This window comes from Haliotis rufescens, unplaced genomic scaffold (genome assembly GCF_023055435.1).
Source record: "Haliotis rufescens isolate VD_foot unplaced genomic scaffold, xgHalRufe1.0.p SCAF_77, whole genome shotgun sequence".
Lineage (NCBI taxonomy): Eukaryota > Metazoa > Mollusca > Gastropoda > Lepetellida > Haliotidae > Haliotis > Haliotis rufescens.
The window spans coordinates 207,249-351,427 of record NW_025964369.1 but is presented as its reverse complement, the minus strand read 5'-3'; the positions used below and the strand labels follow the sequence as shown (position 1 = coordinate 351,427).

The window sequence follows — 144,179 nt, the reverse complement described above, 5'->3', positions numbered from 1 at the left end:
AATGAGATTATAATTCATCACCATAAAGGTAGCTTTATATTTGCATAATGTCGTCTAAGCACTCAGGGGCATCGATTGAAATTTTTATGAAACATTTCTATACAGCGTTGTTAAATGAAATCACATATTCATATACATATGTATCTGTCTGTCTTCCATGTTGTCTATCCTATGTGCATCAATGGACGTCAAAAGAATATTTTTTAAAGCTGTTCTGTGTATTGCGATTTACACTTTGAAAAACTCTTAGTGGGTCTCAAGGGAGCATACCGGCAGAGAAGTGTCCGAAGTGTCTTATGGAGAAGACGGGCGAGTGCGAGTTAAACTGGAACTGGTCTAATATAAACTATTTTTTACTATATCGTTTTTGTTCTTGTTTTAACACTATTTTAAGACGCGCGCCTTTGTGTACAAACTCCCAGACACCGCAGTGGTAATGGTAGTTTTAACAAAACAATCTGTACTTTTTCTTTGAGCAGAAAATCGTTGATCAAATAGGAAAGTCTTCGTCATTCTATAGGTGTTCTTTGCTGTCAACAATAGTTATAGATAACCACTTGCAAAGGTTATCACGCAATACCAACCAAACAGCATTTAACACTGCAAACTCAAAGTTTTCTTTGAATTTGCTGTATTCATCATAGGTAACAGGCAATCTTAAAATGCAGCTGCAGGTATTGGCCGTTGGATATCTCATGTTTGGTGAATCTGGCGGAAACTCAAGTCGTGGGTTTGTATCAAATCCACAAGGTAGTATGGATTCAGATCCAGTGGCGAACATCAATATGTGGGAGAATTGCAGTCTTGATTCCCCCTCTGAAATCACACCCATAAACAGGCATATTTTATTATTTATTAATCTAAAACTACAGTTTTGCATATGTGCCTGCACTGTGCTAAATAAACAAACAAAAGACCAATTGCAGATAAAAATGTAATGACTCCCTTCAGGGATATCAAATCATACATTACCACTAAAACCTAAAAAAATGCATTATAAGGCTCGTTTGTATGTTACCTATCAAAATCTTTATGAAAAATACCAAGTTTCATTTCATTTGAATACCTTTAACGTCGCTCAGGTAGTCATTCCAATATGCCAATGTGGACACTTCTTTTCGTCTTCTGTTTGTACCTTCAGGGTTCAGAACAGGCTTAAACGATTCCGTGACGGTGTCCAAGCCAAGATTACCCACGGATTTGCAGAACAGATCACTGCAGAAAGATGGCTGTTTTCTCATTGTTTCGAGGACACCAAGTGTCGAAAGACCTTCAAAGAATCTGAAAACGTTAAATGTTGAGCATTAAATTCATTTCGCATTATTTTCTCCGCTAATCCTAATGAGTATACATTTGCAGCATTATTACTTTCAGCAAACATAAAATTTAAACAATGACAGACTTGGAAACGTTTAATCCCTTTTTGTGAAGATGCTTATTCACATATGTATAAAGATGTTATTGTCATGTTTCCAGTATGTTTTTTAATTCTTTTTCCAAATTTCACTCGCAAAACTCTAAAGTATACTGTTATAACTGTCAATGTGTAGTCTGAAACCATGACATTTCAAAATTCAAATGCATAATACCTGTACAAAGCACACTTACATATATTTTATTTTCCAACGAGAATGTATTAAGATTCTATAAGATGAAGGTATGTTTATTTTCATGAGGGTGGTATTAAATAAATGAATTGAGCAAACATTAGATTATACTTTCACTTACATTGTCATACATGACTGAACTCGATCTACCATGTAGAACTGTACACACGCACGGACGAGTCTCTCCTTGTCCTTCATATCCTGAAGGATTATACTGCATCCGGCCACTTCAAGGAAGCTGCTCATCTCTTCAGCAGCAGCCTGCAGTTCGTCCAGAATATTGGCATTATTCACCTGTATTAAAAAAACAATATCAAAACATGAAATTCAATATTTGCGTATATATAAATCTAAACCGTTATCGCCCCTATCGTGTAGTTTTCTCCGTTCAGTTACAATCATATTTATTGTTTTGGCCTATTGTTATGCACCAGATTTAGGCAGAAATTATTGATAAGAAGGGAAACAAAAATGAGTTTGTACACGGTGAGGCTTCTCATAAATGTCTGTTCCACGGGGAAAACTAGCCAAACATTCCCTTTAGCCCAATAAACCAACTTAAGTCCAACCTGTTGTCACAGAAACGTCAAACGTCAGGTTTCTTATAAATGTCTGTTCCACGGGGAAAACTAGCCAAACATTACCTTTAGCCCAATTAACCAACTTAAGTCCAACCTGTTGTCACAGAAACGTCAAACATAAGAATCTATAAAATTCATCAAAAGCAAAAGCACCAGTTGAGCATGAGCCTGATAGGCATGCAAAGGTTCGTTTGGAAATATTTAACGGTTTCTGAGTTATGCACCGGAAACAATTTCGGGACGGGCAGACGGACGGGCAGACAGACGGACGCCGTTTCAGGAACCCCTGCCTACTTCGTTGTAGCGGGTTATAATATGTTTTGTCCCAATAAGTGGGCTGCCGTCACTTTGTTAAGATAAGAGTAATATTATCCCCAAAACAGTTTGACTATAAGCTTCGATAATGTTTCATACTTACCACTGCATGTTGTATCCTGCTATTGCTGTCATTGGAACAGAAGGACAGTTTATTTCCTGTGAAGCGGTCAGATGATCAGCGGTATTTTGTGAGGTGTCGGTTGATGGGTGTACTGTGGAGGATGGCATGGTCAGAAGATTCACCGGAGGCTGAGACGTGAAACGTTGACGATGTTGTGACAAGGGGTAACTCTAAAAACGAAGTCGTGGTGGAAGGATATACCGTAGTTGAGGTCGATGATCTGTTTGATTGACTTGCTGAAGGTGAGGTGATTGATCGGTTTCGAGTCCTTCGATGAAGCAAAACTTCCCTACTTGGAGTTCCAAGGTCAAATTCTGGAAGTATTGTGTCTGAATCTGGAACGTAATTTAACAAATATGCAACAAAATCAATTACAATCAACGCGTCAAACGATCTTGTATGCGATACTGTTAAACCGTGATGTATGATACTCACCACTGTTGCCATCAGTGTCACTGACTAGTCTCCGTGGACTGCAAAGAAGGTAGAAGCGAATGGCTCCCAGGATCCTTATTTCCCTCAATATAGTTTCCTAAATTAAAACTGCAGGATAGAGTGTCATTAAGATTTTCATTCCTTCCATTGACGACCTCTAAATCATAGTCAGTAGCATTTCCGAGAACGGAATTATTTCCGTTCACAAACAGCGCCGTCTCTATTTTAGTCTTCAATGTTTCATATGTTGAATCCAGTGAAAATTCCATAACAATACAGTTCTTGTCTCCAAGTGGGGCTTTGATTGATTTAGCTATTCTCCAGCCATCTTTGTCGCGTTTTCGTTCATTAAGAACTCGCATACCAATATTAATGGTTCTTGTGCTCTTTTTAAGTCTGCCCGCTGTCGTCTCTGGATTTGTTCTACTTGACCTCTTATTTCTTCTCAGCATGTCTAGCAATTTCTTCCTTCTTTCCCGTACATGGGACGCAGCTTGCAAATCTTCCGAGATGGTTGTACTTGGAGGTGTATGCTCTGTGTTATCCGAAGGCGGGCTATCACAGAAATGTTTGAGCTTCGCAACATACGCCAAGGCTGTCAACCCTAATTTTTGAAAGTCTTTTGGTTTGGTTTGGTGTGTTGTTTAACGCCGCACTCAGCAATATTTCAGCTATATGACGGCGGTCTGTAAATAATTGAGTCTGAACCAGACAATCCAGTGATTTATATCATGAGCATCGATCTGCGCAATTGGGATCAATAACATGCTTCAACCAAGTCAGCGAGCCTGACCACCCGATCCCGTTAGTCACATTTTACGACAAGCATAGACACCTTTCACGGCAAGCATGGGTTGCTTTATACATGATTTATCACATATTTGTGTGGAAAATCGTGTTAATTAGCAAAAGGTTACGATAACAGTAAGTGAAATATCAAAATATTGAAAAACAGTATCCGTGTCCCTTATGGGCCACCGTACATTTTCGCTTTTGTTTTTGACATTTTCGTTTTTGCTTTTGACATTTTCATTTTAGTTTTTGGCCTTTTCGTTTTTGTTTTGGACATTTACATTTTAGTTTTTGACATTTTCGCTTCACATTTCATCCATTCAATAGCTGCTTGAAAGTACCTTTTTCATGTTTTCGGTTGTTTGTATACATGATTTATCACATATTTGTATGACAAATATTGTTAGTTTGCAAAAGGTTACGATAAAAGTAAGTGAAATATCAAAATCTTGAAAAAAGACTCCGTGTCCCTTATGGGCAACCGTATAAGTCGGCAAGAGGCAACTAACGGGAAGGAGCGGTCAGGTTCTCTGACTTGTTTGATGAATGTCATCGTATCCCAATCACGTAGATCGATGCCCATGATATCAATGACTGGATTGTCTGCTCCAGACTCGATTATTTAAAGACCGCCGTCATAATTATTTCAACAGGCATTGTTAAAATTTATATTAAACCCTTTATTTGTAACCCCCCTCATTCGTACAACATTTATGCCTGATGCATGTTTACTTATGTGTTTTTCATTTTGTTTTACGTGTCTTACCATTCACTGTGGAGAGGTGCGTCGTTCGTTTGGCGCACCAGAAAGCCATGATCGTGGGTTCGAATCCCGGCTCGCCTTGATTAGGTTTTTAGGTATATGAGCGCCATACCCGTGCTGGTGGGTTTCATCAAAGTGGTAAACGTCTACAACCTGCATCACTTCGGGCTTTCCTCCAAAGTCAAGCTGACACGCCGTTATATAACTGAAATTTTCACTCACTCTGACCACGCAGGTGAACTACAGAACCCAGGTCTTCACATCAGACCGGACCCGTGAACATTCCAGGATAGAATAGGTCTTCAGCAACCCATACTTGTCTATGTGACTAACGGGATCGGGTGGTCAGGCTCGCTGGCTTGGTTGATGCATGCCATCGATCCCCATTGCGTGGATCGATACTCATGATATTAATCACTGGATTGTCTGGTCCAGACTCGATTATTTACAGACCGCCGTCATTTAGCTGTCATATTGCTGAGTGCGGCGTTAAACAACAAACCAACCAGCCAACCAACATCAGACTGTATAGTTGTCACTTCATCATCATTTATACAACATGCTTTATAATCCGAGGGGGCAGTTTGTAAGGTCATGTTATATAAAGTTAGTTTGAATATGCACATGAGCTACAAAACACAGACCCGTGAAGATTCCGGGGTAGACTAGGTCTTCAGCAACCAATGCTTGCCGTAAAAGGTGACTATGCTTGTCGTAATAGGCGACTAACGGGATCGGGTGGTCAGGCTCGCTGACTTGGTTGATGCATGTCATCGATCCCAATTGCGTGGATCGATGCTCATGATATCAATCACTGGATTGTCTGGTCCAGACTCGATTATTTACAGAGCGCCGTCATATAGCTGTAATATTGCTGAGTGCGGCGTTAAACAACAAATCGAACCAAAACCAAAACATAACACAGTGCCTCTTGTCCCATGTTCTATATCACATGGTTTGCCGTTGCGATCGATCGATGAAATAATGAAGCGTCCCTTTCATAGGCGAGACTTCAGCGATAATGTGCGCGCTCGTTAGATGCAGTTAATAGTGTTCGTTGAATCAGCCTTCTCAGTACCGACGATCAGGAAGCTGTAGGATTACTAGTATCTACCCGTTGACTGAGAGGTAAACAGCAATCAGGTAGATCAGCTTGTTTGTTTTCCACGATTTAGCTTTGTTCTAAATATGACAATCAATCTATTACTTGATAATTAACATTTGTCAAAGTGGAGACACTGTTGTGATATCTTATTTCATTAGATATGTGAACTTTCAAGAATAGTTCTCTTCATGGTGTTTCGTCAGCATGCCAGTAACCTGTGATCGTGGGTCCGAATCCCGCTTCGCTGTGATTACGTTTCCAGGTTTGTCAGCACCATATCAGCTTGATGTGGTCCAAACCCACGCTCGTTGTTTTCTACAAGGCGGTAAACGCCTAAATCTTAGACGTTTACCGCTTTGGTGAACACCACGAGCACTGGTGTGGTCCACATCAAGCTGACACGTGGCAGAAAATTGTTACGTGTCGATACCCAAATTGAAATAATATGTTAACCCAGAAATGTACGTAACGAACTTATATATTGTGAAACCAACAAACAATCAACCAATGGTAAACAAGTAACAAATGCATTACAAAATTCACTAGGTTTACATATCAGTACAAATTACTGCACAGCATTGACAATGGCACTACACAGTAGAACAATATTCAATGGCAAGACATAATATGATGGCAGTGGCCAGTATCAAATACAAAACTACAGTGATGATAGCCAAAGTCTGAAAATAATATATATATTCACCCAGCGGCGAAAGTGGTCAAGTTTCCGGAACGGTCTAGGCAGAGAATCGGGAATGATGAGTGATCCTCACATGAAAGCAGGTCTTGATGTGATGAAAAGTGTTAAAGATGCCTAAACACACTCTTTTCCAACTAACTACTGGAAACTTCTACACAACACACTAGCATCTAAATATAGTAACTTCCTGACGACTAGTCACTGCCCAAATACAATGCAGTGAGCGTCTACCGAATCCTAACAGAAACAATCATGGTAACAAATTCAAATTCAAATTCAAATTCAAATTTCACTGTATGAAAGTGTTTATTTCATTTTCTTAGATATTTTAGTATTTGGTAGAATTGTTAACAAGCTATATTAAGTACATTTGAAGGTTTAAATACTGCTAACGGACAGACGGTATATCTGTCTGGCATACCTCCCTCAAATCTTGTTACGAAATGTTTTACAAAAATTCAGAATTGTTTTATTTCCTTGACATATAACCAATGTCACCAGAGTATGTCCTGATTTCAATGAAAAATATTTGTCGATTGAAGAAGGAAAACTCAAAGGCTTGCCTCTTACGACAAGCATAGTCGCCTTTTACAGCAAGCATGGGTTGCCGAAGTCCTATTCTACCCCGGATCTTTACGAGTCCGATGTGATAGTGTTGAGTATTGTACATTAGGGCGCAAAGCAATTTCTAACTCATTCTCTGTTGACGTTATTCACAAATCAATTCCGTATAACATTTCAGTTAACGAGCAGATCCAAATGAAGTGTGTGTTCCTACCGGTGGCGCTGTCGTTGTGTGTTACCATGGGAGGTATGTATCGTGCTCTAACGTTAAATAAAGTGCAATCGACACAAATAATAAACGATCGAATTCGTAAATGGGTGATTGTTTATGACTCATAAGGATCTCTCTTACTAAGCATATTTTAATATTCTAGTTGCAACAGTGCAAGTGGTTGGATTGGACATCATTGTTTGTTTGTTTGTTTGTTTGTTTGTTTGTTTGTTGTTTAACGCCGCATCCAGCTATGTGACGGCGGTCTGTAAATAATTTAGTCTGGACCAGACAATCCAGTGATTGACAGCATGAGCATCGATCCACTCAATTGGGATCGATGACGTGTATCAACCAAGTCAGCGAGCCTGACCACCCGATCCCGTCAGTTGCCTTTTACGACAAGCATAGTCGCCTTTTACGGCAATTATGGGTTGCTGAAGACCTATTCTACCCCGGAATCTTCACGGGTCGATTGGACATCTTACAACACGCTAATTAGCATATGTAAATTATTTAAATATGTATGACAAAGTTGTTCGCGATTTCAAACCAAAAGGGGTAATGCATAAAAAATATAGCACTGGAAGTGCCCGTTTTCAAATAGGGGTCAATAATTCAGAGTATACTTTTTTGTGGATGCGAATAGAGGCGTAGGTGAATTATGGTGTAGGCGAACTGAAGCCCCAATTTGAACGCAAATGCAGTCAGTTGTAACACATCAACATCGACATTAACATTAACACTTCCATAGCTTTAACAGATGTAGATTCTAGTCCTGGTAAACAATATTCCGAGGTACTTATAAGATGAAACTACCTCTATATGTGCATCTTTGTATATACAATTCTCTAATTTTGCTTGTCGTAAGAGGCGACAAACGGGATCGGGTGGTCAGGCTCGCTGACTTGGTTGATGCATGTAATGGTATACAACTTGCGTGGCTCAATGCTCATGATGTCAATCACAGGATTGTCTGGCCCAGACTCGATTATTTACAGACCGCCGTCATATAGCTGGAATATTGCTGTGTGCGGCGTTAAACAACAAACAAACAAAACAAAAGTTGTGATGACCACGGCTTCAACTCCCAGTCGCTAACTCATACTCCATTACCAAGGGTATTATATCTCCAATCTACGACGATACATATCTTGGAGAATGACTCACCAACGCTTTCTCTTTCCTTCCAGTCTGCTCGATAACGTTCAACACACAAAGATACGTTGTCAACCCCATGAACTTCGGCTTTGATATTCGTGGCAAGGACTGGATCACGTACAAAATCATGGCGTGTATGGACTTCAACATCAGACTGTACTTCCGTGAACAAGTGATGTACAGAATGTTACTCGGGGGATGGTTCGACACTAAAAGCCGATTCTATGCATTTGGGGCAACTGTAGACGTCTTTGGGCCGGTCTTAAACTGCACTGGCTATCGTCAGTTTTGGACCTCTTGGGAAGATGGGCATTTCAAAATTGGTCGGGGCGAGGTGAAGGACGCAGACATTCTCTACGTTGATACTGCTCACATTATTCCCGGTGTCGACAGTTTAACTGTGAACGCCCCAAGCGCTAAATGGATTTTTGGTAAGTTGAGCCACAACACGCAGCTGTTCACACCCTGTTGGTTTAAGGGATAAGAAGGTCCCCTGTCTCAAATGATTTTCACACCGCACTAGGTAACCGGTACAACATGCTTGTCACACCCTGTGAGCTTAATAGGTCCCCGGTAGCCCATGCTTGTCACACCCAGTGAGCTGAATAGGTCCCCGGTAGCCCATGCTTGTCACCCCCTGTGGCCTTAATAGGTCGCTAGTAGCCTAAGCTTGTCACATCCTGTTGGCTTAATAGGTCCCCAGTATCCCATACTTGTCACACCCTGTGGGCTTAATACGTCCCCGGTATCCCATGCTTGTCACAACCTGTGGTGTTAATAGGTTCCCGGTATCCAATGCTTATCACACCCTGCGGGATTAATAAGTCGCCGAGATCTCATGCTTGTCACACCCTGTCGACTTAATAGGTCCGCAGTAGCCCATGCTTGCCACACCATGTGGGCTTAATAGGTGCCCGGTTTCCCATGCTTGTCACACCCTGTGGGTTTAATAGGTCCCCGGTATCACATGCTTGACAAAACCTGTGGGGTTAATAGGTTCCCAGTATCCAATGCTTGTCACATCCTGCGTGATTAATAAGTCGCCGATATCCCATGCTTGTCACACCCTGTCGACTTAATAGGTCCGCAGTAGCCCATGCTTGTCACACCCTGTCGACTTAATAGGTCCCAGGTATCCCACGCTTGTCACAACCTGTGAGCTTAATAGGACCACGGTATCCCATGCTTGTCACACCCTGTGAGCTTAATAGGTCCCCGGTAGCCCATGCTTGTCACAACCTGTGGCCTTAATAGGTTGCTAGTAGCCTATGCTTGTCACACCCTGTGGACTAAATAGTTGCCCGGTAGCCCATACTTGTCACAACCTGTGGCCTTGATAGGTGCCCGGTAGCCCATGCTTGTCACACCCTGTGGGCTTAATAGGTCCCCGGTATCCCATGCTTGTCACAACCTGTGGGGTTAATAGGTTCCCGGTATCCCATGCTTGTCACACCCTGCGGGATTAATAAGTCGCCGATATCCCATGCTTGTCACACCCTGTCGACTTAATAGGTCCGCAGTAGCCCATGCTTGCCACACCATGTGGGCTTAATAGGTGCCCGGTATCCCATGCTTGTCACACCCTGTGGGTTTAATAGGTCCCCGGTATCACATGCTTGACAAAACCTGTGGGGTTAATAGGTTCCCGGTATCCAATGCTTGTCACACCCTGTGAGCTTAATAAGTCGCCGATATCCCATGCTTGTCACACCCTGTCGACTTAATAGGTCCGCAGTAGCCCATGCTTGTCACGCGCTGTGGGCTTAATAGGTCCCAAGTATCCCACGCTTGTCACACCCTGTGAGCTTAATCGGTCCACGGTATCCCATGCTTGTCACACCCTGTGAGCTTAATAGGTCCCCGGTAGCCCATGCTTGTCACACCCTGTCAGCTTAATATGTCCCCGGTAGCCCATGCGTGTCACACCCTGTTTGGTTAATGATGAAAGCTCCTAAGGATCCTATGCTTGTCACACCCTGTGAGCTTAATAGTTTCCCGGTATCCCATGCTTCTCACACCCTGCGGGATAAATAGGTCCGCAGTAGCCCATCCTTGTCACACCTTGTGGGCTTAATAGGTGCCCGGTTTCCCATGCTTGTCACACCCTGTGGGCTTAATAGGTCCCCAGTAGCCCATGCTTGTCACGCCCTGTGGGCTTATAGGTGCCTGGTATCCCATGCTTGTCACACCCTGCGGGATTAATAGGTCGACGATACCCCTCGCTTGTCACACCCTGTTGGCTTAATAGGTGCCCAGTATCAAATGCTTGCCACACCCTGTGGGCTTAAAAGGTCCCCCGTAGCCCATGCTTGTCCCACCCTGCGGGATCATAGGTCGCCGATATTCCATGCTTGTCACAAGCTGTGGGCTTAATAGGTGTCCGGTATCCCATGCTTGTCACACCCTGTTAGCCCTGAGGCTAATGGTTCCCATTATCCCATCCTTGTCACACCCTGTGGGATTAATAGGTCCCTCATAACCCATGTTTGTCACACCCTGTGGGCTTAATAGGTGCCCGGTTTCCCATGCTTGTCACACCCTGTGGGCTTAATAGGTCCCCAGTAGCCAATGTTTGTCACACCCTGTGGGCTTAAAAGGTGCCCGGTATCCCATGCTTGTCACGCCATGCGGGATTAATAGGTCGCCGATACCCCACGCTTGTCACACCCTGTGGGCTTGATAGGTTACCGGTAGCCCACGCTTGTCACACCCTGCGGGATTAATAGGTCGCCGATACCCCACGCTTGTCACACCCTGTGGGCTTGATAGGTTACCGGTAGCCCACGCTTGTCACACCCTGCGGGATTAATAGGTCGCTGATATCCCACACTTGTCATAACCTGTGGGCTTAATAGGTTCCCAGTATCCCATGCTTGTCACACCCTGCGGGAATAATAGGTCGCCAATATCCCAATCTTGTCGCAACCTGTGGGCTTAATAGGTCCCCAGTAGCCCATGCTTGTCACGCCCTGTGGGCTTATAGGTGCCTGGTATCCCATGCTTGTCACACCCTGCGGGATTAATAGGTCGACGATACCCCTCGCTTGTCACACCCTGTTGGCTTAATAGGTGCCCAGTATCAAATGCTTGCCACACCCTGTGGGCTTAAAAGGTCCCCCGTAGCCCATGCTTGTCCCACCCTGCGGGATCATCGGTCGCCGATATTCCATGCTTGTCACAAGCTGTAGGCTTAATAGGTGTCCGGTATCCCATGCTTGTCACACCCTGTTAGCCCTGAGGCTAATGGTTCCCATTATCCCATGCTTGTCACACCCTGCGGGATTAATAGGTCCCTCATAACCCATGTTTGTCACACCCTGTGGGCTTAATAGGTGCCCGGTTTCCCATGCTTGTCACACCCTGTGGGCTTAATAGGTCCCCAGAAGCCCATGCTTCTCCCACCCTGCGGGATTAATAGGTCGACGATACCCCTCGCTTGTCACACCCTGTTGGCTTAATAGGTGCCCAGTATCAAATGCTTGTCACACCCTGTGGGCTTAATAGGTCCCCCGTAGCCCATGCTTGTCCCACCCTGCGGGATTAATAGGTCGCCGATATCCCATGCTTGTCACAAGCTGTGGGCTTAATAGGTGTCCGGTATCCCATGCTTGTCACACCCTGTGGGCTTAATTGGTTCCAATTATCCCATGCTTGTCACACCATGTGGGCTTGAAAGGTGCCCGGTATCCCATGCTTGTCACACCATGCGGGATTAATAGGTCGCCGATACCCCACGCTTGTCACACCCTGTGGGCTAGATAGGCTCCCGGTAGCCCACGCTTGTCACACCATGCGGGATTAATAGGTCGCTGATATCCCACGCTTGTCATAACCTGAGGGCTTAAAATGGTTCCCAGTATCCCATGCTTGTCACACCCTGCGGGAATAATAGGTCGCCAATATCCCAATCTTGTCACAACCTGTGGGCTTAATAGGTCCCCGGTATCCCACGCTTGTCACACCCTGTGGGCTTAATAGGTCCCCGGTATCCCATGCTTGTCACACCCTGCGGGATTGATTGGTCACCGATATCCCATGATTGTCTCACCCTATGGGCTATGTAGGTCCCCGGTTATCAACCAGTGGTGTAACCAAGACTTGATTATTCACGACCTGCTGTGCGAGATCAGGAATATTTCTCCGGATTAAAACAAACAAGAACTAAGCATGTACCCCTAGTTCCTTCGGTTATTAGGATACGCGAGGGGACTCCACATAAGAATTATTGGTCCACAGCAACCTATACGGGAACAGGTATCCAAGTCGCTGACTTGTTAATTGCATGACATCGTCTCTCAGTTCTCTGTATTGAGAATCCTCATGCCAATCCCTCGATTGTCTGATCGTGGCTCGTGATGCTCATGATGTCAGTCATTGGATCGTCAGGTCCAGACTCGATTATTTACAGATCGTCTTCATATAACTGGAATATTGCTGAGGGCGGCGTTCAACAAAAATAAATGTTGTTTTTTGTGTGTGTTTTTTAACGCCGCACTCGGCAATATTGCAGCTATATTACGGCTGTCTGTAAATAATCGAGTCTTGACCTGACAATCAAATGATTAATATCATGAGCATCAATCCACGCGATTGGGATGGATGGCATGTATCAACCAAGTCAGCGAGCCTGACCACCCGATCCCGTTAGTCACCTTTTACAACAAGCATAGTCACCTTTTACGGCAAGCTTGGGTTGCTGAAGGCCTATTCTACCCCGGAATCTTCACGCGACGATGCGCTACATGGCCGAAATACTGTTGATACGTTTTGTCAGGTGAACAATTGACTTGCCTTCGCATGTGTTTATGACAGGTGCTGCCGAAAGGGAAGGACACTTCACTTATTCGCGAACACCTGGTATCACTATTTCATCCTGATTAATAAACATATCACGAGTCTCCACACAATTGGGATCGATGACATGCATCAACAACTCAGCGAGCCTGTCCCCCCGACCCCGTTAGCCGCATTTTACAACAAGCATAGCCACCTTTTACGGCAAGCATGGGTTGCTGAAGACCTATTCTACCCCGGATCTGATATATGAGCCGTCATATAGCTGGAATTTTGCTGAGTGCGGCGTTAACCAACAATCAATCAATCAAATCTGATATATGACTTAACAATTGTACAAGCATTTGTACACACAAATAACAATACCTTGATCATAATGCGTCTCATCCTTTCAATCGTATTGATGTGCAGTCAAACACACGATCAGCGGGATGAATTGCTTGATAGGCATTCCTTAGAAGTTGACGGATGACAATGAAGGCATACTTTAAGGATAACCACTTCTTTATTATGCTGTCATAACGACATTTCGGTATAGACCTCATAGCGTTGTCAAGCAAAACATGCAGCAAAACACCTCACCTTCCTATCATTGGGTCTACTTTGTAATCAACAGGATACCAACACCACTTTGAAATGAAATAGTGTCGAATACCCTCTGTTATGTCAATACTAACACGTAGAGGCATAGCGATAACACAGCTCTCAATATGAACAACACCGCGAAATCGATGCTGATAAGGAGCTTCTTAGATCAGGATATCCCGTTGTTGTGTTGTGTGTGGAGGTATATATAAACATGGAATAGCGTCCACGGAGATACATCATTGAGTTAACAACCTCACATGTAGTCATACATCGATTTATATACATTAATTCTCGGTACAAATGTAACTCAACGACTTGACGGTAATAGCAAGCCAATAAATGTGAACGCCGGGTATGATATTCGGGCACTTAAGTCCAATAAAAAAAAAGATGTGATACTGCTGAAAAAACGTACGATGAATCACGACCTGGCAGATGAACCTGTGAGATCTGCATGATTTAGGCGATTATGCTTGTCGTAAGAGGCGACTAACGGGATCGGGTGGTCAGGCTCGCTGACTTGGTTGATGCATGTCATCGTGTCATCGGTCCCAATTGCGGGGCATATTGCTGAGTGTGGCGTTAAGCAACAAAGCAATCAAGCAACCAATTGCTTGGATCGATGTTGATGATATCAATCACAGGATTGTCTGGTCCAGGCTGGATTATTTCGCTGGAGTTCTCTGAAGGCCATAAATGTCCCGAAACTGGAATGAAATATTTTACCAACATATTTCAGGACATACTTTTTAATGACACTATTTATATGTCTTTTTTTGTTATTTAACTCCGCACTCAGCAATATTAATATTCCAGCTATATGACGGCGGTCTGTGAATAATCGAGACTGGATCAGACAATCCACTGATTGATATCTAGAGCATCGTTCCACGCAATTGGGATCGATGACATGCATCAACCAAGTCAGCGAGCCTGACCACCCGATCCCGTTAGTCGCCTCCTACGACAAGCATAGTCGCCTTTGGCTGTCTTTAAACCCAATTTACTCGTTCCCATTTCCAACATGAACATACCCTTCTATATTCAGAGTATGACAACTGTACGGGACCCCCTGACATAGAGAGGATGGACGGTGTGAGATATCAAGGCGGTTTTCTACTGAAGGCCTACTCTGACGTCTCTGGGGCCTTCTGCGTCACGGAGTGCGTCATCCGCAACAGATGCTTCAGCCTCAGCTTCAACAGAGCCGACAATGAGTGTGAACTATTCACTACCCCTATCAACACTACAGACGTATCATCAGCCACAGGCTGGGAGACGTATATCTTCACCGACATCAAGTTATATTATTAAATTATGGAGTTAATTGTAATTGTTAATTTCATATTTGCGGGTTTTAATGGGTATTCGATGTTCGGAAATGTGGAGTGAGTGAGTGAGTGAGTTGGGTTTAACGCCGCTTTTAACAGTAGCCAGTGATGTAGGTCACAGACGTTTACCACCCGTCAATTGTGAAACTCACGAGCACGGGTATGGTGCTGACAAACCTAGAAACATAATCGGGTTCGTTGGTATGTTTGTGTTTTACGCCGCACTCAGCAATATTCCAGTTGTATGACGGCGGTCTGAAAATTTTGTTTGTTTGTTGTTTAACGCCGCACTCAGCAATATTCAAGTTATATGACGGCGGTCTGTTAATTAACAAGTCTGGACCAGACAATCCAATGATTGACATCATGAGCATCGATCCACGCAATTGAGATACGACATGCATCAACCAAGTCAGCGAGCCTGACCACCCGATCCTGTTAGTCGTCTCTTACGATATGCAAAAGGCGACTAACAGGACCGGGCGGTCAGGCTCGCTGACTTGATTGATGCATGTCATCGATCCCAATTGCGTGGAGGCCCGCGAAGACGCCGGGGTAGAATAGGTCTTCAGCAACCCATACTTGCCGTAAAAGGTGACTATGCTTGCCGTAAAAGGCGACTATGCTTGTCGTAAAAGGCAACTTACGGGATCGGGTGGTCTGACTCGCTGACTTGGTTGATGCATGTCATCGATCCCAATTGCGTGGAGGCCCGCGAAGACGCCGGGGTAGAATAGGTCTTCTGCAACCCATACTTGCCGTAAAAGGTGACTATGCTTGTCGTAAAAGGCAACCAACCAACCAACGAACCAATTGCGTGGATCAAAGCTCATGATATCAATCACTGGATTGTCTGGCTCAGACTCGATTATCTATAGACCGCCGTCATATCGCCTGGATATTGCTGAGTGCGGCGTTAAACAACAAATCAACCGCTTTTTGACGGCGATATATGTAAATTACCGAGTCTGGACCAAACAATCTAGTTCAACAGGAGTTGTTCGGAGAGAAACGTCCTCTGATTATTTCGTCATATAAATTATCACATGTATCTGCTAAAAAAATCGGTTTTTTTATATATTCGAATGGAAACGTTAATGATTAAAAGAGTTTTATTTCATGAAAGTCAGTTGTGTATTGTCGTGAGAGAGGAATATATCGGGATCGGGTGGTCAGCCTCGCTGACTTGGTTGATGCATGTTATCGATCCCACTTACGTGGATCGACACCCGTGAAGATCCGGGGTAGAATAGGTCTTCAGCAACCCATGCTTGCCGTAAAAGGTCACTATGCTTGTCGTAAAAGGCGACTAACGGGATTAGGTGGTCAGGCTCGATGACTTGGTAGATGCATGTCATCGATCCCAAGTGCGTGGATCGATGCTCATGATATTAATCACTGGATTGCCTGGTTCAGACTCGATTATTTACAGACCGCCGTCATATAGCTGGAATATTGCTGAGTGCGGTGTTAAACAACAAACCAACCAACCAACTAAGTGTGAAGAACACACTTGGGGATAACCTCAACCCGACACGTTTGTATGCCGAGATTGCTTCCATCTCTGTGAAGTATCAAACGTCAGAGGATAATTAAGGGTCTACCCACAGTTTCTTTGAAAGTACGAGCAGGAATGAAACAGCCTCCATTTCCTGGCTTCCACATCGAGTTTTGTGACCCTTGATAAATAACACCCATTCAACCATATCTCGAAGGATTTGCATAGAAAGGATTTCTGCCTCACGCACTTCTTCCTGCAGCCCTCGGGGGAGGACACGCTCACGTACACGGCGTCGTTGTAGCCTGTGATGCAGTACCCATGGGAAAGAAGGCTGCTGGTTGTTCCGTACTCCGCACACACTGTAAAGACGAATGGTTTAAACTTAGAGTTTGCTTGCTTGTTTAACGCCGCACTCAGCAATATTCCAGCTTACTCGTGCCCCTCTCGTGGCCATTTTTGCGACCGGGTTCCGTCTAAGCGCAAACGGGCATACCTAAAACAATTGTCAACTCGTTGCGTAATGGTTCACACATTTTCCCATATATTATATATATTTCAGATGCAATTTAAAGCACATCGGGACGTACCGAATTATACAGTATGATTGAACACATTTAACTGTGTCTTTGGTATATGTTTAGATGCAAGACATATGTAAAATCAAAAATTATTTCTGAGGGATTCTTTGACGAAGAACTGGAAATCATACGCGCATTCTGATTGGTTTGTCGTATTTTCGCACATAACAATCATCGATAGGGGGACGAGTCTTCTTGCAGGTTACGGAAAGGGGCGAGTGGGGACGAATGGGCATTCATCGTATCGCACTTGTGATTTCCGGTAGTTCACGCGGGACACGCCTCTTAGCAGCTGTCTTCTAATGCAAATCAGTCACCAGGAAGTGCTCACTTCGTAAACAATTTCAATTTCCTCGGAATGTTCCGTCTGCTGTAGGTAAGGAGTTATTAATGTGTTTACACATACTTCTGGCATCTTTTTTAATATTGCCTTACCCCATCTGTCAATGGCCAACGATATAACCCGCAGTTCCCCAAGTAAACTTTCTCTATCGACCTGAACTAGATCATCTGCATATTCATGGCGACTAATAAGGTAAAGGAAGTTACGTTAGCCCCCTCATTTTTTCCCGCTCTGTGCCCAGAATCTATTGGGAGATCATAAGGGCCATAATGCCAAACTAAGAAATACGTTCTTCACTTGTAGCCAAAAGATAAATACATATTTTGGGCATACGAGGAGTGCTTTTTATATATGTATTGTTCACATTAAACATTTTTCCATTTTGTGACAAATTATTGTCTTCCATTTTTTTATAAAAACAATCTTAGAATATCATTTCTGATATTTTGTTGTTGATTTTTAAATATTGTTCTCTTACTTTTCGGCAAATATGCATTGCGTACCTATTACTGATAACAGAGTAAGTAGAATTTTACTTGTGCCGTCTTTGGACTTGTCTGGACAAATCACTGATGTCTGTCATGACCATACCAAGTGGTTGGTAGAAACAAACAAATGGTAGAATTATGTCCTCTGTTTGTACAATTCGGACCTCCATACACAACTTTTCTCTGTACCGCGATACGATGGAGTTCTCTCCGTTGTGAAACAGAGCGCGAGGCCCAGCTTTTACTCGGAGCTACTAATGTAAATTATGAACTTTTATCAGTAGAATATGCATTGTTAGATAAAATAAATGACATCTGATATGGAGAACACGAATAATCATAAAGGTTAGTGAATGCATTTTGTTCCGTTTAGCGTACATGTGTGACAAGTACCACGATACCCCGAGGTTGCAGACTATATGAAGGCAATCTGTAAGAAATCGAGTATGGGCCAGACAATCCAGTGATTCACCTCATGAGCATCTATCCCGTAATAGGATAAGATGACATGCATCAACTAAGTCGGTTGGTTGGTTTGTTGTTTAACGCCGCACTCAGCTATATTCCAGCTATATGACGGCGGTCAGTAAATAATCGAGTCTGGACCAGACAATTCAGTGATTGATATCATGATGGTTGGTTGGTTGTTTAACGCCGCACTCAGCAATATTCCAGCTATATGACGGCGGTCTGTAAATAATCAAGTCTGGACCAGACAATCCAGTAATGGACAGCATGAGCATCGATCCACGCAATTGGGATCGATGACATGTATCAACCAAGTCAGCGAGCCTGACCACCCGATCCCGTTAGTCGCCTTTAACGACAAGCATAGTCGCCTTTTACGGCAAGTTTGGGTTGCTGAAGACCTATTCTTCCCCGGAATATTCACGGGTCACATCAACCAAGTCAGCGAGCCTGACCAACCGATCCCGTTAGTCGCCTTTTATGACTAGCAAGGGTTGCTGAACCAAAACCTATTCTACCCCGTATCTTCACGGGTCCGGTGGTAGTAAATTACCATTGATCATGACTATATAAACTGACGTCCAAATGAAACTTTACCAACTGAAAATATAAATTTCAGACAAAGTATAAATTTTTTTTCGATGAAGTCTATCTAGAACACATAAATACAACAATAGTGGATGCAGAAAATGTTAATCGTCTGTTACATGTTTGCGAGATAACACGCGAGAAAGTGAAAAACACGTGCACCACGGACAACTGCAAATGCACGTGCGGGTAAGGGTATAAAACGATTGCAACGGCAAGTCAGACATTCACAGTGATAAAAAAACCACAAAAGAAATGCCACGACTCACAGTCGAACAACGTGAACGAGCCTTGGGTATGGTACAGATGGGAGCCACCCACGCCCATATTGCACGAACCTTCGGTTGCTCCCGTGTTGCCGTTACCAACTTGATGCAACGTTACAGACAGACAGAGCGGACCGCTGACAGACCAAGAACAGGCAGACCCAGGGTGACCACGCCCCATGATGACCCGTACTTGCGTACCTTGCACCTCCGAAATCGCTTCCTGACAGTGACGTCATCGGCGACAAATGTCTTAGGTCACAGGGTTAGTCGACAGACAGTGGCCAGGAGACTCAGGGCTCATGGAATGAGGTCTTTTGGACCATACAGAGGACAGCTATCGACAGCGCAACATCGTCGTCTGCGATTGAGTTTGGACCGGACTGTACGACGTTGGCAACGACGTGACTGGCAGAGGGTTGTCTTCACTGACGAAAGTCGATTCTGTATGTTTAGGGCTGATGGAAGACAACGTATTTACCGCCGAAGGGGTGAACGAACGGCGGCGTGCTGCGTGCAGGAGGTCGTACCATATGGTGGAGGGAGTGTCATGGTGTGGGGAGGGATCTGTGGGCAGGAGAGGACACCGCTGGTCATCGTTGACGGAAACTTGACAGCTCAGCGTTACATGGATAACATTCTTCGTCCAGTTGTCCTACCATTTCTCCAACAGCAGCCACGTGGTGTCATTTATCAGCATGACAACGCTAGAGCCCATACAGCCAGAATTGTCACTAACTTCCTCGCAGCCAACAACGTCAACGACCTGCCGTGGCCTGCACGCTCACCCGACATGTCCCCCATAGGACACCTCTTGGACTTGATGGATCGTCGTTTTCGACAACGACCACACTCTCCAGCCAACCGGCAAGAACTGATCTTGGCCCTCCAAGAAGAATGGCCTCAAATCCCAAGTGACCTCATCAGACGACTGACTTTTTCTGTGCGTCGAAGAGTTTTTGCGTGTATTGAGGCATTTGGTGGTCACACACGCTACTAATGACTTGTTATTTAACGTGAGCGATTGTTTATGTACTCTGCCTATTGTCCATGATTCTGAAAGCTCGAGTTTTGTACCACACCCAACTTTGGGGGGCTCTGACGTCATTCTCGGTCGCGGTATGATTGTCATTTTCAGTGTTGATTATGTTGATATTTTGATCTTCTCAAAACGCGGTCATGAAGCTGGAATATCGCTGGGTGCGTGATGTAATTGTTTAACAACACACTACGTGGTCATGAAGCTGGAATATCCTCTGAGTGCGTGATGTAATTGTTTAACAACGCACTACGTGGTCATGAAGCTGGAATATCGCTGGGTGCGTGATGTAATTGTTTAACAACGCACTACCTGGTCATGAAGCTGGAATATCGCTGAGTGCGTGATGTAATTGTTTACCAACGCACTACGCGGTCATGAAGCTGAAATATCGCTGAGTGCGTGATGTAATTGTTTAACAACGCACTACGCGGTCATGAAGCTGGAATATGGCCGAGGGCGTTGTTAAACAATTACATTAACAAGATGTCCTTTGTACCTTCGATACATGAACAGGACCCTGGGTTGAAGCTGTAGCCTGGTTGACATCTGCATACTTGGTCAATGCACTGTGTCCAGTGATCCAAACATTCAGCATTATTGGAACACCTTTTGCCGTAGTGTTGGCCCTTGCAGGGAGCTGAAACAGCAGTGAGTGAGTGAGTATGGTTTTACGCCGCTTTTAGCAATATTCCAGCAATATCACGGCGGGGGACACCAGAAATGGGCTTCACACAATGTACCCATGTCGGGAATCGAACCCGGGTCTTCGGCGTGACGAGCGAACGCTTTAACCACTTGGCTACCCGACCGCCCCAGAAGTGTATAAACCAATCAAATTGAACACAACCATCTTTCGTGCCCCCGTTAAAGCTCCATAACATTTAGTTGTGTGCTTGTCAAAATGATATTATTATTAATAAAATATTACTTGCTTGTTTGTTCTTTAGCGTAGCGGGGGCACGGGTGGCCCAGTCGTCTGAGGCGCCGCGATTCCCTGTACAGAGTTGCGTCCCTTGGGCACGCCAGAAACCTATGATTGTGGGTTCGAATCCCGGTTCGCCCCACTTATGTTTCTAGGTTTGTCAGCCCCATACCCGTGCTCGTGGGTTTCACTGAAGTGGTAAACGTCTAAGACCTGCATCACTTCGGGCTCTCCTCCCACATTAAGCTGACACGCCGCGATATAACTGGAATACTGTTAACAGCGGCGTTAACCCCAACTCACTCACAATCTTTAACGTCGCACTCAGCAATATTCCAGCTATACGACCGCGGTCTGTAAATAAACGAGTCTGGACCAGACAATCCAGCGATTGATATCATGAACATCGATCCATGCAGTTGAGTGAGTGAGTGAGTATGGTTTTACGCCGCTTTTAGCAATATTCCAGCAATATCACGGCGGGGAACACCAGAAATGGGCTTCACACATTGTACCCATGTCGGGAATCAAACCCGTGTCTTCGGCGTGACGAGAGCACCCTTTAATCACGAGGCTACCCGACCGTCCCTCCACGCAATTGAGATACGATGACACGCATCAACCAAGTCAGCGAGCCTGACCACCCGATCCCGTTAGTGGCCTCTTACGATAAGCATCGTCGCCTTTAACAGCATGCTTGTCGTAAAAAGCGTTCATGCTTGTCGTAAGAGGCATCGGTCCTAATTGCGTGGATCGATGCTCATGATATCAATCACTGGATTGTCTGGCTCAGACTCGATTATCTACAGACCGCCGTCATATAGCAGGAATATGATTTACGACAAGCATAGTCGCCTTTAACGGCAAGCACTGGTTGCTGAAGACCTATTCTACCCCGGATCTTCACGGGTAGCAGGCTCAAGTTTTAACAAGAACACAATTATTTTAAAACAGCTTTACGTACCATTCGCTGTCAAGTATATAACTCCAGGGACAGACGATGTCGTCACAGTCATGACGTCATTATCTCGGAAGCGGCGGTACACAGTGCAGGATGACTTCCACCGTTTGTGCTGAAATGTGACACACGCAGTTAGCAGACTGCATTTAACACTGCACATCAGCAGAGAGACCGCCTGGTGTCGCTTTAACACAGTTGACTTGAAGCCATGAGGTTGTTTGCTTGTCTTAAATTCCCATTCTTGTATATCACTTCCTTCTGATGCACCAAGCAGAAACATCAGAGGGGGACAGAGAAGAGCAGCAAGCACCACCGTCCACATCGTTGCTGCACACGCGGCCGTCTCTGTATGCCTGCCTGTTGGGTTATGCGTTATCAGGAAGGATTACAGTTTTGATCGAAATTAATATCCCCGCAGGCGCTCCGTGAGTGAGTGAGTGAGTGTTTGCTTGTTTGTTTGTGTGTTGTTTATTTCAGCTTTGTGACGACAGTCTGTAAATAGTCGCGCCTGGGCCAGACAATCCAGTGATGCATGCGCATCGATCTACGCAATTCATATTCCCGAATATTGCAGAGTGCATTGTTTACAAACAACAACAAAATGTCATTTCGTCTCCAAATGATACTATGAAGGATGCGAAAAAGCTTCCTTTATTTGGCTGAAGTATACTTATGGAATTATCAAGATAATGGCACAGATTATCTATTCTTTTAAAATTCTTTTTGAAATAAAGCGAACGGCAGCACATCCCGTTATTACAATATTTACACTCATTGGGTGACGTCAATCGGCCGACCAAAAACATAAGGAGGGGGGGTTGGAGATATGGGGTTTACACAGATCTACGCGAAATGGACTTAACACATCGGAGAGTAAACCATTCACTTCAATTTGAAGAGGCGACTAACAGGATCGGGTGGTCAGGCTCGCTGACATGGTTGATGTCATCGATCCCAATTGCGTGGATCGATGCTCATGATGTCAAACACTTGATTATCTTGACCAGACTCCATTATTTACAGACCGCCGCCATACAGCTGGAGTATTGCTGAGTGCGGCGTTAAACAACAAACAAACAAACAAACAAAAACAAAGATAGGATATTTAATATCCCACATTTCTGTGGAATTTTATAGTCGGAGGTGTCGAGCGAGCGCAATTTTCCCACAACGTTCACTTTCCAGATCTATTGAAAATGTGCTTCAGAAAAAATAACTCGGAATCCAGGTGAAACAATAAACATGAAGCAAGAGAAATATATTCTTCAATAAAAGGAACGAAATACGGATACTTTTGGCCATATAAGCAAAATGAGCAGACCAAGAGGTGCAAAATGAAGAGGTGTCATGTGTTAAAGTGTCAGTGACAAATTTCCTTAGTCAAAACGATCACAACAAGGACATGAAAACCATAAGTAGGGAAACAAGTACGATTCGGAAAAAAACACCCTTTGCATTAACAAAAGGGCCATGAAGCTGCACGTACTGCACGTGCAGCAGCACTATGAACGGTATTAAAGTGCAGAGGTTTTGATTGCCTGGCATCTGCGTCAGTCGAACAGTGACAGTTCAACAACATGCCAAGATTAACAGAAGTGCAAAGAGACAACTTCATAGGCCGCTTGCAGGCCGGGGAATCCTGATCAGCTGTAGCCAGGGTTTTCAATGTAGCGCCCAGCATCATCAATATCACAAGGCTAGGGGATTGGTTTCAACAGCATGGGTCAACACGTGATCGGCCAAGGTCGGGACGACCAAGAGGGACCATCCCCGCTAAAGATCGCTACATCCGACTGCGCCACCTACGTGAAAGGACGACCACAGCCACCTCAACCGCATCCCAAATACCCGAGCTGCGCAGAATCTCCGACCAGACCGTACGAAACTGTTTTAAGAGCAGCAGGTCTATTTGCGGTCAGGACAACGCGTCATATTGAGTCGACAACATCGTCAACAACGAATGCATTGCTGTCGTCAACACAGGGTATGGCCTCAACTGCCATGGAGAGATGTCTGGTTCAGCAACGAATTAAGATTTCTTTTCCGTCGAGGGGATGGAAGAGCATGGATCTGCAGACATCGGGGAGAACGTTACGCCGGAAACTGCGTACAGGATGTGGACATTTTTTTATGGGGGTAGCGTTATGATGTGGGCGGCTATCTCTCATCATGGCAGGACAGGTTTGGTACATATCCCAGGCAATCTTACATCTTCCCGAGGCAAAGGAGTTAACTGACTATAAAAAACCAGTCTCCACCCTTGGCGAACTAGGCTGGTATTGTGGAGTTACGTTTTGTCTGGACTAACGAGTCTATGCATAGTCCAATCAAAATCGCGCACCGAAATCAAAATCCGGTTCGTAAACTCTTGTTCAGGTTTCGATCGATTGCAGGGTTTGCAAAGCATGTGCATCGCCAATTCGTTGTCAGCAGATATTTTCCAAATCCTTTCATGTTTTTTAATCAAGGTGCTCACGTGATTTGATGCATTTCGCGATGTAAGATCCGTTTTATTACAATATAAATCATGATTATCGATCAGATCGTCCGGACTGGGCGCCACCATTTTGTGTGAAGCAAACGCAAGTGATACGAGAGGTGGAATCTGATTGGTCCATAGGGGAGGCTTAGAAGGGACATAATTGGTAATAGCCACTGGTGGCGCAACGATCGAGCCCAGTTATTCCAGCCTAGTTCGGCAAGGGTGGAAACTGGACTTTTAAAGTCAGTTAACTCCCTTGCCTCGGGAAGATGGCAATGTTACGGCTCAACGATACATCAACGGAATTCTCCAACCAGACGTCCTCCCAACTGCAGCCAATAGCAACGGTGCATTCAAGCAGGACAACGCTCGATCACATACAGCATGGATCACAAGAGCCTGTCTACACAACAACGTTGATGTTCGCCCCTGGCCCTCCAGATCCCCGGATTTGAACCCGATAGAACACCTGGGGGATGATTTGAATAGACGCCTACGACGACGTCAACCGCATACCAACACCTTGCACGGTTCCTCGTATAAATATATTTTCCTACCTCACACAAATCTGGCTTTGCCTTTCCTTTCTTAAAGAGTATACAACCAAATACTCCAGTTACCATCTGATTACCATATTAATCAAATATTAATATTGAAAAACAATTTCGTGTTTAGATTCTCTTAAAAACAACAGTACAAAATGGTGAAATCACACTATAAAGAAATAACTGAAGAGCGAATGGATGTCGATGTCTAACACTAAATGAAATTACCAAATTCACATAATGTGTAAGGTATTTGGCCTCATGTTTGACTTTGATAATTGAGTGTATGCCTTATCACCGTAGCATATGAAACACAAGAATGACGAAGATAATAGTTTGAAGCGTTTATCTCGTGTTTCATGTCTTTGGAGACGTTGAAAACAGTCAATATTGGTGTAAAGTGTGAGTTATCTCTCAGACATGGCAGTAACAACTGCAGTGTATGAACTGAATTGCAGAGATAATAAATAATTTACGGACTTTGTTGGATGGAAGGTGGGTGGGTGGGGGGAGTGTGTGTGTGTGTGTGTGGGGGGGGGGGGGGGGGGGGGGGGGCGGGGCGTTTACCGTAGGCAGTCTTCGAGCGTCGATTTAACAAACTGCTTGAGTGAAGATTTGTTGTCGCAATAAACAGGGCAATGTTTATTCAATCAACTGTTTTTCTCTTGAACTTTGTTTGTTTGTTTGTTTGTTTGCTGTTTAACGCCGCACTCAGCACTATCCCAGCTCTATGGATCAGACAATCTGTTGATTGACATCATGAGCAGAAATCCACGCAGTCGGGATACGATGACATGCATCAACCAAGCCAGCGAGCCTGACCACATGATCCCGTTAGTCGCCTCTTACGACAAGCACAGTCGCCTTTTACACCAAGCATGGGTTGCTGAAGACCTATTCTCCCCCTGATCTTCACGGGTATGGACGTCAATTAAACGTCCTCAGTAACACATTATGGAACTTATGGCGGCGTTATCACCAAACCATCCACGTCATAGACCTTCTTCGTAGTGGCCGCCTATCCGTTGCAACCACTCGCCAAGACATTTGGATTCGAAACACGCATCCTCGACACAGGTTCCAGACAGCAACTCTCACAGGCAGTCGCATCCGTGGCAACAGATGCAAATCTTTGAGGACAGTCCGACAGCGTTTTCGCATACTCGGCATCTGTGTGGGGGCCCAGTCACTTTGCTAATTCTGAATGCAGAGCATCAACGTTGATGACTATAGTGGTGAAGACACTAGCGGCAGCAGAAAAAAACATGTGGGAGCAGAAAAAACGAGGACCGTCCGACAGCGTCTTTGTATCCTCGGCATCTCTGCAGGGGCCCAGCCACACGGCCAATTCTGACCGCAGAACATGAACGTCGATGACTCCAGTGGACACTAGCAGCAGACAACATGTCGGAGCACAAAAAAATGAGGACGGTCCGACAGCGTTTTCGCATCCTCGGCATCTTTGCGGGGGCCCAGCCAGACGGCCAATTCTGACTGCAGAACATCAACGTCGATGACTATAGTGGTGAAGACACTAGCGGCAGCAGAAAAAAACATGTCGGAGAAGAAAAACGAGGATGGTCCGACAGCGTCTTTGTATCCTCGGCATCTCTGCAGGGGCCCAGCCACACGGCCACTTCTGACCGCAGAACATCAACGTCGATGACTCCAGTGGACACTAGCAGCAGACAACATGTCGGAGCAGAAAAACGAGGGCGGTCCGACAGCGTTTTCGCATCCTCGGCATCTCTGCAGGGGCCCAGCCAGACGGCAAATCCTCACTGCAGGACATCAACGTCGACGACTCCAGTGGACACTAGCAGCAGACAACATGTCGGAGCAGAAAAAACGAGGTCGGTCCGACAGCGTTTTCGCATCCTTGGCATCTCTGCAGGGGCCCAGCCAGACGGCAAATCCTCACTGCAGGACATCAACGTCGATGACTCCAGTGGACACTAGCAGCAGACAACATGTCGGAGCAGAAAAAACGAGGTCGGTCCGACAGCGTTTTCGCATCCTCGGCATCTCTGCAGGGGCCCAGCCAGACGGCAAATCCTCACCGCAGGACATCAACGTCGACGACTCCAGTGGACACTAGCAGCAGACAACATGTCGGAGCAGAAAAAACGAGGTCGTTCCGACAGCGTTTTCGCATCCTCGGCATCTCTGCAGGGGCCCAGCCAGACGGCAAATCCTCACTGCAGGACATCAACGTCGACGACTCCAGTGCGGCAGACAACACTTGCAACGGACATGTCGAAGCCGATGTGTCGTCTTCACTGATAACGCACCTTGGCTTCTTCACGGATCCAATGACTCGTGTCCATGGGAGTCGAGGTAAATGTTACCTCGAGCCAGGTGATCATCAACGTTCTTGAAGGCGATCGCTTAACTTTTGGCCTTCGAGTGTTTCATATGAGACTGCTGTAAAATATACAACATAAAAGAAAATCTTTCTTTATTTCCAACAAAAAAAGACTATCTGATATTTTCACGTGATTCAGTTGAACAGACAAAATGTATAACCTTACAACAATGACATTTCTGTCAATTATGGAATATTAGTAACACGTGGAAACTTTTAAGGTTGTTGGGTAACTGTATAACAAGATAGTAACTCACTTATTAGGTGATATATCTCAACAAAGGTACCCCAGAATGGGACAAAAAATGCCCTTCCTCTGCGGAAACATTGTATATGAAAAGCAACTGATATATACTCAACAACAAAAGTTCCTGTGACACCACTATTTTGGTGTATTTTTCAAACAAGTAAAGTTTGGTTTTCAGTATAGTAGTACATGTATGGAATCAAGTCACAGAAACGCAACTGCTACAGAAAAGCATGCATTCCATGCAAAAGTTGACTTTTATGCAAGCCCTGTGCATTTCACCTCCCAAGAATGGGTTAGAAAACATTTGCGTTAACGGGATTCCATATGCATTGATTATCATCGTGCTGACACCAACCACTCAGAAATACAACAAAATTACGAAATTATTCAACATTACGAAATGCAACGACTCTCCGAAATTGAGCGTCTACGAGCCATTGGTATGCTTGAAGCAGGATCGAGTCAACGTGATGTTGCAAGACAATTGAACGTCCACAGAAACACCATTTGGTGATTATTGCCACGTTGGCAACAGACGAATGCAGTCAGAGACCATCCTCGGAGTGGCAGACCACGCGTAACCAATAATCGACAAGACAACTTGATTCGAACAACACACCTACGAAATCGATTCCAGCCAGCAACAGTGACTGCAAGAAGCATCCCTGGCCTTCGACGAGTATCTTAACAAACCGTACGTCGTTGCCTCAGATGTGCAGGGATTGTCGCAAAAAGACCAACCAGACGTCCCACTTTGACAGGAAACCACCGTCAAGTACGTCTACAGTGGTGCAGACAGCGTCTACGCTGGACGGCCATGCAGTGGGACAAGTTCTATTCGCTAACGAGTCTCGTTTTCTCCTCAGCCACAGCGATGGACGGATTCGAGTGTACCGACGTCAAGGTGAATGTTACGTCAATCATTGTGTCATGGAAGAAGATCGGTTCGGGGGCGGCAGCGTTATGGTATGGGGTGGGATTACAGCAAGACAGAGGACCCGTTTTTTAGTGGTAGTGGGAAATCTCAATGGACAGCGCTACCGCGATCTTCGGCCCTGTTCTACCGTTTTTGCGTCGTCATGGCCCAGGCATTACCTTCCAACATGACAATGCCCGGCCTCATATTGCTCGACTTGTTCAGGATTCTCTTCAACAAAACAACGTGAATGTCATCCCAAGGCCGGCTCGCTACCCTGATCTCTCACCAGTCGAGCACATGTGGGATGAGATGGATCGGCGCCTTCGACGTCAACCACGTGTTCCACTGACATTCCAGGAACTTCGAAACATGCGCCAGCAGATATGGAAAGATAACCCCTGGTCCATTCCATGAGACAAAGATGTGTTGCTTGCATCGCAACCAGAGGTGGACACACACGCTTTTGATCTGTACATTGACATTTTGGCATGTTCATGTTTTTTTTATGAAATCACGCATTTTCTGAAGTCAGTATGGCAAATAAAACATTTAAAAACTTACAGGAGTCTTTTATCTGTTGCAAACCGAAATTGTTTCAAATTTGGTATAAAATAAAACTTTGCATTGATTCTTATTCAATGTCACAGGAACTTTTATTGTTAGGTATAATTGTTATCATCAATAGTAAAATTAAAAACTACAAAACCCTTCCCATAATCATGAGAAATCTTTGCTATATTTAATACAATTCCTAGTTGATTCCTTTGGAAGATATAATTTAGGTTACTCAAAACATTGGACCCGTGAAGATTCAGGGGTAGAATAGATCTTCAGCAACCCATACTTGCCGTAAAAGGCGACTATGCTTGTCGTAAAAGGCGACTAACGGGATCGGGTGGTCAGGCTCGCTGACATGGTTGATACATGTCATCAATCCCAATTGCGTGGATCGATGCTCAGGATGTCAATCACTGGATTGTCTGGTCCAGACTCGATTATTTACAGACCGCCGTCATATAGCTGGAATATTGCGGCGTTAAACAACAAACCAACCAACCAACCAACCAAAACATTAAATCCAGGGTATGTCAAATTCAAAGAGCTTTTGATATCACAATGTATCTGAAAATTAGACGTATCAAAATGATAATTTCAAAGTCCGATTTGATTTGCACTCAGCAATATTCCAGCTGTATTACGGCGGTCTGTAAATATTCGAGTCTGGACCAGACAATCCAGTGATTGACATCATGAGCATCGATCCACACGGTGATGATAGTCTTTTGAAGGAGCACTAGACTTGAGACCCGTGATGCTTGTCGTACAGGGCGACTAACAGGATCGGGTGGTCAGGCTCGGTAACTTGGTTGATGCATGTCATCGTATCCCAATTGCGTGGATCGATGCTTCTGATGTCAATCATTGGATTGTCTGGTCAAGACTCATTTTATTTACAGACCGCCTTCATATAGATGGAATATTACTGAGTGCGGCGTTAAATCAAATAGTTGATAATAGACGGATCACATTAAGCAAATGTTTGACAAATAGACGGATCACATTAAGCAAATGTTTGACAAATAGACGGATGTTTGACGTTACAGTCTTCATCATCCAGAATCCAGGCATCAAATTTCAGACAGTTTTGACTTCCCGATTTTGAAAATCCTTTGACCGATTCACCATCCAACCAGAACCAGAGATCATTGTCGTCCCTGTCTAGCCCTCCAAGGTACACGTCGATATTTTTGTTGCCTATATTGTCTGGAAATAAAGTGATAATAATAATAATAATAACAATAATAATAATAATAATTTTTTTTAAAATCGCACAAATCGCTGCTGCCTGGTTAATGCCAACATTTCGTCATTCTGATTTATATTGTTTTTATGGGCGCCAGTTATATAAGTCGTTTGTCACGTCACGTCACGTTTGTCATGCTGGCTGGTTGGTTGGTTGGTTTGTTGTACGAGGCGACTAAAGGATCGTATGATCAAGCTCGCTGACTTGGTTGATGCATGTTATTGTATCCCTATTACGTGAATCAATGCTCATGATATCGATCACAGGATTGTCTGATCCAGACTCGATTATTTACAGACCTCCGTCATATTGCTGGAATATTGTCGAGTGCGGCGTTAAACAACTAACAGACCAATCAGATCACACACTCGTTAACAACGAACCAGTTCTTCTTTATCCAGATATACAAATCCAACATATTTCCCAAGTTTTTGTCCCCCGCCACGTGGTAGTGAGTGTGTGCATATGCAACATCTTGGTAGTATGTGCGTTTGTAAGACTTTTGTAGTGTGTGAGTTTGTAAGACCGTGGTAGTGAGTGTGTGCGTTTGTAACACTTTGGTAGTATGTGCGTTTGTAAGACTTTTGTAGTGTGTGCGTTTGTAAGACTTTTGTAGTGTGTGAGTTTGTAAGACCGTGGTAGTGAGTGTGTGCGTTTGTAACACTTTGGTAGTATGTGCGTTTGTAAGACTTTTGTAGTGTGTGCGTTTGTAAGACTTTTGTAGTGTGTGAGTTTGTAAGACCGTGGTAGTGAGTGTGTGCGTTTGTAACACTTTGGTAGTATGTGCGTTTGTAAGACTTTTGTAGTGTGTGCGTTTGTAAGACTTTTGTAGTGTGTGCGTTTGTAAGACTTTTGTAGTGTGTGCGTTTGTAAGACTTTTGTAGTGTGTGAGTTTGTAAGACCGTGGTAGTGAGTGTGTGCGTTTGTAACACTTTGGTAGTATGTGCGTTTGTAAGACTTTTGTAGTGTGTGCGTTTGTAAGACTTTTGTAGTGTGTGAGTTTGTAAGACCGTGGTAGTGAGTGTGTGCGTTTGTAACACTTTGGTAGTATGTGCGTTTGTAAGACTTTTGTAGTGTGTGCGTTTGTAAGACTTTTGTAGTGTGTGAGTTTGTAAGACCGTGGTAGTGAGTGTGTGCGTTTGTAACACTTTGGTAGTATGTGCGTTTGTAAGACTTTTGTAGTGTGTGCGTTTGTAAGACTTTTGTAGTGTGTGCGTTTGTAAGACTTTTGTAGTGTGTGCGTTTGTAAGACTTTTGTAGTGTGTGCGTTTGTAAGACTTTTGTAGTATGTGCGTTTGTAACACTTTGGTAGTATGTGCGTTTGTAAGACTTTTGTAGTGTGTGCGTTTGTAAGACTTTTGTAGTGTGTGCGTTTGTAAGACTTTTGTAGTATGTGCGTTTGTAAGACTTTTGTAGTGTGTGCGTTTGTAAGACTTTTGTAGTGTGTGCGTTTGTAAGACTTTTGTAGTGTGTGCGTTTGTAAGACTTTTGTAGTGTGTGCGTTTGTAAGACTTTTGTAGTGTGTGCGTTTGTAAGACTTTTGTAGTGTGTGCGTTTGTAAGACTTTTGTAGTGTGTGCGTTTGTAAGACTTTTGTAGTGTGTGCGTTTGTAAGACTTTTGTAGTGTGTGCGTTTGTAAGACTTTTGTAGTGTGTGCGTTTGTAAGACTTTTGTAGTGTGTGCGTTTGTAAGACTTTTGTAGTGTGTGCGTTTGTAAGACTTTTGTAGTGTGTGCGTTTGTAAGACTTTTGTAGTGTGTGCGTTTGTAAGACTTTTGTAGTGTGTGCGTTTGTAAGACTTTTGTAGTGTGTGCGTTTGTAAGACTTTTGTAGTGTGTGCGTTTGTAAGACTTTTGTAGTGTGTGCGTTTGTAAGACTTTTGTAGTGTGTGCGTTTGTAAGACTTTTGTAGTGTGTGCGTTTGTAAGACTTTTGTAGTGTGTGCGTTTGTAAGACTTTTGTAGTGTGTGCGTTTGTAAGACTTTTGTAGTGTGTGCGTTTGTAAGACTTTTGTAGTGTGTGCGTTTGTAAGACTTTTGTAGTGTGTGCGTTTGTAAGACTTTTGTAGTGTGTGCGTTTGTAAGACTTTTGTAGTGTGTGCGTTTGTAAGACTTTTGTAGTGTGTGCGTTTGTAAGACTTTTGTAGTGTGTGCGTTTGTAAGACTTTTGTAGTGTGTGCGTTTGTAAGACTTTTGTAGTGTGTGCGTTTGTAAGACTTTTGTAGTGTGTGCGTTTGTAAGACTTTTGTAGTGTGTGCGTTTGTAAGACTTTTGTAGTGTGTGCGTTTGTAAGACTTTTGTAGTGTGTGCGTTTGTAAGACTTTTGTAGTGTGTGCGTTTGTAAGACTTTTGTAGTGTGTGAGTTTGTAAGACTTTTGTAGTGTGTGCGTTTGTAAGACTTTTGTAGTATGTGCGTTTGTAAGACTTTTGTAGTGTGTGAGTTTGTAAGACTTTTGTAGTGTGTGAGTTTGTAAGACTTTTGTAGTGTGTGAGTTTGTAAGACTTTTGTAGTGTGTGCGTTTGTAAGACTTTTGTAGTGTGTGAGTTTGTAAGACTTTTGTAGTATGTGCGTTTGTAAGACTTTTGTAGTGTGTGAGTTTGTAAGACTTTTGTAGTGTGTGAGTTTGTAAGACTTTTGTAGTGTGTGCGTTTGTAAGACTTTTGTAGTATGTGCGTTTGTAAGACTTTTGTAGTGTGTGAGTTTGTAAGACTTTTGTAGTGTGTGAGTTTGTAAGACTTTTGTAGTGTGTGAGTTTGTAAGACTTTTGTAGTGTGTGCGTTTGTAAGACTTTTGTAGTGTGTGAGTTTGTAAGACTTTTGTAGTATGTGCGTTTGTAAGACTTTTGTAGTGTGTGAGTTTGTAAGACTTTTGTAGTGTGTGAGTTTGTAAGACTTTTGTAGTGTGTGAGGGAACAAGGAACGGAGTTTGTCCGTCCGTCCATCCATCCGCTTTTCAATGTAGACACACATTCTCAAAAACAATGTAAGTTAGAGAAATGAATCTTTAAACACTGTACTTTGAACATTGGTGTCGTACATTCATTTGTAACAGAGTTATGGCCCTTATTCAATGCTTCTCAAATGAGTACATATTGCCTGTGAAGATCCGGGGTAGAATAGGTCTTCAGCAACCCATGCTTGCCGTAAGAGGCCACTATGCTTGTCGTAAGAGGCGACAAACGGGTTGGGTGGTCAGGCTCGCTGACTTGGTTGATGCATGTCATCTATCCCAGTAGTAGTAGTAGTAGTGAACGAAAACAGTATGTTATATCACACGTATGTGTACCAGTATGACCGGGCAGAAAAGGGTCTAGATTGCTGGGCACTGAAAGTTAAAAATATGTTATTTTCCTTTGGATATGATGAAATTTGGAATAGACAATCAGTTTCTTGTATCCATTCAATTATATCCGCTTTTAGAACAAGATGTATTGATATTGATAACCAGTGTCTCTTGGAATCTTTTGATAAATTATCTTCATTATATTTGTATAAAACAATTAAGCTATCAAATGAATATGAAAATTAGTGTTGTGAATATTGCAGCATTTAGGATTATTCTCTTACAGTTTCGCACGTCGAGCAGTGATCTTATGGTATCACAGGGTAGAAAGTTAGGTATTCCAAAGTGTGAAAGACTTTGTCCATCTTGTATCATTCCAAGTGTAGAAACAGAATGCCATGTTTGTTTAGTTTGTCCGTTTTATGACGATCTTAGAAGAAAATTTCTGCCAAGTTATTATTATACATCTCCATCAGAGCATAAATGTAAAGTTTTATTTACCACCAGTAATGCTTAAATTAATAATCTTGCCAAGTTTACATTCTTTGCTCTTAAAATGAGGAGCAAGCAGTTGTCCATTATATAAACTACTAATTCTACCACCATATGTATATGGTCTCAGATACCCTTGTACTGATTAGTATTGATATAACTACATGCACTTGTGGCGCAACATGTTTGAATGCTTGAATATATATATTGTAAAATGGGCCTGTGGCCTGATTTACTGAAATAAACCCCTACTACATCTATCCCAGTTGTGTGGCTCGACGCTCATGATGTCAGTCACTTTATTGTCTGGTCCAGACTTGTTTTTTATCAGACCGCAGTTATATAGCTGGAATATTGCTGAGTGCGGCGTTAAACAACAAACAAAGAAACAAACAAACAAGTACATATTGTGTGAAATGGGGACACGTTTTCTCAGAAGTTTGCAAGCTTATCTGAGAGATACTTGTCACGACTGAGTTCGAAGACTGGTCCGTTAATTATTTTTTCTATTGGGTTATGGCCCTTGCTCTGTGTGTTTTCAACTTCGTGCATAGTGTGTGCAATGGGGACAAGTTGTCCCAGAATTCTGAAGTTGCATGATTGAAAGTTTGCATGATTTTCTGAAAGATTCTTGTCAAGACTGAGTTCGAAAATTGGTCCTGTCAATTACTTTTTTACAGAGTTGTGGCCCTTGATCCATTGTTTTACTTGGTGCACAGTGTCTGCATTGGGACAAGTTTCTCAGAAGCTACAGAAGTAGGCTTATCTAAGAGATACTTATCAAGATTGGGTTCTTTTGTTCCAGAGAAGGGGCCTTTTTGTGGTTATTAATATCACTTTTAATCATTGACATCTGATGACATAAGGCGGCCCAGGGGCATATCTAGGACTCTTTTTTATAGTTTGTAGTCACAACTATAAGAACAAACAAAATTCTAATGTGGCCCTTGGTTGGGGATAGTGATACCGCTGTTTTCTTGTTTGTCGCACACCTTTTCCAAATATACATATTACTAGAACTAGACGTCTTCCCTTTTTTGTCAACGTCTCAGGCTCCGAGGCGCCGTTAATTAACCGTACTTTCAGCTTGTACAATTATTATTTGTGGTTTAATTTTATTACACAGTTTAAACTCATTCTGAATAGGATTTTAGGGTTATTTTTTACATTGAAATTTCTCATGCACGCTTCCATGTGCACCTGTAGATATACACTCTCGCGTGATCCAATTAAATCTTCGCAAGAAGGAGTGAGTGAGTGAGTGAGTATGGTTTTACGCCGCTTTAAGCAATACTCCAGCAATATCACGGCGGGGGACACCAGAAATGGGCTTCACACATTGTGCTCATGTCGGGAATCGAACCCGGGTCTTCAGCGTGACGAGCGAACGCTTTAACCACTAGGCTACCCGACCGACCCTTCGCAAGAAGGAAGCGCCAGAAATGTACCACGTGACACGATTTTGTTGCTTCCTAATTGTCTGTTGGGCAGAAAAATCAAACTTTTTTCTTGCTATTATTTTGTTTCTGTGTCTTTATATGTAACTAAACAAATATCTTAGTGATTTACTTAGATGGAGACAAATTCGACCGCCTCCGTGGTCTTGAGCGTCCGCCCGGAGAGTGGAAGGTCCAGGGTTCGATCCCGGGCCGCGTCATACAAAAAGACGTTAAAAGATTGTACTTGTTGTTACCCTGTCTGGCGCTCGGCATTAAGGGGCTAAAACAAGGACTGGTCGGCTCGGGGTCAGTATACTGTGTCTGAGTGGGGTATTCATGTTAAACTGCGGCATGGTATCTCACTGAGCTAGCACTATAAATCTGCATCAGTCCGGACTAGTACAAGCAGCCACACACACACATACACGTGCATGCACGTCGCTATATAAGTGCAATAATCTTGGACGCGACGTCTGACAAAACAAAAAGTAACACACAAACACACATTCTGACAATATGTTTTAAAATTTACATATACATCTATCTTAACATATAGTACATGTATGTGCTTTTACATTTACATCACAACTGACATGTGTTTTTACATTTACATCTTGCTGAACATACAGTAAAACACTTACGTTCTGACAATATGACATGTGTTTTTTACATTTACATCTTGCTGAACATACAGTAAAACACTTACATTCTGACAACATGACATGTGTTTTTACATTAACATCTTGCTGAACATACAGTAAAACACTTACATTCTGACAACATGACATGTGTTTTTACATTTACATCTTGCTGAACATACAGTAAAACACTTACGTTCTGACAATATGACATGTGTTTTTACATTTACATCTTGCTGAACATACAGTAAAACACTTACGTTCTGACAATATGACATGTGCTTTTAAATTTACATCTTGCTGAAAATACAGTAATACACTTACATTCTGACAACATGACCTGTGTTTTTACATTTACATCTTGCTGAACATACAGTAAAACACTTACATTCTGACAATATGACATGTGTTTTTACATTAACATCTTGCTGGACATTCAGTAAAACACTTACATTCTGACAACATGACCTGTGTTTTTACATTTACATCTTGCTGAAAATACAGTTAAACACTTACATTCTGACAACATGACATGTGTTTTTACATTTACATCTTGCTGAACATACAGTAAAACACTTACGTTCTGACAATATGACATGTGTTTTTACATTTACATCTTGCTGAACATACAGTAAAACACTTACATTCCGACAATATGACATGTGTTTTTACATTTACATCTTGCTGGACATACAGTAAAACACTTACGTCCTGACAATATGACATGTGTTTTTACATTTACATCTTGCTGGACATACAGTAAAACACTTACGTTCTGACAATATGACATGTGTTGTTACGGCGATACCGCATTATCAGTGGTTCATATTGGGAAAGGGTCGTCACTCTAATTTCAAATGGGAGCTATCTCCGTTGTTTTCGTATTTGCAGGAAATGGCGTCACCCACGCTGTACGTTGTTGGTCCAGCTATGAAATGCCCAGCTTATCCCTAAGGTAAAACGTATTCTTAATTAAATGTTTGAATGTATTTTATATTTATGTTTCCATCCGTACATCTTCTAAGATTGGTTTAGTGCTGATAACCATTTTCTAAAATGTGGGCCCACATTTTTCCCGTCATCTATGGTGATCAAAACAAGTGGGCCCACATTTGTAAATCACTGTGTTTCATTGGGTTGACAAAGTCATTTATGCTAGTGGGCTCACATTTGTCATTACTTTGCTTGGGTACGTGACATTATATGTTATTCTTATTTTGTAATATTGATGGGACATATCTTCATAAATCATTTCGTGTGACGTTAATTCCACGAAAGGCACAAAAATCTTTGTAATTTGAGTAACGTCACCATAGCTGACCACACTAGTTTTACAAATTGTTACAAAGCAAGATTAAACCTAGATCTACTTCAAGTTAAATTTACAGAGGCAATACCTCTCATTCTACTTTTTCCAGTATAACACATCAATCTAATCATAAGTGTTGGTGGCGATATAAGCCTGAAAATATGTCTACACTTGAAGTGATCTCGGACATGATACAAGCCTCAAACGTTTCCGAGAACTTGTTCCATAAAAGGAATAACTCATGAATATGAATGACCCCACGACATAGTTTGGCGATGTTCGTAGAAGTGAGTTCTGCTGTATTGTCATCGCATTTGTACATTTTAATCCAATTATAAGTCATAATACTTATTTTAAATAGACAAAATAGCAGTTCATAATGCAGGTTTGTTTACGTAGTACATATTCTCAACAACAAGTGCGTTTAGTTTCAAATTCGGGCCCACCTCGAACTTTCGAATAGGCAAACTGAGTTAGCTCCCTTCTTGAACCACCGATAAAGCGGTTTCGCCGTTTTTACATTTACATCTTGCTCAACATACAGTAAAACACTTACATTCTGACAACATGACATGTGTTTTTACATTTACATCTATCTAAGCTTACGACCCGTGAAGGTCCGGTTTAGAAGAAATATTCAAAACCAACAACCCAGTATGGCCAGTAATCGGAACCTGTAAAGGTTCGGGTTAGAACAGGCCCTCAGCAACCCTTGTTTGCCGTAAAAGGCAACTATGCTTGTTGTAAAAGGCAACGTACAGGATCGGTTGGTCAGGGCTCGCTGACTTGGTTGATGCATGTCATTGTATCACAATTTTTTGGGATCGATGCTCATGTTATCAATAACTGGATTGCCTGGTCCAGACTCGGTTATTTATAGACCCGTGAAGATTCTGGGGTAGAATAGGTCTTCAGCAACCCATGCTTGCCGTAAAAGGTGACTATGCTTGTCATTAAAGGCGACTAACGGAGTCGGGTGGTCAAGCTAGCTGACTTGGTTGATGCATGTCATCGATCCCAAGTGCGTTGATCGATGCTCATGATATCAATCACTGGATTGTCTGGTTCAGACTCGATTACAGACCGCCGTCATATAGCTGGAATATTGCTGAGTGTGGCGTAAAACAACAAACCAACCAATCCTACAGACCGCTGTCATATAGCTAGAATATTGCTGGGTGCAGCGTTAAACAACAAACAAAGAAACAAAACAAACTATGTAAACATGTATACAGTAACACATTTACGTCAATCTGAATATACAGTAAAACAGTAACTTTCAATATGCGAAGTACTTTTATAATTGCGTAGACACACACTAATCTAAACATATAGTAACACACTTAAACAAAATATGACAAAACTATATGTGCTTTTACAGTTTCCAGTACATCCAACACACATGAAAACACTAATATTCTTACAACATGATAAGTGCTCCTATAATTACGTCTCTCATGCAGCACATATTTGACACACGGATCACAAAGCAAATGTTTGACAAACAGACGAACTACATGAATCGTGTGTTTGACAAATCGACGGATCACAATGCAGAAATGTTAGACAAATAGACAGATCACAATTTGCAAGTGTTTGACAAACAGATACCTAAAATGAAGCAAATGTTTGACAAATAGACACATAAAATTAATTAAATACTTGATATATAGACGGATCACATTAAGCAAATGTTTGACAAATAGACGGATCACATTAAGCAAATGTTTGACAAATAGACGGATCACATTAAGCAAATGTTTGACAAATAGACGGATGTTTGTCGGAACAGTCTTCATCATCCAGAATCCAGTCATCAAATTTCAGACAGTTTTGATTTCCCGATTTTGAAAAGCCTTTGACCGGTTCAGCATCCAACCAGAACCATTTGCTATTTTTATTCCTGTCACGCCCACCAAGGTATACGTCGATGTTTTTTTTGCCTATTATATCTGCAACATATAGTAAACCTCACATCAACACATCGCCGCTAAAGGTAAAAACCCCATCATATTGCTCATAGTCACTGTTTTTAGTTTAAGGTAAGGATTAGGCAGATGACCAAATTCACCAAAAAAGGATGCTTTTTATCAAGTTTGAAGATTTTCTCGGACTTATTTTTGGCGGGTCAAATCAAAAATAAAAACTTTTTTTTATTTAATTGAAAATGACGTTTGGATCAGGTTTGTGGTAAATATGTGCTTTTAGTTTGTTCAGGTAGGATGTAAATATCTCAGTGGCAACATGTACTTGTGAACTGCCAGGGCAAAGAAAGTACACACCTTTTTTTGATGGTGGCACAAATTACGAACCAAGAAATGGTTATTCGATGGTTATGTACATGTAATTATACTTATATATATTATATGGTGTCACCGCTATTTTCCCCTTTATACCCAATGGAATCTGTTTCGGCGTATAATCGAGACTGGTTAATCTTTGTCGAAGATGTTTTAGGTTTAAGTGAATGATTGAGGTTTTTTAAATCATTTTTGACTGTATTTCGGTTTAATTACGACGATCCAGCTTGGTAAGCTAACGCTGATGCTGTCACCAGTTTGGTGAAACCCATGAGCATGGGTGTTGTGCTGAGAATCCAAGAGACATAATGAGGGCGAGCCTGCGATTCCAACCCACAATCGTAGTTTCCTGACACGCCTAAGGGAGGCAACTCGGCACAGCGAATCACTGCGCCTTCCCCATTGTATTCGTGGAGTAGTGTAGGCGATGGGGGTACTGCATCATCCCACTCTAGACCAGGTCAAGGACCTGGCAATGCTTACAGTCATCACTTAATTAATAACAATGGATTTTCATCACTAAATGAATAAAATTAAGGACCCCCACTTAAGCAATAAAACAACATAAATAATCCTGAAAACACAAACAATAGTGAGTGAGTGAGTGAGTTGGGTTTAACGCCGTTTTTAACAGTATTCCAGTTATATAACGGCGTGTCAGCTTAATGTGGGAGGAAAGCCCCAAGTGATGCAGATCTCAGACGTTTACCACTTCAGTGAAACCCACGAGCACGGGTATGGTGCTAACAAACCTAGAAACATAATTGGGACGAACCGGGATTCGAACCCACAATCATAGGTTTCTGGCGTGCCCAAGGGACGCAACTCTGCACATCAATCGCGGCGCCTAAGACGACTGGGCCACCCGTGCCTCCCACAAACAATACTCTACTTGTTCTGTCAACGTTAATGTTACTACAAACATAAGATTATAACTGCTCATAACAGACAATGTACACTCTACTATTTGCTTTTACTTTGGTATGTTACTACCAATGTCCTACCATGAACAGTTTTCAAGAATTGTTCTTCAACAAAGATGTGTGCATAAACAGTGATGCATATGAATGTCATTAATGGATCACTGAATGAAATTTTCAAGAACGTTTAGAAATCTATCCAACACTTACCTCGAATGACACCCTCAAAAAATTTGTTCATAGCATCCGTCTTATATATGACAAGGTCCGCATCATGGCCCTTGCAGTGGTCTCTTGCGTCCTCCCAGTTTCGTTTCTTAGATTCATACTTGTAGCACATGTTATGCTCTTCCACCTTCGTGAAGCCTCCCGGGCATTTCACTGCAATACAGAGTGGGTCTATTTACCAGAGTGTGGTAGTACGTTTGTAAGACTTTTGTAGTGTGTGAGTTTGTATGACTTTGATTGGAAGTGTTTGCGTTTGTAAGACCGTGGTAGTGAGTGTGTGCGTTAAACACTTTGGTAGTATGTGCGTTTGTAACACTGTGTGGTAAGACCGTGGTAGTGAGTGTGTGCGTTTGTAACACTTTGGTAGTATGTGCGTTTGTAACACTGTGTGGTAGAGTGTACGTTTGTAAGACCGTGGTAGTGAGTGTGTGCGTATGCAACACTTTGGTATTATGCGCGTTTGTAACACTGTGTGGTAAGGTGTACGTTTGTAAGACCGTGGTAGTAAGTGTGTGCGTTTGTAACACTGTGTGGTAGAGTGTACGTTTGTAAGACCGTGGTAGTGAGTGTGTGCATATGCAACATCTTGGTAGTATGTGCGTTTGTAAGACTTTTGTAGTGTGTGAGTTTGTAAGACCGTGGTAGTGAGTGTGTGCATATGCAACACTTTGGTAGTATGTGCGTTTGTAAGACTTTTGTAGTGTGTGAGTTTGTAAGACCGTGGTAGTGAGTGTGTGCGTATGCAACACTTTTGTAGTATGTGCGTTTGTAACACTTTGGTAGTGTGTGAGTTTTTAAGACCGTGGTAGTGACTGTGTGCGTTTGTAACACTTTGGTAGTATGTGCGTTTGTAACACTGTGTGGTAGAGTGTACGTTTGTAAGACCGTGGTAGTGAGTGTGTGCGTTTGTAACACTTTGGTAGTGTTTGCGCTTGTAACACTGTGTGGTACAGTGCACGTAAGTTAGGCCGTGGTAGTGAGTGTGTGCGTTTGTAACACTTTGGTAGTATGTGCGTTTGTAAGATTTTTGTAGTGTGTGAGTTTTTAAGACCGTGGTAGTGAGTGTGTGCGTATGCAACACTTTGGTAGTATGTGCTTTTGTTACACTGTTTGGTAAGGTGGACGGTTGTAAGACCGTGGTAGTGAGTGTGTGCGTTTGTAACACTTTGGTAGTATGTGCGTTTATAACACTGTGTGGTAGAGTGTACGTTTATAAGACCGTGGTAGTGAGTGTGTGCGTATGCAACACTTTGGTAGTATGTGCGTTTGTAACACTGTGTGGTAAGGTGTACGTTTGTAAGACCGTGGTAGTGAGTGTGTGCGTATGCAACACTTTGGTAGTATGTGCGTTTGTAACACTGTGTGGTAAGGTGTACGTTTGTAAGACCGTGGTAGTGAGTGTGTGCGTATGCAACACTTTGGTAGTATGTGCGTTTGTAACACTGTGTGGTAAGGTGTACGTTTGTAAGACCGTGGTAGTGAGTGTGTGCGTATGCAACACTTTGGTAGTATGTGCGTTTGTAACACTGTGTGGTAGAGTGGACGTTTGTAAGACCGTGGTAGTGAGTGTGTGCGTATGCAACACTTTGGTAGTATGTGCGTTTGTAACACTGTGTGGTAGAGTGGACGTTTGTAAGACCGTGGTAGTGAGTGTGTGCGTATGCAACACTTTGGTAGTATGTGCGTTTGTAACACTGTGTGGTAAGGTGTACGTTTGTAAGACCGTGGTAGTGAGTGTGTGCATATGCAACACTTTGGTAGTATGTGCGTTTGTAAGACTTTTGTAGTGTGTGAGTTTGTAAGACCGTGGTAGTGAGTGTGTGCATATGCAACACTTTGGTAGTATGTGCGTTTGTAAGACTTTTGTAGTGTGTGAGTTTGTAAGACCGTGGTAGTGAGTGTGTGCGTATGCAACACTTTTGTAGTATGTGCGTTTGTAACACTTTGGTAGTGTGTGAGTTTTTAAGACATTGGTAGTGACTGTGTGCGTTTGTAACACTTTGGTAGTATGTGCGTTTGTAACACTGTGTGGTAGAGTGTACGTTTATAAGACCGTGGTAGTGAGTGTGTGCGTTTGTAACACTTTGGTAGTGTTTGCGCTTGTAACACTGTGTGGTACAGTGCACGTAAGTTAGGCCGTGTTAGTGAGTGTGTGCGTTTGTAACACTTTGGTAGTATGTGCGTTTGTAAGATTTTTGTAGTGTGTGAGTTTTTAAGACCGTGGTAGTGAGTGTGTGCGTATGCAACACTTTGGTAGTATGTGCGTTTGTAACACTGTGTGGTAAGGTGTACGTTTGTAAGACCGTGGTAGTGAGTGTGTGCGTATGCAACACTTTGGTAGTATGTGCGTTTGTAACACTGTGTGGTAGAGTGGACGTTTGTAAGACCGTAGTAGTGAGTGTGTGCGTATGCAACACTTTGGTAGTATGTGCGTTTGTAAGACTTTTGTAGTGTGTGAGTTTGTAAGACCGTGGTAGTGAGTGTGTGCGTATGCAACACTTTTGTAGTATGTGCGTTTGTAACACTTTGGTAGTGTGTGAGTTTTTAAGACATTGGTAGTGACTGTGTGCGTTTGTAACACTTTGGTAGTATGTGCGTTTGTAACACTGTGTGGTAGAGTGTACGTTTGTAAGACCGTGGTAGTGAGTGTGTGCGTTTGTAACACTTTGGTAGTGTTTGCGCTTGTAACACTGTGTGGTACAGTGCACGTAAGTTAGGCCGTGGTAGTGAGTGTGTGCGTTTGTAACACTTTGGTAGTATGTGCGTTTGTAAGATTTTTGTAGTGTGTGAGTTTTTAAGACCGTGGTAGTGAGTGTGTGCGTATGCAACACTTTGGTAGTATGTGCGTTTGTAACACTGTTTGGTAAGGTGGACGGTTGTAAGACCGTGGTAGTGAGTGTGTGCGTTTGTAACACTTTGGTAGTATGTGCGTTTATAACACTGTGTGGTAGAGTGTACGTTTATAAGACCGTGGTAGTGAGTGTGTGCGTATGCAACACTTTGGTAGTATGTGCGTTTGTAACACTGTGTGGTAAGGTGTACGTTTGTAAGACCGTGGTAGTGAGTGTGTGCGTATGCAACACTTTGGTAGTATGTGCGTTTGTAACACTGTGTGGTAAGGTGTACGTTTGTAAGACCGTGGTAGTGAGTGTGTGCGTATGCAACACTTTGGTAGTATGTGCGTTTGTAACACTGTGTGGTAAGGTGTACGTTTGTAAGACCGTGGTAGTGAGTGTGTGCGTATGCAACACTTTGGTAGTATGTGCGTTTGTAACACTGTGTGGTAGAGTGGACGTTTGTAAGACCGTGGTAGTGAGTGTGTGCGTATGCAACACTTTGGTAGTATGTGCGTTTGTAACACTGTGTGGTAGAGTGGACGTTTGTAAGACCGTGGTAGTGAGTGTGTGCGTATGCAACACTTTGGTAGTATGTGCGTTTGTAAGACTTTTGTAGTGTGTGAGTTTGTAAGACCGTGGTAGTGAGTGTGTGCATATGCAACACTTTGGTAGTATGTGCGTTTGTAAGACTTTTGTAGTGTGTGAGTTTGTAAGACCGTGGTAGTGAGTGTGTGCATATGCAACACTTTGGTAGTATGTGCGTTTGTAAGACTTTTGTAGTGTGTGAGTTTGTAAGACCTTGGTAGTGAGTGTGTGCGTATGCAACACTTTTGTAGTATGTGCGTTTGTAACACTTTGGTAGTGTGTGAGTTTTTAAGACATTGGTAGTGACTGTGTGCGTTTGTAACACTTTGGTAGTATGTGCGTTTGTAACACTGTGTGGTAGAGTGTACGTTTGTAAGACCGTGGTAGTGAGTGTGTGCGTTTGTAACACTTTGGTAGTGTTTGCGCTTGTAACACTGTGTGGTACAGTGCACGTAAGTTAGGCCGTGTTAGTGAGTGTGTGCGTTTGTAACACTTTGGTAGTATGTGCGTTTGTAAGATTTTTGTAGTGTGTGAGTTTTTAAGACCGTGGTAGTGAGTGTGTGCGTATGCAACACTTTGGTAGTATGTGCGTTTGTAACACTGTGTGGTAAGGTGTACGTTTGTAAGACCGTGGTAGTGAGTGTGTGCGTATGCAACACTTTGGTAGTATGTGCGTTTGTAACACTGTGTGGTAGAGTGGACGTTTGTAAGACCGTGGTAGTGAGTGTGTGCGTATGCAACACTTTGGTAGTATGTGCGTTTGTAACACTGTGTGGTAGAGTGGACGTTTGTAAGACCGTGGTAGTGAGTGTGTGCGTATGCAACACTTTGGTAGTATGTGCGTTTGTAACACTGTGTGGTAAGGTGTACGTTTGTAAGACCGTGGTAGTGAGTGTGTGCATATGCAACATCTTGGTAGTATGTGCGTTTGTAAGACTTTTGTAGTGTGTGAGTTTGTAAGACCGTGGTAGTGAGTGTGTGCATATGCAACACTTTGGTAGTATGTGCGTTTGTAAGACTTTTGTAGTGTGTGAGTTTGTAAGACCGTGGTAGTGAGTGTGTGCGTATGCAACACTTTTGTAGTATGTGCGTTTGTAACACTTTGGTAGTGTGTGAGTTTTTAAGACATTGGTAGTGACTGTGTGCGTTTGTAACACTTTGGTAGTATGTGCGTTTGTAACACTGTGTGGTAGAGTGTACGTTTGTAAGACCGTGGTAGTGAGTGTGTGCGTTTGTAACACTTTGGTAGTGTTTGCGCTTGTAACACTGTGTGGTACAGTGCACGTAAGTTAGGCCGTGGTAGTGAGTGTGTGCGTTTGTAACACTTTGGTAGTATGTGCGTTTGTAAGATTTTTGTAGTGTGTGAGTTTTTAAGACCGTGGTAGTGAGTGTGTGCGTATGCAACACTTTGGTAGTATGTGCGTTTGTAACACTGTTTGGTAAGGTGGACGGTTGTAAGACCGTGGTAGTGAGTGTGTGCGTTTGTAACACTTTGGTAGTATGTGCGTTTGTAACACTGTTTGGTAAGGTGTACGTTTGTAAGACCGTGGTAGTGAGTGTGTGCGTTTGCAACATATTGGTAGTATGTGCGTTTGTAACACTGTGTGGTAAGGTGTACGTTTGTAAGACCGTGGTAGTGAGTGTGTGCATATGCAACACTTTGGTAGTATGTGCGTTTGTAACACTGTGTGGTAAGGTGTACGTTTGTAAGACCGTGGTAGTGAGTGTGTGCGTATGCAACACTTTGGTAGTATGTGCGTTTGTAACACTGTGTGGTAAGGTGTACGTTTGTAAGACCGTGGTAGTGAGTGTGTGCGTTTGTAACACTTTGGTAGTATGTGCGTTTGTAACACTGTGTGGTAGAGTGTACGTTTGTAAGGCCGTGGTAGTGAGTGTTTGCGTATGCAACACTTTGGTAGTATGTGCGTTTATAACACTGTGTGGTAGAGTGTACGTTTATAAGACTGTGGTAGTGGGTGTGTGCGTATGCAACACTTTGGTAGTATGTGCGTTTGTAACACTGTGTGGTAAGGTGTACGTTTGTAAGACCGTGGTAGTGAGTGTGTGCGTATGCAACACTTTGGTAGTATGTGCGTTTGTAACACTGTGTGGTAAGGTGTACGTTTGTAAGGCCGTGGTAGTGAGTGTTTGCGTATGCAACACTTTGGTAGTATGTGCGTTTATAACACTGTGTGGTAGAGTGTACGTTTGTAAGACCGTGGTAGTGAGTGTGTGCGTATGCAACTCTTTGGTAGTATGTGCGTTTGTAACACTGTGTGGTAAGGTGTACGTTTGTAAGACCGTGGTAGTGAGTGTGTGCGTATGCAACACTTTGGTTGTATGTGCGTTTGTAACACTGTGTGGTAGAGTGGACGTTTGTAAGACCGTGGTAGTGAGTGTGTGCGTATGCAACACTTTGGTAGTATGTGCGTTTGTAACACTGTGTGGTAAGGTGTACGTTTGTAAGACCGTGGTAGTGAGTGTGTGCGTTTGTAAAACTTTGGTAGCGTGTGCGTTTGTATGACTTTGATTGGAAGTGTTTGCGTTTGTAACACTGTGGTAGCGTGAGAGTTTGTAAGACTTTGGTTGGTAGCGTGGGCGCTTTTAACACTGTGGTAGTGAAAGTGTGCCTTTGTAACACTGGCAGTGAGTGTGCCTTTGTAAGACTGTGGAAGGCAGGGTGTTTGTGTTCAACTCTATGGTAGTTTGTGTGCGTTTTTAACACTATGGTTGGAAGTGTGTGCGTTTTTAACACTGTGGTTGGGAGTGTGTGCGTTTTTCTAATGCTAGCAGTGTCTTGCAAACTTTAGCTGCGATAGATAGGGCGCAGGTAGTTGAAATGCGAGTCATTTTATTAAGTGAGTGAATGAGTGCGTTGGGTTTAACACCGCTTTGAACAGTATACTAGTATATCGAGGCGTGTAAGCCTAATGTGGGAGGAAAGCCCGAATTTATGCAGGTCTCAGGCGTTTACCTTTGAGACATAATCGGGGCTAACAGGGACTCACACCCATAATCATAGGTTTCAGGCGTGCCCAAGGGACGCAGCGAATTGCGGTGCCTTAGGCAACTGGACCATCCGTACTGAGTCAGACGCGCACGCACACACGCACACACGTACGCACGCACGCACCAACCCACCCACTCAACCACGCACACACGCACGCACGCACGCACGCACTCATAGAACGAGGTCCGATTCCTAACTGTAACAAATAATTTCACCAACGTACGTGGACAGTCGGCAGTATTGCAGTCGATTGTTTCTTCCCGGGTACTCCCTCCACTGCACTGGGCACCGCCATGTTGAGGGGCGGGGTTAGTACACGCCCGGATGTACTCTACTGTCTGTGACCCCCCTCCGCACGTTTTGGTACACTGCTGGCGGTCATCCTCCGTCCACGCCGACCAACCCCCGTCCACTGAAACGTTGACACAACGGTTATGTGTAAAACCTACAGAGCCAAATTGACCGAATGATAGAGTATTGGTGCTGAGAACGTGTTCGGGCACTGACCCTGAGTGAGTGAGTGAGTGAGTGAGTGAGTGAGTGAGTGAGTGGGTGGGTGGGTGGGTGGGCGGGCGGCCGGGCGGGTGGGTGGGTGGTTGGGTGTGTGTGTGTGCGTGTGTGTGTGTGTGTGTGTGTGTGTGTGTGTGTGTGTGTGTGTGTGTGTGTGTGTGTGAGAGAGAGAGTGAGTGGGTGGGGGGGTGGGGGGGTGAGTGAGTGAGCGAGTGAGCGGGTTGGTGGGTGGGTGATTGAGTTAGGGAGTGGGTGAGGTTTTACGCCGCTTTTAGCAATATTCCAGCAAAATCACGGTGGGGGACACCATAAATGGGCTTCACCCATTGTATCCACATCGAGAATCGGGTCTTCGGCGGGACAAGCGACGCTTTTACCACTAGGCTATTATGAGGATCACAACGGAGTATATGCTATATTCTCTTCCTGGTGTATATCACTTCTAAATGCCTTGAAAGTTTTAAAGACGGAAGAAGACAACAGTTCGGCACTTGAAGGTCCGGTGTAGAATAGGTCTTCAGCAACTCATGCTTGCCGTAACAGGCGACTCACGGGATCGGGTGATCAGGCTCGCTGACTAGGTTGATGCATGTCATCGTATCCAAAATTGCGTGGAACGATGCTCATGATGTGAATCACTGGATTGTCTGGTCGAGATTCGATTATTTTCAGACCGCCGTCACATGCAGACAATTTTTTATTCTGACAACATGTTTCCCCAGTATGTCGTTTGTTAATAACTCTTGCAGTCAAATTCATGTTTCAGTTTGCAATATTTCTGTAACACAATTGGGGCGGTCGGGTAGCCTGGTGGTTAAAGCGTTCGCTCGTCACGCCGAAGACCCGGGTTCGATTCCCGACATGAGTACAATGTGTGAAGCCCATTTCTGGTGTCCCCCGCCGTGATATTGCTGTTTTTTTGCTAAAAGCGGCGTAAAACCATACTCACTCACTCACTGTAACACAATTCACATCGCGTTGGTGTGTCGTTGATAAATGTTTATTTGCATATTCCAATCGGCGTCTGGTTCTCGGTAGGAAGTGACAACATCGAGCCGATGGCTTGCAGTATATACAGCTTTACTTTATAGGTAGATATATATATATACAATGTAAGCACCTAGTGTGAGTGAGTGGCTTGACGCCGCTTTTAACAGTTTTCCAGTTATATCACGGCGTGTCAGCTTAATGTGGGAGGGAAGCCCGAAGTGATGCAGGTCTTAGACGTTTACCACTTCGATGCACGGGTATGGTGCCGACAAACCTAGAAACATAATCGGGGCGATCCGGGATTCGAACCCACAATCAAAGGTTTCTGGCGTGCCCAAGGGACGCATCTCTGCACAGAAAATCGCGGCGCCTTAGACGACTGGGCCCCCCCCCCCCTGACCCCCCCCCCCCCCCCCCCCCCTCCCTTAAAGGCTAGGGTAATTAGCCTTTGTCCCAAATCAATTTGTAGGTTGCCCCAAATCAGTCGTTATGACACCCATTAAATAAAAGCGACAATACCCTTTCCTTAACCTTAAGAAATATCTTCTACGTGTTTACGATTTAGTCTGTATCATAAGTGTTTGTTTGTGAGTGTTTGTTTGTTTGTTGTTAAAGGCCGCACTCATCAATATTCCAGCTATATGACGGCGGTCTGCAGATAGCCGAGTCTGAACCAGACAATCCAGTGATAGACATCATGAGCATCAATCCACGTTATTGGGATACGATGACGTGTATCAACCAAGTCAGCGAGCGATCCCGTTAGTCGCCTCTTACGAAAAGCATTTTCGCCTTTAGAGGCGATTAACGAGATAGAGGGGTCAGGCTTCCTGACTTGGTTGATGCATATCATCGTATCCCAATTGTGTGGATCGATGTGAATCACTGGATTGTCCTGTCCAGACTCGTTTTTTTACAGACCGCCGTCATATAGCTGGAATATTGCTGACTGCGGCATTAAACAACAAAGAAACCTTTCTATTCAATTATTCATAAGTACCATAGACCTTTCACAAAATTATGACCTATTGACCACGGCTACCCTGGTATGACACAAAGACCTGTGATCCTACCTGGGCATGATCCATCGTTACAGTTTCCGGTCGTAGTTTTGGTTTCCTGTCCTGCGCATTGAGCTCCACCATTTGATGGGAGAGGGTTGTTGCACGCCCTTTCTTTGCTGATGGGCTGAGTTCCGTCCCCACAGGTCACTGAACAGCTCCCCCTACTGGTGACTTGCCAGTTGCTCCACCCGCCGTCAACTGTGAGTGAGTGAGTGAGTTAAGGGATAAGTCGCTTTTATCAGCTAAAACTGGCTCACGCAAGAGATACTGCTTTGCAGACCAGTGTGACGTCGTCGGTTACCGTGTCGTCACAATCGAATAACATTTCTTGGCTGGTCACCATTCGCCCCTTTCCGAACCCTGCAAGAGGACTCGTCCAACCATGGATGAATGTAATGTGCGAAAATACGAAAACCAATCAGAATGAATCACTTTAATTACTTTGGTCACAGAATCCCTCAGGAATGTTTTATTTTTATTTTGCGTAAGTCTTGCATCTTAAGATCGGAGCTCCAGATAAGCTGCGTATCTGCAGAAATACGCAGTAAAATAAAATCCAAGCGTATCAAATACGCAACGAACATTACAGATACGCTACAAAAATAAAACTTGTGTGTATCATCAAAATATTGTGAAGTAACATGGCGTATTCGATTAGCTAATCAGCAAGTTATTTTGAAATTATAAACGGGCATTCCGTCAACTTTGCCAAACTCCACGATGACAGTTGCATCATGATCATTTGCCATCACACTTTCATGTGGAAGTATCGTGGTATTTTTGAGTCCTATAAAGTTCTCGAACCCACACGACACCAGTTTGTAGGGACTAGATGAATAGTGTTTTTAAATATTTAACTTAAATACCAGTATGTGTAAAAACTAGTGGGTAACAGAAATTTGAATACCCAGATAGAATTACTGATATCCAATGATTTTAAAATGCATGGGTTAAATACCCACAACACCAAAAGCTTATCTGGAGCTCTGTAATATATACCCAAGATACTGTTAAATGTGATCAATGTGACTGAGTGTATAACACTGTAATCGATGGACCAGAAAAAACGAGTGACAGCTATTTGAGTTGGGGCGGTTAAATGAACCGAGTTCTATATTTTATGAAACTATATTTTATCGCCAGATTCATTTTGTAATCAAAAGAGCTTTAAATGGATATATGCTTCCAATGTAGTACACCATTTGAACTACACGTGTGTCATTGTTGCATCGCTGTTTATTATCCTCAGCAACCAGCGTTGGTCCTAAGAGGATGGATCGTTGCACATGATATCAGTCACTGGATTGTCTGGTCGTTTTGGTTAATTACAATCCGCCGTCACATAACGTTAAATAAAAGACAAGCATTACCTGGACAGACTTGTTCGTTGCACGCAATATCCTCCGTGGAGGTTCCATCCCCAGAACACGTGTCGCCGCCGTTTGCGGGGGCGGGGTCGGTGCATGTCCTCGCTGACGTAACGGTCTCAACCCCTCCCCCACAGGTCGCCGTACAAGCCGTCGTGGCACTGACCACCCATGGACTCCAGTTACCGTCCACTCGCACTGAAAAAGTGAACTGTTAATCAGCTTACAATGAGTGAGTTAGCTTTGGAGGTGGCCATCAAGCGACTATTTCACAAACGGTCTGGTGAGGTGAAATGGGGTTTAACGTCGCGTCCAAGATTATTGCACTTATATAGCGACGTGCATGTACTTGTGTGTGTTTGTGTGGCTGATTGTACTAGTCCGGACTGATGCCGATTTATAGTGCTAGCCCACTGAGATACCATGCCGCAGTTTAACATGAATACCCCATTCAGACACAGTATACTGACTCCGAGCCGACCAGTCCTTGTTTTAGCCCCTTAATGCCGAGCGCCAGACAGGGTAACAACAAGTACCATATTTTAACGTCGTTTGGTATGACGCGGCCGGGGCCGGGGATCGAACCCCGGACCTTCCGCGGAGGGACGCTCTACTACTAGACCACGGAGGCGGTCCACAAACGGTGTGAGTGTTGACATGGCAACATGAAATGTTTACTCTAATAATTGTTTGTTTTGCTGCTGAAAGTCAATTTCATTGGGACGAAATTAGGCCACGTGTTCCATTAGGTCCTCCAGGGTTAACATGTCTTGATGACGATCTTTTACTACGCCTTTCACCGCATTTCAGTCACATCACAAAGTGTTAATGTGGGAGGAAAGCCCAAAGCGATGCAGGTCTGATATTAATGATGGAGTGATTTCTACCTCAAAGGTGAAGGTGTGATTTGGTGAAGTGAAGACGCGAAGATGAGGTACTATCTACTAGTCGCATTTTCGTTACTTCGCCTCGCGGCTTCATCGCGTCCAGTCGGCGCATCGCATCCCCTCTGTGCATCGCATCCCTTCTATGCATCGCATCCCTTCTTTGCATCGCATCTTCGCGTCACCGCATCCCCTATTCGCATCCCTTCTTTGCTTCGCATCTTCGCATCACCACATCCCTTCTTCGCATCACCGCACCCCTTCTTCGCATCGCATCTTCGGATCACCGCATCCCTTCTTCGCATCGCATCTCCGTGTCACCGCATCTCTTCTTCGCATCGCATCTCACATCACGGCAACACTTCTTGGCATTGCTTCCCTTCTTCGCATCACGTCTTCGTGTCACCACATGCCCTCCTCCCATCCCTTCATCGCATCGCATCTTCGTGTCACCACATCCACTCTTCGCATCCCTTCATCGCCTCTCTCTTTATGTCATCACATGCCCTCTTCGCATCCCTTCATCGCATCGCATCTTCGTGTCACCACATCCCCTCTTTGCATCCCTTCTTCGCATCGCGTCTTCGTGTCATCACATCCCCTCTTCGCATCATTTCTTCGCATCGCATCTTCGTGTCACCACAACCCCACTTTGCATTCCTTCTTCGCATCGCATCTTCATGTCACCACATCCCCTCTTCGCATCATTTCTTCGCATCGCGTCTTCGTGTCACCACATGCCCTCTTCGCATCCCTTCATCGCATCGCGTCTTCGTGTCACCACATCCCCTCTTCGCATCCCTTCATCACATCGCGTCTTCGTGTCACCACATGCCCTCTTCGCATCCCTTCATCGCATCGCATCTTCGTGTCACCACATCCCCTCTTCGCATCCCTTCATCGCATCGCATCTTCGTGTCACCACATCCCCTCTTCGCATCCCTTCATCGCCCCTCTCTTTATGTCATCACATGCCCTCTTCGCATCCCTTCATCGCATTGCATCTTCGTGTCACCACATCCCCTCTTTGCATCCGTTCATCTCATCGCATCTTCGTGTCACCACATCCAATCTTCGCATCTCTCATCCCATCGCATCTTCGTGTCACCACATGCCCTCTTCGCATCCCTTCTTCGCATCGCATCTTCGTGTCACCACAACCCCTCTTCGCATCCCTTCTTCGCATCGCATCTTCATGTCACCACATCCCCTCTTTGCATCTCTCATCCAATCGCATCTTCGTGTCACCACATGCCCTCTTCGTATCCCTTCATCGCATCGCGTCTTTCGTGTCACCACATCCCCTCTTCGCATCCCTTCTTTGCATCGCATCTTTGTATCACCGGATCCCCTCTTCGCATCCCTTCTACGCATCGCGTCTTCATGTCACCACATCCCCTCTTTGCATCCCTTCATCGCATCGCATCTTCATGTCATCACATGCCCTCTTCGCATCTCTTCATTCATCGCATCTTCTTGTCACCGCACCCCCTCTTCGCATCAGCGCATCTCATCTTCGCCTCAAGACTTCGTTTCATCGCATTACTATAGAAATGTGCATACTGGTCTCTCAGAGTGCCAGCTTCCCCATGGTACAATTTTCCTCCATAACCTGGTGATGGATCGTTCATCTGTGTGACTCCTCAGGAGGACGTTTGTAGCAGTGAGTGAGTGAGTTTTGTCACAGCTTTTGACAGTATTCCAGTTATGTCACAGTGTGTCACCTTAATATGGGAGGGACGCCCAAACCGATGCAGGTGTCAGACGTTTACCACTTTGGTGAAACCCAAGAGCACGGGTATCGTCCTGAGAACCCTAGAAACATTATTGGGGCGAACCGGGACTCGAACCCACGATCATAGGTTTCTGGCGGGCCCATGGACGCAACTCTGCACAGCGAATTGCGGCGCCCTAGACGACTGGGCCACCCGGGCCCCTGTAAGAACAGAGAGGTACTTGCATATATTCTCTGTTTGCATCAGTTCGGATAATACAATAATGTTTTGTATTTATATTTTGATGAACAAATTGTGAAACGTTTATATAGGCATATTTCCCTGACTGGAATGCCATGGTTTACTTACTGGGATAATGCGGTTTACTCACTGTGTTATTGTGGTATACATACAGGATTACTGTGGTAAACTGACTGCGTTACTGTGGTTTACTTACTGGGATAACGTGGTATACATACAGGATTACTGTCGTATACTAACTGGGTTACTGTGGTTTACTTACTGGGATAACGTGTTATACATACAGGATTACTGTGGTATACTGACTGGGTTACTCAGGTATACTAACTGTGTTACTGTGGTATACTGACTGGGTTACTGTGGTTTACTTACTGGGATAACGTGTTATACGTACAGGATTACTGTGGTATACTTACTGGGTTACTGAGGTATACTAACTGGGTTACTGTGGTATACTAACTGGGTTACTGTGGTTTACTTACTGGGATAACGTGTTATACATACATGATTACTGTGGTATACTAACTGGGTTACTGTGGTTTACTTACTGAGATAACGTGTTATACATACAGGATTACTGTGGTATACTGATTGGGTTACTGTGGTTTACTTACTGGGATAACGTGTTATACATACAGGATTACTATGGCATACTGACTGGGTTACTGCGGTATAATAACTGGGTTAGTGTGGTTTACTTACTGGGATAACGTGTTATACATACAGGATTACTGTGGTATACTGACTGGGTTACTGTGGTATACTGACTGGGATAACGTGTTACACATACTGGATTACTGTGGTATACTGACTGGGTTAATGTGGTTTACTTACTGGGATAACGTGTTATACATACAGGATTACTGTGTATACTAACTGGGTTACTGTGGTTTACTTACTGGGATAACGTGTTATACATACAGGAAAACTGTGGTATACTGACTGGGTTAGTGTGGTTTACTTACTGGGATAACGTGTTATACATACAGGATAACTGTGGTATACTAACTGAGTTTCTGTGGTATACTAACTGGGTAACTGTGGTTTACTTACTGGGATAACGTGTTATACATACAGGATTACTGTGGTATACTGACTGGGATAACGTGTTATACATACAGGATAACTGTGGTATACTGACTGGGTTAGTGTGGTTTACTTACTGGGATAACGTGTTATACATACAGGATAACTGTGGTATACCAACTGAGTTTCTGTGGTATACTAACTGGGTTACTGTGGTTTACTTACTGGGATAACGTGTTATACATACAGGATTACTGTGGTATACTGACTGGGTTATTGTGGTATACTGACTGGGATAACGTGTTATACATACAGGATAACTGTGGTATACTGACTGGGTTACTGTAGTTTACTTACTGAGATAACGTGTTATACATACAGGATTACTGTGGTATACTGATTGGGCTACTGTGGTTTACTTACTGGGATAACGTGTTATACATACAGGATTACTGTGGTATGCTGACTGGGTTACTGCGGTATAATAACTGGGTTAGTGTGGTTTACTTACTGGGATAACGTGTTTTCCATACAGGATTACTGTGGTATACTGACTGGGTTTCTGTGGTGTACTTACTGGGATAACGTGTTATACATACAGGATTACTGTGGTATACTAACTGGGTTACTGTGGTTTACTTACTGGGATAACGTGTTATACATACAGGATAACTGTGGTATACTGACTGGGTTACTGTGGTTTACTTACTGGGATAACGTGTTATACATACAGGATAACTGTGGTATACCAACTGAGTTTCTGTGGTATACTAAATGGGTTCCTGTGGTTTACTTACTGGGATAACGTGTTATACATACAGGATTACTGTGGTATACTGACTGGGTTACTGTGGTTTACTTACTGGGATAACGTGTTATACATACAGGATTACTGTGGTATACTGACTGGGTTACTGTGGTATACTCACTGGGATAACGTGTTATACATACAGGATTACTGTGAATACTGACTGGGTTACTGTGGTGTACTTACTGGGATAACGTGTTATACATACAGGATTAGTGTGGTATACAGATTGGGTGACTGTGGTTTACTTACTGGGATAACGTGTTATACATACAGGATAACTGTGGTATACTGACTGGGTTACTGTGGTTTACTTACTGGGAAAACGTGTTATACATACAGGATAAGTGTGGTATACTGACTGGGTTACTGTGGTTTACTTACTGGGATAACGTGTTATACATACAGGATAACTGTGGTATACTGACTGGGTTAGTGTTGTTTACTTACTGGGATAACGTCTTATACATACAGGATAACTGTGGTATACTAACTGAGTTTCTGTGGTATACTAACTGGGTTACTGTGGTTTACTTACTGGGATAACGTGTTATACATACAGGATTACTGTGGTATACTGACTGGGTTATTGTGGTATACTGACTGGGATAACGTGTTATACATACAGGATAACTGTGGTATACTGACTGGGTTACTGTGGTTTAATTACTGGGGTAACGTGTTATACATACAGGATTACTGTGGTATACTGACTGGGTTACTGTGGTGTACTAACTGGGATAACGTGTTATACATACAGGATTAGTGTGGTATACTGACTGGGTTACTGTGGTTTACTTACTGGGATAACGTGTTATACATACAGGATAACTGTGGTATACTGACTGGGTTTCTGTGGTTTACTTACTGGGAAAACGTGTTATACATACAGGATAACTGTGGTATACTGACTGGGTTACTATGGTTTACTTACTGGGATAACGTGTTATACATACAGGGTTACTGAGGTATACTAACTGGGTTACTGTGGTATACAGACTGGGTTACTGTGGTTTACTTACTGGGATAACGTGTTATACATACAGGATAACTGTGGTATACTGACTGGGTTACTGTGGTTTACTTCCTGGGATAACTTGTTATACATACAGGGTTACTGAGGAATACTAACTGGGTTACTGTGGTATACTGACTGGGTTACTGTGGTTCACTTACTTGGATAACGTGTTATACATACAGGATTACTGTGTTATACTGACTGGGTTACTGTGGTATACTGACTGGGATAACGTATTATACATACAGGATAACTGTGGTATACTAACTGGGTTACTGTGGTTTACTTACTGGGATAACGTGTTATACATACAGGATTACTGTGGTATACCAACTGAGTTTCTGTGGTATACTTAATGGGTTCCTGTGGTTTATTTACTGGGATAACGTGTTATACATACAGGATTACTGTGGTATACTGACTGGGTTACTGTGGTTTACTTACTGGGATAACGTGTTATACATACAGGATTACTGTGGTATACTGTCTGGGTTACTGTGGTATACTGACTGGGATAACGTGTTATACATACAGGATTACTTTGGTATACTGACTGGGTTACTGTGGTGTACTTACTGGGATAACGTGTTATACATACAGGATTAGTGTGGTATACTGACTGGGTTACTGTGGTTTACTTACTGGGATAACGTGTTATACATACAGGATAACTGTGGTATACAGACTGGGTTACTGTGGTTTACTTACTGGGAAAACGTGTTATACATACAGGATTACTGTGGTATACTGACTGGTGTACTGTGGTTTACTTACTGGGATAACGTGTTATACATACAGGATAACTGTGGTATACTAACTGGGTTACTGTGGTTTACTTACTGGGATAACGTGTTATACATACTGGATTACTGTGGTATACCAACTGAGTTTCTCTGGTATACTGACTGGGTTACTGTGGTTTACTTACTGGGATAACGTGTTATACATACAGGATTACTGTGGTATACTGACTGGGTTACTGTGGTTTACTTACTGGGATAACGTGTTATACATACAGGATTAGTGTGGTATACTGACTGGGTTACTGTGGTATACTGACTGGGATAACGTGTTATACATACAGGATAACTGTGGTATACTCACTGGGTTACTGTGGTTTACTTACTGAGATAACGTGTTATACATACAGGATTAGTGTGGTATACTGATTGGGTTACTGTGGTATACTGACTGGGATAACGTGTTATACATACAGGATAACTGTGGTATACTGACTGGGTTAGTGTTGTTTACTTACTGGGATAACGTGTTATACATACAGGATAACTGTGGTATACCAACTGAGTTTCTGTGGTATACTAACTGGGTTACTGTGGTTTACTTACTGAGATAACGTGTTATACATACAGGATTACTGTGGTATACTGATTGGGTTACTGTGGTTTACTTACTGGGATAACGTGTTATACATACAGGATTACTGTGGTATACTGACTGGGTAACTGCGGTATAATAACTGGGTTATTGTGATTAACTTACTGGGATAACGTGTTATACATACAGGATTACTGTGGTATACTGACTGGGTTACTGTGGTATACTGACTGGGATAACGTGTTACACATACTGGATTACTGTGGTATACTGACTGGGTTAATGTGGTTTACTTACTGGGATAACGTGTTATACATACAGGATAACTGTGGTATACTAACTGAGTTTCTGTGGTATACTAACTGGGTAACTGTGGTTTACTTACTGGGATAACGTGTTATACATACAGGATTACTGTGGTATACTGACTGGGATAACGTGTTATACATACAGGATAACTGTGGTATACTGACTGGGTTAGTGTGGTTTACTTACTGGGATAACGTGTTATACATACAGGATAACTGTGGTATACCAACTGAGTTTCTGTGGTATACTAACTGGGTTACTGTGGTTTACTTACTGGGATAACGTGTTATACATACAGGATTACTGTGGTATACTGACTGGGTTATTGTGGTATACTGACTGGGATAACGTGTTATACATACAGGATAACTGTGGTATACTGACTGGGTTACTGTAGTTTACTTACTGAGATAACGTGTTATACATACAGGATTACTGTGGTATACTGATTGGGCTACTGTGGTTTACTTACTGGGATAACATGTTATACATACAGGATTACTGTGGTATAATGACTGGGTTACTGCGGTATAATAACTGGGTTAGTGTGGTTTACTTACTGGGATAACGTGTTTTACATACAGGATTACTGTGGTATACTGACTGGGTTTCTGTGGTGTACTTACTGGGATAACGTGTTATACATACAGGATTACTGTGGTATACTAACTGGGTTACTGTGGTTTACTTACTGGGATAACGTGTTATACATACAGGATAACTGTGGTATACTGACTGGGTTACTGTGGTTTACTTACTGGGATAACGTGTTATACATACAGGATAACTGTGGTATACCAACTGAGTTTCTGTGGTATACTAAATGGGTTCCTGTGGTTTACTTACTGGGATAACGTGTTATACATACAGGATTACTGTGGTATACTGACTGGGTTACTGTGGTTTACTTACTGGGATAACGTGTTATACATACAGGATTACTGTGGTATACTGACTGGGTTACTGTGGTATACTCACTGGGATAACGTGTTATACATACAGGATTACTGTGGAATACTGACTGGGTTACTGTGGTGTACTTACTGGGATAACGTGTTATACATACAGGATTAGTGTGGTATACAGATTGGGTTACTGTGGTTTACTTACTGGGATAACGTGTTATACATACAGGATAACTGTGGTATACTGACTGGGTTACTGTGGTTTACTTACTGGGAAAACGTGTTATACATACAGGATTAGTGTGGTATACTGACTGGGTTACTGTGGTTTACTTACTCGGATAACGTGTTATACATACAGGATAACTGTGGTATACTGACTGGGTTAGTGTTGTTTACTTACTGGGATAACGTCTTATACATACAGGATAACTGTGGTATACTGACTGAGTTTCTGTGGTATACTAACTGGGTTACTGTGGTTTACTTACTGGGATAACGTGTTATACATACAGGATTACTGTGGTATACTGACCGGGTTATTGTGGTATACTGACTGGGATAACGTGTTATACATACAGGATAACTGTGGTATACTGACTGGGTTACTGTGGTTTAATTACTGGGGTAACGTGTTATACATACAGGATTACTGTGGTATACTGACTGGGTTACTGTGGTGTACTAACTGGGATAACGTGTTATACATACAGGATTAGTGTGGTATACTGACTGGGTTACTGTGGTTTACTTACTGGGATAACGTGTTATACATACAGGATAACTGTGGTATACTGACTGGGTTTCTGTGGTTTACTTACTGGGAAAACGTGTTATACATACAGGATAACTGTGGTACACTGACTGGGTTACTGTGGTTTACTTACTGGGATAACGTGTTATACATACAGGGTTACTGAGGTATACTAACTGGGTTACTGTGGTATACTGACTGGGTTACTGTGGTTTACTTACTGGGATAACGTGTTATACATACAGGATAACTGTGGTATACTGACTGGGTTACTGTGGTTTACTTCCTGGGATAACTTGTTATACATACAGGGTTACTGAGGAATACTAACTGGGTTACTGTGGTATACTGACTGGGTTACTGTGGTTCACTTACTTGGATAACGTGTTATACATACAGGATTACTGTGTTATACTGACTGGGTTACTGTGGTATACTGACTGGGATAACGTATTATACATACAGGATAACTGTGGTATACTAACTGGGTTACTGTGGTTTACTTACTAGGATAACGTGTTATACATACAGGATTACTGTGGTATACCAACTGAGTTTCTGTGGTATACTAAATGGGTTCCTGTGGTTTACTTACTGGGATAACGTGTTATACATACAGGATTACTGTGGTATACTGACTGGGTTACTGTGGTTTACTTACTGGGATAACGTGTTATACATACAGGATTACTGTGGTATACTGACTGGGTTACTGTGGTATACTGACTGGGATAACGTGTTATACATACAGGATTACTTTGGTATACTGACTGGGTTACTGTGGTGTACTTACTGGGATAACGTGTTATACATACAGGATTAGTGTGGTATACTGACTGGGTTACTGTGGTTTACTTACTGGGATAACGTGTTATACATACAGGATAACTGTGGTATACAGACTGGGTTACTGTGGTTTACTTACTGGGAAAACGTGTTATACATACAGGATTAGTGTGGTATACTGACTGGGTTACTGTGGTTTACTTACTGGGATAACGTGTTATACATACAGGATAACTGTGGTATACTGACTGGGTTAGTGTTGTTTACTTACTGGGATAACGTGTTATACATACAGGATAACTGTGGTATACCAACTGAGTTTCTGTGGTATACTAACTGGGTTACTGTGGTTTACTTACTGGGATAACGTGTTATACATACAGGATTACTGTGGTATACTGACTGGGTTATTGTGGTATACTGACTGGGATAACGTGTTATACATACAGGATAACTGTGGTATACTGACTGGGTTACTGTGGTTTAATTACTGGGGTAACGTGTTATACATACAGGATTACTGTGGTATACTGACTGGGTTACTGTGGTGTACCTACTGGGATAACGTGTTATACATACAGGATTAGTGTGGTATACTGACTGGGTTACTGTGGTTTACTTACTGGGATAACGTGTTATACATACAGGATAACTGTGGTATACTGACTGGGTTACCGTGGTTTACTTACTGGGAAAACGTGTTATACATACAGGATAACTGTGGTATACTGACTGGGTTACTGTGGTTTACTTACTGGGATAACGTGTTATACATACAGGGTTACTGAGGTATACTAACTGGGTTACTGTGGTATACAGACTGGGTTACTGTGGTTTACTTACTGGGATAACGTGTTATACATACAGGATAACTGTGGTATACTGACTGGGTTACTCTGGTTTACTTCCTGGGATAACTTGTTATACATACAGGGTTACTGAGGTATACTAACTGGGTTACTGTGGTATACTGACTGGGTTACTGTGGTTCACTTACTTGGATAACGTGTTATACATACAGGATTACTGTGGTATACTGACTGGGTTACTGTGGTATACTGACTGGGATAACGTGTTATACATACAGGATAACTGTGGTATACTGACTGGGTTACTGTGGTTTACTTACTGGGATAACGTGTTATACATACAGGATTACTGTGGTATACCAACTGAGTTTCTGTGGTATACTGACTGGGTTACTGTGGTTTACTTACTGGGATAACGTGTTATACATACAGGATTACTGTGGTATACTGACTGGGTTACTGTGGTTTACTTACTGGGATAACGTGTTATACATACAGGATTACTGTGGTATACTGACTGGGTTACTGTGGTATACTGACTGGGATAACGTGTTATACATACAGGATAACTGTGGTATACTCACTGGGTTACTGTGGTTTACTTACTGGGATAACATGTTATACATATAGGATTAGTGTGGTATACTGACTGGGTTACTGTGGTTTTCTTACTGGGATAACGTGTTATACATACAGGATTACTGTGGTATACTGACTGGGTTACTGTGGTTTACTTACTGGGATAACGTGTTATACATACAGGATAACTGTGGTATACTGACTGGGTTACTGTGGTTTACTTACTGGGATAACGTGTTATACATACAGGATTACTGTGGTATACCAACTGAGTTTCTGTGGTATACTAACTGGGTTACTGTGGTTTATTTACTCGGATAAAGTGTTATACATACAGGATTACTGTGGTATACTGACTGGGTTACTGAGGTTTACTTACTGGGATAACGTGTTATACATACAGGATTACTGTGGTATACCAACTGAGTTTCTGTGGTATACCCACTGGGTTACTGAGGTTTACTTACTGGGATAACGTGTTATACATACAGGATTACTGTGGTATACTAACTGGGTTACTGTGGTTTACTTACTGGGATAACGTGTTATACATACAGGATTACTGTGGTATACTGACTGGGTTACTGTGGTTTACTTACTGGGATAACGTGTTATACATACAGGATTACTATGGTATACTGACTGGATTACTGTTGTATACTGACTGGGATAACGTGTTATACATACAGGATAACTGTGGTATACTGACGGGGTTACTGTGGTTTACTTACTGGGATAACGTGTTATACATATAGGATTAGTGTGGTATACTCACTGGGTTACTGTGGTGTACTTACTGGGATAACGTCTTATACATACAGGATTACTGTGGTATACTGACTGGGTTACTGTGGTATACTGACTGGGTACTGTGGTTTACTTACTGGGATAACGTGTTATACAAACAGGATTACTGTAGTATACTGACTGGGTTACTGTGGTTTACTTACTGGGATAACGTGTTATACATACAGGATTACTGTGGTATACTGACTGGGTTACTGTGGTATACTGACTGGGTTACTGTGGTTTACTTACTGGGATAACGTGTTAAACATACAGGATTAATGTGGTATACTAACTGGGTTACTGTGGTTTACTTACTGAGATAACGTGTTATACATACAGGATTACTGTGGTATACTGATTGGGTTACTGTGGTTTACTTACTGGGATAACGTGTTATACATACAGGATTACTGTGGTATACTGACTGGGTTACTGCGGTATAATAACTGGGTTATTGTGATTAACTTACTGGGATAACGTGTTATACATACAGGATTACTGTGGTATACTGACTGGGTTACTGTGGTATACTGACTGGGATAACGTGTTACACATACTGGATTACTGTGGTATACTGACTGGGTTAATGTGGTTTACTTACTGGGATAACGTGTTATACATACAGGATAACTGTGGTATACTAACTGAGTTTCTGTGGTATACTAACTGGGTAACTGTGGTTTACTTACTGGGATAACGTGTTATACATACAGGATTACTGTGGTATACTGACTGGGATAACGTGTTATACATACAGGATAACTGTGGTATACTGACTGGGTTAGTGTGGTTTACTTACTGGGATAACGTCTTATACATACAGGATAACTGTGGTATACGAACTGAGTTTCTGTGGTATACTAACTGGGTTACTGTGGTTTACTTACTGGGATAACGTGTTATACATACAGGATTACTGTGGTATACTGACTGGGTTATTGTGGTATACTGACTGGGATAACGTGTTATACATACAGGATAACTGTGGTATACTGACTGGGTTACTGTAGTTTACTTACTGAGATAACGTGTTATACATACAGGATTACTGTGGTATACTGATTGGGCTACTGTGGTTTACTTACTGGGATAACATGTTATACATACAGGATTACTGTGGTATAATGACTGGGTTACTGCGGTATAATAACTGGGTTAGTGTGGTTTACTTACTGGGATAACGTGTTTTACATACAGGATTACTGTGGTATACTGACTGGGTTTCTGTGGTGTACTTACTGGGATAACGTGTTATACATACAGGATTACTGTGGTATACTAACTGGGTTACTGTGGTTTACTTACTGGGATAACGTGTTATACATACAGGATAACTGTGGTATACTGACTGGGTTACTGTGGTTTACTTACTGGGATAACGTGTTATACATACAGGATAACTGTGGTATACCAACTGAGTTTCTGTGGTATACTAAATGGGTTCCTGTGGTTTACTTACTGGGATAACGTGTTATACATACAGGATTACTGTGGTATACTGACTGGGTTACTGTGGTTTACTTACTGGGATAACGTGTTATACATACAGGATTACTGTGGTATACTGACTGGGTTACTGTGGTATACTCACTGGGATAACGTGTTATACATACAGGATTACTGTGGAATACTGACTGGGTTACTGTGGTGTACTTACTGGGATAACGTGTCATACATACAGGATTAGTGTGGTATACAGATTGGGTTACTGTGGTTTACTTCCTGGGATAACTTGTTATACATACAGGGTTACTGAGGAATACTAACTGGGTTACTGTGGTATACTGACTGGGTTACTGTGGTTTAATTACTGGGGTAACGTGTTATACATACAGGATTACTGTGGTATACTGACTGGGTTACTGTGGTGTACTAACTGGGATAACGTGTTATACATACAGGATTAGTGTGGTATACTGACTGGGTTACTGTGGTTTACTTACTGGGATAACGTGTTATACATACAGGATAACAGTGGTATACTGACTGGGTTACTGTGGTTTACTTACTGGGATAACGTGTTATACATACAGGATTACTGTGGTATACTGACTGGGTTACTGTGGTTTACTTACTGGGATAACGTGTTATACATACAGGATTACTGTGGTATACTGACTGGGTTACTGTGGTATACTGACTGGGATAACGTGTTATACATACAGGATAACTGTGGTATACTCACTGGGTTACTGTGGTTTACTTACTGGGATAACATGTTATACATATAGGATTAGTGTGGTATACTGACTGGGTTACTGTGGTTTTCTTACTGGGATAACGTGTTATACATACAGGATTACTGTGGTATACTGACTGGGTTACTGTGGTTTACTTACTGGGATAACGTGTTATACATACAGGATTACTGTGGAATACTGACTGGGTTACTGTGGTATACTGACTGGGTTACTGTGGTTTACTTACTGGGATAACGTGTTATACATACAGGATTACTGTGGTATACTAACTGGGTTAGTGTGGTTTACTTACTGGGATAACGTGTTATACATACAGGATTACTGTGGTATACTGACTGGGTTACTGAGGTATACTAACTGGGTTACTGTGGTATACTGACTGGGTTACTGTGGTTTACTTACTGGGATAACGTGTTATACATACAGGATTACTTTGGTATACTAACTGGGTTACTGTGGTTTACTTACTGGGATAACGTGTTATACATACAGGATTACTGTGGTATACTGACTGGGTTACTGTGGTTTACTTACTGGGGTAACGTGTTATACATACAGGATAACTGTGGTATACCAACTGAGTTTCTGTGGTATACTAACTGGGTTACTGTGGTTTACTTACTGGGATAACGTGTTATACATACAGGATTACTGTGGTATACTGACTGGGTTACTGTGGTATACTAACTGGGTTACTGTGGTTTACTTACTGGGATAACGTGTTATACATACAGGATTACTGTGGTATACTGACTGGGTTACTGAGGTATACTAACTGGGTTACTGTGGTATACTGACTGGGTTGCTGTGGTTTACTTACTGGGATAACGTGTTATATATACAGGATTACTTTGGTATACTAACTGGGTTACTGTGGTTTACTTACTGGGATAACGTGTTATACATACAGGATTACTGTGGTATACTGACTGGGTTACTGTGGTATACTGACTGGGTTACTGTGGTTTACTTACTTGGATAACGTGTTATACATAAATGATTACTGTGGTATACTGACTGCGTTACTGTGGTGTACTCACTGGGATAACGTGTTATACATACAGGATTACTGTGGTATCCTGACTGGGTTACTGTGGTTTACTTACTGGGATAACGGGTTATATAAACAGGATAACTGTGGTATACCAAATGAGTTTCTGTGGTATACTAACATGGTTACTGTGGTTTACTTACTGGGATAACATGTTATACATACAGGATTACTGTGGTATACTGACTGGGTTACTGTGGTATACTAACTGGGTTACTGTGGTTTACTTAATGGGAAAACGTGTTATACATACAGGATTACTGTGGTATACTAACTGGGTTACTGTGGTTTACTAACTGGGATAACGTGTTATACAGACATGATTACTGTGGTATTCTGACTGGGTTACTGTGGTATACTAACTGGGTTACTGTGGTTTACTTACTGGGATAACGTGTTATACAAACAGGATTACTGTGGTATACTGACTGGGTTACTGTGGTATACTAACTCGGATAACGTGTTATACATACAGGATTACTGTGGAATACTGACTGGGTTACTGTGGTATACTGACTGGGTTACTGTGGTTTACTTACTGGGATAACGTGTTATACATACAGGATTACTGTGGTATACTAACTGGGTTACTGTGGTTTACTTACTGGGATAACGTGTTATACATACAGGATTACTGTGGCATACTGACTGGGTTACTGAGGTATACTAACTGGGTTACTGTGGTATACTGACTGGGTTACTGTGGTTTACTTACTGGGATAACGTGTTATACATACAGGATTACTTTGGTATACTAACTGGGTTACTGTGGTTTACTTACTGGGATAACGTGTTATACATACAGGATTACTGTGGTATACTGACTGGGTTACTGTGGTTTTCTTACTGGGATAACGTGTTATACATACAGGATTACTGTGGTATACTCACTGGGTTACTGTGGTTTACTTACTGGGATAACGTGTTATACATACAGGATTAGTGTGGTATACTGACTGGGTTACTGTGGTTTACTTACTGGGATAACGTGTTCTACATACAGGATAACTGTGGTATACTGACTGGGTTACTGTGGTTTACTTACTGGGAAAACGTGTTATACATACAGGATAACTGTGGTATACTGACTGGGTTACTGTGGTTTACTTACTGGGATAACGTGTTATACATACAGGGTTACTGAGGTATACTAACTGGGTTACTGTGGTATACAGACTGGGTTACTGTGGTTTACTTACTGGGATAACCTGTTATACATACAGGATAACTGTGGTATACTGACTGGGTTACTCTGGTTTACTTCCTGGGATAACTTGTTATACATACAGGGTTACTGAGGTATACTAACTGGGTTACTGTGGTATACTTACTGGGATACTGTGGTTCACTTACTTGGATAACGTGTTATACATACAGGATTACTGTGGTATACCAACTGAGTTTCTGTGGTATACTAACTGGGTTACTGTGGTTTACTTACTGGGATAACGTGTTATACATACAGGATTACTGTGGTATACTGACTGGGTTACTGTGGTTTACTTACTGGGATAACGTGTTATACATACAGGATTACTGTGGTATACTGACTGGGTTACTGTGGTATACTGACTGGGATAACGTGTTATACATACAGGATAACTGTGGTATACTCAATGGGTTACTGTGGTTTACTTACTGGGATAACATGTTATACATATAGGATTAGTGTGGTATACTGACTGGGTTACTGTGGTTTTCTTACTGGGATAACGTGTTATACATACAGGATTACTGTGGTATACTGACTGGGTTACTGAGGTTTACTTACTGGGATAACGTGTTATACATACAGGATTACTGTGGTATACCAACTGAGTTTCTGTGGTATACTGACTGGTTTACTGTGGTTTATTTACTCGGATAACGTGTTATACATACAGGATTACTGTGGTATACTGACTGGGTTACTGAGGTTTACTTACTGGGATAACGTGTTATACATACAGGATTACTGTGGTATACCAACTGAGTTTCTGTGGTATACTAACTGGGTTACTGTGGTTTACTTACTGGGATAACGTGTTATACATACAGGATTACTGTGGTATACCAACTGAGTTTCTGTGGTATACTGACTGGGTTACTGTGGTTTATTTACTCGGATAACGTGTTATACATACAGGATTACTGTGGTATACTGACTGGGTTACTGAGGTTTACTTACTGGGATAACGTGTTATACATACAGGATTACTGTGGTATACTAACTGGGTTACTGTGGTTTACTTACTGGGATAACGTGTTATACATACAGGATTACTGTGGTTTACTGACTGGGTTACTGTGGTTTACTTACTGGGATAACGTGTTATACATACAGGATTACTATGGTATACTGACTGGATTACTGTTGTATACTGACTGGGATAACGTGTTATACATACAGGATAACTGTGGTATACTGACGGGGTTACTGTGGTTTATTTACTGGGATAACGTGTTATACATATAGGATTAGTGTGGTATACTCACTGGGTTACTGTGGTGTACTCACTGGGATAACGTCTTATACATACAGGGTTACTGTGGTATACTGACTGGGTTACTGTGGTATACTGACTGGGTACTGTGGTTTACTTACTGGGATAACGTGTTATACAAACAGGATTACTGTAGTATACTGACTGGGTTACTGTGGTTTACTTACTGGGATAACGTGTTATACATACAGGATTACTGTGGTATACTGACGGGGTTACTGTGGTATACTGACTGGGTTACTGTGGTTTACTTACTGGGATAACGTGTTAAACATACAGGATTAATGTGGTATACTAACTGGGTTAGTGTGGTTTACTTACTGGGATAACGTGTTATACATACAGGATTACTGTGGTATACTGACTGGGTTACTGAGGTATACTAACTGGGTTACTGTGGTATACTGACTGGGTTGCTGTGGTTTACTTACTGGGATAACGTGTTATATATACAGGATTACTTTGGTATACTAACTGGGTTACTGTGGTATACTAACTGGGTGACTGTGGTTTACTTACTGGGATAACGTGTTATACAGACATGATTACTGTGGTATTCTGACTGGGTTACTGTGGTATACTAACTGGGTGACTGTGGTTTACTTACTGGGATAACGTGTTATACAAACAGGAATACTGTGGTATACTGACTGGGTTACTTTGGTATACTAACTGGGATAACGTGTTATACATACAGGATTACTGTGGAATACTGACTGGGTTACTGTGGTATACTGACTGGGTTACTGTGGTTTACTTACTGGGATAACGTGTTATACATACAGGATTACTGTGGTATACTAACTGGGTTAGTGTGGTTTACTTACTGGGATAACGTGTTATACATACAGGATTACTGTGGTATACTGACTGGGTTACTGAGGTATACTAACTGGGTTACTGTGGTATACTGACTGGGTTACTGTGGTTTACTTACTTGGATAACGTGTTATACATACAGGATTACTTTGGTATACTAACTGGGTTACTGTGGTTTACTTACTGGGATAACGTGTTATACATACAGGATTACTGTGGTATACTGACTGGGTTACTGTGGTTTACTTACTGGGGTAACGTGTTATACATACAGGATAACTGTGGTATACCAACTGAGTTTCTGTGGTATACTAACTGGGTTACTGTGGTTTACTTACTGGGATAACGTGTTATACATACAGGATTACTGTGGTATACTGACTGGGTTACTGTGGCATACTAACTTGGTTACTGCGGTTTACTTACTGGGATAACGTGTTATACATACAGGATTACTGTGGTATACTGCCTGGGTTACTGTGGTATACTAACTGGGATAACGTGTTATACATACAGGATTACTGTGGTATACTAACTGGGTTACTGTGGTTTACTTACTGGGATAACGTGTTATACAGACTTGATAACTGTGGTATTCTGACTGGGTTACTGTGGTATACTTACTAGGTTACTGTGGTTTACTTACTGGGATAACGTGTTATACATACAGGATTACTGTGGTATACTGACTGGGTTACTGTGGTATACTAACTTGGATAACGTGTTATACATACAGGATTACTGTGGAATACTGACTGGGTTACTGTGGTATACTAACTGGGTTACTGTGGTTTACTTACTGGGATAACGTGTTATACATACAGGTTTACTGTGGTATACTGACTGGGTTACTGTGGTATACTGACTGGGTTACTGTGGTTTACTTACTTGGATAACGTGTTATACATTAATGATCACTGTGGTATACTGACTGCGTTACTGTGGTGTACTTACTGGGATAACGTGTTATACATACAGGATTACTGTGGTATACTGACTGGGTTACTGTGGTTTCCTTACTGGGATAACGTGTTATACATACAGGATAACTGTGGTATACCAACTGAGTTTCTGTGGTATACTAACTGGGTTACTGTGGTTTACTTACTTGGATAACGTGTTATACATACAGGATTACTGTGGTATACTGACTGGGTTACTGTGGCATACTAACTGGGTTACTGTGGTTTACTTACTGGGATAACGTGTTATACATACAGGATTACTGTGGTATACTGACTGGGTTACTGTGGTATACTAACTGGGATAACGTGTTTTTCATACAGGATTACTGTGGTATACTAACTGGGTTACTGAGGTTTACTTAATGGGATAACGTGTTATACAGACATGATAACTGTGGTATTCTGACTGGGTTACTGTGGTATACTGACTGGGTAACTGTGGTTTACTTACTGGGATAACGTGTTATACATACAGGATTACTGTGGTATACTGACTGGGTTACTGTGGTATACTAACTGGGATAACGTGTTATACATACAGGATTACTGCGGAATACTGACTGGGTTACTGTGGTATACTAACTGGGTTACTGTGGTGTACTTACTGGGATAACGTGTTATACATACAGGATGACTGTGGTATACTGACTGGGTTATTGTGGTATACTCACTGGGATAACGTGTTATACATACAGGATAACTGTGGTATACTGACTGGGTTACTGTGGTTTAATTACTGGGGTAACGTGTTATACATACAGGATTACTGTGGTATACTGACTGGGTTACTGTGGTGTACTTACTGGGATAACGTGTTATACATACAGGATTAGTGTGGTATACTGACTGGGTTACTGTGGTTTACTTACTGGGATAACGTGTTATACATACAGGATAACTGTGGTATACTGACTGGGTTACTGTGGTTTACTTACTGGGAAAACGTGTTATACATACAGGATAACTGTGGTATACTGACTGGGTTACTGTGGTTTACTTACTGGGATAACGTGTTATACATACAGGGTTACTGAGGTATACTAACTGGGTTACTGTGGTATACAGACTGGGTTACTGTGGTTTACTTACTGGGATAACGTGTTATACATACAGGATTACTGTGGAATACTGACTGGGTTACTGTGGTATACTAACTCGGTTACTGTGGTTTACTTATTGGGATAACGTGTTATACATACAGGTTTACTGTGGTATACTGACTGGGTTACTGTGGTATACTGACTGGGTTACTGTGGTTTACTTACTTGGATAACGTGTTATACATAAATAATCACTGTGGTATACTGACTGGGTTACTGTGCTTTACTTACTGGGATAACGTGTTATACATACAGGATTACTGTGGAATACTGACTGGGTTACTGTGGTATACTAACTGGGTTACTGTGGTTTACTTATTGGGATAACGTGTTATACATACAGGTTTACTGTGGTATACTGACTGGGTTACTGTGGTATACTGACTGGGTTACTGTGGTTTACTTACTTGGATAACGTGTTATACATAAATGATCACTGTGGTATACTGACTGGGTTACTGTGGTGTACTTACTGGGATAACGTGTTATACATACAGGATTACTGTGGTATACTGACTGGGTTACTGTGATTTCCTTACTGGGATAACGTGTTATACATACAGGATAACTGTGGTATACCAACTGAGTTTCTGTGGTATACTAACTGGGTTACTGTGGTTTACTTACTTGGATAACGTGTTATACATACAGGATTACTGTGGTATACTGACTGGGTTACTGTGGCATACTCACTGGGTTACTGTGGTTTACTTACTGGGATAACGTGTTATACATACAGGATTACTGTGGTATACTGACTGGGTTACTGTCGTATACTAACTGGGATAACGTGTTTTTCATACAGGATTACTGTGGTATACTAACTGGGTTACTGAGGTTTACTTAATGGGATAACGTGTTATACAGACATGATAACTGTGGTATTCTGACTGGGTTACTGTGGTATACTTACTGGGTAACTGTGGTTTACTTACTGGGATAACGTGTTATACATACAGGATTACTGTGGTATACTGACTGGGTTACTGTGGTATACTAACTGGGATAACGTGTTATACATACAGGATTACTGCGGAATACTGACTGGGTTACTGTGGTATACTAGCTGGGTTACTGTGGTTTACTAACTGGGATAACGTGTTATACATACAGGATGACTGTGGTATACTGACTGGGTTATTGTGGTATACTCACTGGGATAACGTGTTATACATACAGGATAACTGTGGTATACTGACTGGGTTACTGTGGTTTAATTACTGGGGTAACGTGTTATACATACAGGATTACTGTGGTATACTGACTGGGTTACTGTGGTGTACTTACTCGGATAACGTGTTATACATACAGGATTACTGTGGTATACTGACTGGGTTACTGAGGTTTACTTACTGGGATAACGTGTTATACATACAGGATTACTGTGGTATACTAACTGGGTTAGTGTGGTTTACTTACTGGGATAACGTGTTATACATACAGGATTACTGTAGTATACTGACTGGGTTACTGAGGTATACTAACTGGGTTACTGTGGTATACTGACTGGGTACTGTGGTTTACTTACTGGGATAACGTGTTATACAAACAGGATTACTGTAGTATACTGACTGGGTTACTGTGGTTTACTTACTGGGATAACGTGTTATACATACAGGATTACTGTGGTATACCAACTGAGTTTCTGTGGTATACTAACTGGGCTAGTGTGGTTTACTTACTGGGATAACGTGTTATACATACAGGATTACTGTGGTATACTGACTGGGTTACTGAGGTATACTAACTGGGTTACTGTGGTATACTGACTGGGTACTGTGGTTTACTTACTGGGATAACGTGTTATACAAACAGGATTAATGTAGTATACTGACTGGGTTACTGTGGTTTACTTACTGGGATAACGTGTTATACATACAGGATTACTGTGGTATACTGACTGGGTTACTGTGGTATACTGACTGGTTTACTGTGGTTTACTTACTGGGATAACGTGTTAAACATACAGGATTAATGTGGTATACTAACTGGGTTAGTGTGGTTTACTTACTGGGATAACGTGTTATACATACAGGATTACTGTGGTATACTGACTGGGTTACTGAGGTATACTAACTGGGTTACTGTGGTTTACTAACTGGGATAACGTGTTATACATACAGGATTACTGTGGTAAACTGACTGCATTACTGTGGTATACTAACTGGGTTACTGGGGTTTACTTACTGGGATAACGTGTAATACTTACAGGATTACTGTGGTATACTGACTGGGTTACTGTGGTGTACTTACTGAGATAACGTGTTATACATACAGGATTACTGTGGTATACTGACTGGGTTACTGTGGTGTACTTACTGGGATAACGTGTTATACATACAGGATTACTGTGGTATACTAACTGGGTTACTGTGGATTATTCACTGCGTTACTGTGGTGTACTTACTAGGTTATTGTGGTATTCTCACAAGGTTACTTTTGCATGCTCGCAAGGTTACTGTGGTATTCTCACAAGGTTACTTTTGCATGCTCGCAAGGTTACTGTGGTATACTCACTGGGTAGCTGTGGTATACTCAATGGGTTACTGTGGTATAATCAATCGGTTACTGTGGTATACTCACTGGGTAACTGTGGTATTCTTATTGGGTTACTGTGGTATACTCAATGGGTAGCTGTGGTATACCCAATGGGTAACTGTGGTATAGTCAATGGGTTACTGTTGTATACTCAATGGGTTACTGTGGTATACTCAATGGGTAGCTGTGGTATACTCACTGGGTTACTGTGGTATACTCAGTGGGTTACTGTGGTATACTTCATGGGTTAATGTGGTATACTCACTGGGTTACTGTGGTATACTCACTGGGTAGCTGTGGTATACTCAATGGGTAACTGTGGTATACTCAATGGGTAGCTGTGGTATACTCAATGGGTAGGTGTGGTATACTCACTGGGCAGCTGTGGTATACTCACTGGGTAACCGTGGTATACTCAATGGGTAGCTGTGGTATACTCACTGGGTTACTGTGGTATACTCAATGGGTTACTGTGGTATACTCAATGGGTAACGGTGGTATACTCAATGGGTAACTGTGGTATACTCAATGGGTAACTGTGGTATACTCAATGGGTTACTTTGGTATATTCAATGGGTTACTGAGGTATACTTATAAGGTAACTGTGTTATACTCACTGGGTTACTGTGGTATACTCACTGGGTTACTGTGGTATACTCACCTGTGCATGCGACTCGGTTGCAAAAAGACACATTGAATTTAGTGGTTCCCGGAAGGATGGTTGTACAGTCAATCCCGCCATAAGCAGGCGCAGGGTCGCTACATGTCCTCTTATATATGGTTGTGCGTACTCCTGAAGAGCCGCAGCTTTTGGAACAGGATTCTTGGTTAGACACCGTCCAAGCGGACCATTCTCCGTCCACTGCAGAAAAAAACACGTCACAATTTACAAATCCTTGTAGTTGGTTGGTTGGTTTGTTGTTTAACGCCGCACTCAGCAATATAACAGCTATATGACGGCGCTCTGTAAATAATCGAGTCTGGACCGGGAATTCAGTGATTCATATCATGAGCATCGATCCACGCAATTGGGATCGATGATATGCATCAACCAAGTCAGCGAGCCTGACCACTCGATCCCGCTGGTCGCCTTTTACGACAAGCATAGTCGCCTTTGACGGCAATCCTTGTATGATCCTCAGAGAGTTGTGATCGCAAATTGTTCCTACAAATGAGGGCGGTCGGGTAGCCTAGTGGTTAAAGCGTTAGCTCGTCACGCCGAAGACCCGGGTTCGATTCCCGACATGGGTACAATGTGTGAAGCCCATTTCTGGTGTCCCCCGCCGTGATATTGCTGGAATATTGCTAAAAGCGGCGTAAAACCTCACTCACTCACTCACTCACTCCTACAAATGAGAGTGAGTGAATGTTCTTTAACGCCGCTGCTGTTCCACAGCGAACATTAATTTATCAAGTCAGAATAACTGGGGTCACAGAGTCTGACATCTGATCCACATAAGTGGGCGTATGCATGTGTTTGTTTGTTTGTTTGTTTGTTTGTTTGTTATCTGACATTGGCCTCTTATGTGACATTATTTTTAGGCACTTATACCAAGTTCCTTGATCAAACAATTAATGATGCGAGGCTTTACATATAATGTGCTAGATGGTTATGTTATTTGAGGCCTTGTCGGTGGGAAAAACAATACACTTTTCATGTAGGGCATCAATAGCTAAGATGACAGCTGGCAGGGACAGACTGGATTCATTCCAATTCTGTTTCCTATTTTTAAGCTTGTGCATACCACCAATGACATCGCGCACTGACTTAACCCACTCTGAAAGACATTCGACAGGTACCTCTTCTCTATTGGCCATTTATTGGCATATGATTCATCTGAAAAAACACAAGTGGTAAATGTTTTGTTTGTTTGTTGGATCTTCACGGGTCTGAATGGACATGTCTTCAGGTGTCAAAAGTTCTGGTGCATGGTATTGACAGATGTCTTCCTTAGTAAATAAACTGCCCGCTTATGTGACATTTTTTTAGGTCACTTATACCAAGCTCCTTGATCAAACAATTAATGTAGTGATGCTTACCATTGATCGTTATGTTACATGAGGCCTTGTCACGGGGAGCGACTTCACACTTTTCATGTAGGGCAGCCAAACTTTGGATGACAGCTGTCTAGGACAGACCCGTGAAGATCCGGGGTAGAATAGGTTTTCAGCAACTCATGCTTGCTGTAAAAGGTGTCTATGTTTGTCGGAAGAGGCGACTAACGGGATCAGGTGGTCAGACTCGCTGACTTGGTTGATGCATGTCATCGTATCCAAATTGCATGGATCGATGCTTATGATGTCAACCACTGTATTATCTGGTCCAGCCTCGATTATTTACAAACCGCCGTCTAGTAGGTGGAATATTTTTAGTGCGGCGTTAAACAACAAACAAACAAACAAATACAGGCTCGTGATCGGGTTAAATCTAGACTCGGACCTATGACCAGCGGATTCAACACTAACGCCTTAGAACAAATAAAGGCGAATAATTAAAAAAATCGGTGTTTTCAGTCTTTCACATGATAAACTCAAATACCATGAAACTAAATAATTAATTAAGTCCGCTAAAAGGAAATGCTTCTTGTTTAGAGTGAGTGGGTGAGTTTGGTTTAACGCCGCTTTTAACAGTATTCCAGTTATGTCACGGCGTGTCAGCTTGATTTTGGAGGAAAGCCCGAAGTGATGCAGGTCTCAGACGTTTACCACTTCGGTGAAACCCACGAGCACGGGTATGGCGCTGACAAACCTAGAAACATAATCGGGATGAACCGGGATTCGAGCGGACAATCATAGGTCTCTGGCAACTCTGCACAGCGAATCGCGGCGCCTTAGACGACTGGGCCACCCGTGCCCCCTTTCTTGTTCAGTAAAAAGATCCATTATTTTAACATGTTCTATTATTTGCCACAAGTCATAAAAAAATGAAATGCTGATGATAAATGGTAGAACTGTACCTGGGCAGTTATCAGGATTACACGCCACATCTTCCGTTTGGTAGCTGACCCCAGGGCAGGTGGCCCCCGTCCCGACGGGTGAGGGGTTATTACATTGTCTGATTGAGCGGCGTGTTTTAGTACCACCTCCACATGACACGGTGCAGGGGTCGGTCGATGTCGTCGTCCACGTGCCCCAGTTCCCGTCCACTGAAGAGTGAGTGAGTGAGTTTTGTTTAATGTCGCTTTGAACAGTTTTCCAGTTACATCACAGCGACTCATGTTCAGCTTAGTGTAGGAGGTAATCATGAAGTGGTGCAAATCTCAGACGTTTTCCACTTTTGGTTTTACGCCGCTTTTAGCAATATTTCAGCAACATCACGGCGGGGGACACCAGGAATGGGCTTCACATATTGTACCCATGTCGGGAATCGAACCCGGGTCTTCGGCGTGACGAGCGAACGCTTTAACCACAAGGCTGCCCGACCGCCCCTTTCCAGTTCAGTGAAACCCACGAGCAAAGTATGGTGTTAACAAACCTCGACACATAATCGGGGCGAACCGGGATTCGAAGCCACGATCATAGGTTTCTGGCGAGACTAAGGGACGCAACTCTGCATAGCGAATTGCTGCGTCTCAGACGAATGGGCCACACGTGGTTCCTAATGTGGGAGAACATCCATCGGACGTCTGTCAACTTTGGGAATGAGTGAGGTTTTGTTAACACTGCGTGTTGATGTTTCTGGCATGTGAATGACATATACAGGCCACGTGTACTTTAGGGTCATCCAGCCTTTACGTATGACTCGATGACTATCTTTAACACCGCTTTGAACAGTATAGCAGTTGTATCAAGGCATGTCAGCTTGATGTGGGACGAAAGTGATCTTTGTTTACACCTTGGTGAAACACACGAGGACGTTATAGTGCTGAGAAAACGAGAAATAAAATCAATGCGGATCTTGGATTCGAACCCACGATCACAGGTTTCTGGCACACCTAAGGGACACAACTCTTCCCAGTGTTACGCATGTGAACCAAAGGGGGTCATTGGTCGGGATTCGTATCTGTGCTTCTGACTTTTAATTGTACCGACAAGAAGTATACTTTTAATTTTTTTTTTAAATATTGGAATACGATATCTTGCACAAAACAAAAAATAGGATATTTGGACCTTATGAGACCTTATGAGATTACATACCTGGACAGGTTTGAGTATTGCAAGACAGATCCTGTACCTCTTTGGGGGAGCCACCGCACAGAGCTCCCCCTACGCTAGGGGCGGGGTTGCTGCACGTTCTCGTCCGTGTTGACGTCCTCTTGCCTCCGCCACACGTCACAGAGCAGTCACCGTTGCTAGGGCTACCCCAGTTGCCCCAGTTTCCATCAACTGAAACAGAAAGTACAGTAGACTACGGTTATAACGAAATCGAGGGGACCACTAATTTTAGTTCGTAATAACCGTAGTTCGTTATAAGCATATATACAGCATACATACAACAAATGGTCGGGACTAAAAAGTAAGTTCGTTATATCCGTCAGTTCGTTACATGCGTGTTCGTTATAAACGTAGTTTACTATATTATTAACAGCATATACATTGCTGTAGTAAGAAGAATCCGCATCCTCTGTAGAGTTGTGAGTGAGTGAGTGAGTTGGGTTTAACGCCGCTTTTAACAGTATTCCAGTTATATCACGGCGTGTCAGCTTAATGTGGGAGGAAAGCCCGAAGTGATGCAGGTCTCAGACGTTTACCACTTCGGTGAAAACCACGAGCACGGGTATGGTGCTGACAAACCTAGAAACATAATCGGGTCGAACCGGGATTCGAACCCACAATCATAGGTTTCTGGCGTGCCCAAGGGACGCAACTCTGCACAGCGAATCGCGGCGCCTTAGACGACTGGGCCACCCGTGCCCCCTTTTAGAGTTGTGACTTTGGTTTAATGTCTCTGTGAACGAGCCGGTTTAAGTGAAACCCACAAGGACGGGTAAGGTGCTGGCAAACCATGTACCATGGGATTTGAACCCATAATTATCGGAGGCTAACAACGTAGGACGTAAATCCAGTCAGTGTAGGGCATCGAACCAGTCAATGCGTGAGTGGAACCGTGATGATCCGGTGAGTGAGTGACACATCACATCACATCGGCAATTTTTCAGCCATATCGTGACGAGAAGTTATACATATGAAGACATATCTTTAAGCTAAATAAAAACCTGTAATCGATGGACAGCAAAATTACTAGAATATCATAGATTAATAGTTAAAACTAGCATATAACCATAAAAAAATCACTATATGTTACAATACAATATAAATGGGGCTAAATATCGCCAGCAGCTTAATGTAGATCACCATACTAGGGTCCATGGGGACTTATAAGACCTTTGCTACCTGCATGGACCCCAGCCGGATTTACAGCTGCCCTTGGGCTGCTGGCGACGATTAGGAAATTTAGCCAAAATTTAAAAGAACACAGATTCCATGATTAAAACTATGATAGGAATAACGTAATTTGAATGATATGGACCTACTCTACCCTCTCAGGGGGACAATAATTTTACAGTACTTTAACCCCCGTCAAGGGTACAGCCAATAACAATCTCAGTTCACAGATCCGGGGTAGAATAGGTCTTCAGCAACCCATGCTTGCCGTAAAAGGTGACTATGCCTGCAGTAAGAGGCGACTAACGGGATCAGGTGGTCAAGGCTCGCTGACTTGGTCGATACATGTCATCGTATCCCAAATAGATGGATCGATGCTCATGATGTCAATCACCGGATTGTGTGGTCCAGACTCGATTATCTACATACCGCCGTCATATAGCTGAAATATTGCTGAGTGCGACAGAGAAACAGTGAGTGAGTGAGTTGGGTTTGACGCCACCCCCCCACCCCACCCCCACCCCCCACCCCCCCCCAACTCCCTTCAACTCAGGTACACTGGAGAACACTGTTCCCATACCATCCATACGTTATCAAACTTGATCTACTCAGAACACTCCCCAAGCAGATCCTAGTTAGAGTATGTCTTCAACAACCCACGTTGTCGTAGCGACTAACAGGACGGGGTGGTCAGGCTCTTTGTTGATGCGTGTATCGCAATTGCGTAGATAGATGATCATGACGTCAATCACTAGATTGTCCAGTCCATACTGTATTATTTACAGACCGCCGTCATATAAGTTGAATATTGCTGAGTGTGGCCTTAAACCACAAACAAACAAACGCAATTCAGGACAGTCCTGTACCGGACTATCAATTAGTTATCCAGCAGGATTTACTGGGGATCAATCCTGTCCCTGTCGGCCCTCTAATTGTCAAGCAGGATTTACTGGGGATCAATCCTGTCCCTGTCGGCCCTCTAATTGTCAAGCAGGATTTACTGGGGATCAATCCTGTCCCTGTCGGCCCTCTAATTGTCAAGCAGGATTTATTGGGGATCAATCCTGTCCCTGTCGGCCCTCTAATTGTCAAGCAGGATTTACTGGGGATCAATCCTGTCCCTGTCGGCCCTCTAATTGTCAAGCAGGATTTACTGGGGATCAATCCTGTCCCTGTCGGCCCTCTAATTGTCAAGCAGGATTTACTGGGGATCAATCCTGTCCCTGTCGGCCCTCTAATTGTCAAGCAGGATTTACTGGGGATCAATCCTGTCCCTGTCGGCCCTCTAATTGTCAAGCAGGATTTACTACCACCGGGGAATCCCCATAATTTGATGTTATAACGATGTGCGTTGAACCAAAATCCATTTTATAAGGCAAGCATGACATACCGGAGACCATACAACTCGGGGAATCCCAATATAATGGTGAGTGAGTGAGTATGGTTTTACGCCGTTTTAGCAGTATTCCAGCATGGCGGGGGACACCAGAAATGGGGTTCACACATTGTACCCATGTCGGGAATCAAACCCGGGCCTTCGGCGTGACGAGCGAACGATTTATCCACAATTACGACCACCGAACCCCACCCCCAACAGACATACACACACTAAAAGAAGTATTGGTACTACAGTAAACTGACCCGTGAAGATTCCGGGGTGGAATAGGTCTTCAGCAACCCATACTTGCCGTAAAAGGCGACTATGCTTGTCTTAAAAGGCGACTAACGGGATCGGGTGGTCAGGCTCGCTGACTTGGTTGATGCAGGTCATCGATCCTAATTACATGCTCAATCACTGGATTGCCTGGTCCAGACTCGATTATTTTACAGACCGCCGTCACATAGCTGGAATATGGCTGAGTGCGGCGTTAAACAACAAACAAACAAACAAACTACAGTAACCTACGTTTATAACAAACACGCTTATAGCGAACTGACGGATATAACGTATTTTTTTTGGTCCCTCATTTGCTGTGTATATCCTGTATGTATGCTTATAACGAACAACGGTTATGTCGAACTAAAATGAGTGGCCCCTATAACCGTAGTTTAATGTACATTATGTTCTAGACTTCCCGCCGTGAAAACCACAATACCTGGACACGCCCCTTCGTTGCAGTTTTCCGGATCGGTGTCTTTATCGGATCCGGGGCACTTGCTCCCGCCATTAGCAGGCGCTGGGTTGGAACAGGTTCTCGACCGGACTCTGTTTGTTGTCCCGGCCCCGCAGGTCACCGAACACGTCAGTACAGAGTCAGACTCCCACGATGCCCAGCCACCATTGATAGGCGCTGAAATGAGTGAGTGAGTGAGTGAGTGAGTTGGGTTTAACGCCGCTTTTAACAGTATTCCAGTTACATCACGGCGTGTCAGCTTAATGTGGGAGGAAAGCCCGAAGTGATGCAGGTCTCAGACGTTTACCACTTCGGTGAAAACCACGAGCACGGGTATGGTGCTGACAAACCTAGAAACATAATCGGGTCGAACCGGGATTCGAACCCACAATCATAGGTTTCTGGCGTGCCCAAGGGACGCAACTCTGCACAGCGAATCGCGGCGCCTTAGACGACTGGGCCACCCGTGCCCCCTTTTAGAGTTGTGACTTTGGTTTAATGTCTCTGTGAACGTTTACCACTTCGGTGAAACCCACGAGCACGGGTATGATGCTGACATACCTAGAAACATAATCGGGGCGAACCCATAGGCGCTGAAATGAAATAAGTTAGTGGGCTATGTTGTGTGCAGTATGTCAGCTATATCTAGGCTTTGGAGTTTAATGCGAGAGGAAAGCTTAAAGTGATGCAGGTTTAACACTTTGTTGGATTCAAGATTCACAAGCAGGGTAAACCCTGGATTCAAACCAACCATGGAACGCAACTCTACACAAGGTCGCGAATTCCGTAGCCCCTCGACTGTGTCTCGAGTAATGCCCCCGCCCAATCTCCCACACACACCCTCCCGTCGGTGACACCGGTGACGACTATCTGTAAATGGTCAAGTCTGGACCAGACAATCCAGTGACTGATATCATGAGCATCGATCCACGCAATTGGTAAACGATGACATGCATCAATCAAGTCAACGAGCCTGACCACCCAATCCCGTTAGTCGCCTCTTACGACAAGCATAGTCGCCTTTTACGGCAAGCATGGGTTGCTGAAGACCTATTCTACCCCGGATCTTCTGGGGTCGCAATGTTGTGTACTCACGCTGATGACCCTTTAGTACAATGACATCATGTGTTCCATTCGCGTGACGTCACATCGCACTGACTACGCACTCAACTCGATAATACTCCGGGAAATATGTGAATTTGATCTCATGTTGATAAATGTCAAATACACCTGGGATATCCGCCAAAAGGTCTGTACAAGTTACTTAATGTCTCGACAATGGTCACACGATTTGTCGTAATAAATGACCGAGAGAAGCAGAAATAGGAAACAAAAGCGCTGTCAAATAAGGTTACAAGAGTTTTCATCCGATAACTGACGTTTCTGAATTTCACTATGAATATGTCACCTTGTAAAAAAAAAAAATCACAATGTCTTGTGTCCGAAAACATAATACAGGACACGATTTTGAATATATACGGAACTACTGACCGGAACAATCATGTGTGTTGCACGTTTTAGTTTCGTATTTGACCGTTGACCCCACGCAGTTTGAACCTCCGTATGCAGGGGCGGGGTCTTTGCAGCCTCGCTCTGAAATCTCCTCACGCTGACCTCCTCCACAGCTGACGCTGCACGTGCCATATGACGTCTCGAGCCAGGCGGTCCAAGCTCCGCTTACTATATCATACAGAAATGGAAACATGTTTAGTTAATAAGTGTGTGAGTTTGTTTGTTTGTTTGTTGTTAAACGCCGAACTCAGCAATATTCCAGCTATATGACGGCGGTCTGTAAATAATCGAGTCTGGACCAGACAATCCAGTGATCGACATCATGAACATCGATCCACGCAATTGGGATCGATGACATGCATCAACCAAGTCAGCGAGCCTGACCACCCAATCCCGTTAGTCGCCTTTTACGACAAGCATAGTCGACTTTTACGGCAAGCATGGGTTGCTGAAGACCTATTCTACCCCAGAATCTTCACGGGTCAGGTGTGTGAGTGAATGGATTGGGTTTAACACGGTGTGAACAGTATTCCAGTTATATCACGGCGTGTGAGCTTAATGCGGGAGGAACGAAGTGATGCAGGTCTTAGATGTTTACAGCTTTTGTGGAACCAATCAGTTTGGTGCTGACAAAACTGGAAACAAGAACCAAGATTTCAACACCGGTACCACGATCACAGCTTCCCGTCGTGCTCAAGGGACGCAACTCTGCACAACAGATTGCGGCGCCTTAGACGACTGGGCCACCCGTGTCCCCGTGGTTTTTATCCAATGTAATTTTATGAAACATGAGTTCCTAACTATCACGATTAATTAGTCCAGAATCTAGTATTTACAGACAGCCGTGTTATACTTGTTTGTTTGTTGTTTAACGCCGCATTTAGCTATATGACGGCGGTCTGTAAATAATCGAATCTGGACTAGACAATCCAGTGATTGACATCAATGACTGGATTGTCTGGTCTAGACTCGACGTCATATAGCTTGAATAATGCTGGGGCGGCGTTAAACAACAAACAAACAAATCACATGTCAGTGACATGTGTTCCATATTATGTTTTGTTTGTTACCAAGGCAACCCTTCGTTAGAATAGGTCTTCAGCAACCCAAGTTGCCGTAAAAGGCGACTATGCTTGTCGTAAAGGGCGACTAACGGGATCGGGTGGTCAGGCTCGCTGACTTGGTTGATGCATGTCATCAATTCCAATTGCGTGGATCGATGCTCATGATGAGAATCACTGGATTGTCTGGTTCAGACTCGATTTTTTTACAGACCGCCGTCATATAGCTGGAATATTGCTGAGTGCGGCGTTAAACAACAAACCAAACCAAATCGTTCCAGGAACCCTTATCTTGGTTTTCTTACCTGGACAGCCCTGTTGATTGCACGGAACTTCCTCCGTCTTGGACGGGGATCCTGAACAGTAGGCGCCACCGTATGAGCGTCGGGGGTTGTTGCACCAGCGGTAGCTGTACTGACGCTTCACCCCACCCCCACACGTTGTAGAACATCTCCCCGTCCATCGGACGTACCACTGACTCCAGCCGCCGTCAACTGTCAATATATCGGAGGGTGTCAATTTCAGATAAAAAATAATTAATAAATGACATTGTACCATAATATGAAAACAGTCAGGTAGAAATGTAAACACGTACCATTTGTTACCCGTGAAGATTCCGGGGTAGAACAGGTCTTCAGCAACCCATGCTTGCTGTAAAAGGTGACTATGCTTGTCGTAAAAGGGGACTAACGGGATCGGAGTGTCAGGCTCACTGACTTGGTTGACGCATGTCATCGATCCCAATTGCGTTGATCGATGCTCATGATATTAATCACTTGATTGTCTGGCCAAGACTCGATTATTGACAGACCGCCGTCATATAGCTGGAATATTGCTGATTGCGGCGTTAAACAACAAGCCAACAACAGCCAACAACGAACCATTTGTCAATGTATCGCGAAGTGTAAATTTCAGATACAAATCCCAACTGCCAATGGACAGCAAAGTATATAATGATACAGAAATAAAATAGACAAACCCTTTCCACATTCATAAGAAACCTCTGCTAAAAGCAGAGTCGATTGTTCGATTCCAGCGATAACATAGGCATGTGTTAATGTCAAAAGATGAGCGTATCCTGCCCCACCTGTTGCACTCATCACAAACACATTCAAAGGCAAATCAATTATGCACTTGAAAAACATGGGGACGTATGGTACAAGTCAATATATATTGTTTATCGTTTTTGTCAAGCCCAGCTATCAATGTACCGCGAATGTCTAAGTTATATTACCACGATAAATGCCAAATGTTCTCAAAATGTCAATTTCAGATAGAGAAGGGTGAAACCGAACAAGGCAATCTACGACCGAACTCAGAATAGGGTAATAAATTCAAAGTCTGCTTAATTCACAAAACGGAGTTAACCAAATTCAGAGACTTGTCAGGCTGTCGTGCATATTGAACATGAAAAACACTCCATGATATTAGTACGTTGTTACAAGCTTCCACCCGGGATGATCCGGGGTAGAACAAGTATTTGTCACAAAGTGACGAAATGTCCCCCGCCCGTATATACACCATAGTACCAAATATAAAGACAATCCAGCGATTAGTTCTTGAGATATTGCGGCAACACCGTTTTCCAACTCCAAAAACAGATTTGCCTGCTGTGACCTTGAAAATGGGGTCAAGGTCACCAAAACCGACTGGTGTCTGCGGTGTCTTTATTTACACTATAGTTCCAAATATGAAGACAATCCAGCGATTAGTTCTTGAGATATTGCGGCAACACCGTTTTCCAACTCCAAAGCAGATTTGCCTCCTGTGACCTTGAAAATGGGGTCAAGGTCACCAAAACCAAATGGTGTCTGCGGAGTCTGTATATACACCATAGTTCCAAATATGAAAACAATCCAGTGTTTAGTTCATGAGATATCGCGGCAACACCGTTTTCCAACTCCAAAAGCAGATTTGCCTCCTCTGACCTTGAAAATGAGGTCAAGGTCACCAAAACCGACAATAAGTCTTCAGCAACCCCTTCTTGCCTCCCTTCAAAAGCGACCAATGCTTGTCGTAAGAGGCGACTAACGGGATCGGTTGGTCAGGCTCGCTGACTTGGTTGATGCATGTCATCGAACCCAATTTCGTGGATCGATGCTCATGATGTCAATTACTGGATAGTCTGGCCCAGACTCGATTATTTACAGACCGCCGTCATATGGCTTGAATATTGCTGATTGCGGCGTTAAGCAACACACAAACAAACAAACATGTTGCAAGCTTCGCTGATTTATTTACGCAATAACATTAACGGGTGTGACACATCCTTGCTGTCACGAAAATATCCATGGAGGCAAAGAAAAGCAATCAGTCGTAAGCCAACATGAAATACCGAACATTGTGATTTCTCTATCATAAACAAGTATATCCAAAGCATAAATTTAGTCAACATGCATCGTAAATATGTCACCTAGAGTTACATATATCGTAGGGGGCGGTCGGGTAGCCTAGTGGTTAAAGGGTTCGCTCGTCACGCCGAAGACCCGGGTTCGATTCCCGACATGGGTACAATGTGTGAAGCCCATTTCTGGTGTCCCCCGCCGTGATATTGCTGGAATATTGCTAAAAGCGGCGTAAAACCATACTCACTCACTACATATGTCGCAAGATGGAAACCAGAGAGTGAGTGATTGAGTATGGTTTTGCGCCGCTTTTAGCAATATTCCAGCAATATCACGGCGGGGGACACCAGACATGGGCCTCACACAATGTACGGGAATCGAACCCGGGTCTTTGGCGTGATGAGCGAACGTTTTAACCACAAGGCTACCCGGCCGCCCCGGAAACCAGGGAACCAACCAACCAACAATCCGTAAACTCATTTAATTCCAATGCTTACCAGCTCTTGACAGTCGGATCAACTCGGGTTTTCCCGTGTCGTCATCTTTATAATCAACGGCGCTGAACTACGAGATGTGATTGACAGACTCAAAGCCTCACATTTCGTAATAGTGAAATCTTTTGTTGTGGACGTTACAACGTCATGATGCCATAGAAGTATATCCACAAAACGTTACGTCAATTGATGATAATAATGTTTGTTGTATAACGCCGCACTCAGCAATATTCCAGCTACATGACGGCGGTCTGTAAATAAACGAGTCTGGACTAGACAGTCCAGTCATTGACATCATGAGCATCGATCCACGCAATTGGGATACGATGACATACATCGACCAAGTCAGCGAGCCTGACCACCCGATCCCGGTAGTCGCCTCTTACGACAAGCATAGTCGCCTTTACGCCAAAGATGGGTTTACTGGATATCAATTGTAACCCGGATCTTCAAGGGTCGATGATGACAATATCCTACGTTATACGCTGCAGCAGGATCACGAAGGGTACATGTGGTTTTATGAGTCTCGCGTTAGGTTTTATACCATGAGCGGGTCGTATAAAACCACATGTACCCCGAGTGATCCTGCTACAACGAATATATCTTACAGACATGCTTTAATATGACATTGTAAAATAAGTCAAATAAATTCCAAATTGATAGAAAACAGCTGCTCGATTAAGCTGAGGTTAGCTTTCGCTAAGTCAAGTGACACCCAATGGCTCGGAAAAAGCGTGCGGCTTTTTGCTTTGAAGCGGGGTATAAAGGATTTATTCTGTCTCTCAGAAATACACGTTCAGCCTGTAGTGCTCGTGGCGGGGTATAACAGATTTATTCTCCCGCTGAGAAATTTATTACCATTCAAGGTGGGTTACACAGTATTTCATCAAGATGACGTGGACCAATCAGATCTCATCATTCTGACAAAGAGGCATGATTATATGAGGGTAACGCTATTTCCTAGGGCATTATCATTTGCAGAAGCCCGAGGTCTTCCATTTACTGCCCGACGAAGGAGGGCAGTTGAAAAGACCGAGGGCTTCTGCAAATGATAATGCCCTTAGAAAAGCGTTACCGTCCATATAGCTAAAAGGGATGGAATTTGTTGTCAAATAAAAAGAAATAACAGTATCGGTTTAGAAACATTTACTGCAATCAACACGAATGTCACTGACCCACTTTTAAAAATCTGGAAACGTCATAGAACAAACCAGATGACGTCACTACCCCTACCCTATGACGTCACCTAACAACGGGCGTGATAATGGCCCGTAGTTAAGCAATATAAGGGCATTATCAAGTTACAGTGGCCCGCCGATTTCTGATAACATGCGGACGTTTAATGATAATTCTATCCATTTTAGCTATAATGCGTTTTGTCATAGTCATATTGGATCAGGGGGCACGAGCGGCCCAGTCGTTTAAGGCGCCGCGATTCGCTGTGCAGAGTTGCGTCCCTTGGGCCCGCCAGAAACCTATGATTGTGGGTTCGAATCCCGGTTCGCCCCGATTATGTTTCTAGGTTTGTCAGCACCATACCCGTGCTCGTGGGTTTCACCGAAGTGGTAAACGTCTGAAACCTGCATCACTTCGGGCTTTCCTCCCACATAAAGCTGACACGCCGTGATATAACTGGAATACTGTTAACAGCGGCGTTAAACCCAACTCACTCACTCACTCATATTGGATCATTCCACTTTACACAAAAGGTATAAGGTATATTGGAACCATCAATCATATCCTTTGCTTGTTCAACCCGTGACTAATGGGTGGAAACCTTCCGAGTAGAAGCTCTATCCACTTAACCACGGAGAAGACGAGTTAAGACAGGCCAACCCTCTACTTCTGGTCTGGTGAATACTAGCTTAAGGGCACTCATCAAATCAACATTAACATCTCCTTGTTCTGTCTGTCTCAATATTCAATTCATTTAATTGTCGGAAACACGGTTCGCTTGGTCATTCGTGTCCCATGCGGGAGGGGAATGAATGTTCGGTCGCCAAGGTGTATATAAATCATCGTGTCTTCATAAAATTTTAATGAACATGCTATTGAGTTGCAAAATAGTTACCAACATGGGATATGTGTAAGACAAGAAATAATGGCCATGATGTTCATTCCTTTTTGCTGATGATGTGATATTTTCTTATTCTTTAGATAGCTTGCAAAAACAGTTGTGTTACAGATCTAGAGGTATTGTTCGAAATGGAGTCTTGACGTAAATCTTAACAAAGCCAATGCTGTTGTGTTTGAGATGGTGGTATTGTTGCAAAACATGAAAAATGGGTTTCTTGGTTCGTCTACTTTGTTCGTAGTCTTACGATTTCTTTATTTCAATACTGAGGAGGCCACAGGCCTATAGTACATTTATAATGTGTACGTTCAGCGCAGTACTATAACATAATATTTTTCCTGTGTCCCATTGCATGGTAAATGTACATAGATAAATTTTGTAAAAGTCAGTACTTCGAGTTGTTTAACAGAGATGTGAATTTAAAGAAATTGGGATTGACTTAGTAATATTCAGGTATATATCCCTTAATGTTGCATAAAGTGGGCATATAAAAAGGAAGTGATATTCATCTTCAATGTCAGTCAGGGCGCACAATTGACAAATGCGTTCTTCTCTTTTAATAACCGTGTAACGTCCAGTTTCAATAAACAGATCATGTGAACAACATCGAAATACTTGTCACTTACTATAAATATTTAGGTCTTATGTTTTCCTCTAGATTGTCGTAGTCTATGCAATGTAAGTTACTTAGAATGGCGCCTGATAGATACCCATATCAGTGTTAAAAATGTTAAAGGTACTTGATGATAATGGTCGAAACAATTGGGTTTCAGATGTGAGAAATCTATATAACACGTCCCATTTTAATTCTGGAAACCCAAACGTTTGGCTTGTGTTGGGTCCGACTTGGCCCGGGCGGTCCAAATCGACTTGAAACACACAGATGTATCTTCAAACGTGTTTACATCTATAGATTAGTATTGTACCTACCTATACACTACTTTATAATGTCCCAGTGTATCGCATTTAGAGGAAATCTGAGCCGTTAAAGTCAAGCACTTTTACTGTATTTTCTTAATACAAAATGTCAAAATCAACTTAAACCTCACAGATGTATCATCAAATGGATTCACATCTATAGCTAAGTATTATATCTACCTATATACCACTTTATAATGTCACGGTACATCGTATTTAAAGAAAACAAGGGGCTCAAAGTGAAGCCCTTTCCCCTCTACATTCTCAACTTAGTCTCGATCAGAAGTGTTTGGCTTGTGTTGGGTCCGACTCGGCCCGGGCTGTCAAAATCGACTTTAAACACACAGATGTATCTTCAAATGGGTTTACATCTATAGATTAGTATTAAATCTACCTAAATACCAAATTATAGTGTCTCAGATCGCGGTATTTAAAGAAAACAAGGTGCTCAAGGTGAAGCCCTCCCCCTCTACATACTCAACATAGTCTCTATCAGAAGTGTTTGGCTTGTATCTTCAACTCTGCACAGCGAATCGCGGCGCCTTAGACGACTGGGCCACCGTAATTTAGTTCGCAAGACAATGGGCAATGGGCAAGCATCGTGTCCTGGAGATGATGGAATCAAATTTCACACCAACCGTCAACTATGGCAAAACTCAACGATCGTGTCAATTATGCAAAGTGTCATTAATTTGACTTGGGGTGTGTTATTCATGATGCAGTGTAATATGATCTGGACAGTAAAGCAGTAGAATTACGTGCAACAAATTATTCATGATAATTTCCGTCGTTGTGTTCATGGCTTTTCACAGTGACAAACATAAACAGACGGCAGACTATCGTTGTCACAACATAATATCTCCTTGTTCAAGTTGGCGATATAATTTATTCATCTGGAAGATATTGGAATTCAAACCACAGTGAATTACGCTACACTTCAGTGCATTTTTACAAAATAAATCATATGAAACCCATACCTATTGCTGATGTGATCTCTGCTGTCACGTTGTCATTTCCGGTTTGGTTGTCTCAAACAACAATCAGTAACGTTATCAGTGGCGTTGCTTTTCAGAGGCCTATTCGGGTGCTATTGTGGCCTTACAGTAATAGTGATCGCTAAGCACGCCGCAGATTCGAGTTCCATTTCAAATGTGTATCTTACTCATTCAAGAGAAAAAGTGTGTCAAGGTAAACACAACAGGTTCTCAGGATTTAGATTTAAGTCCCAAAAGGAACAGAGGCTGTGTGTGTTTTGACTAAACACGTTATGCCATATAACACAAGGCGAGTTCGCAATATCCAAAATCTAAAAAAATCCAAAAAACCTTTGTATTTATGTTAATGTTTTAATTCTTTAGTTACCGCGTCCCTTTCGCACGTCAATGCGTTTATAGCAATTCCACTGTTGTAACAATCGTTATATCAAACTGGTGCAGAGTCTTGGGGAAATGTAATGACTGCAATAGAATCAAGCATGTCAGAAGTGAAATGTCGTTCCTTTTGTAAAATCGTTAAAGTCTGTAAGTGATCAATCACATATTCTTATTTGATAATATTTCTTAAGAAAATACAGTAAAAGAGCTTGACTTTAACCTCCCAGTTTTCTTTAAATGCCATACACTGTGACATTATAAAGTGGTATATAGGTAGATATAACACTAATCTATAGATGTAAACACATTTGAAGATACATCTGTGTGTTTAAAGTTGATTTTGACCGCCCGGGCCAAGTCGGACCCAACACAAACCAAACACTTCTGATAGAGACTATGTTGAGAATGTAGAGGGAAAAGGGCTTCACTTTGAGCCCCTTGTTTTCTTTAAATACCGCGATCTGAGACACTATAATGTGGTATTTAGGTAGATATAATACTAATCTATAGATGTGGATTCATTTAATGATACATCTGTGAGGTTTAAGTTGATTTTGACAGCCAGGGCCAAGTCGGAACAAACTCTTCTGACATAGATTTTCTTAAGAAAATACAGTAAAATGCTTCACTTTGAGACCCTTGTTTTTTTTAAATACGATGTACTGTGACATTATAAAGTGGTATATACGTAGATATAATACTAGTCTATAGATGTCAAGACATTTGAAGAGACATCTGTGTGTTTGAAGTTGATTTTGACAGTCCGGGCTAAGTTGGACCCAACACAATCAGTTCTGATAGAGACTATGTTGAGAGTGAGAGTGTGGAGGGAAAAGGGCTTCACTTTGAGCCCCTTGTTTTCTATAAATACTGCGATCTGTGACATTATAAAGTGGTATATAGGTAGATATAATACTAATCTATAGATGTAAACACATTTGAAGATACATCTGTGTGTTTAAAGTTGATTTTGACAGTCCGGGCTAAGTCGGACCCAACACAAACCAAACACTTCTGATAGAGACTATGTTGAGAATGTAGAGGGAAAAGGGCTTCACTTTGAGCCCCTTGTTTTCTTTAAATACCGCGATCTGAGACACTATAATGTGGTATTTAGGTAGATATAATACTAATCTATAGATGTGAATTCATTTGATGATACATCTGTGAGGTTTAAGTTGATTTTGACAGCCAGGGCCAAGTCGGAACAAACTCTTCTGACATAGATTTTCTTCAGAAAATACAGTAAAATGCTTCACTTTGAGACCCTTGTTTTCTTTAAATACGATGTACTGTGACATTATAAAGTGGTATATACGTAGATATAATACTAGTCTATAGATGTCAAGACATTTGAAGATACATCTGTGTGTTTGAAGTTGATTTTGACAGTCCGGGCCAAGTTGGACCCAACACAATCAGTTCTGATAGAGACTATGTTGAGAGTGAGAGTGTGGAGGGAAAAGGGCTTCACTTTGAGCCCCTTGTTTTCTATAAATACTGCGATCTGTGACATTATAAAGTGGTATATAGGTAGATATAATACTAATCTATAGATGTAAACACATTTGAAGATACATCTGTGTGTTTAAAATTGTTTTTGACCGTTCGCGCCAAGTCGGACCCAACACAAGCCAAACACTGCTGATAGAGACTATGTTGAGAATATAGAGGGGAATGGGCTTCACTTTGAGCCCCTTTTTTCTTTAAATACCGCGATCTGAGACACTATAATGTGGTATTTAGGTAGATATAGTACTAATCTATAGATGTGAATCCATTTGATGATACATCTGTGAGGTTTAAGTTGATTTTGACAGCCAGGGCCAAGTCGGACTGAACACTTCTGACATAGATTTTCTTAAGAAAATACAATAAAAATGCTTCACTTTGAGCCCCTTGTTTTCTATAAATACTGCGATCTGTGACATTATAAAGTGGTATATAGGTAGATATAATATTAATCTATAGATGTAAACACATTTGAAGATACATCTGTGTGTTTAAAATTGTTTTTGACCGCCCGGGCCAAGTCGGACCCAACACAAGCCAAACACTTCTGATAGAGACTATGTTGAGAATGTAGAGGGAAAAGGGCTCACTTTGAGCACCTTGTTTTCTTTAAATACCGCGATCTGAGACACTATAATGTGGTATTTAGGTAGATATAATACTAATCTATAGATGTGAATTCATTTGATGATACATCTGTGAGGTTTAAGTTGATTTTGACAGCCCGGGCCAAGTCGGACCGAACACTTGTGTGACTGTTGAGAGTATAGGGAGAAGAGGTCTCCTTAACCAACGTGTATGCTTTAAATACAACGAACAGTGACATTATAAAGTGGTATTTATTGAGATTTAGTACGTTCCTATAAATATAAACGCTATGCCGACAGATGGAAATTTGTATCACGATAGCTAGAAGTATTTGATACGTTTTAAATCTTATTTCGGTTAACGATTGCTCTTTTACAGGTTAGCTAGATCAGCGACGCTTACACACAGCTCCACTTTCTGGTTTTCAAGCGATTGACTCCGAATTACTTAATTATGGTGCACTTTTTTGTTTGGTGATTGTTCATTCATGTCATGTGTTTATATTGCATCAATTATATGAAGGTATGATCGCCGATAATGAAGTAATTAGCCAGTAACACTTTGGCCCGTCTTGGCCCGGCCCGACGTTTAGGCAATGCCCTGTACATGTATATTATTTGTGGATACATGTATTACATATTTTCGTTGATATGTGGAAATATTAAGCACAAAGGCACAAAAAGTTTATGAAAGATGAATTGGTGCCTTGATATATATATTCAACGAGAACGAATCTTGTATTTTCTCCGCGATCCTGATGTGTATCATCGTTTAATGGGACATTCATTAAAAGTATGTTGTGAGGCGATATTAAAGGAGCCGCTCAATTTACACAGTGTCGTCCGTTTCGGTGAACTACCACCCTACCCTGTCAGTAAGAGTTATGTAATCGGTACACAAATATATTTGGTGCGATGTCAGTGTGGAAGGAGTTTGAATTACGTCCGCCACTGGCCACAGAAATCCTCAAAGTAGAGTAACAATCAACAAGGCCAATGCCGTACTAATAACCTAGTGACTCACGTAACAACGGCTGTCAATCAGTCTGCTACAGCTACCATACCATCATCCCTGTCACAACTGGCGTATTAACGGCTTATTCAAAATATTAATTGTAGAAACGTCGTTAACAGACTAAAGTACGTCGTATTCAGTCCTCAACTGGATGTTACCTTCCTTATATCATTTAACAGCCCTGTTTGTGAAAATATGTACTAGACATAAGATTTAAAGACTAATTAAATCAATTGTAAGACCGCATGGACCATAAAACCGAATAAAATATGTCTTGGTATCATCTCTTGTGTATTAGATGATGGTAATGACCTGAAATGTTATAACGTTAGATTAAGAAGGAGAAACACTGAAGTGTTTTACAATACGTGGAAACATGAGCAATAAGATGTAGCAGCATAAACATGCATGGAATAGTGAAAACGGTGCAAACAAATTGAAAAGGATTTTCATACAAAATTATTAAACTAAATAAGTTGCCTGAACAGAAGGGGTACCCAAACTTGTTTGACAGTTATTCATGTGTTGTAGACAGTCGAATGGGACTCATGTGTGTACGTAGGGTACGCATATCTATTGCCAGTTTTAGTACTCATACACTTTCTCTTTTTGTGTTAATATGATTTCTATTTTCGTACATGATATGATTTCATTTTTATCTTTGGCTGCTATGTTTATATATGTTCGAGTAGCTGTCTGTCCCTCATAAATTGACATTGTTCTGCCTCGCTATTGCATCTCTTGAATACAGGAGATCTACAGTATATAGGTGATCTAACTGCAATTCTTGTTTTAACCAAGCCCGGGTTTGACATTCCAGTAACTGGATTCAGGTTGATTGCAAGATATGCATACCTCGTCATAGTGATTGTTGTGATTGTTTTGTTTGTTTGTTAGTTGTATAACGCCGCACTTAGCAATATTTCAGCTGTATGACGGCGGTCTGTAAATAATCGAGTCTGGACCAGACAATCCAGTGATTGACATCATGTGCATCGATACACGAAATTGGGATACGATGACATGCATCAACCAAGTCAGCGAGCCTGACCACCCGATCCCGGTAGTCGCCTCTTACGACAAGCGCTGTCGCCCTTTTACGCCAAGAATGGGTTGTTGAAGATCTTCACGGGTCCATTGACGCAGGGATTTGTGTAAAGTCATTCAGACAGCATACAATGCCAACTCAAAAATTATACTCAGTGTCTCCGCAAAGTAATATAGTATGGTACTTAGGGTATATGTGAGATTATACTCAGGTTAAGGAGATGTTTAATCAATATAACGTGTAATCATTCTACCTAACAATGTATTTAATGAAATGAATGCAAAACAGACTCAACGGCTAAAAGGTTTAATTGAAAAAACTACCCCTGGTCTTGCCTAATAAAACAACTGCAACCCGACACAGATTAAACGCAACTTACAAACACAATCATAATCTGGTTAATCTGTATCACTCAACGAGTTGGAGCCGCTTACTCTGCCGACAGTATGACAGTATTGGGCAGCTCGGTAAAACCAGGCATGTACACTGGTCACACTTGAGTGGTCTGACTGATGATTAGGTCGTGTGTCAATTGGGAGTGAACCATAGCAAGTGGTATCTGCTAAACTATTTGCTCCTTTTATGGGACCGATTAGTTTTATGACCATGGGCCTCGGCATAAGCGTGGTGTTGGAAGACAAGTAATACATGTACATCCGATATGGTGACTGTTTTTCGCTATTCATATTCTAAATACATTCATAATACCACAACATTTTAGTTCTCCTTGAAACTTTACAATCACTTCAATATGTACAATAGATTGAACCAGAACAAATGATATATTGCAGATTAATAAATCATTGTCTCTATTATCAGCCGCTACGTTTGTATCGTTTGCATTGTACAAAGAAATATTTTGTCTGTCCTTTTGCAGATTTAGCCCCATAATGTGCTCATTCGAAGTAGGAACGAAAATAATTGCTTATCATGAGTATATATGATACAGTTAAAAGTTACTTGTACAATGTAGACGTATTCACTTAAAAGTCGTATACGACCTTCGCGAGCGAGTTGAATGATCCAGGTTAATTGGAACGAAGTCTAGAAAGGGTTATAAAGTTTTGTATTTGGTAATGTGTAGGTTTGTTAAATATGATTTTTTTTAATTCCTTTTATTTCAGTATGTAAAAACATAATTATGCGCTTAAAACAGAGCTGACTTGATGGGAGATATGGCGTTAGCCACCTGAGATTGTCTTTTGGACACGGTTTAACCTTACTGTGTCCTCACCCTGGTTGTTGTTACCGTTGTTATAAGGGATTAAGAGCTACGGCTCATTGCATTTTTTGATTACAGTCTGTATAACTAAAGTGGACATGTGCAGGTGAACTCTGTTCAATTAGTATATGAAATGCCCAAAAATGTGAACTCCAGACAATAATAACCTGAGAGCAAATCCACGTGCGTCTGCCTTTCCCCTCGTTCACCTTCGAAATCCTTGATTATTATATCATTCTGAAATTCAGTGACAATGTTGCTGAACGGTAGAATCTGATGGACGTATTGTGCAGAACCTGTTTGACACTATGGGTTCCAGGACCACTAACACTCTAAGTTGAAATTTTTTTGGTCCTAACCGCCCTCACATCTACAAGTTTGTAAGCTTGTAGACATCATTAAGAAGAAATTAACAGTCCCATGCTGAGACCTTTCTCAAAATTCAGGCCGGTGGCAGGCTGCCAACAAAGAGAAGAAAATATCGCAACACCGACACAAGTGTGCTCAGTCAAACAAAGAACTTACGACCGGCAGAACACAACTCCAGTTGAGTATGCCGATGCTGTATCTCAACCGTGTTGGCCTGAAAATTTAAACGTGCTAATTAAATCCATAATCGAAAAATTATTTTTAATAGTAACCGTATCTTAATTTGTTCTTGCACTGTATCATATCGTGTATTTCATCTGTATATGTGTAATGTGTATATATATAAATGACTACACTTATACCGCATATTCTGCAACAGACTATAATTAATCACCTTATTATTGTCTCTCCATTTACCATGACCGACTGCACTAATACCCTTTTAACAGTGGAGACCGGTTACAGTATACATGAAGGCTTTTTGTTCAAAACGGAATATGCAGGAAATTATATGTAACAATTAACTGTGTACTAATTACATGTTTGAATGTTATCAGATTTGCGTTCTGAGATAATGTAAGCATCTTCTACAATTAACAATACATGTATATAATAAAATACAAAACTCTCTGCCGGAATTTTTTGTGGAAATCATTCGATCAAGTAAACATGACTGCTTGACAAGACGAATCAACTACTTATACCCGATAAAAGAAACTGCCTTATTTTAGGAACAGTGCTATAACAGGACATTTGAAATTTTTAACAAGCAGATACATTAGAGACAGTGACTAGACTACATGTACGTAATCCGTATCAATCAATGGTGTAAAAAAACTGAAAATCATATCTGTCGGAGACCTACCAAATTACCAAGTTTTATCATTACTATATTTATTACAATGCAAATACTTTAGTGATACATTTTTCAGAGGAGAGGGCATACAAACAAGTATATTGCTTCCATGTGTGAATGCAGGTTGTACTTGGCATCTCAGTTCTCAGTTTCATACCGGTTGTATATCTGAATTTGTATATGGAACCATGCGTACAGCATGACAATTACATGCTATTCGTCAGTCTACAACACACATAACACGGTCAAACAATTTTGGGCACCGCTTTTGCAAGTTATTTAGTGCAATAATGTTTTATTAAAATCTATTTCAATTTGTTTTCACCATTTTCCCTATTGGCAGTCGTTGTTACGTGCGTCACTAGGTAATTAGTACGGCATTGACCTTGTTGATTGTTACTATCCTTTGAGGATTTCTGTGGCCAGTGGCGGACGTAATTCAAACTCCTTCCACACTGTCATCGCACCAAATATATTTGTGTACCGATTACATAACTCTAATGGACAGGGTGGGGTGGTAGTTTACCGGACGACACTGTGTATATTTGGCGGCTCCTTTGTATCTCCTCCAAACATACGTTTATTGAATGACCCCATTAAACGATGATACACATCTTGATGAATATATCAAGGCACTAATTCATCTTTCATAAACATTTGTTTGTCTTTGTGCTTAATATATCCACATATCAACGAACATTTGTAAAACATGTATCCACAAAATAGGTAGATATAATACTAATCTATAGATGTTACACATTTGAAGATACATCTGTGCGGTTTAAAGTCGATTGTGTCACAATATTCACTCACGTTTTCCTCAATCGCATTGAAACAAAATTCCCACTGGTCAGTTCGCCACCGCATGTAATTAAATAATTATTTCGAGATTTCGTTAGAATGTAAGATATTCAGCCAAACGTTATGCAATAAAAGACGAATAGTTTTTTTCATTAAAATACGCGCACGCGTACCTGTATATTTCATACCTACCCCATTAAACGATGATACACATCTTGATGAATATATCAAGGCACTAATTCATCTTTCATAAAAAATTTGTTTGTCTTTGTGCTTAATATATCCACATATCAACGAACATTTGTAAAACATGTATCCACAAAAAAATAAACATTTTCAGGCTAGGTGTTTGCCCACAGCAACACCTGCATAACTGTTTATTCACGCGTGGTGTGGTAGATCGTAATTGACCGACAGCAGGTATTGTAGAATCACTTGTAAATAACGCCGAGACTGTAATTAGATACAACGTCCTAATGAGAAAATGGGATTATCATAAGAAGGCTGTTGTTTTTTTTCTGAACTGTTACCATTTTCATACCCCAAGTGGCAATGCAGTTAAAAGGTGCTTTAGTGTCACAATATTCACTCACGTTTTCCTCAATCGCATTGAAACATAATTCTCCACTGGTCAGTTCGCCACCGCATGTAATTAAATAATTATTTCGAGATTCGTTAGAATGTAAGATATTCAGCCAAACGTTATGCAATAAAAGACGAATAGTTTTTTTCATTAAAAAACGCGCACGCGTACCTGTATATTGCATACCTAGTGTCACGTAATTGCCCAGTGTGATGTATCAACGGGGCATAAAATGATAAATGAAATAGAAACTAACTAAACTTTAATGTTGTGGAAAATAACTCCAATGAATTGGAGTACACGCACATGGATTCGTATGATAAACTGTCAAAACGTTTTGAGAGGTAAGGCCGGGTTCGCTACAAAATGTAAAACAGGTGAAATTTGTAGAACTTCTATAAAGGAAACATCCAATCAAATGCCCTTTTGAAATAGTAATGTAATGATATAATATAAAGTATATTTAACACGCTACAATATACTTTGCACACGGTTAGTTGATGCTTTAAAGGGACTGACGAAAACATGGGCGAAATATTTCAATAATGCCGTAAAATAGTTGAATCATGTGTCATGCTTGTAGACACACCTTTATGTATTTGCGAAACTAAAACTGTTGAGCAAAGGTAAATATTCTCGCCCATGGGCCAATCTTTTTCGTCCAGAGAGAAAAATATCAATAACGCCATAAAATAGTTGAATTAAGTTAAAATTTGTTAAATTATGTGATATGAAACTTCTAAGAACACCTTTATGTATATGCGACACTAAAACATGAGTTTTGAGCAAAGGGAAATATTCTCGCCCATGGGCCAAACCTTTTCTCGCCCATGGGCTAAATATTTCAATAACGCTATAAAATAGCTGAATTAAGTAAAATTGAGTTACATTATGTGCCATTAAAATGGTAAGAACACCCGCATGTATTTGCGAAACAAAAACATAAGTTTTGAGTAAAGGAAAATATTCTCGCCCATGGGCCAAACCTTTTTCTCGCACATGGGCGAAATATTTCAATATCGCTATAAAATCGTTGAATTAAGTTAAAATGAGTTTATTTTTTTTACATTTTGTGTCATGATACTTGAATAAATACATTTAATGTATAATTTGCGAAACAAAAACATGAGTTTTGAGTAAAGGAACATATTCTCGCCCATGGGCCAAACCTTTTTCTCGCCCATGGGCGAAATATTTCATCATCGCTATAAAATAGTTGAATTAAGTTAAAATGAGTTATATTTTGTGTCATGATACTTGAATGAATACATTTAATGTATAATTTGCGAAACAAAAACATGAGTTTTGAGCAAAGGGAAATATTCTCGCCCATGGGCCAAACCTTTTCTCGCCCATGGGCTAAATATTTCAATAACGCTATAAAATAGCTGAATTAAGTAAAATTGAGTTACATTATGTGCCATGAAAATGGTAAGAACACCCGCATGTATTTGCGAAACAAAAACATAAGTTTTGAGTAAAGGAAAATATTCTCGCCCATGGGCCAACCCTTTTATCGCCCATGGGCGAAATATTTCAATATCGCTATAAAATCGTTGAATTAAGTTAAAATGAGTTTAATTTTGTTACATTTTGTGTCATGATACTTGAATAAATACATTTAATGTATAATTTGCGAAACAAAAACATGAGTTTTGAGCAAAGGGAAATATTCTCGCCCATGGGCCAAACCTTTTCTCGCCCATGGGCTAAATATTTCAATAACGCTATAAAATAGCTGAATTAAGTAAAATTGAGCTACATTATGTGCCATGAAAATGGTTAGAACACCCGCATGTATTTGCAAAACAAAAACATAAGTTTTGAGTAAAGGAAAATATTCTCGCCCATGGGCCAACCCTTTTATCGCCCATGGGCGAAATATTTCAATATCGCTATAAAATCGTTGAGTTAAGTTAAAATGAGTTTAATTTTGTTACATTTTGTGTCATGATACTTGAATAAATACATTTAATGTATAATTTGCGAAACAAAAACATGAGTTTTGAGCAAAGGGAAATATTCTCGCCCATGGTCTAAATATTTCAATAACGCTATAAAATAGCTGAATTAAGAAAAATTGAGTTACATTATGTGCCATGAAAATGGTAAGAACACCCGCATGTATTTGCGAAACAAAAACATAAGTTTTGAGTAAAGGAAAATATTCTCGCCCATGGGCCAAACCATTTTCTCGCCCATTGGCGAAATATTTCAATATCGCTATAAAATCGTTGAATTAAGTTAAAATGAGTTTAATTTTGTTACATTTTGTGTCATGATACTTGAATAAATACATTTAATGTATAATTTGCGAAACAAAAACATGAGTTTTGAGTAAAGGAACATATTCTCGCCCATGGGCCAAACCTTTTTCTCGCCCATCGGCGAAATATTTTAATATCGCTATAAAATAGTTGAATTAAGTTAAAATGAGTTATATTTTGTGTCATGATACTTGAATGAATACATTTAATGTATTTGCGAAACAAAAACATGAGTTTTAAGTAAAGGAATACATTCTCGCCCATGGGCCAAACTTCGCCCATTGGCAGGCCCATGGGCGACATAGTGTAAATATTAAGTTTTTAAACATTTTGGGTTTCCAGAATTAAAATGGGACGTGTTATATGTATTTACATATGTATGGATTTCCCAAGATATTGGAGATCCACAGTTATTTTTATTTTCATTTAACCAGAGACTGAAGGTTTTATATTATAAGCAGTGGCATCAGAATATTTCTGTATCACTTTATCTTAGTGGTAACAGCAAAGTGGAACTATTGTTAAAAACTGAAAAATCAAAACTGACTTAGAGGCGACTAACGGGATCGGGGTGGTCAGGCTCGCTGACATGGCTGAAGCATGTCATCGATCCTCAATGGGTGGATCGATGTTCATGATATCAATCAGTGAGTTATCTGGCCCAGACTCGATTGTTAAAGGATCGCCGTCGTATAGCTGGAATATTGCCGAGTGTGGCATTACACAACAAACAAACAAACAAACAAAGCTCACCTGGGCATGTGAATGAATTGCACTTGTAAGTGTAATCGGAAGTGTCACTTCCTGGACAGGTGGCTCCGCCGTGGGCAGGTTCTGGGTTGTCACAAGTTCTCTCCCTTGTCCGCGTGATGGTCCCATAGCCACATGTTTTAGAGCAGGTGCTTGAACGCCACACCCAGTAGCTCCAGCCACCGGCAACAGGATCGGCTGAAGAACAGCATACGTCTTTTGTGCAAGCATGCATGTATAAACGCACGCACGTACGCACGCACGCGCACTAACTCACACCCACGCACGCACGTACATGCACACACCACACAACACAAACACATACACACCAGAAACAATATCACACCAGAAATGGGCCTCACATATTGTACCCATGTGTTGAATCGAACCTGGGCCTTCGGCGTGACGAACGAGCTTTAACCAATAGGTCTTCGAAGACCCGGGCTCGATTCCCAACATGGGTACAATGTGTGAAGGCCATTTCTGATGTCCCCGCCGATATTGCTGGAATATTGCTAAAAGCGGCGTCAACCAATACCCATTCATTCGTTGCTCAAAATTCAAACCATAAAGATGACGTCACGCTATTGCTGTTGATTCATTGGCTTTTTTTCTGATCATGAAAACTGAAGGTCATAATACAAAATTATAGAGATAAGATTCATCACATGGTTTAAGACGAAAAAAAACCGCGAATCTGTTCAGGGAGAAGAATCAACGAATTTATATATATTTCTCCGACTTAAACCATGCTGTGGCTGATACAAACTTCCTCTTTGGGACTCGTTAATTCTACTTCCGGAAACAACAGACTTTAGTCGGGGGCAGGGGTGGCCACGTCGTCTAAGGCGCCGCGATATATTGTTAAAAGCGGCGTTAAACCCAACTCACTCACTCACTCACTCTTTGGGACTCGTTGATTCTACTTCCGGAATCAAGAGACTTTAGTGATGTTCCCATTACACAACAATTGAGACTCGGTTGTTTCCAAGTCGACATTATAAAGCTGGAATGCTGAAATAATATGCGGCGGTAAACAACACTCACTCACTCCCTCACCTGCACATTCATGGCCGTTGCATGCTTCCGTGACGGTCTCCGACTGGTCGCCTTCGCATGGTTCACCACCGAAAGCAGGTTCCGGGTCAGTGCATGACCTTTGAGACACGACTTGCCGTTGACCTCCCCCACAAGACTGAGTGCATCTACTGACTGACGTAACTGTCCAGTTTGTCCACCCACCGTCCACTGCAAGACAACATCAATGTCATGAACAAGACTTTTTTGGCCACGGAATCGACAAGATGACAACATATTTCTGTTTATTAAATGTAGTCTCGATTATCCGACAAAATAAATCTCATTGTCTGTCTGTTTGATGTTTAACGCCGCACTCAGCAATATTTCAGCTATATGAGGGCGGTCTGTATATAATCGAGTCTGGACAATCCAGTGATTGACATTATGAGCATCGATCCACGCAATTGGGATACAATGACATGCATCAACCAAGTCAGCGAGCCTGACCACCCGATCCCATTAGTCGCATCTTACGACAAGCACACTCGCCTTTTATGGCAAGCATTGTTGCTGAAGACATATTCTACCCCGGATCTTCACGGGTCCAGATCTTATTTGGCGTAAAAGGCAAAACAACGGTGAAGCTAATCGCGTTACGGGTCACGTCAGAACGACCTTTCATCTGACCAATCAAAGCACCGCTTACCAGATCATGAAAGTGACGGTCGGAATGTGTTGTCTAATCATGCAACCTCGAAAACGTTAACACAGTTACGACCCGTACGACTGATTCCGTCAAAATTATCGTCTATCTCTCGCTTTCGTTGGAGAATCATTTGAACGGAGTAGGCGTTGCACAGTACGTGGGAAGCACTGCCATACAATCTCAACCATATATTAGCCATTCCGGAATGTTCGTTTGTTCAGTTTTCAAAATTCTAATCGAGAACTGTTTCAACATAGTTTTCAAGCGTAGTCTGAAATGGAAGTCACCGGGTTGAAACGAGTGCCAAAAATCTCGAGAAAGCTGCTTTCTAATTGGCTGATATCGACTTCTTGTTATTTATTCATTTCAGTGGACGGTCAAAGTTCACGAAAGCTCGTTCTGTTCAGCGGCAGCGAGAGCTCAGATCTGATTTAAATGAGATTGAATCGAGGCGCCACTCGTTTGACAATGTGTGATAATTTTCAACCAATATGTTAGCTTGTCGAAATGGGCCCTATCCCACCCCGTCATTTTGCAACAGTTTCGTTCAGTTCTGTGCTTTACCGAGCTCAGATCAGAAGTCACCTAGTGACTGGCATCGCAACTCGCCGTGGGGTACCATCATCCGCTCCTTGTGATCTATATTTCGTATTCGCGCCGATCATGAATCACACTTGGTAACACTCATTGGTAACAGTAAAGGAGTACAAATTTGTCACTTTCTGCTTTTCCCAGTCAAGCTGGCACCCGATAGATGTTTGTGTGTTTGTTTGTTTATTGTTGTTTAACACTGCACTCAGCATAAGTCCATTATATGACAGCGGTCTATAAATAATCGAGACTGGAAGACAATCCAGTGATTGACATCATGAGCATTGATCCTCGCAATTGGGATACGATGACATGCATCAACCAAGTCAGCGAGCCTGACCACCCGATCCCGTTAGTCGCCTCTTACGACAAGCATAGTCACCTTTTACGGCAAGCATGGGTTGCTGGATATCAATTGTAACCCGGATCTTCACGGATATGCAATAGATGTAACGGCGCACAGGTCGCAGCAGTGTTAAATCTCTCTCATTCACTTCGCTCGAGGGTTTTAATTCATGTCAAACACACCTAAGCTTGCATTGGAGGTATATGTGCAATCTCAACCATATATACTCAACAACAAAAGTTCCTGTGACACCAATATGTTTGTGTATTTTTCAAACAAGTAAAGTTGGGTTTTCAATATGGTAATACACCACAACGCATGTAACGACGCACAGGTCAACGCAGTCTTAAATCTCTCTCATTCACTTCGCTCGAGGGTTTAAACGTAGATTTGTCAGTTTTAGGGACTAATTTATAAAGGGCATTAAAGCATTAAAATACCCCTCTGTAAAATCTAGAGTTGGTTGTTCATATATATTTGCTGTCGACCGGGCGTCCGTATCGTAAATATGGGACCTCTTGGTGCACTAATTAATATAAACCAAAAAGCACAAAATATCTTTCCCTAGTTCCAAGAAAATTTCACTGTATTATCGCACAACATTTATTACACAATTTTCGCTATTCCTTCGCAAAAAAAAAATAGTTGATCGCGTCACTTTCGAGCCACTTTAGTAGTCTTTGACCCTATATTCTCATAATGTAAGGAAAATACACCATGGTCGCATTGTGATGGTTATTTGTCCAATAATGTGTTTTTTTACAAAAGGAGTATATTAGTAAATACAATGAATATCCATGTCAAACACACCTAAACTTGCATTGGAGGAATATGTCCATATACGCCTGCAGCACGCCAAGCGAATGTTAGACCTTTATTCAAGCCGACACACTGGCAACATGTCAGCAGGGACATGTATTTAGAGAAGTATTCACATTCAACGCCATCTGTCAAGATGCCAGTTAGTTAATACATCGGTTAACCAGTGCGTCGCAGTGATATATCGATTGCGGTATTATATTTCTTAATTCCCTAATTTGCAATGCCTTTATTTCTCTCTTGTGTCATCAATAATTTATGGTGTGTTCATGTCAATATAACTACCCTGGGATCAGCTGAATATTCGATTTTCGTGAAATCGATATTATCATGGTTCTTTATGACATGTTGCAGTGTCATACTTGCCTCATTATAACGCGACAGCCACACCTTGATTTAAGGTGGCAGTTACCCCAAAGTCGTTGAATAATTTCCTAAGGAAAGATGTTGTCCCATATCATTGAATAATTATTTGAGAAACGAGGTTATTCCCCATTCAATGAATAATTATTTCAGACACGTGTTTATCACTCTAGTCGTAGAATATTGACATGAGAGGTTATCCCCCCTTTCAGAGAATAATTACTTATTGTGCGAGGTTATAACCTTTGCATAGAATAATTACTTATAGTCCGAGGATATCCCCCTTCTATACAATAATTACCTATTGTGCGAGGTTATCCCCCCTTTCAAAGAATAATTACTTATTGTGCGAGGTTATAACCCTTTCATAGAATAATTACTTATAGTGCGAGGTTATCCCCCCTTCATTACAATAATTACCTAATGTGCGAGGTTATAACCCTTTCATACAATAATTACTTATTGTGCGAGGTTATTCCCCCTTCCATACAATAATAACATATTGTGCGAGGTTATAACCCTTTCATACAATAATTAGTTATAGTGCGAGGTGATCCCCCGTTTCATAGAATAATTACTTATCGAACGAGGTTATCCCCCTTTCATAGAATAATTACTCATTGTGCGAGGTTTTCCCCTTTTCATAGAATGATTTTTTATAGTGCGAGGTTATCCGCCCTGCCATAGAATGATTATTTATTGTCAGAGGTTATTCCCACTTTCATAGAATAATTACTTATAGTGCGAGGTTATCCCCCCTTCCATAGAATAATTACTTATTGTGCGAGGTTATCCCCCCTTTCAAAGAATAATTACTTATAGTGCGAGGTTATTCCCCCTTCAATACAAAAGTTACATATTATGCGAGGTTATCCCCCTTTCATTGAATAATTACTTATTGTGCACGGTTATCCCCCTTCCATACAATAATTAAATATTGTGCGAGGTTATCCCCCTTTCATAGAATTATTACTTATAGTGCGAGGTAGCCCCCTTCATAGAATAATTACTTATAGTGCGATTACTTATAGTTATCCCTCAAGACATAGAATACTGATTTGAGGTGCGAGGTTATCCACTTAAATCATACAATTTAAGGTGAGTGAGTGAGTGAGTGAGTGAGTTCGGCTTAACGCGGCTTATCCACCTAAAGTGAGACACAATTTAAACGTATTACCACTTTGGGGAATCCACGGGTATGACGCTGGGCATACCAAGGATCGTAATCAGTACGAGTCTGCGATTTGATCATCATCATCATCATCATCATCATCATCATCATCATAATAACAACAACAATAATAATAACAATCCTTTTTGATAAATCCAATGAAATCATTTATATCTTTGAATTTTCTGTCCCTTTTGACACTAATGTGATTGACAAGATTCAGGAAAGACATGGCAAATATGCGGACCTCGCTTTCGAAATGTCACGCTTGCATCCCAAGTACCAAGTTGTCCGACTCCCCATTGTTCTCGGTGCCTAAGGTTTGGTATCTCCCAATCTGTTGACTGACATTGGGAGAGTACCCAGGTTTGCTACCAGGAATACAGCCCTTCTGACAATCTGGGTAATGCAGAATGCTGCAGTGTTGGGAAGTCTTCACATTCTCCGGAAAGTTCTGGTTGGGTTTGACAAGGCAGCGCTTCCTGGGAGAAGTCCCATTCGCTGTCTGGGCTGCGTGTAGAGGGGGCAAGGACCCTGAGCTGATGATGAGCCTAACCAGCCTGACTGTGCCAGGATCCCCTAAACCCTCTTTGCTGCATTTTTTATTTTAATCTTTAAATAATAATAATAATGATAATAACTCTTTTTACAAAATAAACTTTATGCAATAACATACCTGGACAGTCGAGTGTGTTGCACGTCAGTTCATCAGTTAGAGTTGCGTCCCCTTGACAGAACTCGCCACCGCCAGAGGGCGCTGGGTTTGTACATTCCCGCTGACGAGTCCGTATTTTAGTCCCACCCCCACAGGTGTCGGAACATCCATCTATGTCCGCGTCCGCCCATGTGCTCCATCCTCCGTCGACTGAAGAGAGGGTGCGACAATAAGTGCCTTTTTGGTTTGGATTGTTGTTTTACGCCGCACACAGCAATATTCCAGCTATATGACGGCGGTCTGTAAAATAATCGAGTCTGGACCAGACAATCCAGTGCTTGACATTATGAGCATCGATCCACGCAATTGGGTTCAATGACATGCATCAACCAAGTCTGCCAGCCTGACCACCCGATCCCGTTAGTCGCCTCTTACGACAAGCATAGTCGCCTTTTAACGGCAAGCATGGGTTTTTGAAGACCTGTTCTACCCCAGATCGACCTACCTGGACATGCCTCGTTGTTACAGCTCAGTGTATCCTGCCCCTTCTCCAGGAATGAACGAGTACCATCACTGAAATGGAATCATTTTTAAAAACATACGTTATTGTGTTGATGGTGTAACCTTTTCATAAACTTGCTCAAATGTCAACCTGTAGATGCGAAATGCCGATACCTGATGACAAAACATGTGTCTTCCATGCGAAAAGGGGCGATGGGGTGGCCTAGTGGTTACAGCGTCCGTTAGTCACGCCGAAAGTCCGTGTTCGATTCTCTTCATGGGTGCAATGTGTGAAGCCATTTCGGGTATCACCCGTCGTGATTCTGCTAAAAGTGTCGTAAAACCATACTCGGCCGTACTTACCCCTTTGGTTATAGGGGAGACGGGTGGCCCAGTCGTCTGAGGCGCCGCAATTCGCTGTTCGAATCCCAGTTCGCCCCAATTATGTTTCTAGGTTTCAGCACCGAGCTCGTGGATTTCACCCAAGTGGTAAACGTCTAACACCTAACACCTACATCACTTGGGGCTTTCCTTCCACAGTAAGCCACCTTCCCGAGGCAAGAGAGTTAACTGACTTTAAAAGTCCAGTTTCCACCCTTGCCGAATTAGGCTGGAATTACTGGGCTCGATCGTAGCGCCACCAGTGGCTGTTACCAGTTATGTCCCTTCTAAGCCTCTCCTATGGACCAATCATATTCCACCTCTCGTATTACTTGCGTTTGCTTCAAACAAAATGACGGCGCCGATTCAAGACGATCTGATCGATAATCAAGATCTATACTGTGATACATCGCGAAGTGCATCAAATCAAGTGAACACCTTGATTAAAAACATGAAAAGATTTGGAAAATATCTGCTGACAGCGAGTTGGCGGTGCAGATGCTTTGCAAATCCTGCAATCGATCAGTTTACGAACCGGATTTCGATTTCGTTGCGCGATTGTAATTTGATTGGACTAAACATAGACTCGTTAGTCCAGCCAAACTGTAACTCCATAATACCAGCCTAATTCGGAAAGGGTGGAAACTGGACTTTTATAGTCAGTAAACCGTCTTGCCTCGGGAAGATGACATTAAGCTGACCCGCCGTGATATGACTTTAATCCTGTTAAAAGTGGCGTTAAACACAACTCACCCACTCACACACCTTTGGTCATGACCTCTTAACCTTTGTAAACTAATTTGCGAATTGTTTTGGTGCCACCAGTGCTCAGCTGCAATGTTTCCGCAACATGCATCCACTGTTTCACTATATGTAATGATGTATTAGATAACATTGACCGAATAAAAAAGGTGAGGTGAGGTAGAAAGGGGTTTAACGTTGCGTTCATGATTATTAAACTTATATAGCGACATGCATGTGTGTGTGTGTGTGTGTGTGTGTGTGTGTGTGTGTGTGTGTGTGTGTGTGTGTGTGTGTGTGTGTGTCTGTCTGCTTGTACTAGTCCGGACTAATATCGAGTTTACTGTCCTTGTTTTAGCCCCTTAATGCCGGGAGCCAAGCAGGGCAACAACATGTACCATCTTTTAACGTATTTTGGTATGTCGGGGATCGAACACCGGACCTTTCACTCCCTGGGTGGACGCCCTACCACTAGACTACTGAGACGGTCAATATTGAAAGGGAGCTAATGCACAGATGTTATATTTTTGTTAATGAACACAAACAAATCAACTTCCGCTATATACAGATCATTTACCTTTGCAAACATGATTGCCCAGTGCCGACAGGCACTGGACTGTCACAGTAGCGTTCCTTCTTATTGACCTGTGACCCGCCCCCGCACGTGACGGAGCAGTCGCCCTCTTCAACCACCGCCCAGTCTGTCCATCCGCCATCGGTATTAGCTGGAAAAAAAGTTATTAATCAAAAGGAAATTTCGTTTATCCATACATTTTAAATCGTCCGGATAATCGAGTGTCCGGAAAAGGAATTATGGGTAGTGGGTTGTTTTCCTTTCGAAACGTAACAAGCTTCACACAGCCCTATATAGTATCGCTGCCACTTGTCAGAGCTCCATGCTGCGTTAGGCGGCCTACAACCATGAACTGAGGTTAAATTCACAACCGCCCGATAAGTTTACAAACAAGTGATTCTTCCCCTAATTTTAACGTGGTCATCTCCCAGAGGCAAGAGAGATAACTGACTATACTGGGCGAATTACTGGGCTCGATTGTAGCCCCACCAGTTGCTATTACCAGTTGCGTCCCTTATAAGCCTCTCCTATGGACCAATCAGATTCCACCCCTCCTATCACTTGCATTTGCTTCAAACAAAATGGCGGCGACCAGTAATGACGATCCGATCGATAATCAAGATCTATATTGTGTTAAAACGGGTCTTACATCGCGAAATGCATCAAATCTCGTGAGCACCTTGATTAAAAACACGAAAAGATTTGGAAAATATCTGCTGACAACGCGCTGGCGGTGCACTTACTTTGCAAATCCTGTAATCGGCCGAAATTTGCACGACAGTTTACGCACCGGATTTCGATTTGTTGCGCGATTTTGATTGGACTATTCATAGACTCGTTAGTCCATCCAAAACTCCATAATACCAGCCTAGTTCGGCAAGAGTGGAAACTGGACTTTTATAGTCTTTTTATGTATAATGTTGTCATATACTGAGATACAGGATCGTATACCCGTAAAGTTGTTTGGTTGGTTGGTTTGTTGTTTAACGCCGCACTCAGCAATATTCAAGCTATATGACGGCGGTCTGTAAATAATCGAGTCTGGACCAGACAATCCGGTGATAAATATCATGAGCATCGATCCACGCAATTGGGATCGATGACATGCATCAACCAAGTCAGCGAGCCTGACCACCCGATCCCGTTAGTCGCCTTTTACGACAAGCATAGTCACCTTTTACGGCAAGCATGGGTTGCTGAAGACCTATTCTACCCCGGAATCTTAACGGGTCGTATACCCGTAAAGATTCGGGTTAGAATTGATCTTCAGCAGCCAAGGCTTGTCGTAAGTTGTTACTCTGGTTGTAAGAGGCGATCCACCATTTGACGCTGAACCACAAAACAAACAAAGTATACTGTACGTACGTGTGCAGGCCTGGGGATTACATGCCTCTTCATCTACCTCCTTCACATCACCAGAGCAATCTGTACCGTTAAACCTTGGTTTCGGCTTGTTACATTTCCGTCTTGAGGTGACAAACCGGGTACCTCCTCCGCACGAGCGAGTGCACGTGCCGATAGTGTTCACCACCCACGGAGACCATCCGCCATTCACTGAAAATATACGAAAAGTCAAGGTGAGGTGAGGTGAGGTGAGGTGAGGTGAGGTGAGGTGAGATTGGGTTTAACGTCGCGTCCAAGATTATTGCACTTATATAGCGACATGCATGCCCGTGTATGTGTGTGTGTGGCTGCTTGTACTAGTCCGGACGGATGCCGATTTATAGTGCTAGCTCACTGAGATACCATGCCGCAGTTTAACATGAATACCCCACTCAGACACAGTATACTGACTCCAAGCCGACCAGTCCTTGTTTTAGCCCCTTAATGCCGAGCGCCAGACAGGGTAACAACAAGTACAATCTTTTAACGTCTTTTTGTACGACGCGGCCGGGAAAAGTCAAGTGAAAGTGGCATGGTAACATACAACACACAATTCTATATGACAGGTTTGAGTCGAAAATACTCAATTCTTATCACGAGGCGACACTATCGATCAACGAGTGAGTTAGGGAGTGTTTGAGTTGGGTTTGCCGCCGCTTTGACAGTATTTCAGTTATATCACGGCTTGACGGGTAATTTTGGAGGAAAATGGAACTTGACCACTACGGGAAAATCCAGAGGCGCGGGTATATTGCTCACATGCAAAACCTTAGATTTTGGTACCCACGATGATTAGATCCTAGCACGACTAAGGGAGGAAACTCAAGAGTCCCTATATGATCATATCATAGTGTACTCGTCTGTTGCCGAGGACCTAGGTGTACTATAGTGTACTCAGCACATTGGTATGTATTGCAGGACCAAGGTGTACTCACCTGGACATCGATGTGTATTGCAGGTGTACGTTTCCGTTGTAGAGAGGGGCCCGGAGCAGGGTAGTCCGCCATTGTATGGGCTTGGATCAGTGCACGTTCTGTTTTTAATCACTGTCAGTATACCGCCCCCGCATTCTACTGGACAAGTCCCTTCGTCCGTCACTGTCCAGTTGGTGAAACCCCCGTCCACCTTAACTGTGAAGATCATATGACACCAAGATATTAATAATGAGAGTGTTGTACAACAAGGGTACATTCAATCTTAACAGTATGAGTGAGTGAGATTGGTTTAACGCCGCTTTGAACAGTATTCCAGGTACATGACGACGTGAATGGTTAATGTGGGTGGAAAGCCGGAAGTGATGCAGGTCACAGAGATTTACCACTACGATTTTTCGGTTGGTTGGTTTGTTGTTTAACGCCGCACTCAGCAATATTCCAGCTATATGACGGCGGTCTGTAAATAATCGAGTCTGGACCAGACAATCCAGTGATTGATATCATGAGCATCGATCCACGCAATTGGGATCGATAAAATGCATCAACGATGTCAGCGAGCCTGACCACCCGATCCCGTTAGTCGCCTTTTACGACAAGCATAGTCGCCTTTTACGGCAAGCATGGGTTGCTGAAGACCTATTCTACCCCGGAATCTTCACTGGTAAATAATGGGAGGAGATTCGTCCCTTACGGTTTTATGACTTTTCATGAGATGTACAGTATAAACCAATAAACGCCATAAACGAATGACAGCTTCATCGAATGGAAACGGGTGAATTACAGAAGCAGGCCTACGCAAACACTCCGCAGCATCAACGATTAAAAAATAATTGCGAAGTTCTGAGAGTGGACATACTCTGTTAGGCAAGATGAGCCGTGGCTGGGGAATGTAAATATTTTCACAATCAATGGTTTTCTGTAAGGGGGCATAATATTAGGAGTCCTCTTGAGCTGTCATTTTGGGACCGAGCATTTGATAATCTGATATCCGGGGTAGCTGGGATAACATCGAAAATCGAAATTGCTTGAAAAATATAATGATCCTTCATACTGTTAAAAAGCAATTTACCTTGCCTGGCACAAACATACATTATTGCAAACAATGTTATTTAGACAAATATCTGGTTTCATACAAAATCTCATACACGAAGCCTACTTCATTACAGGCTCCGTGTTTTATTGAACTTCGGGACAAGCACATATGGACATGTCTTTCACAGAAGCTGTTTACAAAACAGTCTACCTTCCGCTATTTCACAAATGTTTAAATGGAGAAAAAAAATATACTCATTCATAATATCCGTCTTCATTCATATCGTTTTATTTGTCATCGTTTTTTTTATTAAGTTTCTTATGTAATGAGTTATTTTTAATTCCGTCCCTTTCATTTACAGTAAACTACGGTTATAACGAACACGCTTATAACGAACTGACGGATATAACGAACTTACTTTTTAGTCCCGACTATTTGCTGTAGTTATGCTGTATATATGCTTATAACGAACTACGGTTATAACGAACTAAAAATAGTAGTCCCTTTGAGTTCGTTATAACCGTAGTTTACTGACGTCGGTCTGTAAATAATATAATCGAGTCTGGACCAGACAATCCCGTGATCGACATCATGAGCAAACAAACAAAGTTAATCAATCAATTAATTCAATCATTTACGTGAATGCTTGAATTAAATGATTGATTAACTTTGTTTGTTTGTTGTTTAACGCCGCACTCAGAAATATTCCAGCTGTATGACGTCGGTCTGTAAATAATATAATCGAGTCTGGACCAGACAATCCCATGATCGACATCATGAGCATCGATCCACGTTATTGGGATCGATGACATGCATCAACCAAGTCAGCGAGCCTGACCACCTGATCACGTTAGTCGCCTCTTTCGACAAGCATAGTCGCCTTTTACGACAAGCATGGGTTGCTGAAGACCTATTCTTCCCCGGATCTTCACGGGTCTAACTGATTGTTTAATGTTGTGTTAAAATATAGAATCGGCGGGTGATTATGACATAATTACCTAATAATCAAAAACGTAAACATTGTATGTGACCCAATAAATAGAACAAGTATTGAGACTACAACCAACAGCACAAGGATGTTAGCACAATTTCAAACTATTTCAACAAGACAATACAATTATATATGCATTGTATACTCACACGCAAAAGAAACGCAAGTCGAGTACGCAGTATACATGTTATTTATTTTTAACAGTAAAGACAAGAAATACTAATAGGGGAAGATTGACAAAAATTTGACTGAAGACAGTGTAATGGATTAAAAGGCAGATGACATAATGTTTTTTTTTCAAATGTTAAGGGCTTACACAGTTTCGGGTCAATACCCAAAATGTCAGTCAATACCTGGTATGACCACCATTAGCATTGATCACTGCCACACATCTCCTGTACATTGAGATGATCAGACGATTTGTGAAGGCCCTAGGGATCCTCCTGCACACATCCAGAGTAGCTGTGCGTAGTTTATCGGCAGTTGTAGGGACTTGGCGCACATTGTGCAGACGCCTTTGAACCTCATCCCACAAGTGTTCGATGGGGTTCAGATCAGGGCTGAGGACTAGCTACGGTAGAACACGGATGTTGTGTTGTTGCAGAAAGGCCATGGTAGCTCTGGCAAGATGGGGAGGAGCGTTGTCCTGCTGGAAAATGTGTTGTTGATGTTGTGCAAAAGAATTGAACAACGTAGGGTCTAATCACTTGGTCGATATACCGCTGAGCAGTGACGCCGTGTCCCCGACCTTGACCAACATTCAGAAAGCACATGGGTCCAAGTCTCCCATTGAGTCCAATCCCTGCCCACAGTGTTCCGGCTAATGTGTCGATTATGTGTTCCTATTGTCTGTCGAGCACTTTCACTTGCAGTTAGGAACGGATGTCGCTGGTGTTGACGGGTAATCTGCCGATCTTGTCGGGGTGTGGTGACCCTAGGACGACCGCTCCGAGGAAGGTCATCTGTGGTCTGTGTAGCATTGTATCAATGCAGGAGACGGTAAGTTGTGTTTATGTTAACGTTGAAATGACAGGCAACATCTTGGACAGACTCTCCAGCTTCCAAACGTCCGATAGCCTGGTTTATAATCCAAAACTGGCTCCCACAGGAGATATCGCTTGGGTGAGATCAAGCGATATCTACATTGTAGATATCGCAGCTATGAAATTGCATCACAATGCTTTGCAGGCCATTGTGACGTCATTGTTACAATGACGTCACAATCAAATGACATCACTAATGGCTCTGCTACTGAAGCTGTTTGCAGTACTTTTTACACTGAAGACACTGCTAATTACTGTCTACAAACTGAAAAAGTTGGAAGAATGATGTTGGATGATAAATAAAATCTCACCCGAGTGTCTTTAGATATCAAATATATCAACACTCGTTGATAAAACTGGCAAAAATCCTCGGCAACCCTCGGAATTTATCCACTCGTGTTGATATATTTGATATCCAAAGACACTCGGGTGAGATTCTCTATTTCTCTGAATTTGACTTAGACGTGGCATTGTGGACCAAGGGGTGGTAGGTCCAAGAATCGGCCACAGTTTTATACCAACTACAGTTCGTGACAGTTCGTGCATTTTCGATTTCGCGAGAAATGGGTGCATGATACCCACATATTCATTGAAATGGTGCGTTTTGGCGATTCGTTTTTTATGTTGCGTTTTTACTCGGGGCTTCCAAAATGCAACCAAAGCTATTGATAACACCATTAGGCTTCACTACATGCTAAAACTCGTATCAATATATGGTTCCGTGTTTGTTACCTATTTGCCTAAAACTACTTGCGTTTCTTTTGCGTGTGAGTATATTTTGCCACACAGTCCTTATATAGGAAATTACCTGTTACAGTGGATATAAGCTGTTACATATTTGGAAAGTATTCCTTTTCTACGAACTTTGGCTGTCAGGTAGGGACCGATCATTTAATACCTTGATATTCGGGGTGGCTGCTATTTTATCGAAAATCGAAATTGCTTGAAAAATTTAATGCTGCTTTACACTATTGAAAAGCAATTATTTCGCCGGGCATAAAATATACATTGTTGCAAGATGCTTTTGAATTTCATACAATTTCAACAATTTGTTCGTTTCAGACAAATCAAAAATATTTATTGTACTTAAACCACACAGTCGTTATATAGAACGACATCTCAATATAGTCGACTTCGCCATACAAGGTAAAGGATCTTTTGTTAGCAATTCTTTTGTACGACCCAAAGCGTGGTACATGAAACATGTGATCTATTTTGTGTAGCGTCCACTCGATACGGGAATATAATAAGTGGGAATCTCAATTCAATATTTATTTATGAAACTGGTATTATTATCTATCGAAAATATTCATTACGTAAGATCCCGTTTAGAAAAGAAATATCGCAGATAACGTTTAAACTTACTCGTCCTAAATTGACATAGTCCTCTAAATATTAGCTCGTCGTTTAAATAAAAGCCTTAATTAGCTAACTCGGCTGGTATATAAACACGTTGATGAGGTATCTCGGCTGTTAGGTAAACAACTGACTGGAACCATGTGTGTTTTGTTCAAATCATATATATACAACCTCAAGTTTGACATCGTTCAAGCCTGAATCTAAAACTGGAAGTGAGTGAGTGAGTGAGTGAGTGAGTGAGTGAGTGAGTGAGTGAGTGAGTGAGTGAGTGTTGGTGGGTGGGTGGTTGAGTGGTCAGTGAGTGGGTGGGTATGATTGATTGATTGGCTGGGTGAGTGAGTGAGTGAGTGAGTGAGTGAGTGAGTGAGTGAGTGAGTGAGTGAGTGAGTGAGTGAGTGAGTGAGTGAGTGAGTGAGTGAGTGAGTGAGTGAGTGAGTGAGTGAGTGAGTGAGGGTTTAATGGATTTCTGTAACCGACCCCTAGTGGGCGTATTACTACATTAAAACTGATCTTATTTATCTCTATCTTATAGTGTACCGTTACTTCCTTTCAGCCTCATCTTTTTTGATAAATTGGTGATTAGTTTGGTAAACAATAAATGTCTAGTAGTGAGTGAATATGGCGGTCTGTACATAATCGTATCCAGTGATTGACATGAAGAGCTTTGATCTATGCAACTGGGATACGATGACACGAATCAACCAAGTCAGCGAGCCTCACAGCCCGATCCCGTTAGTCGGCTCTTACGACAAGCATGGGTTGCTGAAGACCTATTCTACCCCGGATCTTCACTGGTGTGCTGCGCGAGGTCAACGTAGGTAGAGGACCAAATGTTGTTTGTTGCTACTTATCTTTCAATACTTTATTCATCACGATAAATGAGTGAGTGAGTGAGTATGGTTTTACTCCGCTTTTAGCAATATTCTAGCAATATTACGGCGGGGGACACCAGAAATTGGCTAAGTTATGAAGGGAGAGACCTGCTACAAAATACTTAATTATTTTTTTCAATTTTATGTGCCAGTGTAAAGTTTCCGGACTCGTTTCATTTTACACAGATGAACCTACAGCGATATACGTACATGTAAGTAGACATTAGTGAGCTAATATGAATGTGTTACAGACTGTGCTCTTTAGAATGTGAAGTTTCCGGACTCGTGGGGTTTCACTGTGCACAGAGGAGCGTACAACGACATACGTACATGCTGGCAGACATATATGTGCTGATATGAATGTGTTACGGGCTGTGCTCTATTGAATGTGAGGTTTCCGGACTCGAGAGATTTCCGGAATCGTGGGGTTTCACTGTACACAGATGAGCGTACAACGACAAACGTACATGCGGGTAGGCATGAGTGTGCTAATATGAATGTGTAATGGGCTGTGCTCTTTGGAATGTGAGGTTTCCGGACTCGAGAGATTTCCGGAATCGCGGGGTTTCACTGTCCACAGAGGAGCGTACAACGACATACGTACATGCTGGTAGACATATGTGTGCTAATATATGTAACGGGCTGTGCTCTATTGAATTTGAGCTTTCCGGAATCGAGAGGTTTCCGGACTCGTGGGGTTTCACTGTACACAGATGAGCGTACAACGACAAACGTACAGGCGGGTAGACATATGTGTGATGATATGAATGTGTAATGGGCTGTGCTCTTTGGGATGTGAGGTTTCCGGACTTGAGAGGTTTCCGGACTCCTGGGGTTTCACTGTACACAGATGAGCGTACAACGACAAACGTACATGCGGGTAGACATATGTGTGCTGATATGAATGTGTAATGGGCTGTGTTCTTTGGAATGTGAGGTTTCCGGACTCGAGAGGTTTCCGGACTCGTGGGGTTTTACTGTACACAGATGAGCGTACAACGACAAACGTGCAGGCGGGTAGACATATGTGTGCTAATATGAATGTGTAATGGGCTGTGCTCTTTGGGATGAGAGGTTTCCGGACTCGTGAGGTGTCACTGTACACAGTTGACATACGTACATGCTGGTAGACATATGTGTGCTAATATGAATGTGTAATGGGCTGTGCTCTTTGGAATGTGAGGTTTCCGGACTCGAGAGGTTTCCGGAATCGTGGGGTTTCACTGTACACAGATGAGCGTACAACGACATACGCACATGCGGGTAGACATATTTGTGCTAATATGAATGTGTAATGGGCTGTGCTCTTTGGAATGTGAGGTTTCCGGACTCGAGAGGTTTCCGGAATTGTGGGGTTTCACTGTACACAGATGAGCGTACAACGACATACGTACATGCGGGAGACATATGTGTGCTAATATGAATGTGTTACGGCTGTGCTCTATTGAAGGTGAGGTTTCCGGACTCGAGAGGTTTCCGGACTCGCGAGGTGTCACTGTACACAGTTGACATACGTACATGCTGGTAGACATATGTGTGCTAATATGAATGTGTAATGGGCTGTGCTCTTTGGAATGTGAGGTTTCCGGACTCGAGAGGTTTCCGGAATCGTGGGGTTTCACTGAACACAGATGAGCGTACAACGACATACGTACATGCGGGTAGACATATTTGTGCTAATATGAATGTGTAATGGGCTGTGCTCTTTGGGATGTGAGGTTTCAGGACTCGAGAGGTTTCCGGACTCGCGAGGTGTCACTGTACACAGTTGACATACGTACATGCTGGTAGACATATGTGTGCGGTCGCTGCCTTCACCGGGATACAGATCTCATTCGGGGCACATGGTTGACTGGCGCAGGCATGCTTGGTATTCTGAAAACATATTCTACTAATTTAGGCTGTATTTCCGTATTATTAATCAATAATTATTGTCTGTTATGCGCACAAATCGACCCGCATTATCCATCTGCATTACAGCTGGTTGCTTGGTTGGTTTGTTGTTTTACGCCGCACTCAGCAATATTCAAGCTTTATGACGGCGGCCTGTAAATAATCGAGTCTGGACCAGACAATCCAGTGATTGATATCATGTGCATCGAGCCAGGCAATTGTCGAAATATCGTTAGTCGGCTCTTACGACAAGAAAAGTCGCCTCTTACGACAAGCAAAGTCGCCGTTTACGGCAAGCATTGTTGCCGAAGACCTATTCTTCCCCAGGTTTCTACGGGTCCATTCCTTATGAATCTTATATAGGCGTATTGATTGACGTTGCATACTGCATAAAGATATCTTTACAACAATTTCATTCAAATGCAAAACGTGCGTACGTTGTTGGAATAATTTCAGTTTGTGTAAGCATGTGTGTCAAAACTCCTAAACGTCTTTACGTGATAATGAGTTGCATTCAGTGAGCATCATCATTAAAATATGAACCCTGTGATGAACGAAAAGAAAACGAAAATTTCCTTATAACAAAGTAACGTCCCGGTGGATCCAATGATGGTGAACTGCCAACCGCCATGTTTTGTTTGTTAGTTTGTTCTCCCTACTTAAGACACAGGGACGGTTCACCAGACCTTGTATTTGCGGGCAAGACACTTACGATAAAGGGAGACAATTTGAGTGGAGGTAACTCTTGTATGACTATAGTTCCGTCAAAGTGTTATGTTCACTGCAGTGAAATATCAGGTGTTATGTTCACTGCAATGAACATATCACTTTTCTCAACTTCGGAAAACGCAGTCTTTCACAATGTTTGTTTTGTTTGTTTGTTTGTTTGTTTGTTTTTTGTTTCACGCCGCACTCAGCAATATTCCAGGTACATGACGGCGGTCTGTAAATAATCGAGTTTAGACCAAACAATCCAGTGATTGACATCATGTTTGTTTGTTTGTTTGTTTGTTTATTGTTTAACGCCGCACTCAGCATTATTCCAGCTATGTGACGGCGGTCTGTAGATAATCGAGTCTGGATTGACATCATGAGCATCGATCCTTTGACATCATGAGCATCAATTCACGCAATTGGGATCGATGACATGCATCAACCAAGTGAGCCAGCCTGACCACCCGATCCCGTTAGTCGCCTCTCACGACAAGCATAGTCACCTTTTACAGCCAGCATGGGTTGCTGAGACCTATTCTTCCCCGGATCTTCACGGGTAAAAAGTAAAACAGATGGGAGGCCAAATAGTGAATTTGTCAAATAATAGGTAGCAGTGACCCGCAACGGTCTCCTCATCTTAGAAAATAACCTGATTAAAAGCAGATAGTTAATTAGTCAAATAATAGATAGCAGTGACCCACAACATTCTCCTAGTCTAAAAAAATAACCTGATTAGAAGCAGATAGTTGTTTAGTCAAATAATAGATAGCAGTGACCCACAACAGTCTCTTAGTCTAAAAAAATAACCTGATTAGAAGCAGATAGTTGTTTAGTCAAATAATAGATAGCAGTGACCCACAACATTCTCCTATTCTAAAAAAATAACCTGATTAGAAGCAGATAGTTGTTTAGTCAAATAATAGATAGCAGTGACCCACAACATTCTCCTAGTCTAAAAAAATAACCTGATTAGAAGCAGATAGTTGTTTAGTCAAATAATAGATAGCAGTGACCTGCAACAGTATCTTCGTCTCAGAAAATAACCTGATTAAAAGCAGATAGTTGTTTAGTCAAATAATAGATAGCAGTGACCCACAACATTCTCCTAGTCTAAAAAAATAACCTGATTAGAAGCAGATAGTTGTTTAGTCAAATAATAGATAGCAGTGACCCACAACAGTCTCCTAGTCTCAAAAAATAACCTGATTAGAAGCAGATAGTTGTTTAGTCAAATAATAGATAGCAGTGACCCACAACATTCTCCTAGTCTAAAAAAAAAACCTGATTAGAAGCAGATAGTTGTTTAGTCAAATAATAGATAGCAGTGACCCACAACATTCTCCTAGTCTAAAAAAATAACCTGATTAGAAGCAGATAGTTGTTTAGTCAAATAATAGATAGCAGTGACCTGCAACAGTATCTTCGTCTCAGAAAATAACCTGATTAAAAGCAGATAGTTGTTTAGTCAAATAATAGATAGCAGTGACCCACAACATTCTCCTAGTCTAAAAAAATAACCTGATTAGAAGCAGATAGTTGTTTAGTCAAATAATAGATAGCAGTGACCCACAACAGTCTCCTAGTCTCAAAAAATAACCTGATTAGAAGCAGATAGTTGTTTAGTCAAATAATAGATAGCAGTGACCCACAACATTCTCCTAGTCTAAAAAAAAAACCTGATTAGAAGCAGATAGTTGTTTAGTCAAATAATAGATAGCAGTGACCCACAACATTCTCCTAGTCTAAAAAAATAACCTGATTAGAAGCAGATAGTTGTTTAGTCAAATAATAGATAGCAGTGACCCACAACAGTCTCCTAGTCTCAAAAAATAACCTGATTAGAAGCAGATAGTTGTTTAGTCAAATAATAGATAGCAGTGACCCACAACAGTCTCTTAGTCTAAAAAAATAACCTAATTAGAAGCAGATAGTTGTTTAGTCAAATAATTGATAGCAGTGACCCACAACATTCTCCTAGTCTCAAAAAATAACCTGATTAGAAGCAGATAGTTGTTTAGTCAAATAATAGATAGCAGTGACCCACAACATTCTCCTAGTCTAAAAAAATAACCTGATTAGAAGCAGATAGTTGTTTAGTCAAATAATAGATAGCAGTGACCCACAACATTCTCCTAGTCTCAAAAAATAACCTGATTAGAAGCAGATAGTTGTTTAGTCAAATAATAGATAGCAGTGACCCACAACAGTCTCCTAGTCTCAAAAAATAACCTGATTAGAAGCAGATAGTTGTTTAGTCAAATAATAGATAGCAGTGACCCACAACAGTCTCTTAGTCTAAAAAAATAACCTAATTAGAAGCAGATAGTTGTTTAGTCAAATAATTGATAGCAGTGACCCACAACATACTCCTAGTCTCAAAAAATAACCTGATTAGAAGCAGATAGTTGTTTAGTCAAATAATAGATAGCAGTGACCCACAACATTCTCCTAGTCTAAAAAAATAACCTGATTAGAAGCAGATAGTTGTTTAGTCAAATAATAGATAGCAGTGACCCACAACAGTCTCCTAGTCTCAAAAAATAACCTGATTAGAAGCAGATAGTTGTTTAGTCAAATAATAGATAGCAGTGACCCACAACAGTCTCTTAGTCTCAGAAAATAACCTAATTAGAAGCAGATAGTTGTTTAGTCAAATAATAGATAGCAGTGACCCACAACAGTCTCCTAGTCTCAGAAAATAACCTGATTAGAAGCAGATAGTTGTTTAGTCAAATAATAGATAGCAGTGACCCACAACAGTCTCCTAGTCTCAGAAAATAACCTGATTAGAAACAGATAGTTGTTTAGTCAAATAATAGATAGCAGTGACCCACAACAATATCCTCGTCTCAGAAGATAACCTGATTAGAAGCAGATAGTTAATTAGTCAAATAATAGGTAGCAGTGACCTGCAACAGTCTCCTCATCTCAGAAAATAACCTGATTAGAAGCAGATAGTTGTTTAGTCAAATAATAGGTACTGAACATCCCGGGAAAAGGGGCATCTGATAGTCAACTTGCACAGGCTGAACGCATGGTCCAGCGTAGACGTCTTGAGCATGTTCCTGACATGCTCGGTACTATTGTGACAGTTCCAATCCCTCTTGTCGATGGAAGTAAAGGCAACCCTCCTTTGTTTGTTTGTTTGTTGTTTAACGCCGCACTCAGCAATATTCGCCTTTCACGGCAAGAATGGGTTGCTAAAGACCTATTCTACCCCTGAGCTTCACGGGTTATATTTTTTGCCTTAGTGAATAAGTCAATATACATATTGTTTGATTGTTGACATTGACTGTAACATATATATTACACACCTAACGTAGTACGGAGGAAAATCATGTGGTCAGTAAAAAGTGTTAAACTATATTTCAATAAAAAACAGAGCTTCTATTTGCAAAATAGAAATGTGTATCAACAAAATAAGCTAGAATAATAGAAGCTCTGTCAAAAAAGGAATATTATACTATCAAATAAAAGGAAAGTTTTAGGAATCTGTTTATGCTGATCCTGAAGAGCTAACAAACCACTTAATAAACCAGGAACTGCAAATGAAATTTCCACTTGTACGGTTCAATGCAAACAAAAGTCAAGAAGAAAATATTATTGTTCACACAGGCACACACACACATATATATTTATAGCAATTTATATAATAACAAGCATGAAATACTCACATCCCCCGCTAATATGACATGGGTTGTGTGCAATGCATTACCTCCTGTGAACTATACTGAACCAAATAAAAAACTTCACAATCCTAAAATTTTAACATTTAGACCAGTTATCATTGTTGGCCTTTATTGTATATTTTAACAGTAATGGCCACGTATTGTCTTCAGATAACTACCGTTTTTGTGCAGGTGAATCGATCAAAATCATGTGCACAGCACTATAGTGGCAAAAGTGGTTTTCACGTGCAACTGGTCACGTGGCCATAATACTGCACGTGTTTTCAGCCATACTTGTTAGCAGTCATTAACAAAAAAGAAAAACACAAGAAAACAAAAGTCTTTACGGCCATTTGTCATGCCACGCCTTTCAAATGTGCAACGTGAACGTGCCATCGGCATGTTTCAGACGGGAACGTCCGTAGCTGAAGTCGCAAGGACGATGGGTTGTAGTCGACGGACTGTTTATGATTTACAGACGCGTCTACAGCAAACGGGTACCACCGCTGATCGCCCTCGACCAGGTCGGCCACGTGTGACGTCACATGCAGAGGATCGTCAGATTGTCTTACGTCACCTCCGTAACCGATTTTTGACGGCTACATCAACCAGAAATGAACTGTTTAGGGGTAGACTGAGTGCGCAAACTGTTCGAAACCGTCTGAGAACTGCTCACCTTCAAGCATAACGGCCATACTGCGGGCCGATTCTGACTCAATTACACAGAAGTCAACGTCAATTGTGGGCACAGTGACACTTACGATGGACTCAGGGGAATTGGAATCTAGTCGTCTTCAGTGATGAATCCCGATTTAATCTTCGATTTGCTAATGGTAGGGCGAGGGTGTGGAGGCGCCGTCATGAACGTTACGCCCAGCGTTGTGTACAGGAAGTTGACAGATTTCGAGGCGGAAGTGTCATGGTGTGGGGTGCTTTCTGTGGCAATGCGTGTTCCAGGCTTCTTGTTATCCGTGGCAACCTCAACGCTGCTGCTTACCGCGACCAGGTACTGGCACCAGAACGTCTGCCTTTTATGGCAGCACATGGACCCGGTTTGATCTTCCAACACGACAATGCCAGACCCCACGCAGCAATTTTGACAAGGAATACCCTTCAGAATGCGAGAGTCAACGTCATGGACTGGCCGTCAAGGTCTCCCGACCTCAATCCCATCGAACATGTCTGGGATGCTCTTGGCAGAAGTCTGCGCACTCTCCAGAACCAACCACAGAATTTGCAAGATCTTGGCACCATTTTGCCGCAACAATGGCGTCGTCTTCCCAATCATGTGTTCGCAAGCATCACAAGGTCCATACGGAGGCGTTGTGTGGCAGTTGTCAACGCACATGGTGGCCATACACGCTACTGAACTTGTGTGCCATCAGATTCTCGTGCTTGGGACTTATGATTTAAACTGTTGATGTTATTACCGAATACCGTAGGTGCTTGGAACAAATTATGGTTACCACCGTTAATCAAAATCCTATCTTCTCTGATACAATTTTCCGTTTTATATCATATATGGGATTACTTTTAAAAATGTGAAGTTTTTAATTTGACTCAGTATATGTTCACTGGGCCTTTTTGTAAATGGCCTAATTGCAGCACTAACAAAAGTTATTACTGGTGTTGTTTTTCCATCCGCAGTTTATGATAGAATATGTAACTGATTTTGTAATGGAAACTCCAAAAATATATTTTTGAGAAATCCCAAACTATCAAAAGGCACCAGTTCACCACAAGACAGATCTATGTGCCAAGTTTGGTGAAGAAATATGGTACGGTTTTCAAGATCTGCTCCGGAAACGAAATGTGACGGACGGACGGATGAAGGGACGGAAGGACGGACGGACGGCACCCATTCCTATATCCCCCTTCCACTTCGTGGCGGGGGACAATAAATATATACTGATATTTGTTCGTGAAAACTGACAGGCGCATTTCAAAATCCCTTAAACTCAACAATAGGGAAGACAAGGGTGCATTTTGTCTCAATATTCCTCAATGATCTCCATTCAAAGTTATTTCAAACCTGATCGTAATACTAGTACACTTAATGGTTTAAATATTTGTCATTTGTCCCTTGCCGATGACTTAGTTCTATTTACAGATTTTTAAAAAAAAGAAAAAAAAAGAAAAGTGTTCCTTGATGGTTTAAGAGTACTTTATACGTTTGGGATACGAAGACATGCATGAACCAAGTCAGCCTGACAACCCGATACCGTTAGTTGTCTGTTGACCCGTGAAGATCCGGGGTAAAATAGGTCTTCTCGATTATTTATAGACCATGATGTTGGTCCTTCCGCATTCATTGATTTTGCGACGTTAAAGTATAAGAACACGGGTATAACCCATGAGTCTCATAAAGACAAGCGTGCCTAGGGACCATTTGCTATTCGAGGTTGTTTTTTTGTTTTTTAGTTTTTGGCTTGCTTTAATCTTCTTCTTCTTTTTTTTTTTTTTGGGGGGGGGGAGCGTTTTTCATAAATTCAAACTGTAAGCCTGAACAGTTTATCAAACATATTGCAACAATTTTGTGGGTGACTATTTGTTTCACTTTTTGTTCAATAGTCTGAAGCAGAATGATTTGTTCAATCATTATTTGGGACCATTATTTGGGGTGGTGATTTTGGTTTAGCCTGATGCTTGATCTTCCTGATAACTCGCATCTTTTAGCTAACATCTGGTATCATCACTGTATGACAGTGATTCATAAACACATGCTCATAATAGAGTCTGAATGAGACAATATCGACTCTGCATTAAACAGATATTTTTTTACGTATATGAAAAGGGTTTTGTCGGTTCCATTCATTGTCGCTGCACGTGAGCTACCAGTATAGCTGGAATATTGCTGAGTGCGGCGTAAAACAACCAACCAACCCAGGACCTTTGAATTTTAAAGTAAATACAGAAAGAGAGCTCTCTTTCAGTTCGTATGACTTCAGCCTACACATGATGGAAATGAAATGAAATTTCGTTCTTGAAAAAAGTTCTTTTAGTGATGTAACAAAAAGAGTATATTATGTTAAAATTATTACTGATTTCTTTAGCAATTATTTCACATAGGATAGACATCAAAATTAACAGGAAGAACCTTTTTTTCAAATAAGATTATATTTGTGTAACATCTGTTGAATCCAAAACTATTCTGTTAAATTGAAAAAAATAAATGCAAAAGCTCGTCGTACGTTCATCTTGGCGGAACTATGTTTCTGAAATAAATTCACGTACAGCAATGTCTAAGGTTTGGTTGGTTGGGTGTTTATAAATAATCGAGTAAATAATCTGTAAAATCATCGAGTCTGGACCAGACAATCCAGTGATTGATATCATGAGCATCAATCCACGCAATTGGGATCGATGACATGTATCAACCAAGTCAGCGAGCCTGACCACCCGATCCCGTTAGTCGCCTTTTACGACAAGCATAGTCACCTTTTACTGCAAGCTTGGGTTGCTGAAGACCTATTCTACCCAATCATATAGCTGGAATATTGCTGAGTGCGGCGTAAAACAACAAACCAACCAACCAAACCAATTCTACCCCGGAATCTTCACGGGTCCTAAGGTTTGGACTATGGTACAAAGAATAAGGTACAAAGAATAAAAAGTTAAGGTTCCAAATCTTGTGTTCACCTTCTTAAAGAGGGTGACATAATTAACTGATAAATCTTATATAGCCATTAAATTAGGAGAAACGTCAACTAAACATCTTCATCATTATGTTCCAAAATTTCAGAAATTTAAAGACCCACAGGAAAGAAAGAAAATTAAGTTTAACTCTGAAAATGGTGAAGATTAATAATGAAGTATTGTTCCATTCATGAGCTAAATACTTCCTTGTGGCAAGCTTATGATACTATGTGCTGATATCCACTATCAGGTACTAAAATATTTACCTAACTCCTGTTTAGAAACATATATAAATATATGAAATATATTTGATAATATCTGGACAACGGGTAATTTCCCTTCGTCATGGCGGAATGCTGTTATCATACCAATACCAAAACCTGGCCGGGATGACACTGATCCTTCAAATTATACGCCAATACCGCTTACTAACTGTGTTTGTAAGACTATGGAAAGAATGGTCAATAATAAATTAATATGGTACTTGAAAAAAAAAATCTTATAACAAATATTCAATGCGGTTTCAGGAAAAATAGAAGTACTATTGACCATTTGGTTAGATTAGAATCATTTGTGAAAAGTGCTATCATCAATAAACAACATACCGTATCTATATTTTTCGATCTAGAAAAAGCATAAGATACGACCTGGAAACATGGAATTCAAAAGGATCTTAACGAGATGGGTTGGGCCGTTTGCCTTCTTTTATATCACAGTTTTTAACAGACAGACATTCCCAGGTACTTGTGGGATCGACCTTGTCTGATTTTTACGATTAAGATAAAGGTGTCCCCCAAGGTAGCATCTTATCAGTAACGTCGTTTAGCATAAACATAAATAGTTTATCTATGGTTTTAAATGACTGTTGACGGGTCTGTGTTTGTCGATGATTTTCATGATGTCGAGGTAAAAATATACACACGACTGAGAGACAGTTGCAACCTTGTCTGAATAAAATCAATGAATGAGTGAGTGAGTGAGTGAGTATGGTTTTACGCCGCTTTTAGCAATATTCCAGAATATCACGGCGGGGGACACCAGAAATGGGCTTCACACATTGTACCCATGTCGGGAATCGAACCCGGGTCTTCGGCGTGACGAGCTAACGCTTTAACCACTAGGCTACCCGACCGCCCCATCAATGGATGAGTAGAGCGGAACGGCTTTAAGGTTTCTAAATCTAAAACCCCAAGGTAGCATCTTATCAGTAACGTCGTTTAGCATAAACATAAATAGTTTATCTATGGTTTTAAATGACTGTTGACGGGTCTGTGTTTGTCGATGATTTTCATGATGTCGAGGTAAAAATATACACACGACTGAGAGACAGTTGCAACCTTGTCTGAATAAAATCAATGAATGAGTGAGTGAGTGAGTGAGTATGGTTTTACGCCGCTTTTAGCAATATTCCAGAAAATCACGGCGGGGGACACCAGAAATGGGCTTCACACATTGTACCCATGTCGGGAATCGAACCCGGGTCTTCGGCGTGACGAGCTAACGCTTTAACCACTAGGCTACCCGACCGCCCCATCAATGAATGTGTAGAGCGGAACGGCTTTAAGGTTTCTAAATCTAAAACTAATTGCATCCGTTTCTGTCGAAAATATAAACTACATAGGGACCAAGATTTACGTCTCGCTGGAACTCCAATCAAAGTTGTAAAGGAAGCTATTTTTTTAGGAATAATGTTTGCTCATTATCTTACCTTCTTACCACATATTAAATATCTGAAAGCTACATGTCTGAAGGCACTGGGTTTATTGAAAGTTGTTTCTAATTCCAAGAGGGGAGGGGACCAGTCAACCCTTCTTCACTTATATAGATGACTCATCCGTTCTAAACTAGACTATGGCTCCATCATCTACAGTGGAACCTGTAAAAGCAACCTTAAACTTTTAGATTCTATTCACCATCAAGGTCTAAGACTCTGTCTTAAATCTTACCGAATCTCCCCTATTGACAGTGTGTACATTGAGGCCGATGAGCCATCTCCAAAACAGCGCCGTATAAAATTATCATAACAATACATAACGGAATTATATTCAAATGAGTCAAATTCAGCTTACAACTGCGTTTTTAATCCTCTTTATGGGGATCTTTTTAATAAGACGCCATCCCTTATTCCACCACTAGGAATCAGAATTAAACCTTTCATTTCTGATGCTAATATCGAACTCCAAAATACAACTCCTTTCCGCCTGTTGTCTTCTCCCCCTTGGCAATTGGTGAAGCCACAGGTGGATCTTACTTTATCAAAGCTAAAAAACCCTGAAACGAATCAACTACATTTTCAACAGGAGGACAACCAGGTAGGAAGCGAATATAACACTTACAAATCTATATTTACAGATGGATCCAAGGATGGTGGTGCTGTTGCCAGTGCCAATACCATTGGATCCAAAACTTAATCAATTACATAACTAGATAATTCTTTCATTTTTACAGCTGAATCAAAGGCCATTTTAACTGCTCTAGAATATATAAATAAATAATTAAAACATAAAAAATTCATTATGTTTTCGGACTTGCTATCCTGTCTTCAGGCAATTCAAAATACTTCGTGTCAACATCCAGTTTTACTTAACATCACCGTCTTTTGTTGGTTACCCAGCCATGTTGCGGATCCGGGGTTGAATAGGTCTTCATCGACCTATGCTTGCCGTAAAAGGCGAAAATGCTTGTCGTGAGAGGCGACTAACGGATTGTCTGGTCCAGACTCGAATATTTACAGACCGCCGTCATATAGCTGGACTATTGCTGAGTGCGGCGTAAAACAACAAACAAACAAACAACAGCCATGTTAGGATCGTTGGTAACATAATGGCTGATGCTGCTGCAAAGGCAGCACTCAACAAATCTTTGACACCACTTCTCATACCCAAAGGCCCATGAAGATCCGGGTAGAATAGGTCTTCAGCAACCCATGCTTGCCGTAAAGGGCGACTATGCTTGTTGTAAGAGGCGACTAACGGGATCGGGTGGTCAGGCTCGCTGACTTGGTTGATACATGTCATTGATCGCAATTGCGTGGATCGATGCTCATGATATCAATCACTGGATTGTCTGTTCCAGACTCGATTATTTACAGACCGCCGTCGTATAGCTTGAATATTGCTGGATGCGGCGTTAAACAACACACAAGAAAAACAACCAGCAAGGGACAAGAAATGCTTCTTCGGATTGTCCTTGTTCAATTGATATGCCAGATGAGCATGATTTAAAAATGTCCCAAACAGATAGTGAAAACTACTAATTTACATAATTAAACTGTGCAAGATATATCATGTTAACTTTAATTTAAAACACCAGTCAGGGAAAGAAACTGAATGCATTCAATTCGAAACGGTTCACCAATGACACATCCCCCAGAGATCGTCATGCTCCGTCTGATACAGAGGTGCCTTTCATATGGGGAATACACAAGCATTTGGTCCAACGAAAGAAGAGAGTCTTAAATATTGATACACGTCCAAAGAACAACTGTGTGATACATAATGCTGTTTGTGAAGACGTTTTCAATATTTAATACATTCTTCAGTCATTTTAAGGCAGTCTCTCTCGGGATTGGTCTCGCGAGAAAATCAACAAACATACTTGTCCTTCTTTTGTCAGCTTACGGGTCGGTTTCATGCCCCAAGAGAGGCTTGAACTGCTAATTTGTTGCTAGCTCGGATTCTGGTCACGCGAGAGTAGATGAGATACGACAGAATTTTTTAGTTCGGGTAATGTGGACAGGTGCACCTATTTCAAACATTCCTGACGGGTGAATAAGTTCGGTGAACCAATTCTATTTTGGACGAACATAACGTGAGGGTTACTCCTCGCTAACGCAAAAGGTTGAAATAATATTTAAGTGACTGAATTTTGACATACGCCGCATTTTATCCCCCTGCCTGTAAATAATGGAACTCGGGTTGGATGGAGAGCATGCAGAAGCCACGCCGTCGGGGTATGATGGTGAGGTGAGGTGAAATGGGGTTTAACGTCGCGTCCAAGATTATTGCACTTATATAGCGACATGCATGCACGTGTATGTGTGTGTGTGTGTGTGGCTGCTTGTACTAGTTCGGACTAATACCGATTTATAGTGCTAGCTCACTGAGATACCATGACGCAGTTTAACATGAATACCCCACTCCGTATACTGACTCCGAGCCGACCAGTCCTTGTTTTAGCCCCTTAATGCCGAGCGCCAGACAGGGTAACAACAAGTACCATCTTTTAACGTCTTTTGGTATGACGCGACCGGGGATCCAGCCCCGGACTTTCCGCCCTCCGGGCGGACGCTCTACCACTAGACCACGGAGGCGGTCACTGGGGTACGATGAAACAATTAGACAGACACAATGTACCCAATTGATACTTTTGTTAATTTGTCGGTTTGTTGTTTAACTATGAAACATAGAAAAGCATTGCTAAGAGAGTAACACTTGATTAAATATTGTTTAACTATTGGAGTAACTATTGACTGGTAGAGTAACAATTGAGTGACTAGGGGGAACAATTGATTGACTGGGAGAGTAACAATTGATTGACGTGGAGTAACAATTGATTGACTAGAAGAGTAACAATTGATTGACGTTGAGTAACAATTGATTAAATAGGAGAGTAACAATTGTTTGACGTGGAGTAACAATTGTTTGACTAGGAGAGTAACAATTTGTTGACTTGGAGTGACAATTTATTGATCAACTACGATATTATCAATTAATTGACTAGGGGAGTAACAGCTTTTACGATGTCTCAGTGTTACCTATTTGTCAAACACGTAGATTTAGGCCATTCAAAAGTGTAGATTAGGTTAAGAAAATAATATCGAGTCTCGATTATCTGCCGAAACAGATTCCACTGGGCGTTAAAATAAAAACGAGGTGGAAATCATATGAATTGATCACTGAAAAATCAGCGAAGACAACAGGTGTTCGCGAAAAGGATAAGCTTGTCCTGCTCTTCTGGTAGAACCCGCCGCTCACACAATGCGCGCAGAAAAGTCTAACGGCGCACAGCGCGTTTGTTGAAATCAAAAAGCTATGCTAACACTGTGGTATTAACATTTCAACATAGATATCGAGGTACCATACAGCTTGGAGATTTGTTATTGATCCTTACTAAGAAATGTATGGCGTTGATACAGCACAACATTATAGAAGCTGCATTAGCATATTTTGTGCTTCTGTCGAATGCTTTGAGAGAAGCTATGGAAAATATCATGAGAATATAGGAAGCGTGTTGAATTAACGGTGTAATTTAAAACGGATACACACACAAACACACACACACACAAGTAAGTAAGTAAGTAAGTAAGTAAGTAAGTAAGTAAGTAAGTAAGTAAGTAAGTAAGTAAGTAAGTAAGTAAGAGGCGACTAACGGGATCGGGTAGTCAGGCTCGCAGGTAAGTAAGTAAGTAAGTAAGTAAGTAAGAGGCGACTAACGGGATCGGGTAGTCAGGCTCGCGGGTAAGTAAGTAAGTAAGTAAGAGGCGACTAACGGGATCGGGTAGTCAGGCTCGCTAACTTGGTTGAAACATGTCATCGACCCCAATTGCGTGGATCGATACTCATGATGTCAATCTCTGGATTGTCTGGTCCAGACTTGATAATTTTACAGACTGTCGTCAAATAGCTTGAATATTGCAGAGTGCGGTGTTAAACCACAAAGAAACAAACAAACAAAACACCTGATATTTCACTGAAGTGAACATAACACTTTGACGGAACTATTTTCAAGAGTTACCTCCCCTCAAATTGTCTCCCTTTATCGTAAGTGTACACAAACTGTTGACTTCCTTTTTACGTTAGTTCCACACTGACAAGGCAAAATAATGACATATGGTTATTTATGGAGTTAATATCGCGTCATGCCGTTTGTTATAAACTGTAAATTTATCATTTTACTCGTCAATCGAGACTGTTCGTTTCGATAAGCTCCATTTTTGTTACTTGACCAGCGTGTATTCTTTCGCTCCCAACAGCGGTCTCGTAGTTATCAAGAATATTTTTTGTTGAAGTTAATTTTATATATATATATATGTAATATATATATATGTAATCATATCTATATGTATGGTACACAATTTTCGTGACCCTAAATATCTTTTCGTTGCTATTGTTTATATTTTTTAAGATTTCCAAACAGGAAACTACTTTTTTAGTCGCAAATACAAGGGGTGGTGAACCGTCCCTGTGTGTTAAGTAGGGAGAATAAATGGGATATTTGTTGCCACGAGTGAAAATAAGTCCATTTTTCCGTCACTCGTTGGTTGGTTGGTTTGTTGTTTAACGCCGCACTCAGCAATATTCCAGCTATATGACTGCGGTGTGTAAATAATCGAGTCTGGACCGGACACTCCAGTGATTTGGGGTCCTTTTTGCTATTAATGCCTCCTAACGGATTTCGGCACGCGTGCGCGCTTATAAAAACGTCACTCGTTGAGGGAAACATGATATTTCACTCGACACACGATGACACATAGAAGATAGCTGTGTAACAGAACATAACAAGCAGAAGATAGGTGTGTAACAGAACATAGCTGTGTAACAGAAGATAGCTGTGTAACAGAACATAACTAGCAGAACATAGCTGTGTAACAGAAGATAGCTGTGTAACAGAAGATAGCTGTGTAACAGAAGATAGCCGTGTAACAGAAAGACCTGCACCAACCTGGCATGGCTCAGATTCTACATCAGCTCGCAGACTTTTCATCCTGGGCCGGACATTTGATGGGGCGGTGGTGCCGGTCTCGGTCTTCATGTCGCACTTGTTGGAGCCGATGTCCATGCTGACGGACCTGCACTCCCTCAAGTACCAACACATGTGGGAGCACCTGTACACGGAGGACAACACTCCGGACTTCAAAGACTTCATGTCCAACGTCTCGCTCCTGTGTTGGTCGACCTTACACCCGGCTTGTAGGGTCACGGGTAGCAGGCCCGCCAACAAAAATATTACTCGGGACAAACACATTGTGATGCTTATCCAAACGGCGATACACTGGAACACATCCACCTGTATCTAAGACATCCACCTGTATGTTAGAAGCTTCTGGTGTAACTAAGGTCCCTACGAGATATGCAACTTCGTGTTTGCTTTTCCAGAAGACTATCGATCCGGCGAGTTATCCCAAGAGGAATTTTCGCTGATCATATTAAGCGTAGTTGTTCTTGGGTACCCATCCCTATATTGTTGCGGCTGGTCTGGTTAGTTATGCATGCAGTGCCTTTAATCATCAATAGTACTTATCTATATCGGTTTTCAAAGGAGCTATTTACAGTTCGGTGTGAATGGTCAGTTGTCGTCCTTCGATTGAATATATATACAGGTGCATTCAAAGTAGGGTCGTCTTGTGTTGGGCTCTTTTCCGTCATGCCATTCAAGCATTATATTGAGGCACGGTTTCATTGCATATTTAATGGATTGACAAATGAAAGCAAACCAAGCATCTTCGAATTCAAGAGGTCATTCGGCATTCATCTGATGAAGGCGCAAGAAGTAGCTCTGAAACGTCGTGACAAAGATTGGTTGGTTGGTTGGGTTGGTTGCTTTGTTGTTGTTGTTGTACGCCGCACTCAGACAAGCATAGTCGCCATTTAGAATAGGTCTTCAGCAACCCATGCTTGTCGTAAAAGGCAATTATGCTTGTCGTAAAAGGCGACTAACGGGATCGGGTGATTAGGCTCGCTGACTTGGTCATCGAACCCAATTGCGTGGATCGATGCTCATTATATTCATCACTGAATTGACCGCCGTCATATAGCTGGAATATTGCTGAGTGCGGAGTTTAACAACAAATCAACCAACCCACTGTACCAGTCCTGACTGATGCCGATTTATAGTGCTAGCTCACTTAGATACCATGCCGCAGTTTAACATGAATACCCCACTCAGTCACAGAATACTGACTCCGAGCCGACCAGTCTTTGTTTTAGTCCCTTAATGCCGAGCGCCAGACAGGGTAACAACAAGTACCAACTTTTTCAGTCTTTTTGTATGACGCGACCGGGGATCGAACCCCGAACCTTCCACTCTTCAGGCTGACGCTCTACCACTAGACCACGGAGGCGGACGACGATCTGTAATAAATGTAGTTAAGATCATAATGGTTTCTTTCGGGCATCACTCTTATCCGGAAAATCATTATATTATCTTTACACATTTACAAGCTATTACATAATGATAACCTATTTGAAAGACGCTAACATAAATGGATAAACTTTGTAAAACAGATCTTCGACGATCTTGGCCTTAGTTTCGTTTGGCAACGGCACAGTTTTCAAAGTCCAAATCATCTTTAAAATATGGTTAGGAACAATCTAAATGATATCTATTTGATATCTTCCAAAGGAGCCATGTATACCATTGATAAAAATGAATCCCTGAATTTCGAAAAAAAAATTAATATGAAGGTTAGTATTTGACGAGACCTCATATTTAGAACCTCCATAAACAATCTCCCAGAAAATGAATTTGCTTTTTAAAAGTAAAAGATTAGGAACACTTAGAAAATTATCCAAATTTTGTAAAATTATAATGCTGCTATTTAACCCCACCACTATGTCTCGAAACTGAACCCTTTAATGTTGATGCATGTCATCGTATGCCAATTGTGTGGATCAATGCCCATGATGTCAATCACTGGATTTTCTGTTCCAGACTCGATTATTTACCCGTGAAGATTCCGGGGTAGAATAGTTCTTCAGCAACCCATGCTTGCCGTAAAACGCGACTATGCTTGTCGTAAAAGGCGACTAACGGGATCGGGTGGTCGGGCTCGCTGACATCGATCCCAATTGCGTGGATCGATGCTCATGATATCAATCACTGGATTGTCTGGTCCAGACTCTATTACTTACAGACCGCCGTCATATAGCTGGAATATTGCTGAGTGCGGCGTTAAACAACAAACCACCAAACAAAATCTGAAGCCACTGCTCGGAAAATCTGTTGACATATATTGCATTTTGTGATGTTTATGTTGATGTATCAATGCTGTACCTATAATGACGATGATAGCGGCCTGAGTGTAATTACGTTCAGTCTAGTATAGTGAGTCAGTCCGGTCGATTTCATATTGAACTGCTAACGAATTAATGGTTGGTTTGTTGGTTGGTTTGTTGTTTAACGCCGCACTCAACGCCGTCATGCATCAACCTAGTCAGCGAGCCTGACCACTCGATCCCGTTAGTCGCCTCTTACGACAAGCATAGTCGCCTTCAACGGCAAGCATGGGTTGCTGAAGACCTATTCTACCCTGGCGCTTCACGGGTAACGGATTAATTAAGTTTCATCGTAGCCTTTTCACAATCACCATTGTACATACTTAGCGTTGCACGGTTAGCGTCCAGTCACGCAGAACTCATCAAAGTGTGGAAATGTTTCAATGATCAATAGACCAAAAAATAAGTAATGACCACCTGCGTTTTAACGTTGCCATTTTTTCTTACATTGGTCTCAACCTAAATGATATGAAAGTAGCAATGTGTCGGGAGAAGCACGGCATGTTTGATTTCAGTAGTCTTCTTGTATTATGATGTTTGTGTGTTTGTTTGTTTTTAACGCTGCACTCAGCAACATTTCAGCTATATGACGTTGGTCATAAATACTCGAGACTGGACCTGGCAATAAAGTGATTGAAATCATGAGCATCGATCTACGCAATTGAGATACGATGACATGCATCAACCAAGTCAGCGAGTCTGACCACCCGATCCCATAAGTCGCCTCTTTTGACAAGCATAGTCGACTTTTACTCGCCTACTTGGTTGATGCATGTCATCGATCCTAATATCGTAGATAAATGCTCATGATTTCGATCACTCACCAATAGTTCAGCTATATGACGGCGGTCTATAAATAATCAAATCTGGACCAGACAATCCACTGTTTAAAGCTGCACTCATCAATATTCCAGCTACATGTTTATGACGGCGTCTGTAAATAATCGAGTCTGGACCAGACAATCCAGTGGTTAATATCACGAGCATCAATCAGATGAAGGAACATATGATCAATTACACTGGAATGAGTCATTTGCATGTAATCAACTTGTCGTAAAAGGGATCGGTTGGTCAGGCTCGCTGACTTGGTTGATGCACGTCATCAATCCCAATTGCATGGATTGATGTTCATGATATTAATCACTGGATTGTCTGGTCCAGACTCGATTATTTACAGACCGCCGTCATATAGCTGGAATATTGCTGAGTGCGGCGTTAAAGTACAAACCAATCTGAAATCAATTGTAAGAAGAAAGAACTATTTGACGTCGGCAGGTAATATAAGATTTCCTTGAATGATAAATGAATTTATAAGATCAATAACATAATAATTGTTTTTGTGTTTGGCATTGTGTTTCCAAATAAAATGCTGAACAAAATACTACAATATGATCATTAAGCCGTTCATGAACATGTGGTTGTGTTGTGTCACAAAGACCTTGGTAACGCGTAAAATTAATAGTGAGGTAACCATATACTTTTCAACATGTAGCTGGTCTGATGCCGTCTAGTAGACCCGTGAAGATCCGGGTTAGAATAGGCCTTCAGCAACCCATGCTTGCCATAAAAGGCAACAATGCTTGTCGTGAAAGGCGACTAACGGGATCGGGTTTGTTAGACTCGCTGACTTGGTTGATGTATGTCATCGATCCCAAAAGCATGGATCGATGCTCATGTTGTCAATCACTGGATAATCTGGTCCAAAATTGATTTATTTACAGCCGTCATTTTGCTTGAATATTGCTGAGTACGGCGTTAAACAACTTGCTATCGTCGTATTATGGCCTCTTAGAATCTTGACTGACAGGGGAAACTGTTCGATTTCGATTAAAGGTGGATGTTGACATGACACGTTATCAATAGCCTATAGGACCCGTGAAGATCCGGGTTAGAATAGGTCTTCAGCAACCCTTGCTTGCCGTAAAAGGCGAATATGCTTGTCGTAAGAGGCGACTAACGGGATCGGGTGGTCAGGCTCACTGATTTGTTTGTTTGTTGTTTAACGCCGCACTCAGCCCAGGTTCGCTGACTTGGTTGATGCATGTCATTGATCCCACTTGAGTGGAGGCCCGTGAAGATCCGGGGTAGAATAGGTCTTCAGCAACCCATACTTGCCGTAAAAGGTGACTATACTTATCGTAAAAGGGGCGGTCGGGTAGCCTAGTGGTTAAAGCGTTCGCTCGTCACGCCGAAGACCCGGGTTCGATTCCCGACATGGGTACAATATGTGAAGCCCATTTCTGGTGTCCCCCGCCGTGATATTGCTGGAATATTGCAAAAAGCGACCATACTCACTCACTCACCCTCGTAAAAGGCGACTAACGGGATCGGGTGGTCAGGCTCGCTGACTTGGTTGGTGCATGGTGCATGTCATCGATCCCAATTGCGTGGGACCCGTGAAGATTCCGGGGTAGAGTAGGTCTTCAGCAACCCATGCTTGCCGTAAAAGGTGACTTTGCTTGTCGTAAAAGGCGACTAACGGGATCGGGTGCTCAGGCTCGCGGACTTGGTTGATACATGTCATCGATCCAAGTTGCGTGGATCGATGTTCATTCTGTCAATCACTGGATTGTCTGGTCCAGACTCGATTATTACGGACGGTCGTGATGTAGTTGGAATATTGCTGAGTGCGGCGTTAAACAACAAACAAACAAACAATTGCGTTTATCGATGCTCATGATGTCAATCACTGGATTGTCTGGTCCAGACTCGATTATTTACAGACCGCCGTCATATAGCTGGAATATTGCTGAGTGCGGCGTTAAACAACAAACCAACCAATTACGTGGATCGATGCTCATGATATATATCACTGTATTGTCTGGTCCAGACTCGATTATTTACAGACCGCCGTCATATAGCTGGAATATTGCTATACCTGACCACCCGATCCCGTTAAGTCGCTTCTTACGACAACCGTATAGTCGCCTTTTATTGCCTTTCTGTCCCTGACAGAACTTTTGTGATCCTAAAGTATCCTGCTATTGATATTGTTGGGTTCTATTATTCATAATACTGACAGCAGTGTCAGCATTTTGATATTTCGATTTTAATCAATTCAACTTTTTCAAAGAATCAAATTTCAGAGATCGTCTCCTTTTTCCTCTATTATCGTGACATTGTATTTGAAAAATATAATTGGCTACCGATCGTACGTGTTCCGTTACTTGAGTATGTTCAGTTGCACAAGTCTCGTAAAAAATAGATTTCAAAATCTCAGTGTCTTAAATTAAAGTATGTATCACCGAAAATTCGCATTTTCATCGTCAAACATGACATTATTTTTCAAAATAATTTTACTATTTAATTTTTTTTATTGTTGTTTAACGCCACACTCTGTAATATTTCAGCCAGCGGCGGTCTGTAAATAATCGCGTCTGGACAAGACAATCCAGTGATTGACATCATGAGCATCGATCCACGCCACTGGGATCAATGACATGCATCAACCAAGTCGCCTCATACGACAAACATAGTCGCCTTTTACGTCAAGCAAGGGTTGCTAAGTCCTATTCTACTATGGATCTTCACCGGTCTGTACCCTCCTTACTCGTTCATGCACAAAACAACCTGAAAATGGAAAACAGTATTTGTGTTAATTTGTTCACAGCCATACCGGGGCGGTCGGGTAGCCTAGTGGTTGTTAAAGCGATCGTGGTTAAAGCGATCGTGGTTAAAGCGATGAAGATCCGGGTTCGATTCCCGACATGGGTACAATGTATGAAGCCCATTTCTGGTGATATTGCTGGAATATTGGTAAAAGCGGCATAAAACCATACTCACTCACAGTATACATTATACTGTTTATTCAGCAAGGTGACGTAGGCCATCGGCCCATGTCACAGCAGTTGTACAGCAGCCATTATTGTAATTGAAATTTACATCAGCAGTTTTGTCCTTAATTGCATAGACTTAAACTTATATTATATAGAAATATACATAGCCAAATTTCTTATGATATTACATTTATCACTTGACATCAAGACAATGAATTTATGTAATGTGGGAAATACTTAGTAGTTTCTTAGAATGTGCCGTTCACGCAATTCGGCATACACCGTGCATACAAACAAGAAATGATACTCATCCTCAACGAAACCTTTTTTACCAATGTTGCCAATCTTCATTTCTTGGAACATTTGCTTATCTGCCAGTGTCAATTTTTAGTTGGTGAGAACTACATCTAAACTTTGCTAAAGCTACACGAAACTTATGGATAGAACTATACTGAATATAATACTCTTGACAAACTATAGGTTTTTACATAGAGTAATTGAATGTTTTTGCACCATGTGATAAGGATGCATGCCAGTAATGCTGATGAATACATTTTGCTCCTATCATAAATTCTGATAAGAATGACTATTTGATTATCCCAAACATAGCCAAATCCCATTTTTAATAATACATTTCTAAACTGTGAAGCCCAATAGTAATTACACCAATATGTTATACACAGCTTGTAGGCATAAATATATACAGGGTATCTCCCACATTCACCATGTACAACATGATTTGGAGCTGACGACTTCACACCCAGAGAATATTTGCATGCCTGGACATGAACGCCTTCAATAACTCTGCTAAGCTTACAATCTGAGTCAAGTTCTAGTCCCCATATTTCGGCACCATACAATAAAACTGACATCACTTTACCATCTAAAACTATGAAGAAAACATACGGCAATAGATGTTACATCCAATCTGTGCAACTGCGCATTTCGTGCATTTGGCAGGCCGTTTGTCTATGCCCAGTGGGCAATACAGCTTGCCCAAAGCATGCAGAGGACAGTGACGTGTATAAGCTATACAATCTTATTCACAGAAGTCAAAACGACAAAGTTATTTCATAAGGATCTTTTCAACGAGTTATTTTACAAAGATCTGTTCACTGAATTGTTTTCACATACGGGTGCATCAACAATAAATCATGAATTACTATTTACATGGTCTCTTAACTGTTGTAAAACAACAAACAAACAAACAAACAAATCTTATCTGTGCAGCACATGAATCTGACCGAAGAACAAAATGTTTTGGGTGATGATCTGTTGTTTTTTTCTCAAGCATCGCGATCTTTGAACTTGCCAGTTCATTTGCATCTCTGCCAGCTTGCCTCTCATTCCATATGGCACAACGACCCGTGAAGATTCCAGGGTAGAATTGAGATCGATGACATGTATCAACCAAGTCAGCGAGCCTGACCACCCGATCCCGTTAATCGCCTTTCGCGACAAGCATAGTCGCCTTTTACGGCAAGCATGGGTTACTGAAGACCTATTCTATCCCGGACTCTTCACGGGTCCGATGCTCATGATATCAATCAATGGATTGTCTGGTACAGACTCGTTCATTTACAGACGGCCGTCATATAGCTGGAATATTGCTGAGTGCGGCGTTAAACAACAAACCAACCAACCAACTCATTTCATATGGCCCAATAGGCCGAAGAATCGTTAAAAACTGCACATACTGGCTCTTGGACAAGAAACACATTTTCGAGGCAAAAGCAAACCATAGTTTTGCTTTGTTTTGACGGCCCTTGTCACGTTCTGTTCTAGTGGCCACCACTGATGCCAAGTGTTGAGTGTGACATTCAGTGAGCTCCTCATAAATTCTATACTCTTCACATTTGTCATAACTGTCATTTTTAGGTGAATGAAATCCAAGATTGAATTCTGTATTAAAAGTATTTCGATAGATGTGATCTTTCACTGGTGTGTGGCCCATATGTTTCCACATATAGTCCGTACATCTGTGTTAGCAAGAGATACTGTTCAAGGTATTCTCGGTGTATTGATGATCGGCTGCAGTGAGATTCTTGCCACTTTTTCACTCTTGGAAGGAAATTGAATAGGAATCTCACAAAGTCCGTTGACACTTGAAGCATCCTGTCTTTAGTTAGTTTTCCTCTCATATCACCCTGGTTTGGAGTAGAACGAGAAGAATCATACTTAACTTCAAAGTAACAGTAATTTCTTCCCTGCAAAGTAGTCATAGGAGTACACTCTTCTGCTTTGATCTTTCCTCCGCTTTCTCTTCTAGACCATTCTCTCAACTTTTTTGTTGTAAATGTGGTTCATCTCGCCACCTGTAAGACACCAAAATGACTCGAATAAAATATGCCTTTCTCTAGCTGACATTTTCCTGGCACACTTGTATTTGCACGTCCCAATGCAATCTTGGTTTGTTTTCACACTTCGTTCGGGAACCTTCCAACCCCTTGTGTCGATGTAACTGCCTTTGAAGTTTTCTTTGGGTCTTTGTCGAGGTACTTGTGTCTCTTATCTCTTTCTATTTCTCATGAATGTATCTGTACCTGCGTTGATGAGGAGGGGGAGCATAATTTGAAAGCTGTTCATCAGATTACTGATCCTCAGATGCCCTGGACGGCTGGTTGTCTGACTCTCCAATATTAATGAGAAATAGTTGGCTTTAAAATTTACATTAATCTTTTACATATTGAACTGCCCATACCATCAGTGTCAATGACATATTCTAGGCCATGCATACCTGGCCTCCCCTCCAAAGACTGACAAAGGACCTCGTCCGCGTTGGACAGTGCTGGGAGTGGAGGCCCTCCTCCAGTTGTGGCCATTGACCTTTTGAGGCCGTCGATCTTGCTTTTAGCTACAATACAAACTTGCAGTTTAGTTCAGTAACAATAACATATATATGTATCTCCACTTGTGACCACTTCAACAACTTTCAATACACCAAGGTTACTGTACTTTCTGTTGGATTCATTTGAATAACTCGTGTCACTTCAAACACGTCTTTGCTATCAACAGTAGTTTCTGGTGTCACTGACATTAAGACATCCTCAAGGGTGTAGCTGACAGACATGATGAGGTATATCCTTATA

General features: G+C 42.0%; 3 protein-coding genes across 4 annotated transcripts; 1 reads left to right on the top strand and 2 right to left on the bottom strand.

The window, feature by feature from the left end:
• Positions 1 to 5,631: 5,631 nt before the first annotated feature.
• LOC124124144 lies at positions 5,632 to 15,219 on the top strand. Its single transcript, XM_046487232.2, has 4 exons — positions 5,632 to 5,760; positions 7,165 to 7,233; positions 8,391 to 8,789; positions 14,789 to 15,219. Exons 2-4 carry the CDS (start codon positions 7,182 to 7,184, stop codon positions 15,052 to 15,054), a joined length of 717 nt encoding a protein of 238 aa, XP_046343188.2. The 5' UTR covers positions 5,632 to 5,760; positions 7,165 to 7,181; the 3' UTR covers positions 15,055 to 15,219.
• A 1,259-nt stretch (positions 15,220 to 16,478) lies between these two features.
• Positions 16,479 to 22,669, bottom strand: LOC124124146. The gene is made up of 3 exons (XM_046487234.2): positions 22,232 to 22,669; positions 20,842 to 20,982; positions 16,479 to 16,931 (listed from the first exon to the last, which is right to left on the bottom strand). Exons 1-3 carry the CDS (start codon positions 22,548 to 22,550, stop codon positions 16,672 to 16,674), a joined length of 720 nt encoding a protein of 239 aa, XP_046343190.2. The 5' UTR covers positions 22,551 to 22,669; the 3' UTR covers positions 16,479 to 16,671.
• Positions 22,670 to 30,221: 7,552 nt separating this feature from the next.
• Positions 30,222 to 135,572, bottom strand: LOC124124141 (A disintegrin and metalloproteinase with thrombospondin motifs adt-1-like). Of its 2 annotated transcripts, none has more exons than XM_048388708.1 (20): positions 134,982 to 135,572; positions 120,189 to 120,282; positions 113,110 to 113,304; positions 112,157 to 112,345; positions 110,795 to 110,942; positions 109,100 to 109,167; positions 108,616 to 108,804; positions 103,983 to 104,171; positions 102,927 to 103,121; positions 85,015 to 85,203; positions 83,628 to 83,816; positions 82,119 to 82,313; positions 78,835 to 79,023; positions 77,655 to 77,843; positions 75,359 to 75,559; positions 51,566 to 51,760; positions 50,205 to 50,393; positions 47,855 to 48,043; positions 41,182 to 41,352; positions 30,222 to 30,553 (listed from the first exon to the last, which is right to left on the bottom strand). In XM_048388708.1, exons 1-20 carry the CDS (start codon positions 135,282 to 135,284, stop codon positions 30,351 to 30,353), a joined length of 3,669 nt encoding a protein of 1,222 aa, XP_048244665.1. In that variant the 5' UTR covers positions 135,285 to 135,572; the 3' UTR covers positions 30,222 to 30,350. The 2 variants fall into 2 exon arrangements, with proteins under 2 accessions (XP_048244665.1, XP_048244666.1); XM_048388709.1 differs by lacking the exon at positions 30,222 to 30,553 and adding an exon at positions 38,877 to 39,703.
• Between the last annotated feature and the right edge of the window lie 8,607 nt (positions 135,573 to 144,179).

What these genes read in the sequence shown, in the direction of transcription:
- LOC124124146 (XM_046487234.2), bottom strand. Translation starts at nt 22,550, where the DNA reads ATGTGGACGGTGGTGCTTGCTGCTCTTCTCTGTCCCCCTCTGATGTTT. An exon ending in TATATACTTGACAGCGAATG is followed by an intron (nt 20,983 to 22,231) that starts GTACGTAAAGCT and finishes CTGCTGTTTCAG; the next exon opens with CTCCCTGCAAGGGCCAACAC. An exon ending in GTCCTGTTCATGTATCGAAG is followed by an intron (nt 16,932 to 20,841) that starts GTACAAAGGACA and finishes TCGTCTTTACAG; the next exon opens with TGTGTGCGGAGTACGGAACA.
- LOC124124141 (XM_048388708.1), bottom strand. Translation starts at nt 135,284, where the DNA reads ATGTGTTTGTCCCGAGTAATATTTTTGTTGGCGGGCCTGCTACCCGTG. An exon ending in CAACACACATGATTGTTCCG is followed by an intron (nt 82,314 to 83,627) that starts GTCAGTAGTTCC and finishes CACTCATTTCAG; the next exon opens with CGCCTATCAATGGTGGCTGG. An exon ending in CAATACTCAAACCTGTCCAG is followed by an intron (nt 77,844 to 78,834) that starts GTATGTAATCTC and finishes CTCACTCTTCAG; the next exon opens with TGGACGGGAACTGGGGCACG.
- LOC124124144 (XM_046487232.2), top strand. Translation starts at nt 7,182, where the DNA reads ATGAAGTGTGTGTTCCTACCGGTGGCGCTGTCGTTGTGTGTTACCATG. An exon ending in GTTGTGTGTTACCATGGGAG is followed by an intron (nt 7,234 to 8,390) that starts GTATGTATCGTG and finishes CTTTCCTTCCAG; the next exon opens with TCTGCTCGATAACGTTCAAC. An exon ending in AAGCGCTAAATGGATTTTTG is followed by an intron (nt 8,790 to 14,788) that starts GTAAGTTGAGCC and finishes TTCTATATTCAG; the next exon opens with AGTATGACAACTGTACGGGA.